The 144,179-nt window shown below is 36.2% G+C and overlaps 6 protein-coding genes and 4 long non-coding RNA genes across 10 annotated transcripts; 6 read left to right on the plus strand and 4 right to left on the minus strand.

Annotated features, from left to right (window-relative positions):
• Positions 1-4,121: 4,121 nt before the first annotated feature.
• Positions 4,122-25,012, minus strand: LOC131802672 (coiled-coil domain-containing protein lobo-like). Its single transcript, XM_059123073.1, has 5 exons — positions 24,322-25,012; positions 24,132-24,257; positions 12,117-12,470; positions 6,706-7,384; positions 4,122-4,333 (listed from the first exon to the last, which is right to left on the minus strand). Exons 1-5 carry the CDS (start codon positions 24,718-24,720, stop codon positions 4,122-4,124), a joined length of 1,770 nt encoding a protein of 589 aa, XP_058979056.1. The 5' UTR covers positions 24,721-25,012.
• A 3,292-nt stretch (positions 25,013-28,304) lies between these two features.
• Positions 28,305-32,024, minus strand: LOC131802636 (segment polarity protein dishevelled-like). The gene has a single exon (XM_059123011.1). It carries the CDS (start codon positions 31,524-31,526, stop codon positions 29,769-29,771), a length of 1,758 nt encoding a protein of 585 aa, XP_058978994.1. The 5' UTR covers positions 31,527-32,024; the 3' UTR covers positions 28,305-29,768.
• An 8,342-nt stretch (positions 32,025-40,366) lies between these two features.
• Positions 40,367-41,735, plus strand: LOC131802639 (uncharacterized). The gene is made up of 3 exons (XR_009342307.1): positions 40,367-41,145; positions 41,215-41,462; positions 41,530-41,735. It is a non-coding gene; the product is annotated as an uncharacterized LOC131802639 (long non-coding RNA).
• Positions 41,736-47,928: 6,193 nt separating this feature from the next.
• Positions 47,929-50,646, plus strand: LOC131802640 (uncharacterized). Its single transcript, XR_009342308.1, has 3 exons — positions 47,929-50,056; positions 50,126-50,373; positions 50,441-50,646. It is a non-coding gene; the product is annotated as an uncharacterized LOC131802640 (long non-coding RNA).
• A 9,635-nt stretch (positions 50,647-60,281) lies between these two features.
• On the plus strand, positions 60,282-63,151 carry LOC131802637 (TIP41-like protein). The gene is made up of 6 exons (XM_059123012.1): positions 60,282-60,438; positions 60,514-60,851; positions 60,905-61,124; positions 62,573-62,734; positions 62,804-62,950; positions 63,003-63,151. Exons 1-5 carry the CDS (start codon positions 60,433-60,435, stop codon positions 62,891-62,893), a joined length of 816 nt encoding a protein of 271 aa, XP_058978995.1. The 5' UTR covers positions 60,282-60,432; the 3' UTR covers positions 62,894-62,950; positions 63,003-63,151.
• Positions 63,152-64,650: 1,499 nt separating this feature from the next.
• Positions 64,651-89,835, minus strand: LOC131802610 (xaa-Pro aminopeptidase 3-like). Its single transcript, XM_059122961.1, has 6 exons — positions 89,680-89,835; positions 89,339-89,613; positions 77,693-78,393; positions 71,976-72,079; positions 65,123-65,253; positions 64,651-65,065 (listed from the first exon to the last, which is right to left on the minus strand). Exons 1-6 carry the CDS (start codon positions 89,711-89,713, stop codon positions 64,766-64,768), a joined length of 1,545 nt encoding a protein of 514 aa, XP_058978944.1. The 5' UTR covers positions 89,714-89,835; the 3' UTR covers positions 64,651-64,765.
• Positions 89,836-97,953: 8,118 nt separating this feature from the next.
• Positions 97,954-98,295, plus strand: LOC131802627 (uncharacterized). The gene is made up of 2 exons (XR_009342301.1): positions 97,954-98,120; positions 98,190-98,295. It is a non-coding gene; the product is annotated as an uncharacterized LOC131802627 (long non-coding RNA).
• Positions 98,296-99,021: 726 nt separating this feature from the next.
• On the plus strand, positions 99,022-100,200 carry LOC131802617 (transcriptional adapter 1-like). The gene is made up of 2 exons (XM_059122981.1): positions 99,022-99,951; positions 100,019-100,200. The coding sequence occupies exons 1-2, from the start codon at positions 99,107-99,109 to the stop codon at positions 100,143-100,145; spliced, it is 972 nt and encodes a 323-aa protein (XP_058978964.1). The 5' UTR covers positions 99,022-99,106; the 3' UTR covers positions 100,146-100,200.
• LOC131802618 (delta(3,5)-Delta(2,4)-dienoyl-CoA isomerase, mitochondrial-like) lies at positions 100,133-102,373 on the minus strand. Its single transcript, XM_059122982.1, has 5 exons — positions 102,165-102,373; positions 101,890-102,052; positions 101,721-101,809; positions 101,126-101,661; positions 100,133-100,284 (listed from the first exon to the last, which is right to left on the minus strand). The coding sequence occupies exons 1-5, from the start codon at positions 102,217-102,219 to the stop codon at positions 100,186-100,188; spliced, it is 942 nt and encodes a 313-aa protein (XP_058978965.1). The 5' UTR covers positions 102,220-102,373; the 3' UTR covers positions 100,133-100,185.
• Positions 102,374-105,142: 2,769 nt separating this feature from the next.
• LOC131802628 (uncharacterized) lies at positions 105,143-107,201 on the plus strand. The gene is made up of 3 exons (XR_009342302.1): positions 105,143-105,460; positions 105,681-105,765; positions 105,868-107,201. It is a non-coding gene; the product is annotated as an uncharacterized LOC131802628 (long non-coding RNA).
• Positions 107,202-144,179: the final 36,978 nt, after the last annotated feature.

Here is a 144,179-nt window from a genome sequence, read left to right on the forward strand (position 1 = left end):
CTAAGACGATTTAGCCCTGTCCGTCCGTCTGTCCGTCCGTCCGTCTGTACGTCAGTTTTAATCACGCTACAGTCTAAACGAATTAAGATAAGAAGCTAACATTTTGCACAGATCTCTCTTTTGTCTGCAGGCAGGTCAAGTTCGGAGATGGGCTATATCGGTCCACGATATCGTATAGCCCCCATATAACGGTACCCTCCGATATTCGGTATTTTGAAGATGTTAGCCACATTTTTCAATGGAATTGTCTGAAAATTCACACAAGTAGTTCCTTGTGAATACTTTACCCCCTGAGAGAGAATTGTCTATATAGGTCTACGATATTGTATGTCCCCCATATAACGGTACCCCCGATATTCGGTATTTTGATAACTTTACCCACATTTTTCAACGGAATTGCCTGAAAATCCACAGAAGGAGTTCCTTGTGGGTACTTTTCCCCCTGAGAGAGAATTGTCTATATAGGTCTACGATATCGTATATCCCCCATATAACCGTACCCCCGATATTCGGTATTTTGATAACTTTACCCACATTTTTCAACGGAATTGTCTGAAAATCCACACAAGGAGTTCCTTGTTATACATCGGCAGAGAATTATCTATATAGGTCCAAGATATCGTATAGCCCCCATATAACGGTAACCCCCGGTATTCGGTATTTTGACGAATTAAGCCACATTTTTCAATGGAAGTGACTGAAAATCCACACAAGGAGTTCCTTGTGGGTACTTTATACCTCGGCAGAGAATTATCTATATAGTTCTACGATATCGTATAGCCCCCATATAACGGTACCCTCCATATTCGGTATTTTGATGATTTTAGCCACATTTTTCAACGGAAATTGTACACAAGGGGTTTCTTGTGAGCACTTTACCCCCCGACAGAGAATTCTTATATAGGTTAATGATATTGTATAGCACCCATATAACGATACCCCCGATATTCGGTATTTTGATGATTTTAGCCACATTTTCATATCGTATTGTCTGAAAATCCACACAAGGAGTTCTTTGTGAGCACTCTACCCCCTGAAAGGGTATTGTCTACATAGGTCCGCAATGTCGTATATCCCCCATATAACGGTACCCCCCGATATTCAGTAGTTTGATGATTTTAGCCACTTTTTCCAATGGAATTATCTGAAAATCCACACAAGGAGTTCCTTGTGAGTACTTTACACCCAGACATAGATTTGTCTTAATAGGTCCACAATATCATATATACCCCCATATATCGGCACCTCTCTATATTAGATATTCTAAAGAAAAAAATCCATAAAATCCATAAAACAAAATTAATGGATTTTATTTTTTGAAAATTTTCTAATTCGTTCCAAATGGTGGAGGGTATTCAAAGTTCGGCCCGGCCGAACTTACTGCTTTTTTACTTGTTACTTGTTTAGCTTACAATACTTTGTGTTGGGGGAGGGTAAGAATTAAAGCATATTGTTTTTAAAAATGATGATCAAAAAATTAAAAATTTCCTGATTTTGTCGTCGCTCTACAGGTCACAATTAACAATCATTAGAAATGGAATTTTGCCTGAGGTTAGAGTATAGGACAGGGAAGAAGTCGAGTAAAATGGACTAAAACTTTTGTGTGAAATTGTTGTAAATGCCAATCAGCACGACGGAGAGCGTAAATATAGTGCAGGACTGTATGACATTATTTCAAAAACGAAATGTACCAAAATGAATTTGAACCTAAACCGGCTTTTAAATACGTAATAGGATTGTAGACTATCATATGGTCGGGCCCGCACGAGTATCGCCTTTGCCTACTTGTTTTATTATACCGAAGTAATTTTGTTCTTGCATAATCACATTGTTTGTTATTTTTATAAAAACAACATTTATCAATTAGTAAAGAAAGGTGGTAATGCTTTCCATGGGGAACGTTGGCTAATCTGCAGCAACAAAATAACTATGATATCCCAACAAATGACAACACTGTTCATTTTATACACAAGGTACGAATAGAGGTTTTTTTTTTTTTTTTTGTAAGAGACCTAACAAACTAACATGGTTATGCTGATTTCATTAACGCATAATAGCGGACAAATATGAAGATGTTTATAAGTGCGGTTGTAAGATTTAGAACAAATTTGGGGTTTCTTCGTATCATTGTTCTCTCTTCTATTTCGGCAGAGATTGTAATTTGTTTATAATAAAAAGGAGAATATTCCCCGGGAGAACCAAAGAAACTGATGAGGTTTGGTGCCTCTATCCAAAACCATGGTATTCCCTATCATTTTTCTCTATTAACAAATAAACGTTGATTTTATAATAACAACAATAATTGGATTAAGCCTAACTATTTAATGTATCCTGACATTTCTTACAATATTTTCAAGCATACCCTATCTTGCTTTAATTGTATAATGTGAAGATGTAACTGCTTCATATATCAGAGTTTTAACGACTGTAAAAAATTAGCATGTAAAAACGACTTGCTGTGTGGCCGGGCTAAAAATGTATATCCTCCACCATAAAAAATGACTTAAAGTACGTTTACATACAAAATCTTATCCGATAGGCCTCATAACTGATCAATTACTTCAAATGTGTCTGTGGAAAATATATTTAAATATTATTGTGATTGTATCAGTCGGTTTTGATGACAAATGTACCCCCTCAGCCAATGTCCATTTATTTAAATATATTTTGACTTCTGTTTGGAGGTACCAGAAGGCGTCCCTTCTCTCATCTGATCTTGCACTGATAAAATATTAGGTCTTTCAAAGTTGGAACAAAATTTTACAATTCTTTTTCTTTTTATGAGCTAAATTATATTTCATTAAAACGTTGACCTTTAGTGTGGGAGGTACCAGAGGGAATGAACCCGTCACCGAACTCGATCTTCGTTTCGCAATCCGAATCATATTTGTTGTTAAATTTATTCACACAATAAATTCAGAGGATAAATGTATGATGTAGAAAAAGATGAGATGAGTTTAAATTTTCGTGTCTGCTGCTTTTTTTACCCATACACCATATGGCCACAGAGGGTATATATCATTTAATACGGCCAAAACGTGTCTCATCGAAATAACGGTTTTAGACCCTAGGTCTCATTGGACCAAATCCGTTTCAGGACATTTGGAGTCGATCTAGTGATGTCCGTCCGTTCGTCTGTCTGGCTGGTGCGCATGATAACTTTCGAAGGGAGTATCCGGTTTGATCCAAACTTGATACATCGTAATATTATTGTCAAACTTAGATCGAGTTCGGAGATGGGCAATATCGGTCCATTCCTTCTGGTAACTCCCCCACAAAATGTCAATATTTTCAAAGAAAATAATTTACTGCACAGAAAGAGAAAGGATACTCCGATTTTTTTCCAACTTTGCATATTCTAATATTTGTATCAATGCTAGGCCAGTTCCGAAAATGGACCATATCGGTCCACTCCATCAACTACCTCCCCCACAAAGGGTCAACATTTTGAATAATTACAACCCTTATAAAATTTGATGTAATAGTCCGATTGTCTTCAAATTCAATATATTCATGAAGCTCATAAAATGCGAAATTAACATCGGATTCCATTAAGACTTGGCACATTCTAATATTTCCATAAACATAAGATCTGTTATAAATATGGTAGAGATCGGACCATTCCTTCTGGTACCACTCCCACAAAGGTTTAAGATTTTTGAAAAACAAAGCGCTCAAAGAAAGCGAAATAAGCATCCGACTCTCTTCAAATTTTACACATTCAAATATTTTTGCTAACGTTAGAGAGATATCTGCCAACACCTTCTGGTACCTCACCTACAAAGGGTCACAATTTCCAACACTTATATATGTCATAACTTGCGACTCGTTGTAATATTTATATCAATCCTAGATCTGATACTAATTGTTCAATATAGGCCAACTGCTTCAGAACCTCCTCCATAAAGGGCCAACAGTTTAAATAATCATAACTCAAGGCTGGGGATATACATCTGCTGGCAAAATCGACTAATACTATTTTACTTGTTTAGTTACATGCTAGGCTGTGGGCATAGTAGCCGATGTTCGATACAAGATACAGATGTTTCTTTCTTACTGTGAAAAAAATCATCGTTTTAAGAAAGTACCAATAGTTAAAAGCGGTTTCAGGAAGTTATTGTTTAGTTTTTGCCGCCAATAATAATCCTTACCTTTAGCTCGTCTCCTCCCATCTTAAATTCGAATTCCTGGTAGAAACACATATCCCTTCGATCTTTACTTTTTACAATAATCCGACCCGTTTCAACTCTTAGATATTCCATCGAATCTCGTCGAACATTCGCCGAAAAGTATAATTCCTTTGGTCTATTTGGGTCCATACTCCGCACAATTTCTAAAAAAATCAAAACCAATAGAGGTCGATAAGAGTATCCAAGAGTACGGAGAATTTTACTGTATTTAGTATACCTATATGATAAAGGTATTTCAAATAATTCGCTATAGTAATATTTTCATACGCCCTTCACACAGAGTTGCAAAGTCCTAGTTTCTGTAGTCCAACAAAAAAAAACATACCAAACAATACCAGTAAAGAAAGACTTTATGATACACCACCCTCTACACATACTTAGTGGAGCTAAGTTGTAACAAATAACAATCAATTTATGTGAAATAGGTAAGATATATATGAAAGCTATGTCACAATCTGAACCGATCTCGATAAAATTTAGAAGAAGTACTTCTGAGTCGGTTCTGGGGGTTTAAATATCAAATCGGATGAAACAATATGTGGGATTTATAGAGTTATATAAGAACCGGTTCTAACCAAATTTTCAATACTTCTAGGCTTAAAAAAGTAGTCGAATGTTCCAACATCAGTTAAAATCACACGAAGATATTTATGGAAGCTACATCTAAATCGCTTCCGATTAACTACAATTTTTGTAGCGTTCATCCTTGGGCCGAACAAATGATCTGTCCAAAATGTCAGCGACGCAGAACATTTGGACGGTTAAGAAGTTGCGCTTTGGCTTCCGAAAGGGTTCGAGTGCAGACGTATATATATATTCTAGATCAGCGTTCAATTCTAAGACGATCTAGCGATGTCCGTCTGTCAGTCTGTTGTAATCACGCTATCTTTCGATCGAATTAAGATAGAGGGCTAAAACGTTGCATTCACGTATAGTTTGCCAGTAGGCAGGTTAAGTTCGTAAATGGGCCATGTCGGTCCACGTTTTCGTATAGCCCCTATACAACGGTACTTCCAGATAGTCGGTATTTTGATGATTTCAGCAACATTATTTACCGGAATCGTTTCAAATTTCGTATTGGAAGATCTTAATGGTAAGTGGGTCATATAGGTCCACGTTTTCATATAGCCCCCCTATGACGGTACCTCCCGATAGTCGGTATTTTCATGATTTTAGCGACATTATTTACCGGAATTGTACCAAATTTCGTATTTAAAGTTCGTAATGGATACTACAGCATATGACAAAAAGGTTGACGTCTTCGTATAGTCCCCCAATTAAGTGGTAATTTTCATATATTTTTTTTCTTTTTGAAAGTTTTCAATTTCCTTGCATATGGCGGAGGGTATTAAAAGTTCGAACTTAGCTGCTTTTTTACTTTTTATTCATTTGTTTGACCATCATACAGTGTAAACAAGTAAAAAACAAGTTAAAAAGCAGTAAAATCGGCCGGGACGAACTTTGAATACCCTCCACCATTTGGAACAAATTTGGAAATTTTCAAAAAATAGAATCCGTTAAAAATTCTTTTAAAATCTTAAAAATACCGAATGTAGCCGTTATATTGGGGTCTCTACGACGTGAACCTACATAGGCTTTGTTTGTCATAAGCCATTAGCATATTCAAATTCCAAACTTGAAATAAACTGTGAATAATGTAGCTAAAATCATCAAAATAAAACGTGACCAACATGGCCCATTTACGAACATGTGTGCAAAATTGTACCCTTTTATCTCAATTCATTCGAAAGATAGCGTGATTACAACAGACAGACAGACATCGCTAAATCGACTTAGAATTTTAAGCTGATCAAGAATATATATATACTTTGTTGGATCTGACATGAGTATTTCGAGGAGGAGGAGTTACTAGCGGAATGGCAAAGTCAATATACCCTTAATAGTATGGTGGAGGGTATAAACAAAACAATATTAAGAATAACAACTCTTAATGTACCAGTCATCATTTCGCACAGCAAACGTTTCCAAACGTTTCCCGGCGATTCGTTCGCAAATGATACAGCTCGACAACTCACAGCCGAAGTACATTAAGTCAATCTCGTATTGTTTGTGTACTTCTGGCATTGAAATGTTTGTAGTTTTGTTTCGATTGAAAAAATTTTAAAAGTTTGTGTCTTCGTGAGAGGGGTATCGTTAATCGTTTCGTTTGTTTTCGTTAGCTGTATATGAGGGCTATACCAAATCATAAATCTTTAATCTCATAAATTTTGCAGTCGAAATATGGCTACGAGTAAAATCTTAGTCATTTAAATTGATCCGCTCAACAACACAAAGTGATTTTTCGATAAGATAGAAATGAAATAACAAACTTGATACAATCCCTGCTATATATTGGAAGGTATAACAAGCCTCCCTTATCTTATGTTTATGTTATCTATTGTTTTATTTATACCTCTGAAAAACGCAAAATATAGCAATTTTAAACAGTTCGTTTATTCTATATCCCTATTCAGTTTTGGAGTGAATGTCAAAGGAGCAATGAATTCATACTTACTTAATAAATTATCTTTACGGCTCTTCCCAAAGATTTCCTTTATACTTAACATTTTATAATTCTTTTTAATCCGCAGCAGCATATCCGCACGATTTTCAAAATGAATGCAATCGAAAATCGGAACGGTGTATTCATCATCTGCAAAGAGAGTCAATTGCATCATCTTCCCATCTTTGTTGAAGTATGGCGAGAACCTCAGATGTTTCACCCTTTTGTAGAACACTGTTTTCTGGAGATTTGGAAATCGTTCCTCGTATTCTTTTTCGTTGAGATGTAGCTTGGATACCCACGATGGAATGGTGTTCAAATATTTTTCATTCATAATTTCCGATGCATTGTCGATTGATGTTCCCGCTTCATTTTCTCCCGGAAGAAGGTGCTCCCAATCGTCCGTATTTTGTAAGTTCCAACGTATTTCTCCCACTCGAACGTATACCTGTTTGTTCACATAGTATTGCTTCTGATTCCATGCACTATTAATCAGTGTGTAATCCATGCAACTGCTACTTAGAAAGAAGCCAGTAGAGGGCTCAACAAAGTCCACCTCAATAGTACGGTCCGTACCATCTTCGACATCATTCTGTTCAATCGATTGATCCTTTGCCCCACTCCTAAACAGGGCCACCCATGCATGTGGTTTACGGTAGAGAAATCTGTCTGCGTCACGTTGTTTCAGTTCCTACAAGAATATATACTTTATGTTAAATTTAAGGCAAATTCACGCCGACACCTTTTACTAAAATACGTCATTTATTTAATAAGGACTGATCAATTAATTGTTGTAGAGCGTATCCTATAACGATACTTAATGATTTTTATACCCTACACACATAGTGGTAAGGGTATTATGTCTCTGTGCATTTGTTTGTAACATGGAGAAGGAAACGAGATAGACCCAGAGTTCACCAAATGTACCAAATGGCTAATATCAGTCCAAATGGCGTGAATTTTGCTACATCCGACCGAATTCAGCCTACAAGCATGTGCTTCAAGTTTGGAGAAAATCGGTTCAGATATTGGTATAGCTGCCATATATATGGTGTTTAAGTCCCGATTTGGTGTTTAAGTCCCTCATATTCGTAATATGCATTCGTCAACAATGATATTTGGTACAAGATATCTTATCTCATATCTCAGAAACACTTTTGCCAAATTTCATCGAGAACGACTACGATTTGGATATAGCTCTCATATATATCCTTAATCCTATTTCAGGTTTATTGTGCAAATAATGTCTAATATCTGCCAAAATGGGGTGAATTTCGGAACGTACGTTTCCATTTTGTGGAACTCGGCTCCTATATATTTTTTTTACCCTTCACCTTGGAAAGGAGAGTATATTAACTTTGTCATTCCGTTTGTAACATCCTTAAATATACATATTCATAATCAGCATAAAATTCTAAGTCGATTTAACGATGTCCGTCTGTCTGTCCGTCTGTTGAAATCACGATACAGCCCACATTATTTGACGTAGAGCGCCAAAATTTAGCAGAGCAATTTGTGTTTGTCTAGGATGGTTGGTATTGAAAATGAGATATATAGCCCCCATATAACGGTACCTTCCGATATTCGGTATTTTAATTTTTTCCCACAATTTTTCACGGATTTGTCTAAAAATTGGTATTTTTTGTCATAATGGGTTCCAGCTTCGGTGGCGAAACATTGTATGTATGGGTTCATGATTTGGTATAGCCCGATTACTCCCGATATTCGGTATTTTGATGGTTTTTGCCACATTTTTTCACTGATTTGTCTAAAAATTGGTATTTGTGGGTCATAATGGGTCCTGGTCCGTGTGGCGAAACATTGTATGTATAGGCCCACGTTTTGATATAGTCCCCATATAACGGTACCTGCCAATATTCGGTATTTTGATGATTTTTGACACATTTTTTCAAGAATTTCTCTGAAAATTGGTAGTTGTAGATCATAATGGGTCCCAGTTCGTGTGGCGAGTCATTGTAATTATAGGTCCACGTTTTGGTATAGCCCCCATATAACGGTACCTCCCGATATTCGGTAATTTGATGATTTTTGCCACATTTCTTCACGGATTTGCCTGAAAATTGGTATTTGTAGGTCATAATGGGTTCTAGCTCCTTTGGCCAAACATTGCATGTGTAGGTCTACGATTTGGTATAGCCCCCATATAACGGTACCTCCCGATATTCGGCATTTTAATGGTTTTTGCCACATTTCTTCTAATGTTTCCTTTACCCTAAGGTGGAGGGTATTAAAAGTTTGGCCCGGTATTTTGATTATTTTAACTACATTATTCACCGATTTTTTAAGTTTCGCATTTGAATGTTGTAATGACTTATCATCGTTTAGTCCCTAATACAACAGCTGCATTCGGTATTTTTAAGAATTTAGAAGAATTTTTAACGGATTTTGTTGTTTTTGAGAATTGCCAAATTCGTTCCATATGGTGGAGGGTATTCAAAGTTCGGCCCGGCCAAACTTATAGCTTTTTTGCTTGTTATGTTTTGGGGCAATTGTTGGTTTCTCTTCATATGGAGTTTGACCCCAAAATACTATTCAGAAATGCTTAAAAGAGTGAAAATTATCTATACTTGGCGTTTTTTTGTAGTCCATACATTTGTTTTGGGTTGATTCAGCATATTAGTTTTAGAGAGATTTTGTTTTGGTGTCACAAGTCGCATAGCCATAGTGGTCCAATTTTGATATTTTTCTTTTCATGAAGACATTATACGGTACCTCATAATTTTCAGAAAATATGCCACTTGTCTTTAGCAAACAGCTATGGAATAATTATTACTATGTTATTACTATGGATGGCAAACTTACTTCCGACAATTTTTCTCGTTCTCTTTTATACCCTACACCACATAAGGGTAAGGGTATTATGTCTTTGTGCATTTGTTTGTAACATGGAGAAGGAAGCGAGATAGACCCATGGTTACTTTAGAGAATCTTTATAGAATCACTTTCTGAGTCAATTTATTCATGTCAGTCCGTCCGTCCGTCGGTCCATATATGCTTGTGAACAAAATGCAGATCGCATTTATTATCCGGCCAAACTTATAGCTTTTTTGCTTGTTATGTTTTGGGGCAATTGTTGGTTTCTCTTCATATGGAGTTTGACCCCAAAATACTATTCAGAAATGCTTAAAAGAGTGAAAATTATCTATACTTGGCGTTTTTTTGTAGTCCATACATTTGTTTTGGGTTGATTCAGCATATTAGTTTTAGAGAGATTTTGTTTTGGTGTCACAAGTCGCATAGCCATAGTGGTCCAATTTTGATATTTTTCTTTTCATGAAGACATTATACGGTACCTCATAATTTTCAGAAAATATGCCACTCGTCTTTAGCAAACAGCTATGGAATAATTATTACTATGTTATTACTATGGATGGCAAACTTACTTCCGACAATTTTTCTCGTTCTCTTTTTATACCCTACACCACATAAGGGTAAGGGTATTATGTCTTTGTGCATTTGTTTGTAACATGGAGAAGGAAGCGAGATAGACCCATGGTTACTTTAGAGAATCTTCATAGAATCACTTTCTGAGTCAATTTATGCATGTCAGTCCGTCCGTCCGTCGGTCCATATATGCTTGTGAACAAAATGCAGATCGCATTTATTATCCGATTGATATGAAACATTCCAAACAATATTTGTTTGGACCAAGGACGTACCCTATAGAAATTGGTAATAATCGGATAAAATTTAGATAAAGAAGCTTCCACATATATTCAACCAATTTCGCGTTAATTGAGCATCAAATAGCCAATATAAGAGCAAATGACCTGAATTTTGGCACATCCAACCGAATTCCTTTTAGAAGCAAGTTCATCAAATTACGAAAATCGGTTCAGATAAAGCTATAACTCCTATATATATGTTTCTTCCGATTTGGGGTTAAAGTCCCTCCCATTCGTAATATACATTCGACAACATTTGGTTCCATATATCTTATAAAGCTCGGAAATATCTTTGCTAAATTTTTATCGAGATCGGCTAAGATTTGGATGTGTCTCCCAAAAACTGTTGATACGATTTCATGCTTATTGCGCAAATAATGGCCTAAATGTGGTGAATTTCGGTTTTGTGGAACTATATATATATATATATGGTGTGTGTGCAAACCATAACTGATCTGAAGCCAAATGTTGATAGGTGGTCTACTCTACAAGAGCTCTACTAAATATGCATAGTGGTGTAGGGTATCACATAGTCGGCCCCGACTTTTGACTTTTCCTTATTTATTTATTTTTTTTTTTGTCTTTACCTTTTCTATCATATTTGTTCCTATTTTTGCGTAAAAACAAAAATACAATAAAGAAATTGCCAGTACCCCTATCCTACCAGCGGAGACTTGTCACAAGTAAACTTGCCTACAATAAATTCGGACTAATTTTTAAATAATTAGAAAATTATAGATTATATTCCAATACAAAACAATGCCATTACCCATTTGGTAAATGAGGTGACCACTTTAATTCCTTTGTTTTGGAACTCAACCATTATTTTATAATAATTTAAAAATGAATTCCAACAACATCTCATCGCCAAAATTAATATTTACAAATCCTTTATATGCACACACATCAGAGATTGAAACCTGTTTTCTTTGCAGTGAAATTTTACAAAGTAAATTGCAGAAAATGCAGAGGTGGATATGCTTATTTGAAATCACGTTACCTTCTTAATTTTGCCACGAATTACTCAAGACAAGTGGTATATTTTTGTAACATGAGAAACTAAGTCGAAAAGAAATTATTGTTTTGTAACATGAGAAATTGACCCTACTTTGAAGAGTCAAAAATTTGAATAATCATAACGGAAGTCGAATTATTGGCTAGGGATATGCAACTGTCGACAACACCGACTGATTCTTTTTGACTTGCTTAATTCCTCTTTCATAATCGGTGTTTTCTCCTGTAATTATTTGTATGTACGCATTGTTGTGTTCAAATTATTTCTTTATGTTTTTATTATTAATGTCATTATGCAGCTCCAAAGCCGCAATGTTGATTGAAAATCCCAAGTCCATATGTAAAAGATGCAGTTACTACTTGAAATCCGGATATCCTTCCAAATTTCTATAGAAATTATGGGGTTCTGCTCCCCTTTGAAAAAAATCAAAAATTAGGTTGATTCTCCACCAAGCTGATATTACATTGTTACCGTCTCAATGGCACTCAATCACTTGCAGGCAGTAAAGTTAATTATTTTTATAGATCAATAGTTAGATCCTTTTTCCTTTCCCCGATTTTTCTCAGTGTTTCGAAAAAAATCGTATAAGCGTGCGAAAGGACCTATGTTTTTATGACTTATTTTTTTTTTTAATTTATAGTGAAATATTGACTGAACTTCAAAACATTTTAGAGGGTTGGGGCTATTATATTTTTGGCAGCAGCATTTACACACATACGTACCTCCTCTTCACGCTTTAATGCTTCCTGGCGTTGTTTTTCATTCTCCTTCTCTTTGACAATTTCAGCCATATTCGTTTCCAGATGACTCTGTAAATCAGGCATTCCACCAAGACAAAATTGGGTTTCGCTCAAAGGCTTGTCTTGCACATGTTCGTCGTTCTCAAATTTGTAAATGTCGCCGGGAAATGGTACAAGACGTTGATCATTTTCAACGACATCCGTCCGCGCTATTCCCGAAACGACCAAAGCGTTGAAACCAGCTCCGATAAGCATACTGCATAGCAAGGTAGCCATTTCAAAGCTATTGCCCCGACGTTTGCATAGCAATGTTGCTGGTGATATTAATCGATTCGGCTGCAACGGTAGCAATCAAAAGATAATGTCTTTAGTTATTGCTACAGTTTATCACGAACGCTCAAAATAATTATAAAAGTAGTAAAAACATTTCGGCCGGAGCAAACATAAATTATCGTAAACACAGTTGGCTAAAAATACCTAAAATTTGTAAAGTAATTTGCCAATACTCTTACAAAACTGAAACTGAAAGTTGAAAATGCATTCAAACTGGCTCAGTGGTGCTATTACAAAACATCGACCTACATTGAGCATTTTGGGAGAATATCGTTTCTATACTTTAAAATTTCAAATTAGATACACTTCGGCTTAAAAATACATAAAATCTGCCAGTGCCCTGGTTTAAAACATTTGTCAAAGGTTAGGTCATTAACATACCCAAATTGTCGAGGCGCTGCCTATTGCGGCTGCAATTCTCAAAACGTCAGATGTCAGGATGTACCGGAAAATGATGGCTACAGCTATTACAGGATGAGATGAAAAAACTGCAACCAATTTCAGACTGCTGTCCTTTCTAAGACACTCGTCCGACAGCTGTTAAAATTATTCCATTGATAGCTCTTTATATTGTTTACAAGCGTACAAAAGCATTTTGGTGAGAATTTTCCAGAAAAAAAGTTATTCGTGATGGAATTCAAGCGTGAATATGTGATATCTTTACATGTGTCTGGAAAACCACAAGTGGCTGTTGTTATAGCACTCCAGCATTTAAATGTGAATAAATCTTTTGTGTCACTTACCATCGCTCGTTACCGTGGTACTGGTAGTGTAGCCCGACGTCAAGAAAGTGGACGGAAGAAAACAGCAACATCAGCAGAAATGGTTCGAAAAGTAAAAAAGCGACTTGATCGAAACCCCCGTCGCAGTGGCCGAAAAATGGCTCGTGAGCTGAATATATCGCAATTTTGCATTCGGCAAATAATAAAAAATGAGCTCGGGGTAAAGCCATTGAAATTCTTAAAAGTGCAAGAACTTACACCGCAACAGAATGAAAATAGACTCAAGAGCTAAAGAGATGCTTCGCTTGACCGAAAGTGTTGAACTGCCGAATATGGTTTACTCCGATGAGAAAACATTCGTTGTCCAGGTGTTTGTAAACAAACAAAATGATCGTGTTTACTTGTCAAAGAGATCAGCTGAAAATGTGCACCTTCGGTTGACCACCAGAACTCAAGCGCCGGCCATGGTGATGGTGTTGGCCGCCATAACAGCCGATGGTCGCTCTTCGCTCGTATTAATCGACAGTGGCAGACCTTAGACATTCCAACAGGACTCAGCACCATTACACTCAGCACGCGCCACCCAAGAATGGTTACAAAATGAGGTTTCTCGCTTCATTTCCAGCGCAAAATGGCCACCAAAACCTCCGGATACCAATCCGTTGGGTTATTATGTCCGGAGTATTTTGGAGAGCAAGGTTGGCACTTAAAAGTACCAAAGTGTCGATCACCTCAGGCAAGCGCTTCGCCGGGAATGAGCCAAAATACCGCAGAGCACCATTTTGAAGGCCATAATTCGTGCCAAAGATGACCAATTCGAATAAATTTTAACTTATTCTAAAATTTGATGCTATTTCCGGCTTTTTTCATTCAATAAAATTTAAAAATAAATGTAAAAATTATGACTTTGTTGCAGTCTTTTTTCTCACCCTGTAGTGTCCTCTAAGAACTAAAAACGCCAATTCACAACTTACTTGGTGGGATTATGCATCTTCCAACCACTACTGGCTAATTTCGCTAAAAACATGGTTGTATGGGAAACTATACTTAGCCTAGAACATATAGACTATTTTAAATTCCAACAAGTTAAAAATTAGCAGTTGGTATTGCGACAGTTGTATACCCTCAGCTTTGAACTATGGTTGTCCATATTGTGGACAATATTGTCCATTTCGTATCTGACCAAAGTCTGATATTGTCTGAAAGTCTGACATATATAAAAGTCAGATTTGGAATATATCGTCTGATACATATATTTTTACTAAATGTTGAAATATGTTTGAGGTACCATACATAGGACCGTAGTATTATACTTCATCTAATATTGATAAAAATATTGGTATGTGCAAAATTTAGAGAAAATTGAGCATTTATTTCCAATTTTTTGCGAATGATTGTAATCAAAATTATAACCTTTAGTGGGGGAGATACGAGAAGGGCTTGGTCGGTAGATTCTGTATTAACATCAGATCTCTGGACGATAGAGTTATTTAGATATACCATGTTTAGAAAAAAAGTGGTGGAGTTTTGATAAGAGATATTAATATTGAAAATCGTGACCGTTTGCGGGATGTACCTTGGTATAAGATGTGCCAAATTTAGAGACAATCGGATACTTATTTGGCATTTTATGAGAGTTATAATTGTTAGTCAAAATTTTAACAAGAAGGAGTAGTCCCATATATTTCATCTTCATACCAGATATTGTGATGGTAAAATATTGAGATGAGCAAAACTTGAAGACAGTCGAACCCTTATTTCACAGTTTATAAAAGCTATAATTATTCAAAATGTTCACCCTTTGTGAGGAGGTATCTTATTTAATATGCCGATACTGTCCATTTTCGCACCTGACTTAGCACTGAAACGAATATTGAGATTTGCAGAGTTTTAAAAAAAATGGATGATCCTTCCTGGTTTTATTAGGCAAATTATTTTCTTTGAAAATTTTGACCTTTTGTGGGGGAAGTAGTGGACCGCTTTTGCCCATCTCTGAACTCGATCTAAGTTTTATAATTATATTACGATGTACCATGTTCGTGCGATAAACGTAGTACATGCGCACCAACCAGCCAGACAGACAAATGTCCTGGAATGGATTTGGTCCAAAGAGACCTAGGGTCGAACACCGTTATTTTGATGAGGGATATTTTGGTCGTATCAAATTATAAATACCATCTGTAGCCATATGGCTGAGGGTATAAAAATCGTAGAAGCCACACTATTTTAAATAATGTGGTTGTATCTTGAGTTTAGCACCTGGGCGAACATCGATAAATCGACATAAAATTGTATAGTATAGCATAGTATAGTATAGAATAGTAAAAAAAGGTGTTGGGGTTCTGATAGCAGTCCACCACTCGATTCCTTCGGAAGCTGTCGATATTTTTGTCGACTTGTTTGTGCAAAATTAACATTCTTTGGTAATACAATATATATAACTTGCTCATATATTACACCCAATTCAGGGGCTGAAGTTTACTTAAATCACCCTGATTTTATTGAAAAAGTGTCCTCTTTGCTTACAGATAACTCTACTTTGATTTGCATGTGATTTTAATCTTCCTAATGTTTCTTGGGTCTTGGGCGATAATAAACTAGATTATGTACCCTCCACTTACCTAGTTGTACTCGACGCTTTTTGGGATAACATTTATGAACTTTGTTTATACCAAGTAAATTTTATACTCAATGGTAAGGAACGACTCCTAGATTTAATTTTCTCATCTTCCCTAAATATTTCGCTTTGTAGAAGTCCTCCATTTGTAATTCCTGAGGATACATATCATCCAACGCTCCTTTTAAACCTTGAATTAAGGAACACTCTGTCCAATATTACTGTTATTAAAACTTTATCTAGTAGGCAAAATTTTGCGAAGGCCAATATACCGCTACTACGCTCTCTCTTATCAGGTTCTATGTGGTGCATCAAAGGCGACATTGATTCACGTGTTTCTAAATTTTATGAACAGCTCAATTTAGCTCTAGCTAGCTCCGTACCAATGGCAAAACCATTAGTTGACCAAGGCCCTGCTTGGTTTACACCTACACTAAGACGTCTACGCAATAATAAAAATAGACTTTTAAAAAATTTCAAAAAATCTAACACTGCCGTAAATTATTCAAAATTTTCCATGGAAAGAATAGATATAATTCGGAAAACTCCAAATGTTATTCTCAGCATTTAGCCCAAATGCGGCAGAATTTATTAAACAATCCTAAGAATTTCTTTAAATTAGTAAACTCCAAAAGGAGAGCTCAGAAATTTTCCTCCAGCATGAAACTTGGTAGTAAAGAGTCTTCAGCCAACTTGGAAATTGCAAATTTATTTGCTGACTTTTTTCAGTCTTCCTATACCCAGGCATATCTATAGACCCTTCCGAAATTCATACCACTACATTAAATCAATTCCCCTGCATTATCTTAACCGAAGACGAAGTCTTAAAGGGTTTAAAGACATTACGCTCCTCATTTTCTCCTGGATTTGACGGTGTACTAACCCATATTTAACAAGTAAAAAAGCTGTAAGTTCGGCCGGGCCGAACTTTTAATACCCTCCACCATTTGGTACAAATTTGCCAATTTCCAAAAAATAAAACCCGTTAAAAATTCTGTTAAAATCTTAAAAATACCGAATGCTTATACGACGACGTGGGCCTGCATAGGCAACTTTTGTCATAAATTATTACAATATTTAAATGCGAAACTTGAAGAAAAATCTGTTTATAATGTAGCTAAAATCGTCAAAATACCGAATATGGGGGGTACCGTTATATGGGGGCTATACGAAGACGTGGACCTGCACAGACAATTTTCTGGCATGGGCTGAAGTATCCATTACGAACTTCACATGCGAAATTTGAAATAATTCCGGTGAATAATGTCGCTAAAATCATCAAAATACCGAATATCGGGGGGTACCGTTATATGGGGGCTATATGAAGACGTGGACCTACATGGCTCATTTTTTGACTTTGGATGAAGTATCCATTACGAACTTCAAATATCAAATTTGAAACGATTCCGGTGAATAATGTCGCCAAAATCATCAAAATACCGAATATCGCGAGGTATCGTTATATGGGGGCTATACGAAGACGTGGACCTGCACAGACAATTTTCTGTCTTGGGCTGTAGTATCCATTACGAACTTCAAATGCCAAATTTGAAATAATTCCGGTGAATAATGTCGCTAAAATCATCAAAATACCGAATATCGGGAGGTACCGTTATATGGGGGCTATACGAAGACGTGGACCTGCACAGACAATTTTCTGTCTTGGGCTGTAGTATCCATTACGAACTTCAAATACCAAATTTGAAACGATTCCGGTGAATAATGTCGCTAAAATCATAAAAATACCGAATATCGCGAGGTATCGTTATATGGGGGCTATACGAAGACGTGGACCTACATGGCTCATTTTTGACTTTGGATGAAGTATCCATTACGAACTTCAAATACCAAATTTGAAAAATTTCCGGTGAATAATGTCGCTAAAATCATCAAAATACCGAATATCGGGAGGTACCGTTATATGGGGGCTATATGATAACTTGGACCTACATGGCCCATTTACGAACTTAACCTGCCTACTGGGAAAATATACATGTGTGCAAAATTTTAGCCTTCTATCTCAATTTGTTCGAAAGATGGCGTGATTACAACAGACAGACAGACGGACATGGCTAAATCGTCTTAGAATTTTACGCTGATCAAGAATATATATACTTTATTGGGTCTGACTTGAGTATTTCGAGGAGTTACAAACGGAATGACAAAATTAATATACCCTCCATAGTATGGTGGAGGGTATAAAAATCTTGTGCTAGAGAATTATACTTACCTTTGACTAAAATATTTAATTACTCCTTGAAAATAGGTTATTTTGCAAGCTTCTGGAGATCGAGTTTCGTTATTCCACTTCATAAATCAGGCAATTGACGTTTCATAGGTAAATATAGATGTATTGCTAAGTTAAGCGCCATTCCTAAACTTTTTGAACTCACACGTCGGATGTCAAATTTTATAAAAAGCACCTTTTCAGCATGGTTTTTGAAAGGCAGATCTACTACTTCTAATCTTATAGAATTCGTGCGCCATGTTCACAACGGATTTGTAAATAATCAACAAACTCACGCTATTTATACAGACTTCTGTAAAGCCTTTGCATAGCTTTGTTATATAAACTCGATGATTTGGGTTTTCCGACTGCTCTATTAAGCTGGATTTCATCATACTTGAAGGGTCGTACCCAAAAAGTTATTTTCAATGATTCGTATTCCAAAAATATTGTTGTTTCTTCTGGCGTACCGCAGGGTAGTCTTTTTGGGTCCTTTACTTTTTGTTCTGTACCTTAATGATCTCCCTGATCACATTCGATTCTCTAAAATACTAATGTATGCTGGTGATGTGAAGCTATACATGCATACAAATTCCCTTGACGATTCGACTTTCTTACAGTACGATTTACATTCCCTTGTGAACTGGTGCAATGCCAACGGAATGTCCCTTAATCTTAAGAAATGCAAAAAATGTTCCTTCTATAGATCGCAGCCAATACATTCTAACTACTTTATCGGTTCATACAAATTAGAAAATGTTGATTCCTTTTTTGACCTCGGTGTTATCTTAGATCCTAAACTACGTTTTCATTTACATACTCATGTGTTTATAAAGCCAAGTCTTTATTAGGTTTCATAAAACGCTGGTGTAAAGAATTTGATGATCCATATGTCACCAAAAGATTGTTTGTAAGCTTAGTTCGCCCAGTATTAGAATACGGATGTATTCTGTGGAGTCCTTTTTATAAATGCTATTCAGATAAAATCGAATCAGTTCATCCCTACGTATGGGAAGGTCGCCCTCTCGGTCGGCAGGGGTGGCAGTGAGAGGAGTGGGGACGAACAAAAAAAATAGTGTAGTATAGTATAGTTTATTTTTTTAAGTTTTTATATTCTAGAAAGTTGTTATTTTAGGTACGTTTTTAATTTTATTTTTTCCTTGAATGAATGGGCATTTTGATCTAAGAAGAAGAAAATGATTAAGAATTGAAATGTTTAAAGCTTTCTAAGATTCAGGATCGTTTCGGGGAATCTCACATAATCTAGGACGTCATTTATTGAGATCCTTGGGGTCTTAAGAACTCAACGCCGAAGTTTAGATAGACCTAGTTTTTAAAGTACAGCTTGTGTTCTGATTTTAAGGCTCCACTGTTTTGAATTAAACTATAGATATTTCACAATAATAGAGCATTTCACACATTTTTAAGAAATGTTAGACATAATTGGAACTACATTTCGAGAGTTTCTACCATTCACAATCATTGCAATTGTAATTCCAGAATTTCCTTTGTAATTGGAACTATTCCGTTTATTATTCCAATAAAATTTATAAATTCCAACCCGGCTTTACTACGCAAATAACTTGTACGCAAGTTTGCGTATTTGTATAACCATTTTTATTATACCCTCCACCTTTCTATGGAGGGTATGATAGCTTTGTCATTCCGTTTCTAATTCCTCGAAATATTCAGAATAGACCCTACAAAGTATACATATTTTGGATCGGCGTAAAATTCTAAGACGATCTAGCAATGTCCGTCTGTCTGTTGTAATCACGCTATCTTTCGAATGAATTGAGATAGAAGGCAAATATGTTGAATACATGCATAGCTTACCATTAGGCAGGTTAAGTTCGTAAATGGGTCATGTCGGTCCACGTTTTCATATAGCCCTCATATAACGGTACCTCCCGATATTCGGTATTTTCCTAATTGTAGCGACATTATTTACCGGAGTTATTTCAAATTTCATATTTAAAGTTCGTAAAGGGCACTACAACCTATGGCAAAAAAATCGTATGCAAGTCCACGTCTTCGTATAACCCTCATATGACGGTACCTCCCGATATTCGATATTTTAATGATTTTAGCGACATTATTCACTGGAACTGTTTCAAATTTCGTATTTGAAGTTCGTAATGGATACTACAGCATATTACAAAAAATTTCGTAAGCAGGTCCACGTCTTCATATGGTCCCCATATAACGGTTTTCAATTAATTGGTAGTTTTCGGATTTTTTTTTTTTTTTTTTTGAAAATTTTCAAGTTTTTTTTTTCGAATGGTGTATTAAATGTTCGGCCCGGCCGAACTTAACTTCCTTTTTAATTGTTATTATTATTATTATTATTATTATTTTTTTTTGGAAACGAGATACACTTAAAGTAACTTTTGTTGATCTGCATAGAATCCCATTCCATGTATTTTCGTACACAAAGTATAGGTCGCATTTTTCCGACCTAGATAAACTTTTGAACAAATCATTTGTTTGTCCCAAGGAAGAAACGTATTGAAATTAGTGATAATCGGTCCAAATTAAGATATAACTCCAACATATAATTGAAAATTAGCCCAAATAGGATGGAACTTGGCCAGATACAACTCGGAGATGCCTTAGCCATTTTTTTTTCGAGATTGTTCCTGATTTTGTACACAGAACTCACATATATCTGCAACCGCCGTTTATTGTGATATCAACATTAGATATTGGATATTGGCACATTTGGCTGAATTTAGCGTATAAGCACGTACTTCGAAAATGGTGAAAATTAGTTCAGATATAGCTATAGGTCTCATATATATGTTGCAACCGCTTTGATATTTAAGCCGCCCAAACCCCTTATATTCACTTCCTTACAAAAATCATAATGTAGCTCCAATATATATTCAGCTTCGATTTTATGTTCATTGTGTACAAATGTGTAATATATGCCACAATAAGATGGATTTTGCACTGTTGACCGGATTTAGCCTCATCAACTTTGGTGAAAATCGGTTTAGATATTGCTATATATCCGATATACATGCTGCGCCCGTCGTTTTTATAAAAACAACGGTATCGGTGCGGGGCGATATCCTGAACAAAAATGCCAACATTGTTCTGGAAGTCGAAAAAAATTAGAATATGCCTATGATCAACTTCACATAAATTCGCGATTAAACCGTTTATTAGTTACATGAAGCTCTACTAATTATAAATAGAGGTGAATAGTCGTCCCCAGCCAACTTTTATCCTTTCTCTACAGGCTTAACAGTGTTAAATATATGGTTTTCTTGTGTTAATTAGTTTTTGTTTCCCTTACATAATTGATTTATCTAATTCTTCAGTGAATTGTGATTTTTGCTCTTTTTTTTTTTTTTTGTTAATTTTGTTTTAATGTTAATTTTTTAATAAGATTTTTAAGATTAAGGATGTTATGAATAGTTTAGAGTAGTCATGTATGGAGTTCTTGGAGCCGTCAATCAATTGTTAATTTGTTTTAGTGTTTAATTTTAAGTAAGTCGTTTCGGATTAAGGATTTTATAATTAATTTAGAGTAGTCACGTATAGAAGTTTTTGGAACCGTCCATGTAAAGTTTTTGGAACCGTCCAAATAAATAAAAAAATAAATAAGGCAAAAATATATAAATGTTTTAGCAACTGCCCGGCTGGGATTATAACCTACGTCCTCGCCATCCAGCGGAGAGTATTCCTGGCGTCCTAGCGTTCTAATCTACAACACACTGGTAAAAGTTCCGAACTGAAATACAAACGCAATTGAAGTTTGGAAAAAAACTTACATTATACGCTGAGCACGAAACAAGTAGAAAAGCAGTAAGTTCGGCCGGGCCGAACATTGAATGCCCTCCACCATTTGAAACGAATTTGGAAATTTTCAAAAAATAAAATCCGTTAAAAACTCTTTTAAAATCTTAACAAGTAAAAAAGCTGTAAGTTCGGCCTTGCCGAACTTTTAATACCCTCCACCATTTGGTACAAATTTGGCAATTTCCAAAAAAAAATAAAATCCGTTAAAAATTCTGCTAAAATAATAAAAATACCGAATGCCTATACAACGACGTGGACCTGCACAGACAATTTTCTGGCATGGGCTGAAGTATCCATTACGAACTTCACACGCAAAATTTGAAACAATCCCGGTAAATAATGTCGCTAAAATCATCAAAATACCAAATATCGGGGGTACGGTATATGGGGGCTATACGAAGACGTTTTCTTTTTAATGCTGCAGTATCTATTACGAACTTCAAATACCAAATTTGAAACGATTCCGGTAAATAATGTCGCTAAAATCATCAAAATACCGAATATCGGGAGGTACCTTCTATCTCTATTTGTTCGAAAGATAACGTGATTACAACAGACAGACAGACGGACATGGCTAAATCGTCTTAGAATTTTACGCTGATCAAGAATATATGTATTTTGTTGGGTCTGGAATGAGTATTTCGAGGAGTTACAAACGGAATGACAAAATTAATATACCCTCCATAGTATGGTGGAGGGTATAAAAATAATATTGGGAGGTACTGCTATATGGGGCCTATACGAAAACATCAGACAATTTTCTGTCATAGGCTGCAGAATCCATTACGAACTTCAAATACCAAATTTAAAACAATTCCGGAGAATAATGTCGCTAAAATCATCAAAATACCGAATATAGGGAGGTACCGTTATATGGGGACTATACCAAACTTGAACCTACATGGACCATTTACGAACTTAACCTGCCTACTGGCAAAATAAACATGCGTGCAAAATCTTAGCTGTCTATCTCAATTCCTTCGAAAGATAGCGTGATTACAACAGACAGACAGACCTACGGACGTCGCTAAATCGACTTAGAATTTTTCGTTGATCAAGAATATATATACTTTGTTGGGTCTGACATGACTATTTCGAGGAGTTACAAACGGAATGACAAAGTTAATATGCTATGGTGGAGGGTATACAAATTATTCACATTACTTCGCGTTTGTGTTTATGTAATGATGTACGCATAAATGGAATTTTCCCAAATTGGTCTTCGTCTACCCACAAAAATAGTATCTAATATGCCTGGTGAGCCGCTTGACCAACAGTGAAACGAGTCGAATACTGGTTGTCCAGCGTTGGACCTCGCAAAGTTTTCAATACCATAGTATTATGAAAGTATAGTAAATTTGTTATTGAAGTCATAGACAAATGAAGATATAGACAACGAAAAGTTAGTTTTGTCTTTTTATCCAGGTGGCTCTCTTCATGTTTTGCATAGTCAACATGCTGATTTACGCGTTCAACCCACTCGACTCCGAAAATACATTTTATCGTTTTTCAAGAATTTCACTTGGTTATTCCGGAATTTTTTGATGTCATCACATAATTTTCACATTTCTTTTATTATGGAACAATTTCCAACTGACAAACATCCTACAGTTTTTGTTATTTTTAACGTTTTAGAATTAAACTCCAGAAACGATATAGACGACATCTGCTGATTCGATTTTTTTCGAAGATAAGCGGTGAGAGCATTTCGTTGCCTATATTTTCATTTGTCTATGTTGAAGTCTTTCTAAAATTATTTTCTCTTATACCATATCTCCAATTGTAGTAAAAGATATCTAAGCTAAATTCCGACAGTTTTTCATAGTATAGCATATTATGTTAAAAAGAATTATCCATATAATCGACACAGGTCATAAAGTTCGCATACCAAAATCGGGTCTTAAAATTGCCTTCATGAACTTCACAAAAACAAATTTAATGTTTTTTTTGGTTTAAATGACTTTCTCACTTTGTTTACAACGTTTACTTTAAAGCCAAATGCAATTTTGAGGAATGAACATAACTACTGTTGATAGTGCACAAAACTCTCAGAGTAAAATGTAAAACAAACATAATTCTACGAATATTAAAGGATATCTTAAGTTTATGAATGCCGTCCGATTTCATGTTGTCGTTAAACACAATTACAAGTCAATTAAATAAAATTATTCAGCTGTACAGCGTTCGCTTGGATTCACTGTATAGCCAAACCACAAATGTTGTGCAACAGATTCTTGAATGTGTGTGATGCAACAAAAAACTACAGAAACACGTACTCTCTGCATACTTACAAATCTTATGTTATCGTCGAAAGGTTCATATATAACATAGTCAGCCACAAAGCTTGCAATTCCTGCCGCATTTCTTAGCGATTTATACAGAAATGAAGTGGGACGAAGAGTCGTACAAACGAATTTCTACATGGAAAATCGTAAGCGTATGAGATGAGAAAACAGATTTTCATAAATGTGATCAGCTTACCTGGATATTACACTCATTGGGCAAAGCGAGAACCAAAGGTCGAGTTTTTAAATTAGATGTAAAAAATTGATGCCGAAAATTCTCCGCGTACAAAAGCAATAATCGCTCTTTCGGCGACAAAATGTAATAAGACAAGGGATAACACAGTCGAGAATGGCAGTGGTCGGAAAATGCTTCAGGAAATGATATATCAATTCGGCCTATATCGCTGTGGGTGTCTGAACTTACAATATCCATTTCCTCCTCTGAGGAGCCCTCCGTTTCTACGGCTTGTCCTTCTACAGTGACCACTTCATCAGTTTCGTAATGCTTAGCTTCCAACTCTCTGATTTGATCATCGTGTTTATGGGGATCAATTTGAATTTTCGCTTTCGAGGTGTAATCTCTTTTTCTTTTCATTTCAAAACGTCGATGTTCCAAATAAGTTCACACAATGTCAAACAAACCGTTGCTAAGTAATATACCAATATGTGGGGGAATGTTTGTGTAACTATTGAAACTTTATTACTATAGGTGTAAAAGAATTCAAGACAGAATATTCAGAGTTAATACACAGTTTGGCCACCTCAAGGCCAACTGTAGTAAAACAAGTAAAAAAGTAGTTAAGTTCGGTCGGGCAAAACATAAATATGTATAGAAAATTATTTGCCAAAGAAGGTGGCAGCGAACTCCATATTCCAACTTTTTCGAAATGCCGAATATCGGAAGGTAACGTCACATGCGATTTATATTTGGGTTTATATATGTTTTCTGACAACCTACAGCAAATTCGATTACAAATATGATTAAAACCCTAGAAATACCTTAAATCGGGCGGTACCGTTATTATTCGACGTAGACCATAAACAGTCGGTTAAAATTAAAATACTGCCCATATTATTTACAAGAAGTTTGAAATTTAGCACAAATTTTGCATTGTATCTAGGATTGTTGGTATTCAAAATATAACTATACCCCCCAATATTCGGTATTTCGATTATTTTAGCCACATTTCCTCCCTCAATTGTCACAATTTTGTGGTTAAGATTTTGAAATGGTATTTATCTCCTGGGTTTTTGTCCATATTGGTCAACGGATTCTATACAACGGTACCGATCGATATTCGACATTTTTTATGATTAGCCACATTTTTCCACGGAATTGTTTGATGTATGGTATTTACCACTCGCATTAGGTAACATTTTTTATAGTAGTTTCCCGTTTTGTTGTTGCGCCCATGTAACGGTTCTACCCACTTTCTGGTATTTTAAAAGCTTTAGCTGTATTCTCCAATCGATCTAACTGGTTTTGAATGGTTTTTTGCTTGACAATATTGCATCTTTTAAATGTCAAATCTTTGGAATACATGAATTCTGCACAAATATAAAACAAATATTCATTTTTGGACACAAATAACATTTTCATCGTTAAAATGAAAATTTTGTGAAATATTTTTTGTGTGTTTCCTTCTTCTTTATGGATTCCTCACAGAAAAACTTTTAACAGCTCGAGAAGACAAAGGCCTTAATTCGCCTTCTACGTAACCGTAATTAATTGACATTGCTTAACTAAGACTTTTGCGTTGCTTTATCTTCAATTCGTTCTCTTGCCCTCGTTGTTGGAACCTCAATAAACGGAAAGACATTCATTGTTTTCCTTTGTTTTTGTTACTAATTTGTAGTTTTTGTTTATTTTTGTTCAGATAATTTTTTAATTGGATGATACTCAATTATTATACCCTTTGCTGCTCTGTGGGAAGTGTTTATGTCCATTTTATCAATAATCATCAAATATCTGAGATATAACTAATTATATATACGAGCGTCAATATTCTTCAATGTTATCTAACGATATCATGCAACATATCGATTGAAATTTGAATTCCCGTCCTAAATGGATCAATGGATAAAAAGTTATAGAACACACGCAATTCTTTGTAAAGGAGTCACCAGTGGTAACTCACCACATATCAGCGTAAGATCAAGAGTGGTTTGAAGCATTTATGTCAAACTCCAAGTACCTCCTTGAGTTTTAAAGATATCAACATAAAAATTTGATTGAAAGATAAAGTAAGATTCGTAGAAACAATTTAAATTGTTTGAGTAAATGAGCGATATGATACCACACACCACTACGAGAATATTGTACGGCTATACGTTACAAAATATTGTTTAGATTGGAAATGTATGTAATGTTAATGAAATCATTTGTAATCGGTAGTGAGTGCATATTATAGCTTTAGAGCGGATTGAATATTAAATCGGATGGATGTAACATATGGAAACTGTATCTCAATCTTATTCGATTTCAGTAAATTTGATGGAAGTATGTTGATCTGATTATAACTAACTTCAATAGGATTCGTCCTTGGATCAACAAACGGTCTGTGCAAATTTCTATCTCAAGTAAATTTTGCGGACATGCATAAATGTGAAAAAATCAATCGATTCAATTCATCAATTAAATTTTAATTTTTGAGTTTTTTATTCCTAATAATATGCCAATTAAAAAAGGGATGCGAATTTAGGCTTTTTTTGGGAGGAATCCAGCGAAGTGGTCTTGATTCAGCAGCAGTTTCGGAAATTTTACATTGCAATGTTTATTTATGAGAACTAATTATATTTCCAAACTTTTTTAGAATCAGAAATTACTATTAAGAGCAATAACCATATTTTTTGTATATTTTGCATACATTGTGTACTTTTTGCATATCTTTCACATATTTTGCATATGCATTATATATTTATATTTGGTCATATCAGATTTTTAGTTGGAGCATTTAAAAGTATGCAGAAATCCGATGCATACATATCAATTTTCACAATAGTTTATTAGTCTATCTATATCCTTCTGTTTGCGATTTATGTACCAGCATATGTCTCATATCTGGAGCCGACAGAAGTAATCGCATAAGTCTAGTTTGAGGAATATAGGGGATTATTATTGGGAGGTACAGTTATATGGGGGTTATACGAAAACATGGACCTGTATACGCAATTTCTTGTCATAGGCTGTAATGTCTCTAGAATAATTAAAATTCCGAATATTTGGAGGTACCGTTTTATGAGGACTATACGAAAGTGTAGACCGACATGGCATTTACGAAATTAACCTGCCTGACTTCTATGGAAAGATAGCGTGATTACAACAGACAGACGCTCAGACAGGCGGACAGCGCTAAATCGACTTGTGGGGTCTAACATGAGTATTACGAGGAATTACACATGGAATGACAATATTAATATATACTCCACAGAATGGTGGAGTGTATAAATAAATTTTACAATGTGTGAAGGAAACCGGAAACCCAAATTTTTTTGTGAGATACTTAAATGCTATTATTTTGCTAATATTTACAATTTTTGGAAATCGATTTACAAACATTGACCAACGTTTATTCTTTTTTACTTTGGAATACATAAATAATGTGTTATTCCTCGGATAAAAATGTTCTGCAAAACATTTTGGGAACTCAGTATAATATCGATATACATATATGAATTAAAAAGTGTGCTGAAATAAAGGCATAAATGTCTATCAACGAAGAATAACATTGAGAAGACATTGTTGATAGAGTAAGATGACGAATTTTATTCCTTTATTCATATACCTAAATACGAGTCTGAAATCAAACAGAACAGTGCTGTCCAGAAATGTCAAGATAGAATTCCGAGCGTGATCGAAAATATAAAGATTTTTTGCACACCGTGCAAACGAATCTCATCTTCGAAATTTTTTGAAGAAAGTCTAACTTTAAAGATGTCAGAAGACAATATAGATGTTTGGTTATATCAACAATATAAATGTATGATTATATCAACAGTAAACCGATCAACATTTCGCTTGTATACATAAATTACAGAAGAGAATTTAATCTGTGGGTTTATGGGTCCTTCATAACTAAAGTCTTCGCCCACCTTACAACCTGTTTCGAAAACATAATTGAGACTTCGATCGTCTACTTTAAAGGATCAATATTCAGGATTAAAATAAATGTTATTAAATATGTTTATATATATATGTTTTGTTTTATTATAAATCATGGTTACTAAATTCATTTTTTATATTTTTATTAATATAAAGTTATATTTGCTTATTTATTTTTTAATTATTATATTTAATAATTATGTATGTAATTATAATCAGAGATAAAAATTCTTGGTTATATGCAATTACATTTTTTAAATGATAATTTCCATTATACTGTTTTTTTTTTCTTTTTTTGCAAGAATGTTTGTTCTACAAAATGTAAGTGGTTGATCCTGGCGTCATATTTAAGTGTTCTTCTGTATCATCTGGCTGTCCTTGGTCGGTCAGTTTTTATGACACGGTATGTTGGGTCTCATTTTTGGAAAGTGGTTTCTATTTTGAAATCGTAACTTTTGTTTTATGAAATACATATTACAATAATTGTGGGCGTTATAGCATGTTTCCATTGGAAACCGAACAACGTTGTTCGCTCTCAGAATTATGTACACGAATTAACCCGTTCATACGGCACGATTCGTAATTCATAGTAAAATAATTCCCTTTTTCAAAAATTTTGTTTGTTGATTTTAATGGGAATTTATACGAAAATACATGAAATTCTCACTAATATAAATAGAAGAAATGATTGTCTTTCTCCTAAAGATTTATTATATCATTAATTTTATAATTTTCATTCACGTTTTCAACTTTTTGTGCAAATGTTGACATTTTGAATATATTTTTGTATTTTTCTATTTTTAAATTTTGCTGGAGAGACACTTGTCAAACATTTTTTCTGCCGATACAAACATTTTAAAAATATTGCCTCTTTTGTTTGCAGTTTTCTGTGGAAATTTCAACTCGTGGATAAAATGCGTACCTCGAATCAGAGAGAAAACAAAATGTACTTTCGTTTGAATGTACATACGCCATTCAACATTGTAGATTTCATTCATAATTTTCAGTCTTCCCAAAAATTTTTAAAATTTCATTAAATTTTTCTATTTTTAATTTTTAAATGTCATAATTTATTTTTTCGATAAATGCTCTCATTTGTTAGGGATGGGACATATTTTTTCGTTGTTCTGAGAGTGATTTGATTTGAACAACGTACAAATATGAGTGTTCGCTCAGGAAATTTTGTGTTAGACATATTTTAAGTTGAAATCTAATCGTGTAATTTATAATGTTCATTAATAATAAACTATTTGTTTCTTTTGTTTTTCATACGATGTGTATTTGAATATATCAAGAATGTACTTACTATTCTATAAATAATAATAATTACTAGAATTATAAAGATTTTGTATCGGTATACTGGTTTTAATCCTTTCAGCTTTCATTATTCTTTGTTGACACGTTTCGAAAAATTTAAAGGCAAAATATAAAAGACAATTATTAAAGGTTATACACGAATAATAAACATAATTTCATTGCAGTTCCTGCCTTATGTTCCGCCCTCTCTTGCGCCGTCTGGCTGAGAGGAAGTCCTCCTCGTCCTACAATACATAATTAAAGACCGAAGAATCCTGTTCGTTGTTTAGATTGCCACCGCCCCGATTGGATGAGCCGGATGATTTGTTCGAACCGTGGTGTCCGATGGTCATTTGGTTTGTTTGGTGTATTACTGATGTTATGTCGCTTTGAGATGCAGAAATGTCTTTGCTTGTGAGAACATCCGAACTGCTGGATCCTGATGAAAGGCCATGACGCTCAGTGAGCCCATACTGAATGGGCTGGTAGCCATGGCTGGGGTTGTATGTGGCTGAGTATGGCATGTAAATTGGAGGATTTGGCAGGGGGCCTATATCACTGGTGATACTTTCTGTGTCGGCATGGCTTAAATTCGACCGGCACTGCAGTGGATTCCGATCGTCGTTGACAACATAGTAGCATTGTTCAGAAAATGTCAGCTTGTTAACCGTATGTTTAATATAATTATTTCTCAGCATAGCTGAAACGATACGACGCGCTTCTCGCCTATCCTGGACATCTTCAACATTCTCCAGCACCCAGTTAACGGCATCGGCCCCGATGAATGCATTTGGTATAGTGATTTTAAGCCACATACGGTCACGAATTTCCAAGCCACTGTCTGGTTTAATCATTGCTTTGACAATTTCCTCCAAATTGCTTTGATCAAGTCGTTCCTTAATGGGCTCGGGTATGTCTGGATGAATAATACTATCCTGTGAAGTGAGTGCTTGTGTGTGTGCGACCCACGCTCCTGGATCAATAGGTCGAACTGGTTCTGTGCGAGGAATGGTAAAGTATCCTTTGGGATTCGGATCCCAACATTTGGCCACAACTAGCTTAATGGGACCAGGCTTTTGAACAACTTCTCGCAGGACTCTCACCGCTTCGTCATTAGTCATATTTTCGAAATTCACATCATTCACTTGCAAAATCATATCACCCGGTTCTATACGACCGTCTAAAGCAACAGCGCCACCCTTCATAATACTGCCCACATAGATGCCCCCATCACCGCCACGATTTGACTGACCCACTATTGATATGCCAAGGAAATTTACCGCTTCCATGTTGATATTAACTGTAATAATATTCAATGACATCGTTGAATCTGTTATTGATGAGTAACTAGAAGTTCTTGATATACTAGGTGCCCGTTTTTTACGACGCTGAGGCTTCTTGCGCACCTGCAGGCGCTGTACGCTACTGTAGTCTGTTAGATCTCGGTCAAACGTTACTTCGGACTCCGTCCCAAATAAACTAGTGGAGTCTAAATCACTTGACAACACCGATGCTGATTGATATGTTAGCGGTGGAGGAGGCTGCATCATAGGGTTTGCAATTATCCCGGGTGTTCCCATATTACCAACACCAATTGGAGCTCCGACACTCATTTTCTGCGGTGGTGGTGGGGGTTGGGCAGGCCGAGTAGTCTGTCTCAAATCACCGCATTCACTGTTGGGCATGTCGGAACAATTGTCCGATTGATTTGTACCATCTGCAGACACCAACCATGACACTACACGACCATTGAAACACGGCAGTATAGTGGAATCGTCTGCGATTTCTTCTTTCACTACACCAAAGTCGGCATCCATGGATTTAAAAAAGTATTTGTAGTTGTTATTCTGTTTATTTAGCACCATCTTGAAATCCCTCAGAGTCACCTGAGAGGACGGTATTGGAATCTTTACTAAATACGGAGTAGTCTCATCGTCAATGTGATAAATCACTTTTGTCTCTTGGCCTCCACCGCCACCACCACTGTTCTTATCGGCATCCATTTTTGATGATTTTTGCGTTTGTATTTGTTTTAATTCAACCCGAGGCCTCTTTTAGATCTGTCTCCCAGCTATTATTTTCTCGATATCCTATCTTTACTAATGCTCCAACACCAAATTGAAGAATATTCCTTATATTAAAGCAATATCCACAGAAAATTCAAGAATACTTTGTGCTGTGTGTTTTGTTTTTGCTTTAGGGTTGGGTTTCAGTGGGGGCTCCTTCATTTATATCTACTCAACAACTCTTGTTCATTCAAGGCGTTGTTGCTTTGCGCTGTATTAAAAACATATTTTTCGATTATTTTCTTTTTTATCCCAGCTACAAACAGATTTTCAACTTTCCAGATTAAGCAGGGGCTCTTAAGTGAACAAATATGCACAAAATTATAATTATTAAATTGCTTATAAATGTTTACAACTATTTTTTCACTAATTAATAGCTGCAAATTTGCGACAATGGAGCAGAAAATAAAGCCGATATAATGTAACCGACGGGGCGGCGAATGTTAGGTATAACTGGACGACGGTATTTTCTCCAAAGTCATTTCAATATATTAAATACGGCGTTAATGCGCTGATTGCTGGATTTATACGATTTATGGTACAACATTTACAAAATAAAATTCCCCTAGTTTTGCAATTTTTTCGATATTATAAGGGGAAAATCAGTCATCAAACTAAAAACTGTTACATTCCTGCAGTTCTGGAACAGACCAGCAAAAAATGAGGTTTTAAAATAGGGAACAGAGAAAATTATTTTTTGAAATTTTTAATCACATGCGAGTCTTTTTTGCTTGCGCGATTAAAAAGCTGGAATAAGAGCGCATTTTCTGATCATAAAAGACTCATTTGTCGGGAGAAAAACGTGAACTCCCGCGAGTCTTCTAAATAAATCACATATGAGTCTTCCTCTAGATTAGTTAAGAGTCTTTTACGACCATTTTCTGATCGTTCTACAAGTCTTTATGAGTGTTTACAATTCTACGAATCACGTTATTGATTTCTAAGTATGCGGATGTACCGTGAAAAAAGAATTTGTTCATATATATTTATATAAAAAATTATTTAAAATAAAAATAATTCAGTTTTTATAATTATAATTTGTATTCTAATTTCAATAAATGCCATTGTAAAAAATATCGTAAAAAATGAAAAATCAAACCAGTAAGGAAAGCTCAAAAGTCGGGCGGGGCCGACTATATGACACCCTACACCACTATGCATATTTAGTAGAGCTCTCGTAAAAAGGATTATACAGGGCATTTTAGAGCTCTATGAGATATTTGGTACAAAATCAAAATCTATCTAATTCTATCGTGCATTTTACGAACTATAGCCGGGTTTCTCCAAATTTGACGTATTAGCTTCTAGACTGAATTCGGTCTTATGTACGAAAATTCAGGTGATTTGGGCTGATATTGACCATTTAGTGAACAATTAACCTGAAATCGTTAGAATAATCGATTCTCACCACTATGTGGCTGTACAGATGTCTGAAACAATTCCTAATATTAGTTGGAAATTGAAGGTACGAAAATTGGAATAATTGGTTTCCCCTCAGTTATAAAGGTACTCAGCTCCACCTCCACGCCAAGGCTTATTCCCCGGAAGAGTAAAACAGTCGAATTGTATAATGCTACTATGGAAAGTAGCGTATTATTCAACCATTTCGGTATTTATATCAATTTAAAAAACATATATATGGGAGCTACAGCTATATCTGAACCGATTTTTACTAAAATTGATGTACTTGAATATAGGCTGGTTTCGGTTGAATTTGCCAAAATTCATGCCATTTGGGCTGATATTGGCCATTTGATGCACAATTAACACGAAATCGGATGAAGATATATATGGGAGGCATATCCAAATCGGAACAGATTTTAATAAAATTAAAATCAACTATTTTTGGGCTTTATCTGATATCTGGTACCAAATATAATTCCTGTGGAGTGCACATTACGAATGTGAGGGACTTAAAGACCAAATCGGATGAAAGATATATATGGGAGCTATAGCTATATCTGAACCGATTTTTACTAAAATTGGTGTACTTGCTTCTAAGCTGGTTTCGGTCGGATTTGCCAAAATTGATGCTATTACGGCCATTTGGTGGTCAATCACCCGAAATCGGATGAAGATATATATGGGAGCTATATCCAAATCTGAACCGATTTCGATAAAATTTAAAACAGCTATTCCTGTGCTCCATCTAATACCTGGTACCAAATATCACGGTTGTGGAGTGAATATTACGAATGTAAGAGACTAAAACACTAAATCGGATGAAACATATATGGGTGCTATATCTATATCTGAACCGATTTTCACTAAATTTGATATACCTGCTTCTAGGCTGAATTTGGTCCGATGTACTAAAATTCAGTCCATTTGTACTTATATCGGCCATTTGGTGCACAATTAACCCGAAATCGGATGAAGATATATATGGGAGCTATATCCAAATCTGAACCGATTTCGATAAAATTACAAACAACTATTTCTGGGCTGTATCTTATATCTGGTACCAAATATCACGGTTGTGGAGTGCATAGTAGGAATGTGAGGGACTTAAAGATCAAATCGGATGAAAGATATATATGGGAGCTATATCCAAATCTGAACCGATTTCGATAAAATTACAAACAGCTATTTCTGGGCTGTATCTTATATCTGGTACCAAATATCACGGTTGTGGAGTGCATAGTAGGAATGTGAGAGGCTTAAACACCAAATAGGATAAAACATATATATGGGAGCTATAGCTGTTTCTGAACCGATTTTCTCCAAATTTGTTGTATTTGCTTTAAGGCTAATCTCGGTCACATGTGCCAAAATTCGGTCCATTTGGGCTGATATTGGCCATTTGGTGGTCAATTATCGGATGAAAGATATATATGGAAGCTATAGCTATATCTGAACCGATTTTCTCCAAATTTGATATACTTGCTTCTAGGCTGAATTTGGTCCGATGTACTAAAATTCAGTCCATTTGGGCTGATATTGGCCATTTGGTGGTCAATTAACCGGAAATCGGATGAAGATATATATGGGAGCTATATCCAAATCTGAACCGATTTCGATAAAATTTAAAACAGCTATTTCTGTGCTCCATCTAATACCTGGTACCAAATATCACGGTTGTGGAGTGCATAGTAGGAATATGAGGGACTTAAAGATCAAATCGGATGAAAGATATATATGGGAGCTATAGCTATATCTGAACCGATTTTCTCCAAATTTGATATACTTGCTTCTAGGCCGAACTCGGTTGGGTGTACCAAAATTCAGGTAATTTGGACTGATAGTGGACATTTGGTGCACATTTAAACCGAAATCGGATGAAGATATATATGGGAGCTATATCTAAATTTGATCCGATTCTCACCAATTTCAATAGGGTTCGTCCTTGGACCAAAAAAATATTGTTTGGAAAATTTCATCTCAATCGGATAATAAATGCGACCTGCATTTTGTTCACAAGAATACATGGACAGACGGACGGACGGACAGACGGACTGACATGCATAAATCGACTCAGAAAGTGATTCTATGAAGGTTCTCAAAAGTAACTATGGGTCTATCTCGTTTCCTTCTCCATGTTACAAACAAATGCACAAAGACATAATACCCTTACCACTATGTGGTGTAGGGTATAATAAAACTGCAATCGGGCCGTTTTCTTTTTGTAACCCGGTCTCTAGCGTGAACAAAATGTTTCTGTAGGATTGTGTCCATATCCCTGTCGTTGATTGTTTATTTGAGCTGGCAAATATCTGAAATAAAATATGTACAAGTCTGCCCATTTTACTAATTCTTTATATACGTGTAAAAAAGACAAACTTACTTTTGATTACTGTCACTAAATAGTACTTTTATGCACTCGACTTTAGACTGGTCCCCTTCCATGTGTATAGGCAGGCTAAATTGTCGGAAAAACCTTTCGAATGGTAGCCCGAAAGAATTGTGGGGCTCCTTCACCGCCGGTTTTTACAATAAACTCTTTCTGCAAATAGGTTATCAAAAAATTATATGAGTATTAATAGTTTTTAAAGTAGTAAATAAATCAATTAGAGGCCCTATTTTCTATACTTACGTAAAACCCCTCATTTTCAGCACTTTCTTCAGTAAAATTTTGATTTGGCTCGACGTACATGTGTACATGTGTGTTAATCATTTTTTGAACACTAAATGGACTCGAAGAAGACTCTGCGAAGTGATTTTTTCAAAAACAATATTCAAGTGAATGCTGGGTATAATCACTTTTCAAACAACTGCATGATCTTTTTAAGACCAATCATTTTTCAATCTCTAGATGGTCGCAATACGGTAATAAATAACGGAAAAATTAGTAACATTTTGCACATATCAATGATTGATTTGCGGTTCCCCTACATTTTGTTGTTGTATATTAAATTGATCTCTTTTTACTCATTTGAGAGAGTCATTTTCGAGTCGCTTTTCGGTCATACAAGTGAGTTAATCATTTTTTGATCACCAAAAAGAATCGAAGAAGACTCTGCGAAGTGATTTTTTAAAAAACAATATTCAAGTGAATGCCGGGTATAATCACTTTTCAAACAACTGCATGATCTTTTTAAGACTAATCATTTTTCAATCTCTAGATGATCGCAATACGGTAATAAATAACGGAAAAATTAGTCACATTTTGCACATCTCAATGATTGATTTGCGGTTTCCCTACATTTTGTTGTTGTATATTATATTGATCTCTTTTTACTCATTTAAGAGTGTCATTTTCGATTCGCTTTTCGATCATACAAGTGAGTTAATCAAAGTGATGTTTTCAAAAACAATCTTCCAAATGCTAGCTGGGTACAATCTGGATTAAGTTAACACCATCGTACAACAAGGAGTTAGAACAACTTCGTTAAGCTACAGAAATGCAGCGCTGAAGCTATGCCCGCTTGTCAGAATTATTCAAAATTATAGGCAACAAGTTGTTTTCATTTATTTGATATTTTTCTGTTCATTTCTAAAATGAGTTAAATAGAGCGAAAAATGAATGAAATGCCTGGATGTTCTCTCAAAAATATATATAAATATATGTTCAATCTTTCAATTCCATGGCAAATCTGGTTAATATTATTAATGCGCATCCCGTAATTTAAGTTTCTTCCAATCATTGATTTTATTTTTATTTTTCAAACCAACAAATACATTCACAAAAATGGCAGAGGTCGGGCAAACTTAGAAAAAACTACAGAAATACAGTACTAAAGGTGTGGGTACATAACATCTTGGAATCATGAACAAGCATAGACTTTAAGCTGCTTATGCGCCCACACCTTAAGGCCATGCTCGCTTCATGTCAGAATTATTAAAAATTATAATATGCAACAAGTTCTTCCAATTATTTTCTTTTTTAAGTACGAAAAATTAATGAAACGCTCAATATTTCAATCTCATGACAAAAATGATAAATATCTTAAATGCGCGTCCAGCAATGTACTTTTCTTCCATAATTGATTTTGAAAATTTGCTCTGTTCAAGAATCTACAAATTTTGCAATTTCTGTCCGATATCATAAAGAAAAAATTGGTTGCAAGAATCTACTAGTTTTGCCATTTTTTTCGATATCATAAAGGGAACATTCTTGCGGTTCTGGAACATAGCATATCATAGTAGAAACGTTAACATTGTTGCAGTTCTGAAACACAGCAATTTCGTTTTTATTTTTCAAAACAATTGGTCTGTTCCAGAACCTGCAAGAATCTACTAGTTTTGCAAATTTCTCCGATATCATAAAGGGAAAACCAATTACAACAACGCTGTCATATAGGAAAAATTCAGTTATAGCATGTTTCCATTGGAAACCGAACAACGCTCTCAGAATTAGGTACACGAATTAACCCGTTCATACGACACGATTCGTAATTCATAGTAAAATAATTCCTTTTTTCAAAAATTTTGTTTGTTTATTTTTAATGGGAATTTATACTAAAATACATTAAATTCTCACTAATATGAATAGAAGAAATGATTGTTTTTCTCCCAAATATTTATCATATCATTAATATTATAATTTTCATTCACGTTTTCAACTTTTTGTGTAAATGTTGACATTTTGAACATATTTTTGTATTTTTCTATTTTCAAAACCTGCTGGAGAGACACTTGTCAAACATTTTTTCTGCCGATACAAACATTTTGAAAATATTGCCTCTTTTGTTTCCAGTTTTCAACTTGAATGGGAGAGGAAACAAAATGTACTTTCGTTTGAATGTGCATAGGCCACTCAACATTGTAGTTTTCATTCATAATTTTCAGTCTACCCAAAAAAAATTTAAAATTTCATTAGATTTTTCTAGTTTTAATTTTTAAATGTCATAATTTATTTTTTCGATAAATGCTCTCATTTGCTAGGGATGGGACATATTTTTTCGTTGTTCTGAGAGTGATTTGATTTGAACAATGTACAAATGTGAGTGTTCGGTCAGAAAATTTTGTGTGAAGAATTAAGTAGTTTTTTCATAGTTAAGGGTCAAACAACGAATAGAGAGCGAATCAAGTGTAGTGGAAACGCCACATTATCGTAGTAAAAACTGTATATTTGGTCTGTTCCAAAGCTGCAAGAATGTAAAATTTGTACTATGATAACCGATTTTTCCTTAATGATATCGAAAAACCAGTAAAGAAAGCCTTAAAGTCGGGCGGGGCCGACTTTATGATACCCTACACCACTTTGCTAATTTAGTAGAGCTCCACATAACAAGTAAAAGTTTTTATGGGAGAATTCAATCATACAAGCTATGATTATAATTATAATTTAAAGTTCAAAAGACTAAATATGCCGAAGCATTTGTATCTTTTAAATTCGGACTTGTGTTGGCCATTTGGTGCACAAATAATTTAAAACCGGATAAAAATATAAATGGGAGCTATATCCAAATCTGAACCAATCTCGATAAAATTTGACAAAGATATTTCTGAGCTGTATTTGATATATTTCCCTGAATATCGTTGTTACGGAGTGCATATTACGGTTGTGGGTAACAAATATAACAAATCGGATGAACAATATACATGGAAGTTATAGCTATATCTGAGCCGATCTTCACCAAATTTGACATACTAGCTTCTAGACACAATTCGGTCGTAAGTGCTGAATTCCATCCCATTTAGACAAATACTAGACGTTTGGTGCACAATAAAAAGTAAATCGGACGAAGTTATATATGGGAGCTATATCCAAATCTGAACCGACCCCGATAAAATTTAGCAAATGTATTTCTGAGCTGTATTTGATATATTCCCCCAAATATTGTTGTTGCAAAGAGCATATTACGGCTGCGGAGGACAAAAATAACAAATCGGATGAACAATATATATGGGAGCTATATCTAAATTTTTACCGATTATCTCCAATTTCAATAGGGTTCGTCCTTGGGACAAACAAATGATCTGTGCAAAATTTCATCTGGATCGGGCAATAAATGCGATCTATGCAGATCATCAAAAGGAACTATGGGTCTATCTCGTTTCCTTTTGCCTGTTACAAACAAATGTACAAGGACATAATACCCTGACCACCTTGTGGTGTAGGGTATAAACACTAATAGATTCTTGCAGATACTGGAACAAAGCAGTTGTCTCTGTTTGAATTGAGAATTCGGAAATGTTTCAACATGTTACCAAAACCAAAATATAGTCACTAGATTCTACCCATGGTACAATGAAGAGAAGGTAGGTCAACTTTGAAAAAATTGCAAGTATAGAGGTCTACCTGTTTGGCTTGTAATGTCAGAATTAGTATCAAAACAATAAAAAATCAAACAACTTGTTGCATTTATTTTGAATAAATAATTGAAAACCGCGATAACTGAATGAAAGGTCAACACTTCTTTTCAAAACCAGGTTCTATATATCTCTAAAGGATTATTTCGCTACAAAAACTCTAGATTTTGTCGATGCATACGATGAAATAAACATTTTGAAAACATCCGAATTTGAATGTTTTCTGAACAATTTTTTTGTTATTGAAAAGAAAACACATACATAAACAAATAAAGATGACATATTAAGCCAAGAAAATAAAAAAATTGAAATCATATGGTATCATTGCCCTACCTTGATATCATTGTACCATGATTCTACCCATATCAATAATGCAGTCAATTTTAATTTAAAATTTTCATTTATAATCGGCCCAATTACGGTTGTCGTTTCTATAGTCGTCGACTTTATGTGCAAGTCGCCATCGCCGTCGCTTCGTTTCGAAAATGGTATAACGGTAATGCATAGAAGCGACATCGACAGTTTAAAAAAATGTTGGCAACAATTAAAAACGTTGGCAACACTCCTTGTTATTGAAAAAAATGTTGAAAATTTGTTTGCATTTTGAAATATATTTCCATAACTTCAAGCTTTTTATGTACCTGCACCCTAAATGTAAACAACATTGCCTCTGTCTGCAGTTCTTAGCAACTAATTTATTTTCGTCGCTAAGAGCCGACACATTTTGTTAATTACCGAATTATAGCAATTAAGAAACTGCTATATCGATAAATGTCGTTGACTAGTTTGAGAAACGTACAACTGTTTAATGTAAACGTAGCCTTAAATGCCCCGTACACGATCAAAATGCATGACATGCAATTATGTAGTGTTAGTGAAAATTTGTATGCATGCGTCACACCTACAATGCATGAAACAAAATCAGAATTTTTTGATTTTTCTCGTGCATGACGTTCAACAATGACGCGTGTGCGGCGGAGAGGTCATGCAGATTCTCATTTGTAAAGTTTTTTTTTTTAAAGCGAATGGGTGTATAGAGATTGCGGATACTGAGAAAACAAAAATGTTTTTGAGTTTGTCACGTACTACCGTCAGTTGATTTCACATAATTCCTGTTTTCTATCAAACATCGTCATTGCTGGCATGTTGGCTTTTTGCACGGCTAGTGCTCGCCGGATGGGGGTGGTTCTTGACGACATTGACTAGGTTGGCAATACGTTAAACAAAAAAAAATATCATGCCAGACTGATCAAAATTAAAAAAAAAAGGGTATTCCGAGCCCGAGAGAAATAGTAAACTATTAATGACTTTTACCACAGCATAAATAAGAAAAAGCAACCAGTTATATGGGAAAAAAATCATGAAAGTACTCGGCAGGTGTTAAACCGAGCTCTTCCCTCCCACTGGAACACTTGTTCCACCTTGGCAATCAAAACATGTTCATATTGCCCCCATACCTACCTCTTCTTTAGCACGTCACCCTCCTAACCTTCAATTAAATTTCCTTATGGAGAAGACATTTTAATTCATATCCATCGTTATAATTTTATTTTTAATTCAAGGTTCTTAATTTTTAATACAAAAAATTGTGGATAATTTTAACTTTGAAATTCACATTGTTAAAAAGGTTATTACTAGTGCAAAGAGTTTTTACTAGTGTAAAATATTCGAAAATCGTAAGTATTATAATTTTGAACGTTGTACATAATAACGAAACTTAGGTAAGTACCACTTTTGGGTATTTATTTAATAAATTTAATATAAGATGGCTGCTCTTCTTTCTTTTCCAGGGATGCTGAACAGAGGTCCTATTATGGCGGTGATTGCTGGCAATGGAGCTTATTATCCGTCAGTTAATCTCGTAAGTATGAGTGTTGTATTTTAGTTTTATAGTTCAAACCCTGAATAAAAAGTTTTCTTCTATTTTAAGTGGAGTAAAAGCAAAGGGACAACATTAAGCTTTTGTGTATGGGAGCAACTAACTCCTGGTGGTTAATAACCTGTCCTACCTGCCTAGAGAGAGCTCTATCTATTCGGAGAGGATATGAGAGTAAAAATTCGAATAATAAAGAAAACAAAAGGAAATGTCTACCCTTAAGGCCACGTATTTTCTATACCCTTTTATTCTAGGTTTATGGGCAGTCCGTCCGTCGCAAGTAATTATCAATAAGTTTGGAGGTAAGTAATGAGTTAAAGTCAATAGCTCGTTTTACACCATATCAGTTTTATATTCTTTTATTTTTAGGTACCTCAGCACCGCGGAATGCCTGGTGCTCAACAGCGTATCCAACGATGGGCAGAGGAGTCGGGATCGGTGGTCCAAATATCGTTATCGATGCTGGCAAAGGTGTTTGGTGCTGGATTACTTCCTTTTGTTCAAAAGTTATTGAGGTTTTTTTTCTCTTTTCGTGCAATAAAGGCAATAAATATTTTTAAAATTTTGTTTTGTGATATGCGGGTATTATTACACCGGTTGTATTTAACGTGGGTAAAAACTTTACTATTTTCTTTTTGCTCGATCCACTTCCTGCTGCCAAGAACTCCAGAAATAAAAAGAAAGAACTTTGAATATTTTACATGGCTTATTGGCTCCCTATTTCCAATATGTTTTCCACATTTAAAATTTCCCTTTTTGAAATGACAGGATAAACAAACCATATGTCACTTGGTGTGACAGACAAAATTATACGAGTTTCGGTATGTGGCGTATAGATGGCGTGAGTACGCACATGACAAACCCAACCATCCTTTGTACATCACTGTAAAAGGATGGGAGGGAAAAAGTGCGAAAAATAAGTTCGATGATTTGTAGAAAGCTTCATTTGAATGGAGCGCTTTTATTTTCGATAGGACGTCGATCTTGTCAGCTCTTCTTTGTCAATGAAATATGCCTGCGTCATTATTTCTACTGAACTGGCTACGTTATCATAGACAGACCATACATATGTAGTGAATTTCTTGAAGTGCGGGCGATACAATTGAATACCGGGGTTTCAAAAAATATATACAATTAAGAATAAAAGAAAAACCAAGAATTTGCTGTTTAAAAAAACTTTTTGTGATTACCAATAGTGTCTTACTAATATTAACGTGCTACAAAAAAATAAATCCTAAAATAAACAAAATCTGAAATTTCCTAATAAGATAAAATTGTAACGGGTAAAAGAAGAAACGACGAATGAAAAAGTGTTATAAACGTAATATCGAGTTGGCGTCATATAACTGTGCTGTGCTTTCATACGACTGTACCACAACGAGTTGCGTACTATGTGATAGGTTTGTTGCTGGGTTGAAATAACCGTTTCATTCTAGAAATCGTCGATCATCTTCAGTGCAAACAAAGCGATGTGTAATTGAAAAAAAAACAGAAAATAATCTAAAACTAAAAGAATAGAGAATAAAGTTAAGAAAATCGTTTAATTACTAAAATAAATGTGTGCTGCCTAAGAATATAAATTTTAAGGAAAAATATAGAAATTCAATTTTATATTAATAATAAAGATATAAATTGTGTATGTTGAAAAGTGTATAAATGGAATTAATATAATTTTCATCAATACTAAATCTGTGTATGCAATAAAAGTCCAATAATTTATATTTTCATATGCGTATTAATTGGCTATGCAAGTGAAAAACAAAAAGAAGTGAGCATTGTTAAATAAAAAAGCCTATCAGAAAAGTTTTTTTCATTAATTAAAAGCCTACGTTATTCCTGTTGTTGTAATAGTGGGAATATTTGTGCATACGACCATACTTTTCTTGTGATATGATTTCTTAAAAGCAAAAGTGTAAGAGTAGTAAAATCAAAGAGTGTGAAATACAGCTATGAGAGAGAATAAAGAGTACATGTGTAGAGTCACAAAAAGGTTAACGGAAAAAAACATAACGAAAGTGAGGAAAGAAATGAATCAAAACAAATGCGAAGCAAAATCAAAACAAAGGCTAATTTGAATCAAAACATAAAAGAAATATAAAAGCAAAACAAAATAATGTTAATGATTGTGGATTTAACGGCGAATCAACGTTGCGATTATACTTTAAAGTGGAAAAGCAAATAAATTCTGATTTTGTGCCCAACTATGAGGAGTAAAAACCACCATGCAGAAATCTCTACTTTGCCGCTGTAATCTTATGATATATCTATTTTTGGATTTGTGCCGGTAAGTGAAAAATCGTTTTATTTCTTTATAATAACAAAGATATAGTTTAGGAGAAAATGAATCTATGAGCTCGTAAGGAAAATATTTTTCCGTGAATAATTATTAAACATTAAATTTTTGCTGGTGTTATTCAGATCGTGAGAGGACTTCTTCTGTTATTATGGGATGCGGTAGAAAAACCATTTCTTATTGTTTCAAATCTTTCACGTGGAATACTCCTAAGGATTTCCCTCTCAAATCCTCTATTTCATAAAGACAATTTCCAATTGGTCGAACAATTCTGCACTTTACAAATTTAGGTCCTAGTTTAGCATTAAAGTTCCTTTTGAAGTCACTTTGCTGAAAGCTACGACGATATATCTCCTGCCCCGGTATAAATTTCACATTCCTAGATCGCACGTTGTACTTTTTTTCATTTATTAGGTATGCTCGGTGGAGATTCTCTCTTATTTTCTCTCTGATTATTTCTAATTTTATTGTTTGTGGAAGGACATTGGCCTCCGGATCCTGCAGAACCTTAAGCTTTCGCGCTAGAGCAAATACGCTACCATGATTCACCATGTTCATTCCAAAAAGGGCGAAATATGGAGTGACACCTATTGCGGAGTGAACCGATGATCTCAAAGAACACTCTATCTCTGACAAATATTTATCCCATTCTGTCTGACTATCCTTTAAGTATGAACGTATGGCTGATAAAATGCTTTGGTTGACTCGTTCAGAAGAGTTAGCTTGTGGCGAATGAGTTGCTGTGCGCACGTGAGAGATACCAAAGTTTGTCATAAGGTCCTCAAATTCCTTTGCTACAAATTGTTGTCCATTATCTGAAATTAGTACTTCGGGTGTACCGAACTTATGAAATACCTCTGATATGAGGAATTTAACACATTTTTAGTACTGGCTTTATTCATAGCCTTAAGAAGAACGTACTTGCTAAGATGGTCAAGGACAATGAAAATATAAGTGTTGCCGGCCTTTGAACGCGGATAGGGACCTAAAAAATCTACAAAAATTCTTTGAAAAGGTCTCTCCACATTGGCTTCTTTGCCCATGGGAGGACGTAGCGTTATGTTGGCTGATTTAGACTCTTTACATACTTGACATTTAAGGACGAAATCTCTAACTTGCTTATTCATAAGGGGCCAATAAAAATACTCCTTGATTCTTTTTAGGGTTTTATGAAAACCACCATGTGAGGCCACAGGGAGACAATGGGCTTTTTCGATAATTCCATTGGTTAACTCCAATGGAATCCATAATTTCCAAGCAAAATCTTCATTGGTAGGTGAGCCGTCGTAAAATTGTGTCCTTTTGTAGACGAATCCATCTATCACTTTTATATCTGGCAACCGATCCGCGTTCTTACTGACGTTATCTATAAGATCTTTATAGTCCTCGTTTTGAAAAGCTGATGAAGAAAGGTCTATTAAAGCATCTACATTTACCTACAACTCTTCCATATCGTATCTTGACAGTGTATCAGGTACTACGTTCATGGACCCTTGGCGATGTTCTATATCGAAACTAAATGATTGTAAATGAAGACTCCATCGAGCCAATCGCCCACTTAAATCTTTATGCGACATCAGCCACTTCAGGCTACTATGGTCGGTAATAATTGTAAATGGCATAAGCTCGATATAAGGGCGAAATTTCTTTACTGCATTAACCACCGCCAAGCACTCTCTCTCCGTGACTGAATAATTCTTTTGTGCCGATGTGAGCTTCTGGGAATAGTAAGCAATGGGATGTTCCCCTCCTTCGCTATCTTTTTGGAATAGCACTGCTCCGATTCCCAGATCAGAAGCATCACACTGCACATAAAAATGTTTAGAAAAATCAGGATGAGTCAGGACAGGGCTAGTGATTAATGCAGTCTTGAGTTTTTCAAAAGCTATCTTTGCCTCTTCAGTAAAATGGAAAACTTTTCCCTTCTTTAAGGTATCGAAAATGGGCGCGGCGATCATTGCGTAATTTGGTATGAACCTACGATACCACCCTGTTGCCCCCGTAAAGCTGCGTACCTGTTTCGCGGTTTTTGGAAAACAAAAACGAGTTATTGTCTCAATTTTTGCTGGGTCTGGTTTGAGTTCACCACCTCCAACGATGTAGCCTAAATATCTTAATTCCTTGAAGCAAAACTTAGATTTAGCTACATTTATGGTTAGTCCTGCTTCAGCTAATAGATCGGCAACGCGCTTCAGCAACTCCAGGTGGGTTTCGAAGTCTGGCGAAACCACCAAAAGATCGTCCAGGTAAACAAAAACGCGGTCCCGCAGTACCGAAGGGATCACTCTATCCATTAGACGGCACAACCTTTGGGCCGCATTGCACAACCCAAAAGGCATGACGGTAAAATGGTAGAGTGGTCTTCCCGGTACTGTGAAAGCCGTTTTTTCTTTGCTGGACTCATCTAATGGGATTTGCCAGAAAGCGTCCTTTAAATCGACACTTGAGATAAAATAGGTATCTCCCAACCTGCTAAGCAATCCCTCAATGTGCGGGAGTGGGTAGGCATCCTTGACCGTCAGAGCATTGAGCTTACGAGCATCCAAGCAGAGCCTATTTTTGTCGCCCTTTCTGACTAGAGTGACAGGATGACTCCACGGACTTTCACTCGGCTCAATGACTCCTAGATCGAGCATTCTATCCAGCTCTGCATACATGAGCTTTTGTACAGCTGGAGATACAGGATAGTGTCTACTTTTAACTGGAGTTGCGTCACCTGTGTCGATCGTGTGGACCTCAGACTTAGTCCGGCCTAAGCCTTGTGTTGAATAAGAAGGAAATCTTGCTATTATCCCATCCAAACGTTTCCGTTGTGGATCAGACAATTTATGAACAGTTCTGTCATCACTGGTTCCACTATCAGCCTCATCACAAAGACTGACGCCGTTGGTGGTGAGACTCTCAACAGACGCAAACATTTTAAAGGTTTTCATGAAGTCAATTCCAAGGAAGAGTTGTCGGTTAAGTGTAGGAACCAAAAAGAAATCTATTGGGTGAGTCATATTATTGAAGGTAATATCTGCACGGATTTTCCCGGTTATCTTGTGTGGACTTCCATCTGCAGTCTTAACAAAAGAAAAGAAATCTTGAGGAGTTAAACCAATTTTTCCTACCAGATCTAGACAACCCTTACCTAAACAAGACACCGTTGCTCCACTGTCAAGAAGACCCTCAATTTCTTCGCCATTAATGTGAATTTTGGTGTAAAATCTCGAATCTTCACCTTCATATAGGGTAGTAGATGCAATTTCCTTTCTCAATTTCCTTCTCTTGTTGTATCTTTCTCTAGCCCGTTTTACTTTATTGGACACTACACCGAAAATTCTCGACCTAGCTTCTTCGTATTCCTTTTTCCTTACATGCAATGGTTTCAACACTCGTAATATCGGCTTCTCTTCATTCACCCTCTTGTTTTCGTTGACTAATAAGATTACCTTCTTCGCGTTACACTTTCCCTCTACTGTTCCTGCTGGGACTCCGTCTGGGTGGAGCGCGCCTCCCCAGTTCGAGGAACGCTCCGATTCAAGTTTCCCTGGCACCTTGGACATTTTGGGGAAACTACTCCCTCTCTTCCGCACTTGAAGCAGAACACCTTTGATATGGGTACAGGACAATCAATGTAACTATGACCAACCTTTCTGCAATTCCAACACGTGTAGCGGTTGGACACTGCTAAAGCGTCTACGTCCAATTCAGATTCGGCCTCTGTGTATTCTAGTTCGTGTACTTTCTGTGGTTGAAACGTTCTTTGCTGGTATGCTTGTCTTTGTCCAGCTACCATCAATTCAGCCCGTTTGACCTCCTGCCGAAAATGGTTCAACCCTTTAATTTGAATAGGGAAAATAAGAGAAGCAAGTGATGATTTTAAGTTTCCTTTCATGATCTCTACCAAGTCGTTTTCATCATATGGAGATCGTTGTTGGTTTCTCATTTTGAGCACGGCATCGAAAAACTCATCAAATGTTTCATTCGGCATCTGACGACGACCCATAATTTCTTTTTGAATTTGAAATTCATTCTGGTACCGACGAAATTGGGCTAAAAATGCTTCCCTCAACTCATTCCAGTGCCTAAACGGGGCAATTCGTCGTTGCTGCCAGTACCAACTTTCGGCACTACCCTCAAGTAACTGTGGGAACTCCCTGAGAAGTTCGTCAAATGGATAACCATAGTCTTGCCTCGTAGACTCCAAACAGAAGATAAAATGTTCAGCATCTGCGTTTTTCTCACTGCCATTGAAGCGCATTCCCCAATCTTTAACTTTGTATTTTCGATTGCTACTTTGATGAGCTACATTTCCGTGATAGGATGATGCATTCGACGGCTTCTGAGGTCTCATTTCTGTTGGATTCCCCGTATAATCTTGACCTCTGGTATCCACCGCAATGATAGGATTGTTATTCTCGGCTCCTGATGCCTCATTTCGAACTGCCTGCGATGGAGGAGGTTCCCTAATTCCGTGCATTGATTGAGTGTTTCCTACAACTGTCGGATAACGTGTTAGTGGCGGTGGCGCACGCGTCATTGGAGCTATAGCTGGAGTCTGTATCCCAGCTGCGTGTTCAGCCGACAAACCTTCCTCGGTGGAATTTCTCACGGTTGGCCGTGCTTGCTGTAGATCACGCTGAACCTGCCGAATCACTTCAATACTGCGCATCAGTTGAGCTTGTGCTAACCCAATGGATGCCATCATTTCCTGCAGATTATTAGCCTGGTTGAATTCCGATCTATCGTCTCCATTCCCCTGTCGAAATTCTCGTCTTACGTTCTGAGCGGTCAAACTTGAAAATGCTGGAGAAAGTATAGTATTATTCAGTTCATCCGGACTGATCGATGCATCGCTGCCAATCGATGGAGCGCTTGACGATCTGACAATGCCTCCCGTTCCAGTGTTGGTTTGCAAAGTTGGTGGGTTGTTCGTAGGAACTTGAGTTTGCGTGTTCTGTGCCCCTACCCTTGGCTCGGAATTAACTGCTTCTTCGTTGTTTTCCATATTATTTGGCTGTAGCTTACTACCACTTCTAGTCAAAACCATTCCAAAATTAATAGTAAACTAATAACTGTGTTCCTAAGAAATATTAAAAATAAAAACTAAAAATCAAGAAAACATATATACTAGTAGTAATGCTTCTACTTCTGTCGAGGTAGGAAAATAATGATGTATTAAATAATATCAAAAAGTCTTTCAATATATCATAAGGTAGGATTCTAGGTGACGGCCATTAGAAGAGTAGATGTTACTTTCAGATTTAAAAGAAATAAGGTAAACAAAATAATTACCTCCTGCAATCCTGTGCTTTAACTTTTTATACTGTGGATATGGAAAATCTGGTTTAACAACCTAGTGACATCGAAAGAAATCTCGTTGACTATACTATGAGTGTTTCTGTCTAAGAATTGACTCCGGACAACAAAATTCCTTTCGAATACAAAATGATTGTTAAAAATGGCTATTGCAATGAAAAACTAATTGGATGTGACCCAAAAACTCCACACAATCGTGGCAATTAAATGCGTTGTGTTACTAACACTGGCGATAAGACCTACGATTATATGTAGCCTAAAGGTTTGGTGATTCAAAATTAAATCTCCACCTCACGACCCCGATTTAGAAAACTTTAGGTCGGGACTGAGATTTTAACATTGGACCGTGATATTGAAAATGAAGAAATATCGTTCAAAATGTATACTATTTAAACCAAGTGGCAGCCGGGAGGACTCTTTGAGTTACTCAAACGGGACCTACTTGCTTTAAATAATATATGGCTACAATTATTTTTTTGCTTTCATCTCGGGCCCCACGTTATGGGCGCCATTTTGTCACGTACTACCGTCAGTTGATTTCACATAATTCCTGTTTTCTATCAAACATCGTCATTGCTGGCATGTTGGCTTTTTGCACGGCTAGTGCTCGCCGGATGGGGGTGGTTCTTGACGACATTGACTAGGTTGGCAATACGTTAAACAAAAAAAAATATCATGCCAGACTGATCAAAATTAAAAAAAAAAGGGTATTCCGAGCCCGAGAGAAATAGTAAACTATTAATGACTTTTACCACAGCATAAATAAGAAAAAGCAACCAGTTATATGGGAAAAAAATCATGAAAGTACTCGGCAGGTGTTAAACCGAGCTCTTCCCTCCCACTGGAACACTTGTTCCACCTTGGCAATCAAAACATGTTCATATTGCCCCCATACCTACCTCTTCTTTAGCACGTCACCCTCCTAACCTTCAATTAAATTTCCTTATGGAGAAGACATTTTAATTCATATCCATCGTTATAATTTTATTTTTAATTCAAGGTTCTTAATTTTTAATACAAAAAATTGTGGATAATTTTAACTTTGAAATTCACATTGTTAAAAAGGTTATTACTAGTGCAAAGAGTTTTTACTAGTGTAAAATATTCGAAAATCGTAAGTATTATAATTTTGAACGTTGTACATAATAACGAAACTTAGGTAAGTACCACTTTTGGGTATTTATTTAATAAATTTAATATAAGATGGCTGCTCTTCTTTCTTTTCCAGGGATGCTGAACAGAGGTCCTATTATGGCGGTGATTGCTGGCAATGGAGCTTATTATCCGTCAGTTAATCTCGTAAGTATGAGTGTTGTATTTTAGTTTTATAGTTCAAACCCTGAATAAAAAGTTTTCTTCTATTTTAAGTGGAGTAAAAGCAAAGGGACAACATTAAGCTTTTGTGTATGGGAGCAACTAACTCCTGGTGGTTAATAACCTGTCCTACCTGCCTAGAGAGAGCTCTATCTATTCGGAGAGGATATGAGAGTAAAAATTCGAATAATAAAGAAAACAAAAGGAAATGTCTACCCTTAAGGCCACGTATTTTCTATACCCTTTTATTCTAGGTTTATGGGCAGTCCGTCCGTCGCAAGTAATTATCAATAAGTTTGGAGGTAAGTAATGAGTTAAAGTCAATAGCTCGTTTTACACCATATCAGTTTTATATTCTTTTATTTTTAGGTACCTCAGCACCGCGGAATGCCTGGTGCTCAACAGCGTATCCAACGATGGGCAGAGGAGTCGGGATCGGTGGTCCAAATATCGTTATCGATGCTGGCAAAGGTGTTTGGTGCTGGATTACTTCCTTTTGTTCAAAAGTTATTGAGGTTTTTTTTCTCTTTTCGTGCAATAAAGGCAATAAATATTTTTAAAATTTTGTTTTGTGATATGCGGGTATTATTACACCGGTTGTATTTAACGTGGGTAAAAACTTTACTATTTTCTTTTTGCTCGATCCACTTCCTGCTGCCAAGAACTCCAGAAATAAAAAGAAAGAACTTTGAATATTTTACATGGCTTATTGGCTCCCTATTTCCAATATGTTTTCCACATTTAAAATTTCCCTTTTTGAAATGACAGGATAAACAAACCATATGTCACTTGGTGTGACAGACAAAATTATACGAGTTTCGGTATGTGGCGTATAGATGGCGTGAGTACGCACATGACAAGTTGTTGGAATTTTTCGTGTCATTGGGAGCACTTTGGGATGTTAAATGTGAAAAATATAACAATCGGGTTATTAAAGAAAATTAATATGAAGTACTAATGCCGAAAGACCGAAAATTAATTGGTGACACAACCAGGCTTAGTAGTTCCTCGTAAGTGGAACTCTCCATTCTTAAACAATTTTCAAAATCGTTTGCCTATAACACTCTTAGTTCAACTAATAAATGTTCATGAGTGAATTCATGTTTATACCACTCTTTCATGCAGATTCTTTTATTTCTCTTACTGTTTTCATATTCTTTATTTTTTAAGCACACGCTAAAAGCTTCATGCACACTTACACAATTTTGATTTCTTGCATTTTGACCGTCGACGGGGCACTTTAGCCCTTTTTCAAATTAATAAAACCTACTTACTTAACTTCAAATTAATAAAAATCCGCTAATACCGAGATGAAAATTTTACAAATTTAATTTGAAGCTAGTTCCGCGCTCTTTTAGTGAATGTGTTCAATTTTTTCTTATGTCTCATTCGTAAACAACAGGTACCCGGTGTTTGCACTACACTCATTCATAAACAAAAGAGTATTTTATTTTGGTTTGCCACGCACGCATTCGCTCTGTTTTGCAACAACACAACAGGGCAGAAGTGCGCGCGCTTTAGACGCAGAACTCGAAAAAACCTAGTGAACCCTACAACTTACCAGACGTGCTGATTAAAGCTGCAATTAAAAAAAAATTATTTTTGCGAATTCAAAGTATTTTTTAACCGTCCGCAGGCATCAGATTTGCATTAATTTGCAATGGAGATGCCTGACACTCTTCCTGATATGGAATACGACGTACCCGAAGTTATTGCATTAACTTCTAATTCATTCCCGCCATTACCAACAACAAACAAACAACCTAAAGACTGCGATCAAAATGAAAGAAAAAGACAACGTCTTGAAAATGTGCAGTCACCAGTGAACATAAATATTGCCGACCTAAGAGAACGACTATTGAGTCATAATCCTGATGATCCTAATAAATTTGGAATCCTAGGTGCTCTTGCGGACGTTGACATAGGTATTGCAGCTCCTGCCGAAAACAATGACAACGCAAAACCCCGCATAACCAGAGATGGGAGACACAAATCAAAAATGTCTTGGTGCCCGCCAATTTTTGTCTTCAATGTAAATATGATGACGTTGATTGAGTCGCTTAAAGCATCAATTCCTCAATCCTCTTTTAAAATTAAAAACGTAAACAAGACAAAGAGCAAAATATTTCTGTCGGATCCAAAAGTTCATGCTTCTATGATGGCTATACTGAGGGCAAAAAACATAGACTCCTATACATTCACGCCAAAAGAGCTGAAACAAGATTCAATTTTGATCCGGGATCTCCACGCATTTTCAGACATACAGGAAATCAAAGAAGAGTTGGACAGTCTAGCTCCTGACACAGTGGCAAATGTTTCAAAATTCAAAACCCCAATGTCTGTAAAGAAAAACATTGACACTGGCTTATTTTTGGTATCCTTATTGCCAGGAAAAAAAGCTAGTGAGATTACACACATAAAAGAACTAAATAGACAAATTATCAAATGGGAAAAACCGAAGAAAAGAGATCGCGATCCTCAGTGCCGCAGATGTCAAGGCCACGGCCACATCTCCCGCAACTGCAATTGTCCATACAGATGTGTTAAATGTGACCAAAAACATCTTCCCGGTGAGTGCCAGCGAACTGCTACAGACTCATCAGAACCTTACTGCGTCAATTGCGGTAAATTAGGCCACCCGGCTAATTGGAGAGGTTGTCCGTCTTATAAAGCCTATGTCGCAGCCAGACGGAAAAAAGTCGCCGACGCAATGGAAATTAAATCGATCGCCCAAAATAACGTGAGTAGAGCACTGAACATGTCTATATTATCTCCGGGTAAGACGTTTGCCAGTCATTTTAAAACACCTGTAAAGGGATCAGAAACTTCTCAAAAGCCACCTCTAATACAACAATTCCTTGAACTTGCCAATTTATTTCTAGAGCCCGAAGTGCTTTCTCTAGAACAAGAAATTGAAATATTTCTAAACACCTTCCAAAAAAAGTCAAAGGCAGAAGCAAAGCAAGAATTCCTAAGGCTTCTTACAAAAGTAAAATCTATCTATGGACCATAGATCCATTTTATTTCTCACACTCAATGTACGCTCACTAGTTGATTCTAGTAGACAACTTGAATTAGAAAATATGCTCCATCGTGAGAACATAGATTTTGCTTTTATTCAAGAATGCCATCTGCGGAACAATAAGAAAATGTGGATTAATGGCTATAACTTTATATATGACAACTCTTCTGTTGGAATTGCAGTAATTGCGAAAAAAAAACATAAAATTTTCCAGAGTCCCTTTTAACGACGTCGGTATTGGTACGTCGTTCATTCAAATAGAATTATTGAGAAATAACAACACCTTTAAATACCTCATTGGCTCTGTCTACATTCCTTGCAGTATGCCAGTAAACTCTCTTAAATCAGATTTAAACAAATTGCTACAACTTTGCAAAAACTTTGATGGATTTATTCTTGGAGGTGACCTCAACTCAAAAAGTACCTCATGGGGTGATCTACATGAAAATTCTAATGGCAAAACGCTGCGCGCATGGTTGGCTGATAACTCACTAGAGGTCACACGTCTTTGTGGTTCCACTCCATCGTTCCCAAATGGTTCCTCATTCTTGGATCATTTTCTAATTTCCTCTCATTTGGTCGAACCCGGGATTCAAAACTGCAATATACAAACGCTGCCAACTTTCTCCGATCACTTTCCCATTAAACTGGCATTATCATTTTATCGCACAAATCTAATTTTGAGACAGCCAAAGTTCTTCACCTCATATAAAAACACAAATTGGAACAATTTTCGACAAGACCTAAATTTAATGTCAACGCAAATTATGCCGCCAATTAATAGGAACCTATCAAATGGACAAATTGACGATGTTATCGAAGACTTTAACTGCGAACTTCTTCGAATTCACAACAACCACTCACAAAAAATTGCCCTAAATATCCATAAACCGCCTTTCTCCGATAAGGTTCAGAATTTTCTCAAAGTCAAACATAGATGGCAGAAGGAACTAAAGAAGATTTACCACCGTACTGGAAATAGGATAAGCCCTGAATACACCATACTTTCTAAGCAAATCCAACTTCTTAAAATTATCATTCAAAATCTAATCAATACTGAATCTGCGCAGGCGTTCAGTAATAAATTGAAAACTATCAAACCCGGGCCATCAGCATTTAAAAAAGTAGCTCAACTTACCGGCAAAAATAATTCATCATTTTGCGAAAAACTTCAAATAGGAAATGAAACCATTACGGAAAGTTCCGAAATTGCTAATAATTTTAAACAATTTTATTCTGAAAATTTTCAAGAAAATGTACCCACAAATCCTGTAGACGATCTTAGCTCTAGAGTCACAACATGCATCAACGCCGTTCCACCGCACATCTACTCATTTAATGATAACTTCAATTCATTAAACAATCCAGACTCTTTTCACTTTACCAATCCTGAAAAGATAAAAATCGCAATTACTAATATCAATTGTAAAAAATCAAGCGGCCCTGATGAGATTTCCAATTTTCTCATTAAAAAGTTCCCAGATAATGTTATAAATCTGCTTACATGTCTCTTCAACAACTGCATCAACAATGGATATTTCCCATCACTCTGGAAATTGGCGAAAATTATTCCCATAAAGAAGAAAATAATTAATGACAACACTTTGAGCAATTTTCGTCCAATATCACTATTGTCCAACATCGGGAAGTTATTTGAGTCGGTCCTAAAAGAAAAAATGGAAAACGAATTACCAGTTAGTCCAATCTCAGCATACCAATTTGGGTTCAAGTCTGGCCATTCCACACAACACGCGCTTCTGAAGCTCCACAGTGATATAACATCAAATCTAAGGAACCAAGTGTCTACTGTAGCGATTTCCTTAGACATACAAAAAGCATTTGACTCGATATGTCACACAGGAGTACTTTACAAGTTAATCGAAATTGGTATAGACCCATACCTGATCAAGTTGATGGCAAGTTTTTTCACTGCACGAAAGTTCTTAATTAATATCAAAAACACGTCGTCAGCCACGGGCTTAGTAAACAGTGGGGTGCCGCAAGGAAGTATTTTAGCCCCTTACCTTTTCAATATTTTCCTGTATGACTTCCCCCATATCGGCCAAGGCTCTCAAGCGATTTTATATGCCGACGACTGCTTAATTTACGCACACAACATTTCGCCCAAGAACGCCTTACAAAACGCTAGAACTCATCTCCAGAGCATCCATGAATTCTATCAAAAATGGGGAATCAAAATCAATGCCGATAAATCCGTAGCAATATGTTTCCGGAACGCTTCGGGAAAATGCCCTAGAAACGTTGTTCCAGAGAGTAAAGAACTTCAGCTGTCTCTTGAAGGAGTTGAGATTCCCTTTAAAACATCTCCCAAATACTTGGGTATTACTCTCACCAATTTGATGAAGTTCAATAAACACGCACGGTCCGTCATGCAGAAGACAAAAGGTATATTAGTAAAGTTTTCATATCTATTAAATAGCAAATACCTACCACAAAACACGAAGTTACTTCTCTACAAAGTTGCAATTAGATCTATCTTAGCGTACGGGTTTCCGATCTGGTTCTCTATTTCCCCAATAGTGGCCAAGGAGTTAGAAATTCTAGAACGCAAGATCTTAAGAAAATGTGTCAACAAAAGCTACATTTCACAGGAAAAGAGATACAGCAATACTTACATATACAACACGTCCAGGGTTGTCCCTTTTTGTAAGTATATCCAAAGCCACCAGAAGAAATTCGTGGAAAAACTCGAAACCCATGAAAACTTACTAATGAATGAAATCTACCAAATGGAAAAGCACATATCGTGGCCAGAATCGTATTACCTCTCTCCAATTGGTATATTAAACGAACCAGCCACAGATGTCAACAACGAATACACGCTACCTCCTTTTTACAGCAAATCAGCACCTGGCAACCATAGAGGTTAAGCTACAAAATATAAAATTAAAACTTATATATATATTAGTATAATTCTTTTACAAATTATACTCACCAATAATTTGAATATTAAGCTCTAAACTGTACCTGAGCGTTCGATTTACTTAGAATCGCATTTCAAACCTGTGATAAAATTTATACAAATTACATTTTAGTAATAGTCATTTAAATAATCTCCATAGACTACTATGATCCCTGTTAGTCAATTACTTAACAGAACTTTGTTTGTTATTTAGTTTTTATGTTTGTTTTTATACCTTTATTTATTTATTTACAGACATTCTCGCTCTGTTCGTAACATTTGAGGCCGTGAGCAAGCCTCTCTCATAATTTCAATCTGTTTTTACTTTAAACATTCTGCCTTTTCATTCAAGCAATGTAGCATAATCATATATGTCACGATTAAGTTAGAACAAGACAACAATAGTTCTAAGGGTACACTGTTAACCATTCGTATTGTAAACCTATCAAAGAAAGAAGAAGACTCAAATAAAGAATTACTTACTTACTTACTAGACGCAGAACTCATAGTCGAAGTAGTCGCATCGACAGCCAGGACCATGGTAGAAGAATATAGGTAGTCGCGTCGACACAGCTGCTGGGACAATGAACTGTCAAACCAATTTTGGAATTGAAAATGTTGAATGAAAAATTATTTTAATTTGCAAAAATTTTTGAAAAACGCGAATTATAATAGCCTCCTTCTAACTTAGAATAAGAAAACATATAAAAATCTACTTATATTTTAAAAAACATTTCAATTTTTTTGACATATCAATGCTCCCACTCGTTGATGCATCTACCTGTATTCTTCTGCCATGGCCGGGAAAATCAACTGTCAAACCAATTTTGAAAATTTGAATGAAAAATTATTCCAATTCGTTAAAATTGTTGAAAAATGCATATTTTAACAACCTTCGATTGGCGTCGTATAAGAAAGGAGGCTTAACTCTAGTTTAGTAAAAACTCTTCAATTTTTTCGAAAATTTTTTCAGTGGTAGGTATTTTAACCATGATCCCGGGAAACTATTTTTTTCCTGGGGGACGGACCCGGGACCCCAGATTTTTGACCCGAAATACCTATCCAACAAGTGGTCTCATGATGGAGTATGATGTTACGGTTAAATTAGTTATAGTTATAGTCAAATTATCGATTTTTTGGACCAGGATTTTTTATAAAACCCCCAAAAAGTCAAAAAAGGGTCCATTATGGGGGACAACAAAATTGATGCCAAATTATAGCTGACACTTCTACCTTTCCAAAATGCTACAATTTGTGCTAATACCTTTTTCGGGTCCAGAGATATGGGTCTTTCTATCCGCATAACCCGATTCTAACCAGTTCATTAAAACTATGTTTTCAATAAAAAAAAGGTATATTTTGCGTAAGCATGAAATTCAGAAATCTTTGGTTCGCGTTATCCGGTGTAGGACATACCCAGAGGAGAAAATCTCAAGCCCCGGACGAAGGCCGGCTACTTACAAAAGGTATCCAATTTAGAAAACTTTGGTTCGCGTTAGCCGGTGTGGGACATACCCAGAGGAGAAAATCTCAAGCCCCGGCCGAAGGCCGGCTATTTACAAAAAACGCCAAATTTAGAAAACTTTGGTTGGCGTTAGCCGGTGTAGGACATACCCAGAGAAGAAAATCTCAAGCCCCGGCCGAAGGCCGGCTATTTACAAAAAGTGCCGAAATTATGAACCTTTTGTTCGCGTTAGCCGGTGTCGGACATACCCATAGGTGAAAATCTCAAGCCCCGGCCAAAGGCCGGCTATTTACAAAAAGTGCCAAATTTAGAAAACTTTTGTTATTCCGACGACTGCTACGCGAAATAAACACTTTTTTTATTGAAAACATCATTTTAATGAACTGGTTAGAATCGCGTTATGCGGATGGAAAGACCCATATCTCTGGACCCGAAAAAGGTATTAGCACAAATTGTAGCATTATGGAAAGGTAAGAGTGTCAGCTATAATTTGGAAACAATTTTGTTGACCACCATAATGGGCCCTTTTTTGACTTTTGGGGGTTTCATAAAAAATCCTTTCAATCGATACCCATATTGTCTATATCGGGTAAGTGGATCCGGGTCCAGGCGGGGTCTTGATCCCGGACTTTCGGGTCAAAAATCTGGGGTCCCGGGTCCGTCCCCCAAGAAAAAAATAGTTTCCCGGGATCATGGTTAAAATACCTACCACTGAAAAAATTTCGAAAAAATCTAAGAGTTTTTACTAAACTAGAGTTGTTCCAGAAAAGATATGAAAATATACTTATTTTTTAAAAACATTTTAAAATTTCTACATATCCATGTTTCCAATCGTTGATGCATCTACCTGTATTCTTCTAACATGGCACAACTCAACCACAATAACAACCAAACAACATTGGTATTGGGCACATTAGTTGAACAGGAATTGAAAATGCAAAAAGTGATGTTGCCGGACACATAAATCGTTTTTCGTTATTACAAGTTTCATTTAAGTATGAACCAGACCATCTTCCCTTTATCTTTTAATGTAAAGTTTACTGAATTCATGTTGCCACATTTTTTACTGATAATGTGGAAATAACAGCAAATTTTGATTAATCAATAAAATGGATAACGCAGCTCATTTATTATATATTGATAAACTGCATTATCATTTTTTTCTACGAAATTAATTACAAATTCGCTTTTTGTTTATTATTTTTGAACTTAAATGAAGATGTCATTGTGAAAAAATGCAGTAAATACCAGTTACTTAAAAAAAAAAACTTGCCATATCTCTGTAAAAATTCATATATTTTAAAGGAAAGATGTAATAATGAGAACCCGATAATGTGAACTTCACTTTTCCTAAAGTAAGGGATAACAAAAGTGGACTATAAAGGAAAGATATAAGAACGGGCCATAATATTGAATAGCGTTTGTGCATTCAAATAAAAGTAAATTTAGCTTTTTCTCTCATCCGAGATACGCGTTTTGCCCACGATTGGAATTTCGACAACAAACTGGAAACAAAAGAGGCAATATTTTGTATGGACAATATTTTTTGACAAGTGACTATCCACTAAAATGTCAACATTTATGCAAAAAGTTCAAAACATGAATGAAAATTGTTAAATGAAAGATAAAATAAATCTTTGGAGGAAAAACTAATTTCTTAACTCTAGTTTAGTAAAAAGTCTTTAGTTTCATAAAAAATCCGGGTCTAAAAAATCGATAATTTGACTATAACTTCCGAACCGTGATAGGATAGGTATTTTCATAATCTGGGTCTTGAACCCCTTTCGGGTAAAAAATCTGGGGTCCCGGGTCCGTCCCCCAAGAAAAAATAGTTTTCCGGAATCACGGTAAAAATACCTAACACTGGAAAAAATTGCATGTTCCTATAAAAACCAACAAAATATTTAAAAAAGGAATTATGTTACTATGAATTACGAATCGTGCCGTATGAACGGGTTAATTCGTGCACCTAATTCTGATAACAAACAACGTGATTGAAATTGTAATGAGAACATAGCATAAGTCGAAGAATCGACTATGAATAGTCGAGTACTCGGTTTTCACCCAAGTCCATAGTCGAGTTCGAGTTTCATGCAAGCCACACACGATACAACTGGTTGTACAACTTGTATAGTACTCAAATTGTGAGTGTCTGGCACAAACGATACAACTTAGTGTACAACTTCTTTGTAGAACTTCACTTTTCGTAGAGCTTATTTGAGTTCAGATGACACCGTTAAAAATCCATGCTCTATATTTGACTCAATAGCTTTATTTATAATTAATTTTTTAAATTCCATTTTATAAATTGAAATTCCTATTTTATTTATACATTAAAATCACACATTTGATTGGATTTCGTATTGTTTTGATGTGCGAAACTATGGTGTTGCCTCTTCAAAAATAAAAACAAAATTAAATTGTATGCGACATGCCCACAAACGTTACAATCGGTTGGTTCAACACAATGAAAAATTATTTAAATATGTAAACATTTTTGAAAAACGCGAATTTTAATAGCCTTCGACTGACGTAGTATAAGGAAACATATAAAAATCTACTTATATTTGAAAAAACATTTAAATTTTTTTGACACATTAATGCTCCCAAGCGTTGATGCATCTACCTGTATTGTTCTGCCATGGTACAACATGACAAATATCAAAAAATTTTGATTTTTCATACAACCGAGACACAACTTCGTACAACCGGGCCACAAACGATACAATCTTGAATACAACCTCTCCAAGTTGTACAACCAGTTGTATCGTGTGTGGTTTGCATCAGAAAATTGAGTACTAAAAGTCGATTATTCGATTAATCGAAAGTTAACATACCTATTCCTATTATTTACCTAACTTTTGTTTATTTGCCGGCTGAAAGTTCATGATCTTAAGTTATTATTTATTCCCTAAATATATCAAGTGTAAAACCAAAAGGAAGCTTTTCCAATGGAGGTATGTTTACGCAGTTGATACATAACATATTCACTGTAGAGAAATAATATACAGCAAATATATCGAACATTTTAGGATGAACTAATCCCCCGTTTGCCTGTTGATCAAGAAAGCATCGATTTCGGAGAATGGCATATAGAATATTTCAAATCGCATATTTTAAAAAGTATTTGCTCTAAGGGGCAAGACGCACACTGCAACAAAGATGAGGACGATTGTTGTGAATTGTGCACATATCGAAATGCTCTGGAACTGCCACATCTTCCGGATATGGTGTTTCACAAAAACAAACTTGTCTTAACACACCGTGATGGAGCTAGTTTGGAATTTCTTCCAATGGAGTCTTTGCGCTTGGTGGAAAATGGAAAACAACCATTGCAAGTAGCCTGCGCACAAGAGTGGAAAGAGAGCCGGTAATTATATTTTTATGAGTCGATGCTGAAAAGTTTTAAAAATATTTGTATAGGCCTGAGAGTTTAATGGAAGAAAAATTTAAGCCATTCGATTGGACTTTTACCACCGATTACCAGGGGACCCCCAACGAGAAATTTAATATAGAAAAAACAGAACAACAACTCAATAAGTTCAAGTTGATGCAAAGAGAAAAAATACTTTTCTACCATGATTTGACACTTTTTGAGGATGAACTGCATGACAATGGAATATCGTCGTGTTCCGTGAAAATAGTATGTTTTAAAATATTAATGGCCCAAATGTTGTTGGTTCAAAATAGTGAGGCTTAATTGCAGTGTCTTGTTACATAATCTGGAAACATATGCCCTAACAAAACAATATGGAAACAAAGAATTGTGGTAAGAGTTTACATTTCCGTTAGGGACCTGAGATATGGCACTCAAGAGATCGGTTTTAGACCCGTTTTTATTGATTCGACTTCAATCCAGTCTACCAGGTGTTACATGAATTGTTCATGAAGCCTAATTCGGAATTAATAACTAAAAACCCCGTATTGGGTTGTAATTCTATATAAAAATTAAAAACGGTCCATTATAGCGAATATTTTTTACCTTTTTAAAATGGTGTCATAAGTGTTAATAACTTGACGTTTACACAAGGCAAATTGAAAACAGATTTGCATTTTCTACCACATATACACCTATTTGATTTTTTTTTCGTCACTGTATAGCAGGGAGATAACAAAAAATTGGGAGATAACATTACATGGTCCCTAAGTAATATTTTTGCCAGATATTTTTCTATTTCTCGCATACTAGCAGCAGGTCTTGGTGGCATACATACTGTGAATTTTTGAACCTGGACTTATTATATTTTATATTTCATAAGGTGAATTCCTAAAAATATGCAAATGCTCGAAATACACTAAAAATTCAACCCAAAATTTTTCTAACAAAAAATTCAACTCGTTTTGTGTTCACGGTAAATTTCGAAGGGAGTATCCCATTTCGTTCAAATTTGGTACATCGTTATGTTTCTGGCCAATCTAGACCGAGTTCGAAGATGGCAGAATCGGCTTACTACTTCTGGCGGAAAAAGAACCATTCTCATTAATTTTGTTTGGCAGTAACGCCTAACTTTGCTAACATAATTGATCCAAGGGCTACACAGTGGCACTAAATTGCTTTAATCTGTCTTAAATGTAATGACGAGATTTTTTGACCCTTTCCAAACCATTAACTGAAAAGAGAAGTCGGTTTTTAACTTGTCTATGTTTTTTATGTCACAGGGACCAATTCAACTAAGACAAATCTTAAACAATTTTAACTAGTGAGGAATGTTTCTTAGATACTTAATAACGGCAATTAGCATAGTTTCAGTTAATTTTTTTTTAAAATATTGTTGATAATATCGTTTAGAATAGGGTTTCAGCGAGGAACTGCAATAACAAGTTTACTTATATAGATTGATATTTGGCCAATCACTAAATTCACAGTGTCTGCAGTTTTCCACGTCGTCACGTTCCCACTTGGAAGTCATGACCCGTACGTTGTAGTGACCTCTAATTAAACATATTTTCCAGAGTGTTTATATTAAAGGGCATGTGTGAGATTTTAAATCAACACTGGAGTTAAGCTTAACATATTTGAAACAACAAATGGCAAACCATAAACACCAAACACAGTCTTGCCGACATAAACACTTATTGAGTCCTTTGCAGCGAGTTATGCCATCGGGATTTTTCATACTACTGAGGCACTTTTTACGTGTGGATAATGTCCTTTTGAAAATACACGATACCCGTTTTCACTATGAAATTGGTAACAACTACATTTTTAAAGAGTTTACTATGCGCGGAGCGTCTTATGAGGAATTGAAAAGTGTAAGTACTTCACTATATTTTACAAAAAGAAAGAAACATTTCTTTTATTTTGTTGTTAAAATTAAATAGGTTCCACCTCCCTATTTTACTATTCCTAATGAAATTGAACAACATATGCCTATAAAGAAAAAGGAAACATATAAACTAATTTTTAAATAAGATCTATAAGCAACAATTACGGCTTAATTGCTTGTCCAGCAGAATAAAAACGTTATGGTAAATAGACATAAAGTTTTAATGGGTGCGATGATTTAATTGAATATTTTAGGTCATTTATGTATAACCCATACTGGTGTTACTGGAGCAACAACGTTAAAACCAGTTCTAATATGATTACCAACAATGTAAATTTGATTTTATTAAATATTTTTTATATGTAAACATATGAAGACCAAAATAAAATGAGTTTTGAACATATTTGTGGTTTTATATTGTTATGAGAAAAAAATACAAAAGCAAGCACCTTGAACGAATCTCAGCAGAATGAATCAAGTACCTTTCTCTCTAGATGATGTGTCGATTACGGTGTCCATTAGAACTATACTTTTAATATCGACATGAATTTTAAATACATGAATGCATATAAAAGTAAGTATTAAATTTGGTCAAGATCGAAAACAAAATTAAATAATTATTTTAATATAATCAGGACGTCGGGGGTGAATAAGACAAACAAGACTCAGGATACAACTGACAACTGATTTGTTAAATATAGATATAGTCATTGATCCTTAAACTAAGTAAAATAATAGTAATCTGCAACGCAGACCAATTCCAATCATGTCAGCCTTTTTTACAAATTACTATATGCCTTATATTACATGTGATGCTATATAATTGTCTATAGGGCCTACTGACAAACTGTTGTCAGTGGCGGGGCTGTAACCTAATGAATTGATTTGAAAAAGTAGGTCATACCACCTATCAACAATTGGCTTTAGAGCAATTATAGTTTGGTTTCGGAGGGAACTAATATATAGGGGACATATCCAATTCTGAATCGATTTCACATATATATATATATATATATATATATATATATATATATATATATATATATATATATATATAATATATATATATATATATATATATATATATATATATATATATATATATATATATATATATATATATATAATATATATATATATATATATATATATATATATATATATATATATATATATATATATATATATATATATATATATATATATATCGGATACAGGTTGGCCTCGCCCGACTTTTGAGCTTTCCTTACTGGTTTTTATTTGAGGATTGTCGCGTATTGGCATGTTTTGTTTTTTTACGATTATATTATTTGTGGAAAACGGCAATATACAACATAAATGAAGTTTTTAACCGCTGTGGGTAATCGTTTTGTGAAGACACGTTATTTAAATGTTTAATTTAAAGAAGATCATTCACCAAGACAGGGTGAGTCGATGGAAATATACATCAATTTATACCTGGGTTTTGTAAACATTTAAGCATCTTCTAAGTTACATATCTTTTATTTGAGATTGTCTCACCTTAACAATATAAATTATGTTCATGTAGATCGCGAATAGCGGAGATGCGACGAATCCTGTCCACAGTAATTCTATGACTTTTTAAAATGATACTTCATAGTATGCATGCAATAAACTACGATTAATATTCTAAAACGTTGGGTTTCACTGTTAAAATTTAAATTTTCACAAGTTCGAATATTTTCCTATATCGGAAATTGATTTTGAATATGGACTTTTTCTATTTTGGCAGTTCCTGAGAAGACATTTCATTGGGTAGTTTTGCTTAAAATTATCTGTTAACTTGTTAACAAAGCTTTGTTAATAACATTACAATTAAACTCTACCAAAAAATACAATTTATATTTACGCATATACTATTTTATTAAAAAATACAATATGTTTTTATATTTTTTTATTTATTTATTTATTTTATTTTTTCAAACTAATTTATTCTATAAACAGTCTGTAGTTGAACAGTCATTTAACAAGAAACAATAAATTATGTATCAAAAACCTACTTTTCAATTTCTTTCTTTTTTTGTAAGTTTTCCAAGTCAAATATTTCTTTGCAACAAACAGATGTCAGAACCTCTACCTTGTTATCGCTATTAATTAAAATATCATCTTCGATTCGAATGCCTACTCCGCGAAATTCTTTAGGAACATCGGTCCTGTGTTTCGATATATAAACTCCAGGTTCAACAGTGCAAACCATTCCAGGCAAAAGTTTTAGAGATCGAGGCATTAGTGGTGTATCGTGCACATCCATTCCCAAGTAATGAGAGACGTGATGTGGGCAAAATTGATATCCAGCCTGTTAAACAAAAATTGTTATTAACAAATTATGTACAAACAATTTCTCCTCTTATACCCTCGTGAGACCGACAACATCAGTTATATGTTTTGGCACCAAACCAATCTCCTGCAAATATTTCCCCAGCCGTAGGCACATTGTGTCAAATAAATGATCCAATGTTTGTCCGCCTTCATTTAAAAGGGTCCCTGAAAAAAAGTAATGGTAATTATAAGAAGGATATATCAAAGTATAGCATAAAGAAATGAGTATTAATAGGTATTATTGACATATGGATATTCATTTATGTTAGAATTAGAATGGTGTAAAATGGCCAAGAGGAGATTTACTGTTAAGATTGAAATATGTAAAAACGCGTTTCTTTCGGTTAGGCCGAACTTTTAATAATCTCAAACATGAGGTAAGGAAAACATTTAAAAATAAAAGAATCGGGATTCGATATTGGGTCAACTTCCATATTTGCCAGTAAAATCAGTTGGTAAAAAGTCTTCAAAATGTCGTAAATTCGATGGTACCGATTTCCTCCGATAGTGGTTGTTAAATATTACGAGTTAGAATTTTTATGTGGCTAACGTCACCAAAATCCCAGATTTTTTTAGGTGCCTACTCCAGCGGTTTCTGCCAAAAAAAGTACCCATTACAGTGTCTACCGAATTTTAAACGATTGAAAAAGAACCCATTACGAACCTTAAGTACCAAAGTTTGAACAACTCCGTGAGAAAATGTAGCTAAAATCAACAGAATATCGAATATCGGGAGGTACTAGGATTATATATAATAATCTGTCATAGGAGGTACATTACAAACTCTAAGTGCCGAAAATAATTCTGTTAAAAAATGTCACCAAAATCAACAAAATACCGAATATCGGAAGGTATAGTTATATGGGTGCTGTACGAAAACGTGGACTAACATAACTCATTTATGACCTTACCCTGCCTACTACACAAAATAAACATATACCCAAAACTTTAGCTGCATATCTCAATTCGTTCGAAAGATAGCGTGATTAATGCAGACAGACGGACATAGCTAGATCCGCTTTGAATTTTAATCTGATCAAGAATATATATATTTTGTACTTTGTTATGATGGAAATGTAGCAAATAAAATCGGATGTACTCTAAATCTCAAAATATGGGCTTAAGAAGATTCCTTATATTTTTGTAGAATGATAAAAAGAATTGACAATGTAAATAACGCGTTTTACTAAAATACGTTCGTTGGAAATGGGGATGTAGCGTTGCATATGTAATGAGCCGAAAGCTATACCTTCATAGGGTCTGCATCGATAAATATTTAAAACCCTTATTATTTTTGTGGATTGTTATTCCTTGTTACAAATTAAAGCGTAGAACAAGAACTGTGTTTTTTCAACACACAGATTTTGTCTGCACATTCATGCGTTTGTCATTCCGTTTGTAACTCATCGAAGTAATCATTTTAGGCCCAACAAAGTATATACATTCCTCATCAGCGAAAAATTCTAAATTGATTTAAACATGTCTGTCCGTCTGTTTTAATCACGCTAGAGTCCAAACGACTAGAGCTAGTGGACTTCGCTCAATGCTACATCAATATGAATGTGTTGTGGGATACTATTAACAAGCAATGTATACATCAAATAAATTATATAAGATACATTAAAGATAGAATTCCTGATATTCTTTTCATCACATTAAAAGTTTCTCTGTGCAGGCATTCACCTTTTTTGAGCGAAAATCGTTGTTAGGATTTAAAAACCGAAATCGTTTTAAGGATTTATAAAACGTTGCTTTATGTCAGTATGGTTCGGTCTTCATTAGAATATAGTTGTGTATTATGGAGCTCATTTTCTACATGTTATTCCATTGTAGAATAATTTGTTTTTGTACATAATACAAGTGTCAGAGTTATATGTCCGAAAATGTAAACAAAATAATTATTTTTCAATTAATTATTTTAATTTCAAAAATATACATTTTTGGAATTTGGATTATTAAATTTAAAATGCAGAAGAATAGTTCCTCAATTATTTAGTTTGAATGCTTTCATATCATTCTCCTAAATGTACAGTTGTTAGCTGTATGTCCTAATCTCTCTATACTTCTAGCAATCGCTAGAAAATCGTGGAAAAAGCAACATCCATTTCAAATTGAAAGCAAACTGCATACACACATAAAGTATTCTACATTTTGCAACTTTAGAAAACACGAAATATACAACTATGTTTCTTAATAAGGTGTCACTCCTTTTTAACCGCGAAAAATATTTTGGTTGCAGTTGGCATTTTGTTAAGTACAACGGCGATTTTTCTATTATTATAAGCCGAAAAATGTTCATGTTGCTCTGTAGTGAAATTTTCAAATTCGCCTTTCATTTACACACAAAAAATTGTTGTATGATTTCAAACTTTAACATTGCAATTGATAGAAAATCGAGATGTTAGGTTTTTATAGAGCATGAGGGAAAAAGTGTATATTCAACATATGGTAGGCGTAGGTAATATGAAGATCTAAAATTCGTGGATATTTGAAATAAGTGAAATCGGGAATCAATTTCATATAGGAGATAAACCGATACATGGAATTTCATCATCTTTTTGTACGGATTTTAACTATGTTATACACTACAGGACTTCAACAGTGAAAGGTGAATGAATCCAAATAATATTGGATTGGTTTGGGGAACAAACATTGACAATTTTTGGGGTGTGATTAAATATTGAGATAATTTTTTTATTTCAAATTGTTCGAATGTATAAAAGTTATCTATACATAAACGACTTCCTGTCTACTATATATTTCATAGGTGAGCAAAGAATATGCCTGGACTCACAGTAGACTTAGCCCCCTGTATCTTCTTTAATTTTTGATCCAAATCTTAAGTAAGCCTGAGGAATAAATATACCCTAAGTACCTTTTAGGTAGCATGTCACTACATCACTGAAAAAGCGAGAAAGCTGATGATTTATCAAAAGAAAAAAAGGTACACCCCACAACCACCACAAAACCAAATTTTAAAGCATCAAAACTAATTTTCCGGATATTTTCTTGTAAAGAACATTTTCGCTGTTGAATATGAAATCAACGTTGCCAACGTAACCAAGACTGCATACTGTGTAAGGAGATAACAACGATTGGACATCTATTATCGCAAATGTCCTTCGTTGGCACGCTGGAGACTACGCATTATGGACGATCACTCCATTTCCAGTCTCTGTGATTTTCAAAAATGTTGTATTGAACGTGCTATAATCAAACCAAGATGCAGCGGCTTCAGCATTACTCACAATCGATGTTGGAAGTTTAGAATATTTGCTTTTGTAATAGAAAAAACAACAATTTTGAAAATTTTAAACTCAATATTTTGATTGGATAAAACCATGGTAGAAATACCAGGTAGCAACATAGGCGAAAATTACAACAAAGCAACTTTTTTAGAAACTTGATATGTCAAAGTTTTAATCAGGGCGAATTTATTTGAAGTATAAAATTTAGGGCAAATTGGTTTGCACCAATCAGAACTCTTCATTCTGAAACATTGAATAAGTTTGTTTTGGTTTATTCATATGTATATATTAGTTGAGATTAGTATATTTTTTAACATATAAACTGAAAATACTACAATAACTGGAAGTGTATACGTATTATACCATCAGTCATATCGCTAGAGAAGGTCTGTTTGAATCCAGATACTTTTGTATAAAAATGTTTTCTTAGGTAATGGTGGAGGGTATTCAAAGCTCGGCCCGGCCGAACTTAATGTTTTTATACCCTCAGCCATATGGCTAAAGAGGGTGTATATCATTTGATACGGTCAAAACGTGCCTAGCCGAAATAACGGTTTTAGACCCTAGGTCTCTTTGAACCAAATCCGTTTCAGGACATTTGGAGTCGATCTAGCGATGTCCGTCCGTCCGTCTATCTGGCTGGCTGGTGCGCACGATAACTCTCGAAGGGAGCATCCGATTCGGTCCTAACTTGGTACATCTTCTCTTCCTTGGGTACATTGAAAAATGTTGCTTGTCGTTCACTATCCTTTCTTTTGCAAACAGCACAGCACCTCATATTCTGTTTTTTTTTTTTTTTATTTGAATTATATCACAAAGTTTGATTTTTATATTTTTGTGTTTATTTTTTCCTCTATGATGTTTGAATTTCTGTTATGTATTTCTACGGCGAATTCGAATTACAACAACTTGTTTGACATATCAAGTTGACTACAGCTGGCCTGAAAGGGTTACCTTGTAATTCTACCATGGATAAAACAATTTGCCCCAAATTTTGTACTTCAAATCAATTCGCCCTGACTACAACTTTGACATGTCAAGTTTCCAAAAAAGTAGCTTTGTTGTAATTTTCGCCTATTTTTCCAGTCAAAGTGAAAGAGCGCACTAAATTACGATTGTGTCTCCGTATATGACTTTTAAAAACTGTTTCTGTCTTAACCATTAAATAACGATGACATTTTGACTCTCGCAATTGTGGTTTTCAAAAACATTTGTAGGATAATAGTACTCGTAATTTCTTTTATCCATATCCTACAGTAATATATATCCAATTTCGAAAAATCGTCTTGACCGAACTTAACGCTTTTTAACTTGTTTACATTATAAAATCGTCAAAATAGAAACCAAATGTTGTTACGGCATCCGACAAAGTCGATGCTACAGGTTCCCCTATTCGTCGGTGTTCCGTTCTGCTTGAACTTTCCTCAATGCGTGGGCGTCCTCTCAATGTAGAGGGTTCCTACGTGTAGTCTTCAAATATACAAAACCTAAATGCATCCGTATCGAGTCAATCTTTTGAAGTCGTTTCTTTCCATGCTGCTCTTTTTCAAGAAGCCACGACGAGCGCTTTTGTTGTAGCAGCTCATACTGCTGTGTCCGTTCTGATTCATCTCAATCGGGTTCTGCTTCTAAGTCCAGCCTCAAGAAGGACACAACCAATACGAATTAAGGCGACTGGCCCATCCGGCTAACTGCTTCAGCTGCGATGGGAGGCTGTTGTGTCCTAGTACGGTATTCACTCTATATCCTTCCATGGCTTCTGAGGCCGCGTCAGAGTGAATACCATTCAGTCCTGCTTGATAGGTCTGTTGATCTAGAGACTCTTTTTTATACATCTCTATCTCTCTCTCGCTCTAGATCATGAAAGTCTTTCCTTACGTGACTGGGCGGAGGTTGCTTATCCACGAGATGATGATTGAGATGGCTCTGGCCAGAGACTTGAGAACTTTGTTCCTACTTCTGATTTTGTCGATTTAGTGGCGGATGTTTTTATATTCCTCGCAATGAAAAAGGCGCTTAGATTGACTAGGTAAGCGTTTATCCGATTGCAAATGTCATCAATGGTCCAGACGCCTCGTGCGTACAATCATCTGCGTACGTTATTATTTCTATTCCGCCTGGAGGGCGTGGAATGTCAGAAAGGGAGATATCACCCACTTTGGGGAACTCCCTGTTTCACTCTACGTATGTTCGACTTCTCCTTTCTGAATTCCACGCACGACTGTCATCCACACATTTAGTGCCACCATAAGTGCTCTGTGGCTAATGATAGTTTGAGGAGTTTGGTGAGATATTGGTTCACCAAGTTCCTTCAACATAATCTCTTCAACCTGTCACTCTCGGGGTGTGCTCTATAAATTGCCTGTTAACATAACACGCGCAATTATCTATCTGCTACATGAACATCAGATTGGTTGGGCAGTTCTCTAAAGCGGCGATTGGTTTATTCTCTGAATTCTTGCCAATTGGCTTTTCCATGGTTGAGGAAAGTACTTCGTTCCGAGTCTATGAAGTCGGGTGGTCAGGGTAAGTGGTCTGAACCTAAAGAAATGAATACGTCATTTATCAGGCCTGGGGCATTTCCCTTTATTCTGGTGGGTGCATCTTAATTCACTGTGGAATCCGTGGAGCTATCAATTTGCTCAGCCAGCACCATGCCCCTCTGATCGTTACCTAGGACGGAATGCCATAATTCGTGATGGGCATTGAATTCTCTTATCGCCAGACGGTTATTGCCTTCCATAAGTGAACTGATATTGGGCATATTTAATGGCTGGATGTACACGTTAGGTACCTCTACCTCGGCGGTTCCGCACTTGACCCCCCACCCATACATTCCATTTACGGGTCACTAGAGTGAAGCTCAGGCAAGCTTAGTCTGTACTGGACAGAGTGGTGCAATAGGAACGCTAATCCTCTGGTGCCATCCTTCCCCAATATGTCGTATTTATCACAATTTTGAAGCCTGTAGGTGGTACTCAACTTCGTTTTCTGCATCGCAGCGACCTTGATATTCTTCCGACTCATGAAGCTTACAATTTCGTTGATCTTACAATGCAACGTAGGTTCAACTGCTGCATGAATTGCTGTTGTGGAGATTGTTGGAGGATTTCGTACTGCGACGCCAATGTAGACGTCGTACGACGTGGACGACGCAGATGATGACTCACTGTGGTCTACATTTACGCAGCAGGAAGCAATGTAGTCCATATCGCTGTACTCCTGTATCCGGTTTTAAGTCGGAACAATTCCGGAAATGCAGCCGCCCCATGCATCTGTTGCATCTTAACGAGACCGACCTTTGGTGGATGTGATTATGACAAACGGAGCAGAACTATGGTCCGGCTCGGACCAAGAGAATACGGAGCAAACATTCCGAGTAGTGTTGCTCCACAGCAGAAAATCGGATGGACACGAACATGTATTTTCTGGGTTGACGGCCCCTGGTCCTTTGTTTCTTTCCCGAATTTACGTTTATATCAAACTACTTTTAGGTCAAATTTAGGACTTAAATGAGATTATAAATCTCATAAAAAGAAGGAAGGATCCTAATTGATGAATCATTTCACATCTTCAAATGTGCACGTTTTACACTGCATCTAAAACATAAACATATAACATTTAACATTTTGCACTTACCAATTAACTCTTTCTGTAGCTGCAAGACAACATCATACAAAATTTTTTGGGACTCTGTGAATTCACCACTTACTGGCCATGTCCTCGTTATATCACTCGTGTACCTGTATGTGTATACAAAACAATTATTGTGCTATCATTATAAAAATACTTTTCTTAAAAACTACGCGGTATACGTGGACTTAGGCAAGTAATATATAGCTATAATATATTATAGCTACCGAAATGTAAGTTACCGCTGAAACCTTCAAAATATCGGAAATCAATAGATACCTTTATAAGAGGGCTATACCTAGATGTTGATCGACATGGCTAATACCGATCATTTTAGACACGCCAAGTTAAAAAAAACATAATTGAATAGTGTGGACGTAATGCATCATGAGGTGGACGTTAAGTCGCGTTGTAAACTAAGTAGGATGCATATACATTACATCGACAAATTGTTCACAATAAAATTGAACTACACCGGAAAGTTGTTGTTATGTATTGATCGTAAAAGAATAATCACGTTGTATCTTGCTGTTAGAAAGACAGATCATGTTCGTGACGTAGTTTCAGGCAAGGTAAATAAGTTCTGGAGCAAATGTAACAAATAATGAAAATCAAATGTTTTTGTTAAAATGTAGTATTTTTATTTTTGCCGTCATCTATATTTATAAATATGTTGTGATATAATATATATAATCTAACATTTTAAGTTAAGTTGCAGATACAGTCCTCAGTCTAGGAATGTCATTCCCTACTTTTTTAAAAAACGTGTGGTTTCATTTCATTTCGGTTTTCAGCGAAATTGACTTGTGTTCTCTCGTTCGAACCATCGTCAAACTTAGATCGAGCTCGGAGATGGGCAATATCGGTCCACTCCCTATGATGCCTCCCCCACAAAATATCAAAATTTTCAAAGAAAATAGTTTTTTGCACAGAAAGAGAAAGGATAATCCGATTTTGCTCCAACTTTGGAAATCCTAATATTTACATCAAGGGTCAAAGTTTTGAATAATTATAACTCTTATAAAATGTGATATAAGTGTACGATTGTCTTCAAATTACACACATCAAAATATACCTCCCCCGCAAAGGGTCCAAAATTTTGAAAATTCATTAAGCTCATAAAACATGAATTTAACATCCGATTCCATTTAAGGCTTGGTACATCTCAATATTTCCATCAACAAAAGATCTTTTATAAAAATGGTAGAGATCGGACCATTTATGTTGCTACCTGCCCCACATAGGGTTCAAGATTTTGAAAAACAAAACGCTCAAAGTAATCGAAAAAAAAGGATCCAACTTTCTTTAAATTTCATACATATAAGCATTTTTGCTAACACAAGATCTGTTTTGAAGAGCCCTATTACTGTGAATCCCTTCGGGTAGCTAACCCACAAATAATCAAAATTTTTAATACTTCTTTACAACTCGCTATATCTAAATATTTTTTCTCAACCAGAAACATGGGATAAATCTGGAATTTATGATTTCGCATAATATTGGATATATAACCGATTTTTTGTAATTTTGTACATGCCAATATTTTTATGTTATCTACTGCATATAGGGTGAACAATTTGAATAATCATAACAGAAGTTAAAATATATTTCCGCTATTTGTGATACTCATTGGTCAAATGGCTTTTAAATTGCAGCATTAAGTAAATAAATAAAAAAGGAAGATTGTTGAACTACTACAATCAAAACATTACGGGAATGTTATCAAAAATCTTTTTCGGCATATTATCACCAAAACTCCCATGTGTTGAAAAATCAATATATAAATTGCTGAAATGCAAAATAATTAGTGGGGGCAAATGCTTTCGTGGGAAATTTGAAATTCGGTACAACGTTTTTTGTTTGAATTTCCTCCTTTAATGTACGTTAGGTATACACATTTTTATACCCTCCACCATACATAGTATGGAGGGTATATTAAGTTCGTCATTCCGTTGGTAACTAATCGAAATAATCATTTTAGACCCAACAATGATCAGTGTAGAATTCTAAGACGATTTAGCCTTGTCCGTCCGTCTGTTGTAATCACGCTACAATCAAAACGAATTCAGATATGAAGCTAAAATTTTGCACAGATCTCTCTTTTGTCTGCAGGCGGGTCAAGTTCGAAGATGGGCTATATCGGTCTACGATATCGTATAGCCCCCATATAACGTTACCCCCCTGCTATTCGTTATTTTGAACTGTCTGAAATTCTACACAAGGAGTTCTTTGTGAGCACTTTACACCCTGAAAGAGAATTTTCTATATAGGTCTACGATATCGTAAAGCCCCCATATAATGGTACCTCCCAATATTCGGTATTTTGATGATTTTAGCCATATTTTCAACGGAATTGTCTGAAATTCTACACAAGGAGTTCTTTTTGAGTACTTTATCCCTTAAAAGATAATTATCACGATATCGTATAGCTCCCATATAAAGGTACCTTCCGATATTCGGTATTTTGATGATTTTAGACACATTTTTCAACGGGATTCTACACAAGAAGTTCTTTGTGAGTACTTTACCCCCTGGAAGAGAATTGCCTATATGGGTCTACAATATTGTATATCCCCTCATGTATCGGCACCTTCCGATATTAGGTATTTTAAAGATTTTAAAAGAATTTTTAATGGATTTTATTTTTTTTTTTTTTTTTTTTTGGCAATTTTCTAATTCGTTCCAAATGGTGGAGGGTATTCAAAGTTTGGCCCGGCCGAACTTACTGTTTTTTTAATTGTTTAGTTTAATTTTGTTACAAAATGTAAAGATTTTTCCTGATAAAAAATTGGAAAAATAATGAGTGCTGCTACATCAACGAATTTTGATGGATCGTATTGAAATAGGTTTATATCGATTCAGATTTTCCCTGTAATCAATTTTTACTATAATTCAGATAATGATACTCATTAGTCTTCATACGAAGTTTCACAAAATCTGTGCAAATCAAATAAGATGAATTCACAGTATATGAAGATTTCGCGGGTTGCACCCATTTACAAGATAATTTTATGGGGATGGATTTGTGCCGAAATTGTTTGTGAATTACCGCATTCGACGTTAAGTCAATTCAATTACGAAATGTTGTTCCCATTCCAATTTACATTTTTGAACAAAATAATTACTTTTGTTTGAAACTTCATAAAATATTTTTTTAAACAATATTTTAAGAAATTGTGTTTGGTATGAATAAATAAATATTAAACGATTATGTACCGCTTCGAACACATTCGAGTCTAAATGCTCCGTAATGTTCTGATTCTAGGACCACTAGTTCACTATATATAACATTTTTGCTCCTTTAGTTGGAAAACTTCAGCCTTTTGCGTGCTAATAAATGAGTTGTGCCATTACACGATAAGACGTGGACATATTATTTTTGATCGAGATGTTATATCCCTTAGAACATTAGATCTTTCTTTAGTTACACACAACCAAAAGCGCAAATACTATCTCTGTAGTTTAAAATGTCTACACTAACATTCAAATAAGGCTTATGTTTTGAATGTGAAATATTAGCCTACTTTTTCGTAAGTAGCGAGTTACGATAATCACCCTGCTACCAAAAAACACTAACACTACATTGTTTTATCTACTAGTATTCTTTTGTATTCATTTGTTCATAAGAAAGTCAAGAAAGCGCATATAAATACATATGCACTTTCTTCACTTTCTTTTCTTTACAAGTTAAAACTATGTTTAAATTCTGGAAAAAACAAAAAGATGAAGATATTTTGTCCTGAGGGCCAATAAGTCGGGGAACGAGCAAAAAAAATCAGTACAATTCATTCTGAAGGAAGAGGATTGAAATTAAAGAACTATGTTGGTAAATGTACTGAAGGAGATCAGTGTGGTTACAAGAGTTGTTTAAAAAGTCCCTGTACTTTGTGGAACACTTGTAGTATCACAGGATTCAAAAGCACTACCGGAAGATTTAAAAATATGCTAAATACAGCCGTAAAAATTGTAAATTTCATCAAAACAAAGCATTTACCAACACGTATGTTTCAGAAGTTGTGTGAAGAAACGGGTGGTGCTTATACATTTCTTCTTCATCATACCGATAACATAGGTTATCCAGAGAAAATGTGCTGAGACGATTTGCGGAAGTACGACATAAAATATCAATCTACTCATCAGAAAAATCCCAATGTATTGAACATCTACATAATGAAGAATTCGTGCTTAAAATAACACATTTCTCCAATATTTTTCGGAATTAAAGGAACTTAACTTGTGTCATAAAAAAGCGACTTTTGTGAAAGAGTTGTTAAAATATCATTGTTTTGAGACACTTTTTGAAACTCTCGAGTAAAATTCGAATTGGATATGTAACACATTTCTGGATCAGCTATCAACTAATGTGTCGAAAAAAGCGAGTGAATAGCTCATTGATTTGTCGGTAGATACATCATTGAAATATAATTTCATTCGCAAACAATGAACGAAATTCTGGCATTCCGTTGGTGGGAAACATCCTTGCTTTTTTGATGAAGCTATCAAAGTCCTCCTCTCCTGTACTGTTTTATATCTATGTGAGTTACTATTCTAATATCTAAATTATTGCTGAAACTATAATGACCAAAAATATAAAAAAACATAATAATGGTTCACATTGAAAAAAAAAAAAAAAAAAAAAAAAAAAAAAAATATATATATATATATATATATATATATATATATATATATATATACATATATATATACATATATATATACAAATTAACAATGTTTCCAGTCTATAATCCACCTAGTTAAGTCACGACATAAATATATATATACGAACACGATTTTCGTTCTGTGTTCAATTCAAATCACTCTTAGAACTAAAATGAGGTATTATGAATGACAGCGTTACCTAAAATTCGACGTCCCCCATCCAACTTTACCGACTTACGACGAAGGTAGGAATTTCAAAGTTGTACAATTGTTTTGTGTGTGGTAAATTTTGTATTTGGGAAATACAGACGTACAATACATTTAATCATAGTGGGGAAATGAAATATTTGTTTACGCTACGTCGAATTTTAAACAATGCAATGAAAAGTAAATTATTCAATAGTGTATTAAGTTAATTTTTGTGTCTCATCTGAAACAAGCTTCTTATCCACGACTTTGAATTTCTTCAGAAACCGGGAAACAAAAGTCATAAATTTGGGAATCGACAAAAATAATTGTGACATCACATTTATGAAAAATTAATAAAATTAGTAATACAATAAATCTGCAAATAAGGATGCAATCAATCTTTGTAAAAAATATTATTATCTTCGGCTCATATTAGTGCGTATTTCATGTATTATCGTTCGAATTCCCATAAAAACAAGAAACAAAAAGGAGAAAAATGGAATTATGGTGCTATTAATTACGAATCGTGTCGTGGGGACGCATTGATTGGTCTATGTTATTTTAAGATCGAAAAACGTAATTCAAATACAAATGTGAATTTTAAAATGAATAAGAAAATGTATCAAGCTTATTTAATTTTTTTTCCTTTGAATAACATGGAATAACACATCTCTTGTAAAGATAATTATTTACGAAGTTTCTTTACCTTGGTGTTAATATGTATACTATCGTGCCCCATCAACGGCTTTTTCCCAGAAACTACAACCTACTTACTGCTTTTACAATTTTTGCCTTTTAGTAAGAAGACTGTTCCCGTTCAAAACAAACGTTATGTATCCTCCCCATGTAATAGTATGACACAAAGACATGCTTACCCTGCATATTCACAACCGGCGTCCATCAACAACAAGTCATTCGACTTCAATAGTTGGGTGTTATTTATATAATGTATTGTTGTTGCGTTGTTCCCACTAGCAACAACGGGTGGATAGGCCAAATAATTAGCATTTCGCATTCTACATTTGAAGTCAATCATTGCGAAAATATGGTGTTCTGAATGACCCGGCCGAGATTCACTCATTACTTCATTAATTGAATGAGATGCTATTTCACATGTTCTTCTCATTAAATGCTGTTCTGAGGGAGACTTAAAAAGTCTCATTCCTTGTATTATAGCAGAAGGCGACTCTACGAATAAGGAACTTGAGCTTTTTTTAGTAATCTCTCCAATGTTTTGTAATTCACATGACTTTGCATCGAACCAAATTAGAGGCTTTTTAAATTCTATGTGCCTTTTCAGCTCATTTTCATATGAGTCAACGGGGTATGCCTCATCCAACCCAAATAATTCAACAGCCATATCCACTCCAGTTCTTGGTCCCTCCCACAGCTCTACATGTTTGTCTTTCGGCCTCATAAACATCAAAGATTTTGTATTTCCTGTTTCGTCGATGTACATCGCAAGAATCGTATCCGGCTCTAAACATCCTGACAGATAGTAAAAATCACTGTTTTGTCTAAAAATGTACGGTATCTTATCACTCATATATTTCTTAGTAGATGAAGGAATAATAATCTGCAAAGAAATAAGTAAGTCTTAGTTTTACAAACAGGACGTTTTAAAATATTTTAAGCATGTTCTGTGCATAAGATATGGGTGAACTCGAAATATAATATGAATGTGATTCAACTGGTTATTCCGTTGACAAAACCTAAAATATTCGTCTGAGACAACAAGTATGGTTTTGAACAATGGTTTCTTACTTTTTAGATTATGAGACATGCCTCATAATGAAAATTGTTAGATATAATTATGGACGATAAACTGGTCAACAAATTGTGTTATAAAACGATCCATTAATTCCTTGAAATATGAATATCAATAATGCAGCGCAATAATTTACACATAATTTAATATTTAGAATTAAAGACCAATAAAAATAAACTCTCGAAAACTAGGGTTCACAAGGCGGCACCTATTGAAATTACTCTTCAATTTTTAATTCATCGTAACATGGGTAAAGATTGGCCATAAACAGTTTTTCGTAGTTATTTAATAGAATTGCTCTCACTGTTTATGTTCTAATTGATTTAGAAAGCCGCGCTGCTAATTTTAGAATGGCAATAAATATACATTTGTAAACATTTTAACATTTCTTTTTAATCTGGCACTACAAAAATATGCAACAAAACCTTGAAGATATATTCTGAGTTTTATCTTCGTCTATAATTTATTACTTGGTTATGGTACAACGCTGATTTTACAACTGTTATGGAACAGAAAAAAATACTAAAAACACACAAAAAAACGTGTATTTCGTTCAGCTAATTTATTGGAACCTAAATAAATTATTGAAATGTTTCGGTTTGTGGTATAAGATAATTTATTTTTTTTTTTTTTGTTCTGTGGGTTATTGTTGTAGTGTTTTGGGGCTCACGATGAATGATAAGTGAATGAAATTTTGAGCAATAAAGTTTCCTTGGTAGTGTATATTTTCTGCAATTTGAAGGTTCCCAGCGGATTTTTTTGCACATACATCTTCTAACTGAGACCACTGACAATGTAGGTGCGACTCATCCAAAGCCTGTATACAATTATGCAATATACAAGCGAATGTTGGATGAGATCGAAATCTACCAACATCCGATTGAGATGAAAGTGTGATGGACACATTTTATTATATTTTGTTTTATTCTTTAATTCTAATATGGATTTTGTTTCACAATATAATAGCAATAAGACTCATCTAAATCGGATGCTAGTTGTATGCTATTAACCACTATTATTTAATTTTTTTCCTATTGACAAAATAGCATACATTTGGAAGGGTATTAAATTGTAATGGCCTGCGGACAGCTGGCTCTCGTCATTTTTCGTGTTTCTGTCCCTAGGTTTCTTGTGTTTCCGACCGTATTACCTCTAATATTCAGTTTCCGGCCAGCCTGAAATGCCTTCTGCGACCATTTCCGAGGGTCCAACAAAAAAAATTGGATTTCAAGCATACTATTCAGAAATGTAAGGTGGATAAAATCTAAATTATCTCGTCTATACACTGATAGTTTTGCCTTTGATTACAACATTTTATCACTTTTCGAAACATGGTGAAAGCCATCTATATTTGATACTGAAATGTTATGTCCAATATATCAAATACATCGCAAAGATCGTATAAATAAACAAGGTTGGGGAGTTTTTATTGCTGTTGATGCAACATATCGCTCCAATAGATTTTGAGCTAAAAGATTTTAATGATATAGAATTTATTAGCATAATTGTCGATTTAGGAAAATGTAAACTATTTGTCTCATGCTAATATATATCATCCATAGTCAGAAGTTGCCTTATATTATCGCCATATTTCAGCAATATCATCTATAGTTCAGAAAATGAATGTTATTGATTATATTTTGGTCATTGGTGATTTTAACTTGCCATCCATTAAATGTCTCTTCCCAGACTAAGAATTGTTGGCTCTTTTAACCCCATCTGGGAATTCTAAACCATTTCTCACTTGATGTTACGAATCGCTTTAGCGCCTTGGACCTTCATAAAATAAATAGTATAGAAAAAAAATAATACTGACAAATTCTGAATTTAGCATTTGGTATCTCAACACTTCGAAAAGCTCAACGCAACAAGAGAAAGAAATTTTGATTACAAACGAACTAATTTTCATTGCCTAAATTCACTAATTTATTTTTTAGATATAAAATTTTATGTTGTAGCAATAATATTAATGAACTTGAATTCACAGTATGAATGTTTTCCTAAAATCGAAATAGCCTCATCCTCTGAGTATTGATACATTTTAAACTTAAAAAAAACAAAGTGTATGAGGCCGTACCAAAACGGCCGTATATATATATATATATATATATATATATATACATATATATATATATATATATATATATATATATATATATATATATATATATATATATATATATATATATATATATATATATACTGACAAGTAATAAAAAGTATAATTACTTCAGGAATTTCTGGACTTTGGACTACATTGGATTAAATATTAATTTTTTCACTGCATTAGGATAATCTTATACCTTGAGTAATTAGCATAGTCTATGCCAGACCCAGATTTCTTATATTTTCGAAAAAGTTTTTGAAGTTTCGAAAGCGTGGAATATCAAAAATGTATATAGCCTATGTTACTTTCAGGCGATGTTGTAGTACACTGGGAAAATCTGTTCAGCTTTTTTCGAGTCCATAAATTACAAACAAACATGCAAAAAATTTCCTCTTTTATAGATATACAGGGTTGTCCATATTCGACGGACCTTTGGGCCCATTCCAATCGACGAGGCTTGTCCGCAGGCAACATTCTTTGCGTCAATTGAATTTTGTACGGGAACAAATGCAAATCAATGCGACTTTTATATGGCCTCTCGAAACCAGTCGAAAATTGTTCGTATAACCGCTGAAGGGTGTTCTATATATATATATATATATATATATATATATATATATATATATATATATATATATATATATATATATATATATATATATATATATATATATATATATATATATATATATATATATATATATATATATATATATATATATATATATATATATATATATATATATATATCTATAAAGAACACCCTTCAGCGGTTATACGAACAATTTTCGACTGGTTTTGAGAGGCCATATAAAAGTCGCATTGATTTGCATTTGTTCCCGTACAAAATTCAATTGACGCAAAGAATGTTGCCTGCGGACAAGCCTCGTCGATTGGAATGGGCCCAAAGGTCCGGCGAATATGGACAACCCTGTATATCTATAAAAGAGGAAATTTTTTGCATGTTTGTTTGTAATTTATGGACTCGAAAAAAGCTGAACAGATTTTCCCAGTGTACTACAACATCGCCTGAAAGTAACATAGGCTATATACATTTTTGATATTCCACGCTTTCGAAACTTCAAAAACTTTTTCGAAAATATAAGAAATCTGGGTCTGGCATAGACTATGCTAATTACTCAAGGTATAAGATTATCCTAATGCAGTGAAAAAAAATTAATATTTAATCCAATGTAGTCCAAAGTCCAGAAATTCCTGAAGTAATTATACTTTTTATTACTTGTCAGTCCCTATAACAAAATAATTGTATATTATTCATATAAAATTTAATAATTTCCCTTCTGATTCGAAACCGTTGTTGGTGCCTCTACATAAATCGAGCACTTTATGAGACGTTTTCAATTATTGCAAAGTGATGTGCCATTCAAAAGTTATTTGAAAAATTAATTACAGTAGCCTTTTTAATTTGGTGTCTTCACAATGCCACAGAGTTGAATTTAAAAAATGTAAGGATATATTTTTTTAGATCTAACTCTATATTAAATCATTAAAGTGTAAGTGATTATGTTATCAACAGCAGATTCCTTCACTGATCTGGGGCTTTTGATGGACCCCAATTTAAATTTTAATAATCATATTATTTCTATGGCAAATAAAGCATCCGGTGTTTTAGGATTTTTAAACAGTTCCTCTGTGTGGGATCCTCCATATACTCTCTATTCCGATAAAATCGAATCCGTACAGAATCCGAAATGACACAGTAACATCTGATTTTCTTATTTCATCTATTAGAAAAAGTGTCCCCTTTAGAACTAGTAGATATCATCAGTTTTTAAATACTAACTTACATCGCTCTATCTAACTATGCGATGGGTGACCCCGTCAGTAACATGAGTGTTTATTTGAATTATTTATATTCTAACGTAGATTTTGGTATGAATATTGATACAATAAAATCTATATATTTTGTTTTTAAATTATTAACAGAGTTTATTTAGATAATTGTGTTTTTAACCGGCTGATGAAGTTATTTTCTGTAGCTGGAATTAACGCTTACTGATAATCCATCATGGTGAGGTTCATGATGTGTACGCGATCCTTCCGTATGGGGATGGTCAGCAGGGGAGGAAAATTATGGAAATGAGTTAGGAACGTTCGAAAAATGTCTATAAATTACCTGCCTGGTCGGTGTACGTTAGTCATAGTCTCCATATATCGGTCTCTGCAAATTTTAGATAATTTGATAATTTGAGAAAGATTATAAAATAAATTTAGTATTGTAACATTTCAGGTTCTTCGATGACATAAATTTACTGTTTGTTATGGCCCTCATATAGTCATCTCATCTCTTTAAAGGCACTGCGGTATAGTCACACATATAATATCCATTTCGTATTATATATATATATATATATATATATATATATATATATATATATATATATATATATATATATATATATATATATATATATATATATATAGCTCTGATTTCGGTTGCTATTTTGATTTTAGCTGAATGAGCAGCAAAAATCATATTTTGATGGTTGTGAGTTGTCAAGGTCCCAAGTAATAAAACACGTGCATTTTTTTGTAATCACACTATCTTTCGAACGAATCAAAGTAGATACTTGTTAAATTGAATAATATCTCATTAAACTGAAATAAATTTTATTTTCGAATTGTCTATGTATGCAAATACCAAATGTATAAAAAAGCTTCTTTTATCGCAATTCATATTAACATGAACTTTTTATAAGCAACGCTGCACTCAAAAATGAATATTTGTTTTTGTTGGCTGAAACCCTTGCAAAGCAGTAGCTGCTATTTTGTTGCTGGACTACTATGATGTTAGGACTGATTTATATTCTGTTGCAGCTGCTCACTCCTATTTTGTGTTAGCTGACGATTTCAAATAGCATTAGCTCCAGCGAATAAAGACAAACGAAACAATTAACGTACCCCTCTTACGAAGACGAATTTTTCAATCGTTGTGTACTCCAAACAAAACCACAAACATTTCAATTCCAGAAGTACACAAACAATACGAGATTGCCTTAATGTACTTCGGCTGTGAGTTGCCGAGCTGTATCGTTTGCGAACGAATCGCCGGGAAACTTTTGCAAACGTTTGTTGTGCGAAATGATGACTGGTGCATTAAGTTATGATTCTTAATATTGTTTTTTGTACTTATTTACATTTTATGATGGTCAAAGAAATTAATACAGAGGAATAATTTAAACTTTTAATTAGTTTGTACATTATTTGTATTGAGTCAATATACAGGGAAACGTTTGCAAACGTTTACAATGAGTATTGTACTATTTCATTTCCAATGTTGAGTCATCCAGCAGAGTACATTTCAGTTCTGTTTTGGTTTCCACTAATCTACACAAACAGCACAGAGTGAGGAACATGTCCCGTTATCTTAATATCGGCTTTGTTTCGCTTCATACTTCAAGAAAATAAAGAACAAAACAATTGCAAACGTTTCCAATAGATTATTTTCGTTCGCTAATTAGCTCCCTTGGTAATGTTTTGTAATGTGTTGCTATTTGCTGGCGTAACTCACTGATGGGCCCCATATTTTGAAGACATTTTAGCAGCAAGGCTTTGTGTATTTCTTTATGTTGATACATTAGTAAATAAGTAAGGCCCGCCCGCAAATCCATACTCAGGAAACACAGCCAAAAAAGACTTTGTGACACAAAGATAGACTAGACTATTGCTTCTTTAAACGAGTAATTATTATTGTTGTTGTAGCAGTAGTACATGTAAGTGTTTGCGTTCTGTTCAAAATTCGGATACTTTAACGGGCTGTAGACAGAGATCTTTTAGTAGCATTAATTTGTAAATGCGTTTTTTTATTTTATTTATTATTATTATTTTTTATTTTATTTTTTTTTTTTTGTAAAACAGATTCCTGTGAACAACTACAAAAGGCAATGGAAATAATAACGGAATAAAATATAAACAAAAAATAATATTTCTGTTTAAATGACATAGCAAACCATAGGGAAACAAACAAGTAAGAATTAGATAAATCGTTGACAAACTGTAGAAAGGGAACCAAGGTGACATCCTTGCGGATTTAGCATTTGTTAATATCACACAGTATTTCGAAATTTTAAGTATCCCTGCTATCTCAACACCGGCTCTCAAATGGTGGATATTTGCAGAAAGCATATTTGCGGATCTCAAATATTGAATATGTTCATTGATTTTAAACCAAAAAATATATTTTTTGAAAGGGATCGTCCATCAATAAAAGTCCAAGTTTTTAAGAAAAAAGTTCAGTCGGAGTTTCGACAGAAATATATCCTTACAATTTTTATGTTTACCTTATTAAACAAGAAAGAACATATCATAAAGATTAAATAATTCCAACTAAAATCTAGTATTAATACTTTGAAGAGAACAGAGAATAAATGAACTATATATTTAAATATTGATTGATAATATTGATCTGATGAAGATATTATGGAAAAATAGACTATTGTCGGGGTGATTCATTTACCCATTGAGGGATAGAGAAAAAATCAAAGAATTGACAAGGAGGTATTGGTCAAGGTCAAGGAAGGTATTGGCCTTTGTTTCTACTCGTTTACAAACCATACAAAACCTCATATTCGGTTTGTTTTTTAACTTTTTCCAAAATTTTCAATTTTAATAATTGTTTAGTTTTTTTTTTTTCATTTTATGTATCTGTAAAGCGAATTAATATTACAACAATTTGTTTGACATATCAATTTGCCTACAGATGGCCTGGACATGGGCTACCTTGTAATTCTTCCATGATACAATACAATATATTCATGAATAAATATATTGACAATGAATAATTTTGAAAAAAATTAAACATATGATTGCATGGCTTTACCTTTTTAATTCTAAAATGGTATGGACATAGATACAATAAAATCTAATATAATTTTGTTTTTAAATGATCAACGTATTTTATTAACGTTATTGTATTTGTAACCGGCTGATGAAGTTATTTTCTATAGCTGTCTGAGCAGTACTCGGGAATTTTGTTAATCATGCCATGGACTTTTAATCGATACATCTTTTCATTGTAGTCAGTCTGTGACGACTTATAGAAATATGAATATTAATTTGGGAAGTTGTCCTTGAATAGGTTGTAGCAAAAATTCTGCGATACATTCAGCAATATCAACGTGTATAACAAATTCTTCAATGTTAAATTTAAATATTGAGGACTTTAAAGAGACCTTGGAATCATGGAAGGATTTAGGGTTGTATTTTAATCTTTTTTTGGTAACAATTGAACAACCTACGATACTCTATGGTATATTTATAATTTATATGTAGGTTCATGCCACAACCAGGAAGGTAGATTTACTTCGTTTAATTGTTAAAAGAAAGTCTGTTGATGGCTTTTTAAGGCAGCCCTTGGAAATCTGTCAACGCAGGTGAAAGAGATTGAACTTCTGAATAATATATCCTGTTACTTATTACTTAAGTCTTTGAAATCGTCATATCTATACATAGATATTCTTCATCTTCTATAATTCCAAATTCGCCATTCATCTTGTTCATCTTCGATCAGACTGAATAAAAACACTCGTTAAGTTTTGTCGGTATTCTCTCTGTATTCGCTCTGTCCGAAACCTAGGTATTCCCTGCCTTACCCCCTGGTAAACATTACCATCGTTCTCCACTCATAAACAAACGTTGTTTTTATAAAAACAACAATAATGGGATTTCGCCTGACGATTTTGCAACAACAAAATACTATGGTATCCCAAACAAGCAAGCCGAACTCTGTTCTATTAATAGACACAGGCACGGTCGACGAAGGGGTTTTTGTTGTAACAGACAAAACAAACTTACATGGTTATGTTACTTCGTTCAGGTTGAACGAAAGCATAACAAAGTGGAGAAAGATGTAAATGTTTATAAGTGCGGTTGTAAGATTTAGAAGATTTTCCAAAAGAATTTTAGTTTTATGTAATTCTTTTGTTCCTCTTCTATTGAGCTTACGATCTCGTCACTTGGGTAAAAAATGTTTTTTGTCATAGAAGTTATTTTTTTAAATAACTTCTGGGGAGAATATCCCAGACAAGAAACAAGGGAACTGATGAGGATTGGTGGCTCTTTCCGAAACCTAGGTATTCCCTGCCTTACCCCCTGGTAAACATTACCATCGTTCTCCACTCATAAACAAACGTTGTTTTTATAAAAACAACAATAATGGGATTTCGCCTGACGATTTTGCAACAACAAAATACTATGGTATCCCAAACAAGCAAGCCAAACTCTGTTCTATTAATAGACACAGGCACGGTCGACGAAGGGGTTTTTGTTGTAACAGACAAAACAAACTTACATGGTTATGTTACTTCGTTCAGGTTGAACGAAAGCATAACAAAGTGGAGAAAGATGTAAATGTTTATAAGTGCGGTTGTAAGATTTAGAAGATTTTCCAAAAGAATTTTAGTTTTATGTAATTCTTTTGTTCCTCTTCTATTGAGCTTACGATCTCGTCACTTGGGTAAAAAATGTTTTTTGTCATAGAAGTTATTTTTTTAAATAACTTCTGGGGAGAATATCCCAGACAAGAAACAAGGGAACTGATGAGGATTGGTGGCTCTTTCCGAAACCTAGGTATTCCCTGCCTTACCCCCTGGTAAACATTACCATCGTTCTCCACTCATAAACAAACGTTGTTTTTATAAAAACAACAATAATGGGATTTCGCCTGACGATTTTGCAACAACAAAATACTATGGTATCCCAAACAAGCAAGCCAAACTCTGTTCTATTAATAGACACAGGCACGGTCGACGAAGGGGTTTTTGTTGTAACAGACAAAACAAACTTACATGGTTATGTTACTTCGTTCAGGTTGAACGAAAGCATAACAAAGTGGAGAAAGATGTAAATGTTTATAAGTGCGGTTGTAAGATTTAGAAGATTTTCCAAAAGAATTTTAGTTTTATGTAATTCTTTTGTTCCTCTTCTATTGAGCTTACGATCTCGTCACTTGGGTAAAAAATGTTTTTTGTCATAGAAGTTATTTTTTTAAATAACTTCTGGGGAGAATATCCCAGACAAGAAACAAGGGAACTGATGAGGATTGGTGGCTCTTTCCGAAACCTAGGTATTCCCTGCCTTACCCCCTGGTAAACATTACCATCGTTCTCCACTCATAAACAAACGTTGTTTTTATAAAAACAACAATAATGGGATTTCGCCTGACGATTTTGCAACAACAAAATACTATGGTATCCCAAACAAGCAAGCCAAACTCTGTTCTATTAATAGACACAGGCACGGTCGACGAAGGGGTTTTTGTTGTAACAGACAAAACAAACTTACATGGTTATGTTACTTCGTTCAGGTTGAACGAAAGCATAACAAAGTGGAGAAAGATGTAAATGTTTATAAGTGCGGTTGTAAGATTTAGAAGATTTTCCAAAAGAATTTTAGTTTTATGTAATTCTTTTGTTCCTCTTCTATTGAGCTTACGATCTCGTCACTTGGGTAAAAAATGTTTTTTGTCATAGAAGTTATTTTTTTAAATAACTTCTGGGGAGAATATCCCAGACAAGAAACAAGGGAACTGATGAGGATTGGTGGCTCTTTCCGAAACCTAGGTATTCCCTGCCTTACCCCCTGGTAAACATTACCATCGTTCTCCACTCATAAACAAACGTTGTTTTTATAAAAACAACAATAATGGGATTTCGCCTGACGATTTTGCAACAACAAAATACTATGGTATCCCAAACAAGCAAGCCAAACTCTGTTCGGTATTCTATAATTTCACTTACTTCAAATTATTTTTCGCTGTGACCAATGGGAAATTGTTTCAGTATTACCCTTGCATGGGGGATTCACCTAATTATCAATTGTTATTTTTCAAATCTTCGTCTATTTACTTGTCAATTTTTTTATTTAAGATGTTTAAAATTAGGAATATTATAAAAAGCCTGTATTCATGACTTTGGATACGTGCATGGACCTTTGCGCTCAGTATTTGTATGTGTGGAAAAAATAAACAAAAATGAAATAAAAATAATCTGCAATTTCTAATTCCTAAAACCATTAAATATAAGTTGGTCTAAAGACTGTGCATCTGCTTTTATCCGCAAAGAGACGTGATGGTCCAAAATTTGAAAAAAAAAATGAAGTGTTAAAGAACAGAAAATACTACTTATGATAGGCAGAATGAAGTGACAGTGTTCCGTTAGTATTCCTGTGGATTCCTCAGGATACTTGTCTGTGGTTGGATTTGTTGAGTGAGTAAGTTCAAGGAAATATCTATTCAAAACAATAACAATTTTAGCTATACCCTAAAATCAAAATAGGGCGGCGTCGATATGGTTTAATATATGCAGTTTAAGGATGAAGAAGTACAAGATCGTTCCACAGTTGATCGTTGAGTTGGTCTTCGAGCGGCGTAGTTGTCATGAAAGGCAACTAACTAACCTGGGATAAATCTAGAGAAAACTCAGCTACGTGATTTAAGTCTTCTCAAAGAAAATTTTTAACGTACGATACTTATTAGTGGATTTCCAGATTTTCGACTGTAAGGTATAATAAACGCAGACTACGCACTACGTCACCCTAAATATTTATATCACATTAATTGGGATAATTAGACCTATCGATGTTAACTAACCTTGGATTAGTATTTCCTACACCTGAAGGAATACATACCAAATGGTTACGGTTGCCACATTTTTCCTTCAAATAATCAGCAGCATATTTTTGAACCCCATTAAGAAGACGTGCTCTTCGCTGTTGAAATTCCTCCACTTTTAAGCCTGGAACTAATTCATCTTTATTTACTATATGAGGGTGAGTTGAATGAACAGGTTGACCAAAGGCCTGATTATTTAGGGCATCCGAGATATTCTTTTCAGCATTTGTAACATTGTTGTATGAAGAAAATTTTGAAATAATCTTCTGTTTGTTTGATATCTGAAAGATATCTTTGGTAACAAAGAACATTTTGATTAAAAGGCCATTTAAATATCCTATTGTAAAATTTTACCTACCAAATTTACGCTGGATTCTCAATAGCGTGAACATTTTTGAGATTACAAATCTACTGCCAGAAACCAGTGCGGTTAAGCAAGAATGAAATAACGAGCGATAAAAAATAAAATCAAAACAAAACTACACACCAGGGTTATACAAATCGAAAATGGACTTAAAGTGACAATACCTTGATTCAATAATACAGGTAACCGCATTAGCCACAGCCGTGAATACGATGAACTATCAGAACATATTTAGAATCATGGTACAATGAATTCAAGGTAGGGCAGAACTACCATATGATTTAAATTTTTTATTTTTCTGGCCTAATATGTCAACTTCATTTGCTTATGTGTGTGTCTTCTTTTCAACAATAAAAAATTGTTCAGAAAATATTCAAATTCGGGTGTTTTCAAAATGCTTATTGCAACGAATGCATCGACAGAATCTACAGTTTTTGTCGCGAAATAAACCATAAGAGATATATAGAACATAATATTGAAAAGAAATTTTGACCATTCATTCAGTTTTAACGGTTTTAAATTATTTATTCAAAATCAATGCAACAAGTTGTTTGCTTTTTTATTGTTTTGATAGTAATTCTGACATTACAAGCCAAACAGGTAGACCTCTATACTTGCAATTTTTTCAAAGTTGACCTACCTTATCTTCATTGTACCATGTTTAGAATCATGCCACAATTACAGAAGATTGAACAAAACTACTCTCTAAATATAATTTTTTCTTTTGGTGCCCTTATTCTGCCAAAACATGCACACATTATGTGTATGTGTGTGTATTGTTTTGAATAAAAAATACAATAATTTGAAATTATTTCAAATTCGGTTACAAAATAAATTCACATTTTCGATGTTAATGTGCAATACATTGTACAATATTGGGATAAAACTGTTACGTCATATTATTCTAGATTCAATCTTGTGGAATAACCCCAAAATTCCATTCTTGTTTCGAAGGTTTTCCCAATATAAGAATTTTGTTAGAAAATGAAAAATAAACAAAACTTACTGTTGCATATTTACGATTTACGAAGTCGATTCGACACTCCAGCACAGAGATGCATTTTTTTAGTTTCTTTGAAGTTGAGCAACCTTTCTTATTGAACCATTTTATAAATGTTAAATGAAAACTTATTAAAATTGATAAAATTTATTGAGAAAGATGTGTTTCTCATAATAACCTATGAACAAAATATTTTTAAATAATTTTTTGCCAGAAGATTTTTTTAATATTTTTGACATTTTAGACGTGGACGTGCAATTAATTCATGCAAACTTGATATAATTGGTAACATTTATTGAGAACACACCACAAAATAACATATGAACAAAATATTAATTTTTTTTACAGAAGATTTTTTTAATATGTTATTCATAGGTGAAATTAATTCAAGCCAAAGTCCAATAAAAAGGTAATGTAGAACTACCAGCTGATTACAATTTTCTTCTAAATATGCCCATAAAAATACAGAAATTCAGCACTGTCAGAATTATTCAAATTTATATGCAACAAGTTGTTTTCCACTATTTAATATTTTCCCCATTTTAAGTGTGAAAAGTGAAGAAATGCCTTGATATGATCTAAACTGTTCCATCTTTCAAATCCATAGAAAAATTGCGGGCCATGCATTAAAGCTTTTAAACCTTTAATGCGTGGCCCGCAATCTACGTTTCTTCCAATAATTGATTTTGAATATATTTTGTTTTTGTTTTCCAGAAAAATAAATACATGCACAAGATTGGCAGAAGTCGGGCACACCTAGAAAAAATTGTAACCAGCTAGTAGCTCTATCTCACCTTTTTATTGTACCACAGTACAAAGCCATGGTAGAATAATATTGGTAACACCAAGTGTTGTTATACAACAAACATAACAGCAGAATAAAATGCCCAAAAATGTAAACAAAACCATTAATTTTAAATAAATTATTTTAATTTCAAAAATGTACATTTTTGGAATTTCAATTTGTAATATATAAAATGCAGAAGATTTGTTCTTATAATAATATACAATATATCGTTACGTTCTTGGATTTTACTTAATCCCGTGTAGACGTTGTTTTATTTCCCAATACAGTTCGTACCAAATAAAACGCGGGTTCTTTCGGATTACGATTATTACAATGATTTTATTCACACAACTTTACTTTGCACTTTACTTTACTCGACGGTTTCAATTCGCGATCTCATTCACAACTGACTAACTGCCTTTCCATTTCCCCTATTTATATGAGCCTCGCCTGTCGCTACAGAAGTTTCTAGACGATCTGGTAACGCCTAGATTACGAACAATCTACCAATGCAACGAACACATACAAACTTACATTGAGTGAACAATAACAACAACACATACACAGGCGAGGGGGTAACAAAGAAAGAGGAATTAAGCGATCATAAATGATGACGTTTAACAAGAATTGTACGTCAGCAACAAAATAGAAAATGAAAGAGGAAATGGAAGGATGTAGAGAAATCTATACAGTAGTTGTTGTTGTGAAGTTATTCAAATAAACTGCGTAGTAGAAATTTACGTTACAATTCAAATTCTTAAATTAACGGAATTCATCTAAATTAACTTAAATTTAAAGTTATATTCGTAACATTGCCCCCCGCTTAAGCCTGTTCGTCCCGAATAGGCACAGTTCCCGTTCCGTAGGGGGTCAGCCGCTCCAAATGTACAACTTTCATCTTCGACCTGGGACTGTCGCTCCTCTGGATGCGATAAACGACGTCATTTATTTTCGTGACAATCTTGTAGGGTCCTTCCCAGTGCGTTTGTAATTTGGGGCATAGTCCTTTCTTTCGTTGTGGGTTGAACAATAGTACCAGTTGCCCTTCTTGAAACCCATCGGTAATTGCCGCTCGATCGTACCTTGCCTTCATGCGGTTGCTAACCATTTTTATTCGATGTCGGACTGCATCGTGGACTTTACTAAAAGAGTTTTGACTGTCTTCATCTTGGTTCACATCGTCGTTTGGGGTAGCACCGAATATCAAATCGCCAGGTAGCTTTAATTCATTTCCGAACAGAACTTTGGCTGGGGTCCGGGATGTGGAATCATGAATGGCCGATCTATAAGCCAGTAAAAACTTGGGAATATGCTCATCCCAGTCTCGTTGGCCACTGTCCACCACTTTCCGTAGATGTTCTTCCAGGGTGCGATTGAATCTTTCCACCATGCCATCTGATTGTGGATGTAGGGGCGTCGTTCTGGTTTTCTTGATTCCGTAGGAGTCACACATTTCCTTGAAGATCGCTGATTCAAAATTCCTCCCTTGATCGGAATGAACCTCAGATGGAACACCATAGCGACAAATCCAATTTCTGCTGAACACATCCACAATTGTCCTGGCTTCTTGATTTGGGATAGCATAAACCTCTGGCCATTTACTGAAGTAATCCATGACCACTAAGACATACCGGTTCCCAGAGTCGCTTGTTGGGAACGGTCCAGCTACATCCATTGCGATTCTTTCAAAAGGGGCTCCTGAATTATACTGCTGCATGTAGCCTCGACTCTTCCGTGTTGGACCTTTAGCTCTTATGCACCTTTCACAATTGGCGATCCAGTCGGCAATGGATTTTTGACAGCCGACCCAGTAGAATCTCTGCTTTACCTTTTCAGCGGTTTTTGCTATGCCAAGATGTCCTCCACTTGGCCCATCGTGAAACTCCGACAAGACATCTCTTATTTTGGAGTCTGGGACGACGATCAAGTTCCGGTGAGATTTACCGTCCTCACTTTCCCATTTGCGATATAGGCAACCATCTATTATAAGTAGACTGTCCCACTGGGCCCAATAGGATTTTAAAAGAGGGCTTTCGGAGGTAATTTCTTTGCGACTAGGTCGTTTGCCCGTTTCTATGGCCGAAATTACTTTGCCCAGAATGGGATCTCTTCGTTGTTCCGTCGACCAATCTTCACCCGACTCAAATTGCAATAGTCGGACATCAACGATATTCTCTTTATTCTCAGCCTTTGAGCAGTGCTTGCATTCTACTTTGCATGGCCGACGAGACAGGGCATCAGCATTACCGTGTTTTCCGCCTTTTCTGTGCTCGATTCTGAAGTCATAACTCTGGAGTCTCTCGATCCAACGGGCTAGTTGACCTTCCTGATTCTTAAACTGCAGCAACCATTGGAGAGCAGCGTGGTCGGTCCTCAGCAGGAAATGCTGGCCATATAGGTATTTGTGGAAGTGTTTAACGCACTCAAGGACAGCAAGCAGCTCTCTCCTCGTCACACAGTAATTCCTCTCAGGTTTCGACAATGTCCGGCTGTAGTACCCGATGACTTTTTCCTGTCCGTCGATTTCCTGGGAAAGGACGCCACCGATGCCGCACGCACTTGCGTCTGTGTCCAGGACAAACTTGCCGCCAGGTATAGGGTATGCCAAAATGGGGGCTCTGCATAGCATGTCTTTGAGCTTTCTGAATGCCTCCTCCTGGTCGTTGCCCCACTGAAACCTCTGGCCTTTTTGCGTCAAACGGTGTAGACAGGCGGCGATGTTGGCAAAATTTTGGACAAATCGACGGTAGTATGTGCAGAGACCCAGAAAGCTTCGCAGCTCATGGAGATTTCGGGGCTGCGGCCAATCTCTGACGGCTTGAATTTTCTCCTTATCCGTCGATATGCCCTCCAGCGTCACGTGGTGCCCCAGGAACTTCACCTCTCGTTGGAAGAGACTGCACTTCTTTGGGTTCAGCTTGAGGCCTGAAGACGAAAGCTGCTGTAGAACATCCTTTAAGTTCTTGATGTGTTCGTCGAAGTTGCGTCCCATGACTATGATGTCATCCAGGTATATGAGGCACGACTTCCACTGCAGCCCTTTTAACACACGCTCCATCAGCCTTTCAAATGTAGCCGGGGCGTTGCAGAGTCCGAATGGCATGACATTGAACTGCCAGAGACCCCCATTTACGCCAAACGCTGTTTTCTCCTTATCTTTCTCGGCGATCTCTACTTGCCAGTACCCACTCTGCAGGTCGAGGGTGGAGAACCATGACGTCACGGCTAATGTGTCCAATGTGTCGTCGATTCTTGGGAGCGGATAGCTGTCTTTCTTGGTGACATCATTCAACTTTCTGTAGTCCACACAAAATCGGGTGCTTCCGTCTTTCTTCTTGACCAAGACCACTGGGGAGCACCATGGACTTGACGATGGTTCTATTACACCACTCTTTTCCATTTCACTTATCAGCTTCTGAACCTCGTCTCTTTTTGCCAGGGGAACACTTTTTGGAGGCTGTTTAATGGGTCTCGCGTCTGCTGTATTGATTTCATGCTTCACCACTGATGTTCTTCCTTGGTGCTCTTTTGTCAACGCAAAGGTAGAGGCATATTTCCATAATAGCTGCTTAGCCTTGTTCCTCTCGGAAGGTGATAATTGGTGTGTCCACTCTTTTATGTAGCCGTCGAGGTGCTTCTTCTCCATGGCAGCTGGCTTTTCGGTGCTAGTTTCCAAATTAACTACAGCTTCAGCTGGTGTGCATTGTCCAACATCGGAAAATTTGCTCTTGCTTGTTTGACAGGTTCAAAACTCTAACAGGAATTAATCCGTCCTTGTTGCTTTTCACCAGGGCATTCGCTATTAGGATGTTACTGTTTCTGTTTTCTGCTGGTTCCACCACCCACAACTTCTCGGCTCCACAATCTCCATTCATTGGTACCCATATTATTGCTTCGGCACTGGGCGGTATTATCTCTGGATGGTCCGTGGTCAGACGTCTAATGGGTGTACTTTCATCGTAGCCCACGTTTAACGGAATTTCGACGTTAGACCAGGTCATCACACGTTCTTTCATATCCAGATTGATACCAAAGGCAATCATAAAATCTGCGCCTATTATCACTTCGTCTACGATATCGGCAACTATAAACTCGTAATTCTCCGATTTATTGGCAATAGTTAGTCTCAGGGTAATCTTGCCGTGTACTGCCGCGGGCTCCCCCGTTGCTGTGCGCAGTCTGACTCCATTAAGTTGCGTTATTTTTCCCTTTACCAGATCTGATCTTACGATGGACTTTGATGCGCCAGTATCTAACGTCAGAACTCGCTTATCACCATTGATGTACCCAGTTGTTGTTAGGTTGTGACTTTCCTGTTGTACTATTGCTATGGAGATTGTGGGGCCATCGTCGATGGGAGCCAGTTCATGCCCCGCTGGACTAGCTCGATTTAGTTTAACTGGGACTCATTGGTGGACTGTTGGGCCATTCTTCTACCATCTTTCGTTGGAGGTGGTGACGATGACCTGGATCGTTTGCGCTTAGCTCTGCATTCGCGCGCAATATGACCTGCTTTATCGCAGTTGTAGCATCTAACCCTGGGCTTAGTCATCCCAACTAACTTTGTCTCTTCTATTACCCGCCTCATGGCGTCTTCGATCGAGTTAACGAGAGATTTGGGTTCGCAACCTTCGGTCTCCAGTTGGCGAATCTTGTGGGTCTGGGGCTTAACAACTATTCTTGCCGTCTCTTGGGCAAGGGCAAACGACACAGTTTCGGAAAATGATGCTTTTGGTGACGCATATGTTGCATACTTAATCTCAGGGTCACGTATGCCATTCACAAAGGTTTCGATTTTCATACGGTCCAGCAATGGGTGATCCTCTCCTGGATACGTCATTAGCACCAAACGTTCCACCTCAGCTGCAAAGTCTTGTAACGTCTCGTTTGCCCTCTGTACTCTTCCCCTTAATTCCAAAAGGTAGATGTTTCGTTTATGTTCGCCACTGTACTTACGTTCCAGTGCAGCAATAACATCTTCATAGTTGTTTCTAGAAGCGACAGGAATACTCTGTATAACATCAGCAGCACTGCCCTTCAATGCCAGAAGTAGTGCAACCGCTTTGTCGCTGTCGTTCCACGAATTTCTAGAAGCCACTGTCTCGAACTGTAACTTGAAAACATTGAATGACGTAGAGCCGTCGAATACAGGAGGTTTGATTTTTAGTGTGTTATCAAGAACTCGCACCGGACCACCTTTGATTTCCAGTTCCGAATTTTTCTTCTCCAGATTTGTAACCCTATGGTCGTGGGACAGAAATTTCTCGTCAACCGACTGCACTTTCTTATCCAACTCTTTAATTTGGACCTCCACGGTTTCCACTCTCCTTCCAATAACTTCTGCAATGTATTCGAGTTTCTCGTTCGTTATTGTTGAATTTTCTTCGAACCTTCTGAAATTTTCCTCAAACATTTTGGCTAGCATTTCTCTGAAATCGTCACCCCTGGCAGCTACTGACGAGACTTCCCCACCGTTGGATTCGCCCATTTCCGATAAATCCACTTCATCCTTACTGTCAAACTCATATGTATCGATGTTCATACCACGGCGCTCGAACTCATCCAACAGACGTTTTTGTAGTTCAGCCTTGTTGCCAGTAGAGGACAATTCCAATTTATTAAGTTCCTTCTTCAAGTCTTCCACTCGTAGATCCTTAAACTTCATCGTAGTATTATCGTAATCTCACTTCCGACACCAATTGTTACGTTCTTGGATTTTACTTAATCCCGTGTAGACGTTGTTTTATTTCCCAATACATCTCGTACCAAATAAAACGCGGGTTCTTTCGGATTACGATTATTACAATGATTTTATTCACACAACTTTACTTTGCACTTTACTTTACTCGACGGTTTCAATTCGCGATCTCATTCACAACTGACTAACTGCCTTTCCATTTCCCCTATTTATATGAGCCTCGCCTGTCGCTACAGAAGTTTCTAGACGATCTGGTAACGCCTAGATTACGAACAATCTACCAATGCAACGAACACATACAAACTTACATTGAGTGAACAATAACAACAACACATACACAGGCGAGGGGGTAACAAAGAAAGAGGAATTAAGCGATCATAAATGATGACGTTTAACAAGAATTGTACGTCAGCAACAAAATAGAAAATGAAAGAGGAAATGGAAGGATGTAGAAAAATCTATACAGTAGTTGTTGTTGTGAAGTTATTCAAATAAACTGCGTAGTAGAAATTTACGTTTCAATTCAAATTCTTAAATTAACGGAATTCATCTAAATTAACTTAAATCTAAAGTTATATTCGTAACAATATATTATAATATTTAATTTTAATACTTCCATAATAATAGCATAATGCTATTGGTCCAAACCTCTCACAACTTCAACTTTAAAAAATTGTGGAAAAAGAATTATCCCTTTCAAAATGAAATTAAACTGCATATATACATAAAGTATTCTACATCTTGCATTTCTAGGAATCTTGACATATACGACTAAAGTACCTTAAGCTGGCCATAGACGAACGATTTGTTGGTGTGATTTGCAAATTTATTGCTGCGATTTATTGCATATCGTTTCTCCACACACGCTCGAACAAATCATAATTCGGCCGACGTTGAAGAGTAAGCATATGCTACGAAGCGGATGATGTTCATTTTGTGTTTGAACTTCGGTTTGTGCTTCTGTTTGAATTTTGTGGCAGAAAATTTTTTATTTAACAATTGGTTTTTTCTGTTGATAGGAAACTTAAAAAAACATGTGCGACGATGCAGTGGCTGATGCAGCTGCGCTTTTAATTATATATACATGTTTCGACATGGAAAATAAAAAACAAGAAAAGAAAAAAATCGAAAAAAAAAAGAAAAAGAAAATGGAGTGAAGAGTGGCTGCTCGAAAGAAAAAAGCATTCCCATGTAGCAACGCTCAAAAATATGGAAATGCTTACTCCAAGGGATTATAAAAATTTTCCATTTTGTTACGAGTTTTTCCCATGATTTTTGTTTTTCTAATTTGTCTTTATATTTTTCACTTTTTGTTTGCCAAATGGCATTTTCATTTTTTAACACATCAAAAAATTCTATCATAAAGTCTTTGCTTGCCATTTTTTGTGTGCACTACATGACCTTTCGTTACAATGGTTGAAGAGCAACTGAAATGGCAAAATGGCTTAAAATTTGCGCAGTAGCCCACACACGTATGATTTGTTCGCAAACTACCCCACAGACGTAAAAACGCGACCACAAACCCAACAAATTGCTCGAATTTATCGTTCGTCTATGGCCAGCTTTAACAGCGATAAAAGGATCCGCACCAACGCTGTTGGTGTTTTGTAAAGTATAACAGGTTACTATTGCTACTATCAGCAAAAAATGTTTGCATTGAACTGTAGTGAAATTTCATATAAAAAAGTGTATACCTATTTAAGTATTTCAAAATTTCATATTGAATTTGAATCTAGTTTTACTATAGAGTCAAATCAGCTGGAGTTTGCTGCTACCAGTAATAACATATCATTTTGTACACTTTTAAACTAAAAGTTTAAAACTAGTTCTGATCGTTCCTTTCAGTGAATCTTACAATTGTTCTCGTTCAAAACACAATTGTGTGATCAAACAAACATAGAAGTAACAAGCAATCTTAACATTTCTGCATTCGATTATGGCTCAATCAAGTGACAAGGTTGTAACAGCCAAAAATGCACTAATGTCTGCATTAGGAGAAAACGCATCTAAGTATCTTGGAAATATGAAAATGTGGTTTCGTCATAAATGGTCAAAGGAACAATTCGACTACGAATCGCGGAAATTTCTTACTCCTGAGAAGATGCATTTACACAACCAATTTCTCATAGCAATCCTGAATAAAATTGATGCGTTTCAAATGCCACAGCAAACGTCCCCATACGGTGGAGTTAGCAGTGTATATGGACTAAACAGTAGTGCAGGATTGCCAGGCAGCAGTGGAAGTACGAGCAGCAACAAGAAAGGAAAAAGGAAGAAAAGCTCTAGAATTACAAGCGACAGAGTAACATTTGAGCCGTACGACTTTATAGATTTTATTATGGAAGATACTATAAAAATAATAAGACCTGCAGTAGGCACCGAGGCAAATGTTCAAATATTGCCAACACAAAGATATTGCGTACAGGAGTTATTTCTTCCAGATACTGGATTTATTTTGGGTCGGTTCCTAATAGGTGCATGGGAATCTGGCTTGGTTAATGTAGAAGATAGTGTGGCAGAGTATGTGGCTATGGCAGTTCAGGTTCTTCTAAAAAATCTCATATCTGCCATTATAATGAAGAAAGAGCATTACAAAGTTACTGGAGAAGGTTCATTTTTTTTCGACGTTGGTGCACCACTAAAAGACCCCTCCTTGCGAAACACTGTTACAAGACAAAAACTCGATGACGGGCCTCTGGAATTGGACAAGGAAATAACCTCCCCCAATTTCATGCGAAGGACTAACGACGACGTTACATTCCTTTCAGCATGTGAAGAGCTGTAAGTAACTAGTACTTTTTTTTATTTTTAGAGTGAAATAAGAGACAATTTTGTTTTTCAATTTCAGCTACCATAAAAGTTCAAAGAAAATAACACTTAAGGATTGTCAGCGAGCTTTCAATGACCACAATCTTATACCATCACATTCCGTGTATGCCATAAATATGGAAAAGCTAACACAAATGATGCATTAATTTTTTCTTTATTTATAAAAATATAACTATAGTTTTACAATTACAATTTGGCAAATACTGGTTTATCACCTTTCGTCAATTGAGCTGCGGCAGCCTGAGCAAAATCTTCGGATTGTAAGTATAATTTGTTCATTTCGCGCTGAAATGGAGAGAACGAAATAAAGGACGTTAGAAGTGGTAAAGGCTAAGAAATATACATTTTAATGTGATCACCGCAAATTTATATTTAATTACTAATACATTTTTTCAGTTTTTATGTTTTTCACATTCTATAAAACGTGACACTGACATAAAAAATTCATATGGAGAACACGTCTATTATTGCATAAGAAATATCACTATTAATTTGGACTATAAGGCATGACCAAGGCATAAATGTAATTGCATCGCACATATGACCAGTTTTTGGGTTGGGTTGTTTAAATCAATTAAATTGAGTATAATTGCCTCACCTTTAGTTCCCTTATATAACAACCATGAAATAAAAATTAGTAGAAGTTAGTAGAAGTCTCTATGTTTCTAGATATCGTCATTTGGATTTTCAGCTTCAAAGTAAACAAAGCACATGTGTAGATAGGTTGCATATCCATTAACTACTTATCTATGAGCTTAAAAAATTCAACGATTTTAATACATTAATTATTAATGTATCTAATCCTTACTTTAAACAACTTGTGTTGACTTATCCCCTCCAAATCGTATTAAGTATTTGTTACTTGAAATTAATTATCTTGATAAATAGGGGCTGACTTTCAAAACGTTCAATAACAATATAATTTTTTCTGTATTGAATCAGGATATAAATTGCGCAAGTATGCCGTGTTCAGTTCAAAGCATCGGTTTGCAACCACAAGCTCATTTCACTTACAGCTGCATTCTGTAAAAAGCGGTATTTCCGAATAGAATTCTTGATGTTTGTATGATGTTTTGGTAGTCAATTAGTTATTTATACTACAAATTTGCACTTCGAATGTACTTACAATCTGATCCAATCCTTCTTGATTTGGACGACTTAGAGAATATACAAGGTTCTGTTTTGTCGCCTGCACAGCTATCGGACTCTTCTGTGCTATATTTTCTGCCAATTCTAACGCAGATTTCAACATTTCCTCTTTGTCAGGGAAAACTTTACTCACTAATCCCGAACTTAAGGCTTCTGAACTTTCGAACTTTCTACCAGTAAAACATAGTTCACGAGCTAGTGATTGGCTGCCAATGGCTTTAGGAAGGCGTTGCAGTGTTCCCACATCAGCAGCCATTCCGATTTCAACTTCTTTTACTGAGAAAAATGCGTCTTGTGTACAGTACCGTATATCCGCAGCGGTAATTAAATCAATACCAGCTCCAATACAAGCGGAGTGTGTAACAACTATTACTGGCTTAGGACATTTTTCCAATGAACTCATAGAGTCTTGGTATAACTTTATCAACGGTTCTAAATAAGCACCTCTACGTGCTACATCTTCCACTTCGGCCAATTCTTGTCCCAATTGCAACATATCTGTTAGGTCAATTCCTATAAATGTTTTAATCTTGAGACATTAATAGTCCTACTACTAAATCTACTGTACATACCTGCTGTAAAATGTTTACCAGATCCAGATAAAACTATAACGCGACAATCGGGATTTGCACTTAACCCTTCAAAGCAATTCTTAATTTCTCTAAATATGTCGCACAAATTAGTTTAAAAAGGAAACAAGCATGGGGCAAATACATGGTTCATGTATTTCATATAACTTACATCCACATTTCCTTGTTAATAGCATTGTAGCGTTTAGGCCTGCTCAGTTCGACACTGAAGACGAAGGGTTTTGGAACAGCAATATTTAACGTTTTATATTCGTCCATATTTGCCGAATTCACGGATAGAATTTTTCCAGACATTTTGCGGACAGTGGAGTTAGCTAAAAACGTTATTGCAAGTTAAAAAAATGACTGGCTATTCGAGTAGGTTGTTTGAACTTTGGACTGGACTTTAGTAACAGTGAATTATGTTATAAACAAAAAGATGTTTACCTAATAAATTGCGAGATACGGCAGTGCCAACTTTACAAAGATTGTTTAACATCATGGTCTATCAAAATATTGCTCAATAGAAGATTGTTGGAACTTAATGTTATTTAGATTTCAATATATAGCGGCAGGCAGTATTAATATCAACACTACTTTTGATTTGCCTTATTTGAATGTTATGTCTGCGCGTCGTATGGCATTAGTTTAACGATGTAGCATTGATAAAATTATCGGCGATGTAGATTATTACTCTAAGAGGCTTACCTAATACCCGACGTGGTAAAATGTCTTGTACGACTGTATTACCCAAATACGCAAAGTGGAAATATCGATAACAAGGCGAAATTGCCTTGGCATATACCATGGCCCATGGTTGAAGAATACAGGTAGATGCATCAACGCTTAGGAACCTTGATATGTCAAAAAAATTAAATGTTTTTCAAATATAAGTAGATTTTCTTCTGGTTTTTCGTTTGGCTCGAGGTCAGAGTTTAAAAAACAGACGAATTTGTTTTTTTTTATATATTAATTTATTTGTCCGATATTTCGACTATCTTCGATAGTCATCATCAGGGATTTGACTTGAAAAAACAATTAACATTTAGTATAAATAAATAAAACAAAACACTATAACGATAATTACATTGGATTTTAACTCTTCTGTTTTTAAGTTCTCTGATGCAGCTTTTCCATCCTTTCCTTTTTACTCGAATTTTCCAACTAATTTTTCTTATGCTTTTCGATGACATTTCTATAAATTTGTGCACAATGTTCCGTGTCAGTTTTGTAGTTCATTCGTTTATTAGGAGGTACATTTAAAAAAAATAAATTCGTCTGTTTTTTAAATTCTGACCTCGAGCCAAACGAAAAACCAGAAGAAAATATATTGATCAAAGGTCAATTATACAAAAAAAAAAAAAAAAAAAAAAAATATAAGTAGATTTTTATATGTTTTCTTTACTACGTCATTCGGAGGCTATTATAATTCGAGTTTTTCAACAATTTTTACAAATTTAAATAATTTTTCATTCAACGCGTCTACCTATATTCTTCTACCATGCCATTGCCCAATTATTAAAGAGCTAAGTACATAAGAAGCTTGAAGTCATGGCTAGGCATATTAATGTCAAATTATAATGGAAAACGACGGCTGGATTTTAGTGCGGCTCTGTAATCCCTTTGTGAAATGTTACAAAATATGCCTAGCCATGACTTCAAGCCTCTTATGTACTTAGCCATTAAGTTCTCCGATTAGCCCAGCTGATTTCACCCATTCTGTCAAAATAGATTTGGTTATATCTGGAATTCGCTGCAAAATATGACAAACTGTCATCATCGAATGTTTACAGTTATGCTGAGGATATTGGTATACACAATTCAAATTTGATTTTCTAATTCTGCACAATTGCTTTCACGTGATTATAAAATATTACAAGTAAAAAATGAATGTCTGCAAGGTTTGCAAAAAATAGTTTGAATGGAAATGTAATTTTTTTCTCCGTTCCAAAGGACGTAGACACAAGAGCCAAATGAAACACAAATTGCCAGGTAAAACTTACGCCTCCCTGCTCCTGGCCATCAACACAAAGCCAACAGCATTATCCAACGACTAATTTTTAATATCTAATACAAAAATACAATTATTGCTTTTGGGAAATAAAAATGGTGCCGTGTTTATGTTTGTTTGCAATTCGCCACAAAAAGAAGAAAGACGAAGGCGAAATATTTTCTGCTTCAAAATAAATTTTGACAGCTCGAAGGAATAAATCAGCTGTTTTTAAGCAATTCGCTCTTTACACTACCTAATAAATGGGATTTGGCAAGGTAAATCTACCAGGTAGTCGCATCACCCCAGTCGATGGCACCTTTAAATGTCAAAACAAGTTGTTGTAATGCTGAATTAGCCCAATTTTAGGGAAACCAATGAAACGTGAGAATTGTCATGGCCTGAAGCTGCATTCCAGAATCACTGTAATCAAAGGTTATATGGGTCCATGCAACATTATATGGGTCCATGCAGCATTATATGGGTCCATGCAACCCCTTTACGGCCTGACTCTATTGTATAGCCATTTTACTTTGGTGCTTCAACTTTTCACGAGAGCTATGACTCAGTTGGTCTTATCTAAACTTCCACTAGCCGCAGCTCCACCAGCCTTCTGTAGTCTGTGAAAACTCTTTGTATGGTTTGGGGAATTTGCATCGGCTCTGCTACCAAGAGAGGTTTGGTATCCACCAAGTGGCTACTGGCTTGATTGCTGGGCATTCTTAAAGGAGTTTTACTGGTGGCGATATTTGTGCTATGTCCTTTCTTTAAAACTATTTGATCGGGGACACTTGCTACTGTTGTGCCATGTGCTGGAGTCGGTGTAACCTCCGGTTACCAAAATTGGCTGGAATATTAGTGGTATTTGTCGATGACGTAGAAGATATTACAGTTGTGGACTTGTATAAACATTTCGGGGCTGTTGCAATGGTCCCCGAGACGCGTAATTACTTGGCTTAATTTCCACAAACAATATAAAATGTAAGCATGGTACAATGAAGAGAAGGTAGGTCAACTTTGAAAAAATTGCAAGTATAGAGGTCTACCTGTTTGGCTTGTAATGTCAGAAATAGTATCAAAACAATAACAAAATCAAACAACTTGTTGCATTTATTTTGAATAAATAATTGAAAACCGCGAAAACTGAATGAAAGGTCAACACTTCTTTTCAAAACCAGGTTCTATATATCTCTAAAGGATTATTTCGCTACAAAAACTCTAGATTTTGTCGATGCATACGTTGGAATAAACATTTTGAAAACATCCGAATTTGAATGTTTTCTGAACAATTTTTTTGTTATTGAAAATAAAACACATACATAAACAAATAAAGATGACATATTAAGCCAAGAAAATAAAAAAATTGAAATCATATGGTATCATAGCCCTACCTTGATATCATTGTACCATGAATGTAAGTAAGTAAGTAAAATTTATTGAGACTTTTTCAGATTACGATAACATTATATGTTTGAACTTATCGATAACAATGTTAAATTACGGAACTATAATCATTTGTTCTGTTGCACTGTGATATTCGTACGGGCTTCATGCCAAAATGAAATTGTAATAAAAATGTGATGTAAACAAACGTGAAAATTTTGTTTTAAGATTTGCTCCCAATCTTTCAATTGACTTGCAGAGCGAATTGTCTGCATAAATCTTACAAATAATTAACACTTAAAGCTAAAATAAATAAAAAACATATCGTTAAATTGTTGACTTACGATGAACTTAAAATAAACAAAATAAAGTACGTACAAATTGAAAATTGAATATGCAATAACATCGAAAAGCGATTTGCTAATATAAACAGTGATTGCAAAAGTATGCTAATTATACATTCTCGATACCTTATGACAAAGGAAGGGACATACACAATAAAATAAAGTACTATTGTGGGAGATCTTAAGCCTAGTAATGTAAATATCACAGATTTGTTATTTAATACTATTATCCCCTGTGCATTCCAGGTATTGTCTTGGTGAAAAAGTTTGGTGTTGAATATTGCCCAGAATCATTGTCAAATCTTACATTTATGATACCTATAGTAGAAAGGTAAGCAGCTTCTGTCCAATTTGTATTTTCTTCAGCAGTAAATAATTCATTCAACAGAATGTTGTCATGTGCAGCTAAGTTTTCTACAAATCTTTTTTGCAGGTTTAGGGCATAGCTGCAAAATGGCACAATATTGGCGGTGCTGTAAATGTGATGGTTAGAGAACCTTTTAGTTGGATTTTGAAAGTTTTGACCAACACATTTTCTTAAAATCTTCCTCTCAAACGTCTCAATTTCCTTAGCTACATATGGCGAAATGGTGAACCAAATTGGTAATCCATATTCAATAATTGGCCGGATTGCAACTTTATAAAGTAGCAGCTTAGTATTTTGCGGCGGATAAGTATTGCACATTAATGTGGACAAACGTCCAGCAGTTATCTTGGCCTTTTTCAATGATGCTCTGGCGTGTTCATTAAATTTAAATAATTTATTTATATGTATTCCCAAATATTTGAAGGAATCTCGGAATGGAATTTCTATGCCATCCAGTAAGAGACACAGATTCTTCGCTTCGGGAACAACGCTTCTATGACATTTCCCAGATGCGTTTCTAATACATACTGCTTCCGATTTAGCTGCGTTTACTGTAATTTCCCATGTTTTATAATATTTACTTATATCGCCAAGGTGAAGAGCGGCTTGCTTTAAGGCTTCAGTGGGTGAGTTATGGTGACTATATACCAAGCAATCGTCAGCATACAATATGGCTTTTGAATTTTCTGTTTGATGGGGGAAGTCGTGAAGGAAAAGATTAAATAGAAGGGGCGACAGGACACTGCCTTGAGGAACTCCACTCGATATAGATCCAAAACTGGACAGACAATCATTAATTGTGACAGTAAATTTCCTATCTGTCAAGAAATTTTGGAGAATTTTGATTAATAATGGGTCCACACTAAGTTGTATTAATTTATAGATTATCCCCTTGTGGTACACAGAGTCGAAAGCCTTTTGAATATCAAGGGAAATCGCTACAGTGCAGATATTTTCTCTCAGGTTACTTGTTACGTCTTCACGAAACTTCAATAATGCATGGTTTTTTGAGTGTGCCGCTTTAAAGCCAAATTGCCAGTCGGGAATCGGATGTATCACAAACTCATTTTCTAATTTTTCTCATAGAATTCTCCCAAAAACTTTTCCAATATTGGATAACATAGATATTGGACGGAACTCTTGAGGTGTTATACTGTTAATTTTCTTCTTGATTGGTATAATTTTTCAATTTTCCATGACTTAGGGAAGTATCCATTATTCAAACAGTTGTTGAATATAATTGTTAAGAATTTTAAAGATTCATCAGAAAAATTCTTTAGTACATAGTTTGATATTCCATCTAGACCGGTCGATTTTTTTCTATTCAGACTTACAATGTGCGTTTTTATAGATGATACAATTGTAAAGTGGTAGTTGTCTGAATTGTGTAATGATTTAAATCCATCATCAAATGTGTATATATGGATAGCAATTGGATTGAAATAACTTTGTATTCGGGATTCAATGTTAGGTGGTGGTAACTCTGGAATATTCTCACAGAAAGTGTCGCTGTAATAGTCATGGAACGCGTTTGCGATCTCTCTACCTGTAGTAAAAGCCACATTATATATTTGTAGCTGTTGGCAAAATTGTGTTTTAGATTTTCCAATTAATTTGCTGACTTGTTGGAAAGCTGATGGACTGGGTTTTATATTTTTTAATTTAGAGTTAAAAACTTTAGCCTGCTCTTTGTAAAGAAGGTCCCGTATAATGTCTTTGAGTAGCTGTATTTGTTTGGACAATATATTATATTCAAAATTTGGTCTCTTGCCATTTCGATGAAATATTTTTTTAGGTCTTTTTGCCATTGATCTTTGATTTTATAAAACCTATTTATATTTTCATATTTGGTGATTGTTTACTTCAATTATTTTGCAGTGCTGTTTGTGTATGTTATGAAAGGTATTTTCAAAGATATTTATGCAATTGTCAACTTCATTATTAACAAGATTTCTGTTTGCAGGTGGTAAAATGGATTCCAACGCAGAATCAAACTGTCGACGAAACATACTCCAATCCGTGGACTTATAAGAAACAACCACTCTGGGAGTTTTGAGGATAATACCACCTGTATTGAAAGAAAAATCCAATTTGAGAGGGTAATGGTCAGAAAATGAGGGAATACTGGTTATTTTGTAGTTGCCTGCATCAGAATCTATCAGTTTTGGGCTGACCAAAAAATTATCCAAATAAGATGGACCATTAGGGTATGAAGGAGAAGAGTCACATATTCGAGTAACGTCTGTGGCAATATCAAGCAACCAATTGTAAAGTGTCCTTCCATTGGTGTTGTCCATTATATCACCCCATGTCGTGTGTCTAGAATTAAGATCCCCTCCAAAAATAAATCCATCATAATTATTAGTAAACTGCAGACAATTATTTAGACCATCGATTAAGTATTGTGTGTTGAAATTGGTTGAAATATAAAGCGAACCTAGTAAAAATTTCTGCATTGAATTGTTCATTTTTTGTCTCAATCTCAATAAAGACTGCATTAAAATTTATATCCTCAACTGTAGTGCGCTTGTAATTGATGTCATTTTTTAAAAGTACTGCCACGCCAATATTTGAGTAGTCATATAAAAATGTGTAACCCTTCATATAAACTTTTTTATTTCTTCGAAAATGGCATTCTTGGATAAATGCAATATCAATTTTGTTTTCGGAAAGATATTTATGTAGCTCGATCTGACGACTGCGAGCCACAAGAGACCGAACATTGAAGGTTAAACATTTTAAGAACCTATGGACCATAAGTATCCTTAACTTTTTTTAAAAGACGCATTAATTCGTCTTTAGCTTTACTCTTTGACATATTGTTGAATTCTGCCAGAAATATGTTTATTTCTTGCTCTAGGTTTCGTTCCTCTGGTTGCAAGAAAATAGTTGACAATTTTAAAAATTCGTCAATAATTGATGGTTTACTACTATGGCTCTTCGTAGGATGAAAATGACTTGCAAATGTTTTATCTGCTGTTGCATAATTGTTGGAAATGACATGACTGTTGCTGCTTTTTTAGTGTTTATGGCGTTTTGAATGCGTTCTCTTCTCTTAGCTGCATATTTTTTAAATACAGGACAACCTCTCCAGTTTGCGGGATGTCCATTAGATCGGCAATTAATGCAATATGAATCAGAGGAATCCGACTTTGATCTTTGGCATTCTCCTGGTGCATGTTTCTGGTCACATTTTACGCAATTATATTGAGAGCCGCAGTTTTTCGAGATATGATCCAATCCTTGGCTCCTGCGACATTGTATTTCGTTATTTTTCTTGTTTGGTCTTTCCCATGTAAGCGATTGCTTATGTAAATATTTAATATGGGAAATGTCGCTTAATGATTTACCAGGATTAAGAGTCACCAAGAAAAGACCTGTATCCAAATTATTTTTTATTGATCTGGAAGTTTTGAATTTTGATACCTTGGAAATAACTTCAGGCAATACCTCATCCAAGGCATTTTTGACGTATTCAGCTTCAACGCCTTGACAAAGTCCCCTTAATATAAATGACACCTGCTTTAATTCTTTCAGTGTAAACGAGTACGCGTGGACAGACTTTTCACGAAGAGTCTCTAGCATTGCAGTGTGGGCTGTGGGATCAGATAGATATAATTTACATTTATTTGTACCAAAATTTTTGATTTTGAAATTAATTGGTGGCGATCTTTCTTCTAATTGTTTAATTAGGAGTAGGACATTAATATTATATAAAAATATTGGTGGGCAAAAAGACGTCTTTTCTTTTTTTGGTGACTTTTCTGGATCGATGTTATTGTTTTGCGGTGCTTGTTGAATATTTTCAAATTCCAGATCTGCAAACATTGCATACCTGTTCTGATTATTAGGATCATATTTGAACCCCGATATGTCAACATCAGTTGGTGGTGTAGAGTCTTCTAACCTTAGACGCTTGCCATAATTGTTGTTTTTGTTTAAGCCATTGGCTGAAACTGGCTGCTGATTATGTGGTAAAGGTCTTCCTTGTTCCATTGGTGCTATTGAATTTGTTACAGGTATCATCAGAGTATGTGACATCTGATAGAATACCTGCTAAGACAGGTTAATTTTCAAAAATGATTTAAAAAGTTTCACGAAATTGTAAGAGCGCTTAAAAAATTCAACCAAACGATTAGGGATCTACCGCTCGAATCCAATATAAAATGTAAACAAACAACACGTTTCTGATTGGTTGAAAAAAATTGCCGAAAAATTTAAATGTTAGGCGATTGTATGTTTTTCGCCTTAGATGCCAATTTTGACATTTGAGGGTACCACAAAAATTCCCTGTTGAAGCAATTCGCCGATGCGGTTACCTGTTAAATTTACCTTGGGTCTTGGCATATACAATTTACAGCCTTGACATATAAAAATTACAGCGAAATCATTTACATAATAAGACAAACACCAAATATCAAAATTGATTATTAATATTTTGTCTTATTTTCACCAGAATATGCAATACGAACTCGATCTAAGTTTTCTAAGCCAAATCGGGGCTCTCTTCTAGAGTTATTGTGTACATCAAATGGATGGACGGACAGACAACTCCAGATCGATTCCAAGTGTCCTCATACAGAAGTTCCATTTGAGGTATGGCTATAGGCAGCAGTCTAAATTTCTTCCCAGATTTTACCACATGAGCAACCTCGAAGTGTTCAGAGCATGCAGAAGACGTTGCTTCAAATTCTCATTTTCAAATTTACAACTTTCCTATTTATTTATAATTTATATACATTTGTCTTCAAATTCCTTTAATAATTTAAATTATTTCGATTTTTTTGACAAGAAAGTCCCAATTTTGTTTTTGTATTCATAAGGCGAATTCAAAATACATTTTGACAGAAAACTTGGTCGTTAGATGGTCTTACTGGCCGGCCTTATATAGGCATTGCATGGTGCAAACCATGGCAGAAGAATACAGGTAGATGCATCAACGCTTGAGAGCATTGATATGTCAAAAAACAATTAAATGTTTGTATTTGTACATGTTTTCTTATACTACGTCATTCGGAGGCTATCATAATTCGCATTTTTTCAACAATTTTTACAAATTTAAATAATTTTTCATTCAACATTTTCAATTTTAAAATTGGTTTGGCAGTTCATTGTCCTAGCAGCTGCGTCGACGCGTCTACCTATATTCTTCTACCATGGTACAAACCAATGTCCCCCAAATTTTATACTTCAAATAAATTCGTCCTGATTACAAGTTTGACATATCAAGTTTCCAAAAAGTTATTTTGTTGTAATTCGCCTATGTTACTATCTGCTTTTTCTACTATGGTTCATGGTAGAATATGCCAAATATCAAAAAATGTTAATTTTTTGGAGCAACAGAAACATAACTTCTTGCAAACGATACAACCATGGCAGAAGAATACAGGTAGATGCATAATGATTGGGAGCGTTGATATGTTAAAAATAATTAAATGTTTTTTCAAATATAAGTAAATTTTTATATTTTTTCTTATACGATGTCATTCGAATGTAATTTTTTTTTTAACAATTTTTACAAATTTAAATAATTTTTCAATATTTTCAATTCCAAAATTGGTTTGACAGTTCATTGTTACATGGCACGGTACAATAAGGAGGTAGAACAGCATCGTAAACTAGAGAAATACAGCCCTGAGGCTATTCCCGCTTCCTGTCAGAATTATTCAAAATTATAGACAACAAGTTGTTTTCATTTATTTGATATTTTTTGTTCTTTTTAAAATGAGTCAAATAGCGTTAAAGATGAATGAAATGCCTGGATGTTCTCTCAAAAGTATGATCCTGAGTGTTCAATCTTTCAATTCCGTCGCAAATCTGGTTAATATCATTAATGTGCGCCCCGAAATTTAAGTTTCTTCCAATCATTGATTTTGAAAATCTTTTGTTTTTATTTTTTCAAAATAATAAATACATACACAAAATTGGCAGAAGTCGGACACACTTAGAAAAAAATTGTAATCAGCTGGTAGCTCTACCTTACCTTTTTATTGTACCATGATACATGGCACAATAAAGTCAAGGTAGGGCTATGATACAATAGTTGCGTTCCAGAACCTGCAAATTAGTACTAATTAGCACTAATTCTGCTACAACGCGTTCCCGTACTCCAAAAACTAGCAAAACTTGCAGCTCTCTCGAGAAAAAAATGGCGCTGAGTGGTGCACATTTCTGCTTATTTTAGCTACATGAATTTGGCCGAGCAGAAATGTGCATATTGTAAATTTGACATTTAATTGGCAGGGCTAACAAGGTTAAAACATGTATTGATACATTTCAATAAAGAAAATGATCAACTTGAAAACTAAAGGAAAAACTAATATTTGTCGTGCAAAAAACAAAAAGAGAAAATATGGAGCAACTGATGTATTCACTTTTGGATGATTCCAGCAGTGAAGAGGACTGGCTGAATGAGGAATCAGATTATTAATTATTATTATAAATTATTAATTTTAACTTATCGTCTTCAATACTCACTTCTTAAATGTTGGCGCTCTTTTCAGTAAGGTTTCACCAGTCCGATTTAGGCTGTTTACTTTTGGAATTTTGAATTTTGACATTTTATCGCATTTCTGCTAATTTTCCGTTCCCTTATTTTTTGAGCAAACCTAAATGAGAATGACATTTCGAACTGTTCTCTCTTCTGCTAGATTTACTACTAAAAAAGTACTGGAACACAAGTAATATGATTTTAATTTTTTCATTTCCTTGGCTTAATATGTCAACTGTTTACAATTTTTTGTTATTGAAAAGAAAACATATATTCTTTTCAATAACAAAAAATTGTTCAGAAAATATTCAAATTTGGGTGTTTTCAAAATGTTGATTTCGACGTATGCATCGACAATATCTACAGTTTTTGTAGCGAAATAAACCTTTAGAGATATATAGAACATGATTTTGAAAAGAAATGTTGACCTTTCATTCAGTTTTCAAAATAAATGCAACAAGTTGTTTGATTTTTTATTGTTTTGATACTAATTACAAGCCAAACTGGTAGACCTCTATACTTTTTTTTTCAAAGCTAGCCTACCTTCTCTTCATTGTACCATGTGCACATACAAAAACTTTAGAAAGATTTGAGGGTTTGATTTGAATAAGTTCTCATGTCTCAATTGTTTATACATGGGTTCGTCTACTTTTCCAGTAACATTTACTCAGTAAAAAGTTACTGAGAAAAAATACGACTATCTCTCTCCAGGGGAAAAATTGCAAAAAGTAAACGAGCAGCATTTCACGAAAAATTGTGATATAACAGCTGATCCATCAAAACAACTTTGACACAAATCGTAGCAGCAGAAATATTAGGTTTGTACCATGGTAGAAGAATACAAGCCGTCGCATCGACACTGCTGCTGGGGAAATGAACTTGATGTGCTTCCACTGCGTGGCAATAGCATTTGCAGATACTGGAGCGCATAGCCGACCACAGACTCAAATATCGCGTTATAAGTGCTGCGGCTAGCGCCTTGAGGACCTTGTTCCTACTTTTTATCTGGTCGCAGATAGGTGTGGCTTGCGCGGACGACTTGGGGTAGTTTGTGGTCGGTATAAAATTTCCCTCGACCTGCACGTTCAGCAGACCATGTTGTAAAAAGTGATATTTTCATATTTCTAAAATAAATAAAAGGAATAAATAAAAAAATCCAGCTACAGATCTAATCTTGAAAAATATAGTTGTAACTTGCATAATAAAAAGGAAATAATTATAATTAAAATATATAAAATGTCGTGCCTTTTGAATTGCGTAATATAGTTGCAGAGGATTAATTTTGTGTTACATGTTGGTTTTGTCTTAATCAATGGCATGCAAAATGTGCTTGGATTAATGCAAAAGTCGTAGACACAATTAGAAATAGTGTTGGCTTTCATTGGTGTTGTGTGCAATGTAGGAAACTCTCTGCAGACTTTTACAATTTTGTAAAGGATTTGCAGTCGGAATTGACATCGATGAAAAAATATTTTACCTCACTATCACTCCGATTTGAGAATTTCTCTACATTGTTTGAGAAATACCAAGAATTATATGAGTTTGTGACGTCACAGTCAGTTTCTGGCCAGAAACGCAAAAGGGCGAAAAAGGCACCAGCTAAGGGAACTCCTAGTCGCAAAGCAATAGTTTCTGTGGAGAACACTGTTCCACAACCAGTTTCAGTAAATATCACTGATACAACTGAGACTGGACGTGAACAGTCGTATGCCAGTGTTGTTACACACCCAGTTCCGGTAGTTAACAGCGATATAAGTTAAGGGGTAAATTCTCATGATGTTATGAGTATTGATAGTGAGGTTTCTAAGGAAACCTAACCTAACCTACTAGTGTCATTCAGGAATTATCACTTCCTTCACTTATCACTAGTGATCGTCCCGAGACTGCTACTGGCAAAACTCATCCTGTCCAAAGATCATTATCTATGGCTCCCGCCATGAAAATAATATTTGCAACAAGCTTTGCACCAGAAACAACGGCCGATGACATAAGCTATTATATAAAATCCAAAATTGAGGGAGATTATTTTTGAGACGTTATAAGCTCCGATCTGCATTTTCTGAAAGTAGATCTTCTTTTAAAATCATTGTGCCTGAAAATATTTTTGTACATTTGATTTTAAAAGAATTTTGGCCTGCTAGGGGATTTCTGGAGAGATCCGATAATTTAGCTCATTTGCCTGTTAGACCAGATTCGGTGCCAAAAAACTAAATGACTCATTTTCTATTTGCTATCAAAATGTAAGGGGGCTTAATACAAAATAAAGCAGTTTATATACTGATAGAATTGGTTTCAATTATAATGTATTGGTTTTCTCCGAAACTTGGTTAAAAACATCTATATTAAATAGTGAAATTTTATGTTCAAAATATCAAATATTTAGAAAAGATCGTGTTTGTAAAAAAGGTGGTAGCGTCCTTATTGCAGTTGATATCAAATATACCACTAATTTAATTGATTTAAATGATTTTCTTGGTATAGAATTTGTTGGTGTTTCCATTGAATTGGACAATTCTAAATTGTTTGTAACTCGCTCTTATATTCAACCTTCATATTCAATTGACATTTATAATCAGCTTTATCAGCAATAAATGTAATCACTGAAAAATGAAAGATCCCGATCGCATCCTGATCCTTGGTGATTTTAATATGCCCTCCATTAGGTAGCTTCCAATGCCAGATTCTGAAGCTTTGATTCCTTTGCCATCCGAAATGAACAGTACCCAGTATACATTTGATATTATAAAAAGCTTTTGTGACATAAATCGTTATCAAATAAACAGTGTGAAAAATTCCCACGGCAAAATTCTTGGTTTGGCGTTTGTAAATAAAACACAGCATTTTGATATATTCAGAATTCCTCCAATATGCAATCCTGAAGAATATATCCAACTTTATATATCTCCATGACTCACAGTTATGTAATAAAAGAAAGTCAGTCCGACTCATTTAAAACTGTCCTTAATTACAAAAAAAAAAAAAAACTAATTTTCGAAAACTTAATACCTCCGTAAATTGGGCTTATTTCCTGTGTAATTGATAAATTTTATGATATTTTAAATAGATTTAAACTGGAATGTGTTCCAACCACTAGAGTTAAAAATTCAAATAAATATCCATGGATAACCCCTAGTTATCAAATAAAAGATTCGTATCCTTGTAAGTTATCACAGGCTAATTAAATTAGTTTGCCTTTTCTATAACGTCAGGAGGTGTCCAATAGTCTGCGTAGTTTAAAATCCATTAAATGTCCAGGACCGGATGGCATCAATATAATTCTTAAATATTGTTCAGAAGCATTAGCACTTCCTTTAACTATATTGTTTAATTATTCACTTAAATTTGGTCACTTTCCTACTTTCTGGAAAAAATCTTATATTATACCTTTACATAAGTCTGTTAGTCTTACTAATGTGTCAAATTATAGAGGAATTGCAAAATTAAGTGCCATTCCAAAATTGTTCGAAAAATTAATTACTACAAAAAAAAATTAATTACAGTAATTTCACTGAAAATCAATCTATATTGAGACCATATCAGCATGGTTTTCGTAGAGGTCTTTCAATTACAACAAATCTTATACAATTTACGTCAACAGTAATAAAAGGATTTGTTCAGCGTAAACAAACTGATACAATTTATACTGATTTTAGTAAAGCTTTTGATAAGGTTAACCATGAACTCCTAATACATAAATTAAATTATATGGGTTTCAACACAAACTTAGTCAAATCTTACTTACAAGATAGATTACAACTAGTTTTGTTTGAAGGGAATCTATCCAAAACGATTAACGTTCCATTGGGTGTTCCGCAAGGAAGTCACCTTGGAACGGTCTTCTTTTATTTGCCAACGATTTACCTAATTCCATAAATTACTCGAAATTGTTAATGTACGCAGATGATGTTAAATTATTAACTTCCCATAATTGTGATAAACAAGCTAGTTTACTTCAAATCGATTTAGATAGCCTTTTTCAATGGTGAAGGTTAAATTGCATGGAGTTAAATTTAAGCAAATGTGCTTCCCCAGATCTTCTTCTCTGATATTGCAATATAATCTGTATGGGATCCTCAATATGCAATATACTCAGATAAAATAGAATCCTGGCAAAAACAATTTCTGCTATCTACCTTACGAGGTTTACATTGGATTAGTGATTTTGTTTTGCCTTCTTATGCTAGCAGACTAAAATTAATTAGATTGTCTACACTTAAAAGCAGAAGTATTATGTTGAACTCCATGTTTGTACTATAAATATTAAATGGTAATATACCTTCAGATTTCTTAATCTCATCCATTAGAATTAAGTGTTAGCTATCGCATTGCAATATAGTAATCTGTGATATTAGTTATTAAGGTTTTGTGTTGTTGAACTTGACGAAATACTTCATATAAACTTAATCCAATTTTATTGTAAGTTATTTATATATTCATGAAGATTTGATCTAATGTAATGTTTATTTAAATAGACGTATCCCCTGAAGATGTCAACAAACATTGACGAAACGTCGGGATTAATGAAATAAAAAGGAATTTTTATTTACAAAACTTAGGTCTATAAGCTTAATAGAACCCAAATCAATAAATCTACCTGGACCAAGAAAATTAATAATCAATAAATTATCGGGAATCCTGCCGAATAATACACTATTAAAAATAAACATCTACACTATCATCAACCAAGAGCACAAAATGAAGAATTATTTCCAACACATCATCTATAAATATAACGAAGAAACTTGCAGGACTATGAAAGAATATTGCAATGAAATTAGAAGACTAGCACAGCAAACCGAAAGACTTAAATTCCTATTGACTTGTCGAGATTATGGTATCATACCCCAACACACGAAAGCTATTACAACTAAGGTAAAATAACTGTTTAATTGTAATACAATCACATCAAAAGTAAGCAAAATTGAAGAGTACTTCCATAAAAAACTCCTTAATCTCGAAATATCCCAAGCCAATGCCGACATAAAATCAACAGAAAACAAATTTTCAACATGGAATCTGGGATAAAAACATTAATATTTGTTGCAGACTACACGTCTTTTAAAAACAAACAAAAAATCCGTTTAATAGAAATATCCCGAAAAATAAGCAATACCCAACAACAAAAACTAAACAAATTAAAAAGGAAACAGTTCGACAAATATGGCATAATTTTCAACGACGACTGGTTCGAGAACAAAATAAATGTCAATTTTCCTATGGAATGCAAGTGGATTTTATCACTTGGAAAATAGTTTGCAATACCAATAGACAACAAGAATTTTTCACCACTACATACACTAGCTGACATAGAACACTGCACACAAATATCAGAAGAAGAAAATGGGGGAACTTCTTGATGATAAAAACACATATAGGAAACTTAGGGAAGACCCAACAACAAAATTACAGAAATTTAATAATAATATGGTCACTGATCTACATAAAAACAATGTAATTGACAAATGGGAAAAAAAGTGGCTATACTGCTCAGCATCTACAGCACCAAGAAATTACGGGTTGCCAAAAATACACAAACCCAATATACCTCTCAGGCCTATTGTATCGTCCACAAATGTACCATGTTATACTTTATCCAAATACATTGGTACAATACTCAAACACATAATTTCAGACACCTACAAAATAAAAAACTCAATAGATCTAAAAAAGAAACTTAAAGACACAATAATAAAAAATGACGAGGTAATGATATTGTTACGAATATAACTTTAGATTTAAGTTAATTTAGATGAATTCCGTTAATTTAAGAATTTGAATTGTAACGTAAATTTCTACTACGCAGTTTATTTGAATAACTTCACAACAACAACTACTGTATAGATTTTTCTACATCCTTCCATTTCCTCTTTCATTTTCTATTTTGTTGCTGACGTACAATTCTTGTTAAACGTCATCATTGATGATCGCTTAATTCCTCTTTCTTTGTTACCCCCTCGCCTGTGTATGTGTTGTTGTTATTGTTCACTCAATGTAAGTTTGTATGTGTTGTTGTTATTGTTCACTCAATGTAAGTTTGTATGTGTTGTTGTTATTGTTCACTCAATGTAAGTTTGTATGTGTTCGTTGCATTGGTAGATTGTTCGTAATCTAGGCGTTACCAGATCGTCTAGAAACTTCTGTAGCGACAGGCGAGGCTCATATAAATAGGGGAAATGGAAAGGCAGTTAGTCAGTTGTGAATCAGATCGCGAATTGAAACCGTCGAGTAAAGTAAAGTGCAAAGTAAAGTTGTGTGAATAAAATCATTGTAATAATCGTAATCCGAAAGAACCCGCGTTTTATTTGGTACGAGCTGTATTGGGAAATAAAACAACGTCTACACGGGATTAAGTAAAATCCAAGAACGTAACAATTGGTGTCGGAAGTGAGATTACGATAATACTACGATGAAGTTTAAGGATCTACGAGTGGAAGACTTGAAGAAGGAACTTAATAAATTGGAATTGTCCTCTACTGGCAACAAGGCTGAACTACAAAAACGTCTGTTGGATGAGTTCGAGCGCCGTGGTATGAACATCGATACATATGAGTTTGACAGTAAGGATGAAGTGGATTTATCGGAAATGGGCGAATCCAACGGTGGGGAAGTCTCGTCAGTAGCTGCCAGGGGTGACGATTTCAGAGAAATGCTAGCCAAAATGTTTGAGGAAAATTTTAGAAGAGTCGAAGAAAATTCGAGAATAACGAACGAGAAACTCGAGTACATTGCAGAAGTTATTGGAAGGAGAGTGGAAACCGTGGAGGTCCAAATTAAAGAGTTGGATAAGAAAGTGCAGTCGGTTGACGAGAAATTTCTGTCCCACGACCATAGGGTTACAAATCTGGAGAAGAAAATTTCGGAACTGGAAATCAAAGGTGGTCCGGTGCGAGTTCCTGATAACACACTAAAAATCAAACCTCCTGTATTCGACGGCTCTACGTCATTCAATGTTTTCAAGTTACAGTTCGAGACAGTGGCTTCTAGAAATTCGTGGAACGACAGCGACAAAGCGGTTGCACTACTTCTGGCATTGAAGGGCAGTGCTGCTGATGTTATACAGAGTATTCCTGTCGCTTCTAGAAACAACTATGAAGATGTTATTGCTGCACTGGAACGTAAGTACGGTGGCGAACATAAACGAAACATCTACCTTATGGAATTAAGGGGAAGAGTACAGAGGGCAAACGAGACGTTACAAGACTTTGCAGCTGAGGTGGAACGTTTGGTGCTAATGACGTATCCAGGAGAGGATCACCCATTGCTGGACCGTATGAAAATCGAAACCTTTGTGAATGGCATACGTGACCCTGAGATTAAGTATGCAACATATGCGTCACCAAAAGCATCATTTTCCGAAACTGTGTCGTTTGCCCTTGCCCAAGAGACGGCAAGAATAGTTGTTAAGCCCCAGACCCACAAGATTCGCCAACTGGAGACCGAAGGTTGCGAACCCAAATCTCTCGTTAACTCGATCGAAGACGCCATGAGGCGGGTAATAGAAGAGACAAAGTTAGTTGGGATGACTAAGCCCAGGGTTAGATGCTACAACTGCGATAAAGCAGGTCATATTGCGCGCGAATGCAGAGCTAAGCGCAAACGATCCAGGTCATCGTCACCACCTCCAACGAAAGATGGTAGAAGAATGGCCCAACAGTCCACCAATGAGTCACAGTTAAACTAAATCGAGCCAGTCCAGCGGGGCATGAACTGGCTCCCATCGACGATGGCCCCACAATCTCCATAGCAATAGTACAACAGGAAAGTCACAACCTAACAACAACTGGGTACATCAATGGTGATAAGCGAGTTCTGACGTTAGATACTGGCGCATCAAAGTCCATCGTAAGATCAGATCTGGTAAAGGGAAAAATAACGCAACTTAATGGAGTCAGACTGCGCACAGCAACGGGGGAGCCCGCGGCAGTACACGGCAAGATTACCCTGAGACTAACTATTGCCAATAAATCGGAGAATTACGAGTTTATAGTTGTCGATAATAGGCGCAGATTTTATGATTGCCTTTGGTATCAATCTGGATATGAAAGAACGTGTGATGACCTGGTCTAACGTCGAAATTCCGTTAAACGTGGGCTACGATGAAAGTACACCCATTAGACGTCTGACCGCGGACCATCCAGAGATAATACCGCCCTGTGCCGAAGCAATAATATGGGTACCAATGAATGGAGATTGTGGAGCCGAGAAGTTGTGGGTGGTGGAACCAGCAGAAAACAGAAACAGTAACATCCTAATAGCGAATGCCCTGGTGAAAAGCAACAAGGACGGATTAATTCCTGTTAGAGTTTTGAACCTGTCAAACAAGCAAGAGCAAATTTGCCAATTTTCCGATGTTGGACAATGCACACCAGCTGAAGCTGTAGTTAATTTGGAAACTAGCACCGAAAAGCCAGCTGCCATGGAGAAGAAGCACCTCGACGGCTACATAAAAGAGTGGACACACCAATTATCACCTTCCGAGAGGAACAAGGCTAAGCAGCTATTATGGAAATAGGCCTCTACCTTTGCGTTGACAAAAGAGCACCAAGAAGAACATCAGTGGTGAAGCATGAAATCAATACAGCAGACGCGAGACCCATTAAACAGCCTCCAAGAAGTGTTCCCCTGGCAAAAAGAGACGAGGTTCAGAAGCTGATAAGTGAAATGGAAAAGAGTGGTGTAATAGAACCATCGTCAAGTCCATGGTGCTCCCCAGTGGTCTTGGTCAAGAAGAAAGACGGAAGCACCCGATTTTGTGTGGACTACAGAAAGTTGAATGATGTCACCAAGAAAGACAGCTATCCGCTCCCAAGAATCGACGACACATTGGACACATTAGCCGTGACGTCATGGTTCTCTACCCTCGACCTGCAGAGTGGGTACTGGCAAGTAGAGATCGCCGAGAAAGATAAGGAGAAAACAGCGTTTGGCGTAAATGGGGGTCTCTGGCAGTTCAATGTCATGCCATTCGGACTCTGCAACGCCCCGGCTACATTTGAAAGGCTGATGGAGCGTGTGTTAAAAGGGCTGCAGTGGAAGTCGTGCCTCATATACCTGGATGACATCATAGTCATGGGACGCAACTTCGACGAACACATCAAGAACTTAAAGGATGTTCTACAGCAGCTTTCGTCTTCAGGCCTCAAGCTGAACCCAAAGAAGTGCAGTCTCTTCCAACGAGAGGTGAAGTTCCTGGGGCACCACGTGACGCCGGAGGGCATATCGACGGATAAGGAGAAAATTCAAGCCGTCAGAGATTGGCCGCAGCCCCGAAATCTCCATGAGCTGCGAAGCTTTCTGGGTCTCTGCACATACTACCGTCGATTTGTCCAAAATTTTGCCAACATCGCCGCCTGTCTACACCGTTTGACGCAAAAAGGCCAGAGGTTTCAGTGGGGCAACGACCAGGAGGAGGCATTCAGAAAGCTCAAAGACATGCTATGCAGAGCCCCCATTTTGGCAAACTTACCTGGCGGCAAGTTTGTCCTGGACACAGACGCAAGTGCGTGCGGCATCGGTGGCGTCCTTTCCCAGGAAATCGACGGACAGGAAAAAGTCATCGGGTACTACAGCCGGACATTGTCGAAACCTGAGAGGAATTACTGTGTGACGAGGAGAGAGCTGCTTGCTGTCCTTGAGTGCGTTAAACACTTCCACAAATACCTATATGGCCAGCATTTCCTGCTGAGGACCGACCACGCTGCTCTCCAATGGTTGCTGCAGTTTAAGAATCCGGAAGGTCAACTAGCCCGTTGGATCGAGAGGCTCCAGAGTTATGACTTCAGAATCGAGCACAGAAAAGGCGGAAAACACGGTAATGCTGATGCCCTGTCTCGTCGGCCATGCAAAGTAGAATGCAAGCACTGCTCAAAGGCTGAGAATAAAGAGAATATCGTTGATGTCCGACTATTGCAATTTGAGTCGGGTGAAGATTGGTCGACGGAACAACGAAGAGATCCCATTCTGGGCAAAGTAATTTCGGCCATAGAAACGGGCAAACGACCTAGTCGCAAAGAAATTACCTCCGAAAGCACTCTTTTAAAATCCTATTGGGCCCAGTGGGACAGTCTACTTATAATAGATGGTTGCCTATATCGCAAATGGGAAAGTGAGGACGGTAAATCTCACCGGAACCTGATCGTCGTCCCAGACTCCAAAATAAGAGATGTCTTGTCGGAGTTTCACGATGGGCCAAGTGGAGGACATCTTGGCATAGCAAAAACCGCTGAAAAGGTAAAGCAGAGATTCTACTGGGTCGGCTGTCAAAAATCCATTGCCGACTGGATCGCCAATTGTGAAAGGTGCATAAGAGCTAAAGGTCCAACACGGAAGAGTCGAGGCTACATGCAGCAGTATAATTCAGGAGCCCCTTTTGAAAGAATCGCAATGGATGTAGCTGGACCGTTCCCAACAAGCGACTCTGGGAACCGGTATGTCTTAGTGGTCATGGATAACTTCAGTAAATGGCCAGAGGTTTATGCTATCCCAAATCAAGAAGCCAGGACAATTGTGGATGTGTTCAGCAAAAATTGGGTTTGTCGCTATGGTGTTCCATCTGAGGTTCATTCCGATCAAGGGAGGAATTTTGAATCAGCGATCTTCAAGGAAATGTGTGACTCCTACGGAATCAAGAAAACCAGAACGACGCCCCTACATCCACAATCAGATGGCATGGTGGAAAGATTCAATCGCACCCTGGAAGAACATCTACGGAAAGTGGTGGACAGTGGCCAACGAGACTGGGATGAGCATATTCCCAAGTTTTTACTGGCTTATAGATCGGCCATTCATGATTCCACATCCCGGACCCCAGCCAAAGTTCTGTTCGGAAATGAATTAAAGCTACCTGGCGATTTGATATTCGGTGCTACCCCAAACGACGATGTGAACCAAGATGAAGACAGTCAAAACTCTTTTAGTAAAGTCCACGATGCAGTCCGACATCGAATAAAAATGGTTAGCAACCGCATGAAGGCAAGGTACGATCGAGCGGCAAATACCGATGGGTTTCAAGAAGGGCAACTGGTACTATTGTTCAACCCACAACGAAAGAAAGGACTGTGCCCCAAATTACAAACGCACTGGGAAGGACCCTACAAGATTGTCACTAAAATAAATGACGTCGTTTATCGCATCCAGAGGAGCGACAGTCCCAGGTCGAAGATGAAAGTTGTACATTTGGAGCGGCTGACCCCCTACGGAACGGGAACTGTGCCTATTCGGGACGAACAGGCTTAAGCGGGGGGCAATGTTACGAATATAACTTTAGATTTAAGTTAATTTAGATGAATTCCGTTAATTTAAGAATTTGAATTGTAACGTAAATTTCTACTACGCAGTTTATTTGAATAACTTCACAACAACAAATACTGTATAGATTTTTCTACATCCTTCCATTTCCTCTTTCATTTTCTATTTTGTTGCTGACGTACAATTCTTGTTAAACGTCATCATTGATGATCGCTTAATTCCTCTTTCTTTGTTACCCCCTCGCCTGTGTATGTGTTGTTGTTATTGTTCACTCAATGTAAGTTTGTATGTGTTGTTGTTATTGTTCACTCAATGTAAGTTTGTATGTGTTGTTGTTATTGTTCACTCAATGTAAGTTTGTATGTGTTGTTGTTATTGTTTACTCAATGTAAGTTTGTATGTGTTCGTTGCATTGGTAGATTGTTCGTAATCTAGGCGTTACTAGATCGTCTAGAAACTTCTGTAGCGACAGGCGAGGCTCATATAAATAGGGGAAATGGAAAGGCAGTTAGTCAGTTGTGAATCAGATCGCGAATTGAAACCGTCGAGTAAAGTAAAGTGCAAAGTAAAGTTGTGTGAATAAAATCATTGTAATAATCGTAATCCGAAAGAACCCGCGTTTTATTTGGTACGAGATGTATTGGGAAATAAAACAACGTCTACACGGGATTAAGTAAAATCCAAGAACGTAACAATTGGTGTCGGAAGTGAGATTACGATAATACTACGATGAAGTTTAAGGATCTACGAGTGGAAGACTTGAAGAAGGAACTTAATAAATTGGAATTGTCATCTACTGGCAACAAGGCTGAACTACAAAAACGTCTGTTGGATGAGTTCGAGCGCCGTGGTATGAACATCGATACATATGAGTTTGACAGTAAGGATGAAGTGGATTTATCGGAAATGGGCGAATCCAACGGTGGGGAAGTCTCGTCAGTAGCTGCCAGGGGTGACGATTTCAGAGAAATGCTAGCCAAAATGTTTGAGGAAAATTTCAGAAGTGTCGAAGAAAATTCGAGAATAACGAACGAGAAACTCGAGTACATTGCAGAAGTTATTGGAAGGAGAGTGGAAACCGTGGAGGTCCAAATTAAAGAGTTGGATAAGAAAGTGCAGTCGGTTGACGAGAAATTTCTGTCCCACGACCATAGGGTTACAAATCTGGAGAAGAAAATTTCGGAACTGGAAATCAAAGGTGGTCCGGTGCGAGTTCCTGATAACACACTAAAAATCAAACCTCCTGTATTCGACGGCTCTACGTCATTCAATGTTTTCAAGTTACAGTTCGAGACAGTGGCTTCTAGAAATTCGTGGAACGACAGCGACAAAGCGGTTGCACTACTTCTGGCATTGAAGGGCAGTGCTGCTGATGTTATACAGAGTATTCCTGTCGCTTCTAGAAACAACTATGAAGATGTTATTGCTGCACTGGAACGTAAGTACGGTGGCGAACATAAACGAAACATTTACCTTATGGAATTAAGGGGAAGAGTACAGAGGGCAAACGAGACGTTACAAGACTTTGCAGCTGAGGTGGAACGTTTGGTGCTAATGACGTATCCAGGAGAGGATCACCCATTGCTGGACCGTATGAAAATCGAAACCTTTGTGAATGGCATACGTGACCCTGAGATTAAGTATGCAACATATGCGTCACCAAAAGCATCATTTTCCGAAACTGTGTCGTTTGCCCTTGCCCAAGAGACGGCAAGAATAGTTGTTAAGCCCCAGACCCACAAGATTCGCCAACTGGAGACCGAAGGTTGCGAACCCAAATCTCTCGTTAACTCGATCGAAGACGCCATGAGGCGGGTAATAGAAGAGACAAAGTTAGTTGGGATGACTAAGCCCAGGGTTAGATGCTACAACTGCGATAAAGCAGGTCATATTGCGCGCGAATGCAGAGCTAAGCGCAAACGATCCAGGTCATCGTCACCACCTCCAACGAAAGATGGTAGAAGAATGGCCCAACAGTCCACCAATGAGTCACAGTTAAACTAAATCGAGCCAGTCCAGCGGGGCATGAACTGGCTCCCATCGACGATGGCCCCACAATCTCCATAGCAATAGTACAACAGGAAAGTCACAACCTAACAACAACTGGGTACATCAATGGTGATAAGCGAGTTCTGACGTTAGATACTGGCGCATCAAAGTCCATCGTAAGATCAGATCTGGTAAAGGGAAAAATAACGCAACTTAATGGAGTCAGACTGCGCACAGCAACGGGGGAGCCCGCGGCAGTACACGGCAAGATTACCCTGAGACTAACTATTGCCAATAAATCGGAGAATTACGAGTTTATAGTTGCCGATATCGTAGACGAAGTGATAATAGGCGCAGATTTTATGATTGCCTTTGGTATCAATCTGGATATGAAAGAACGTGTGATGACCTGGTCTAACGTCGAAATTCCGTTAAACGTGGGCTACGATGAAAGTACACCCATTAGACGTCTGACCGCGGACCATCCAGAGATAATACCGCCCTGTGCCGAAGCAATAATATGGGTACCAATGAATGGAGATTGTGGAGCCGAGAAGTTGTGGGTGGTGGAACCAGCAGAAAACAGAAACAGTAACATCCTAATAGCGAATGCCCTGGTGAAAAGCAACAAGGACGGATTAATTCCTGTTAGAGTTTTGAACCTGTCAAACAAGCAAGAGCAAATTTGCCAATTTTCCGATGTTGGACAATGCACACCAGCTGAAGCTGTAGTTAATTTGGAAACTAGCACCGAAAAGCCAGCTGCCATGGAGAAAAAGCACCTCGACGGCTACATAAAAGAGTGGACACACCAATTATCACCTTCCGAGAGGAACAAGGCTAAGCAGCTATTATGGAAATATGCCTCTACCTTTGCGTTGACAAAAGAGCACCAAGGAAGAACATCAGTGGTGAAGCATGAAATCAATACAGCAGACGCGAGACCCATTAAACAGCCTCCAAGAAGTGTTCCCCTGGCAAAAAGAGACGAGGTTCAGAAGCTGATAAGTGAAATGGAAAAGAGTGGTGTAATAGAACCATCGTCAAGTCCATGGTGCTCCCCAGTGGTCTTGGTCAAGAAGAAAGACGGAAGCACCCGATTTTGTGTGGACTACAGAAAGTTGAATGATGTCACCAAGAAAGACAGCTATCCGCTCCCAAGAATCGACGACACATTGGACACATTAGCCGTGACGTCATGGTTCTCCACCCTCGACCTGCAGAGTGGGTACTGGCAAGTAGAGATCGCCGAGAAAGATAAGGAGAAAACAGCGTTTGGCGTAAATGGGGGTCTCTGGCAGTTCAATGTCATGCCATTCGGACTCTGCAACGCCCCGGCTACATTTGAAAGGCTGATGGAGCGTGTGTTAAAAGGGCTGCAGTGGAAGTCGTGCCTCATATACCTGGATGACATCATAGTCATGGGACGCAACTTCGACGAACACATCAAGAACTTAAAGGATGTTCTACAGCAGCTTTCGTCTTCAGGCCTCAAGCTGAACCCAAAGAAGTGCAGTCTCTTCCAACGAGAGGTGAAGTTCCTGGGGCACCACGTGACGCCGGAGGGCATATCGACGGATAAGGAGAAAATTCAAGCCGTCAGAGATTGGCCGCAGCCCCGAAATCTCCATGAGCTGCGAAGCTTTCTGGGTCTCTGCACATACTACCGTCGATTTGTCCAAAATTTTGCCAACATCGCCGCCTGTCTACACCGTTTGACGCAAAAAGGCCAGAGGTTTCAGTGGGGCAACGACCAGGAGGAGGCATTCAGAAAGCTCAAAGACATGCTATGCAGAGCCCCCATTTTGGCATACCCTATACCTGGCGGCAAGTTTGTCCTGGACACAGACGCAAGTGCGTGCGGCATCGTTGGCGTCCTTTCCCAGGAAATCGACGGACAGGAAAAAGTCATCGGGTACTACAGCCGGACATTGTCGAAACCTGAGAGGAATTACTGTGTGACGAGGAGAGAGCTGCTTGCTGTCCTTGAGTGCGTTAAACACTTCCACAAATACCTATATGGCCAGCATTTCCTGCTGAGGACCGACCACGCTGCTCTCCAATGGTTGCTGCAGTTTAAGAATCCGGAAGGTCAACTAGCCCGTTGGATCGAGAGGCTCCAGAGTTATGACTTCAGAATCGAGCACAGAAAAGGCGGAAAACACGGTAATGCTGATGCCCTGTCTCGTCGGCCATGCAAAGTAGAATGCAAGCACTGCTCAAAGGCTGAGAATAAAGAGAATATCGTTGATGTCCGACTATTGCAATTTGAGTCGGGTGAAGATTGGTCGACGGAACAACGAAGAGATCCCATTCTGGGCAAAGTAATTTCGGCCATAGAAACGGGCAAACGACCTAGTCGCAAAGAAATTACCTCCGAAAGCCCTCTTTTAAAATCCTATTGGGCCCAGTGGGACAGTCTACTTATAATAGATGGTTGCCTATATCGCAAATGGGAAAGTGAGGACGGTAAATCTCACCGGATCTTGATCGTCGTCCCAGACTCCAAAATAAGAGATGTCTTGTCGGAGTTTCACGATGGGCCAAGTGGAGGACATCTTGGCATAGCAAAAACCGCTGAAAAGGTAAAGCAGAGATTCTACTGGGTCGGCTGTCAAAAATCCATTGCCGACTGGATCGCCAATTGTGAAAGGTGCATAAGAGCTAAAGGTCCAACACGGAAGAGTCGATTCTACATGCAGCAGTATAATTCAGGAGCCCCTTTTGAAAGAATCGCAATGGATGTAGCTGGACCGTTCCCAACAAGCGACTCTGGGAACCGGTATGTCTTAGTGGTCATGGATTACTTCAGTAAATGGCCAGAGGTTTATGCTATCCCAAATCAAGAAGCCAGGACAATTGTGGATGTGTTCAGCAAAAATTGGGTTTGTCGCTATGGTGTTCCATCTGAGGTTCATTCCGATCAAGGGAGGAATTTTGAATCAGCGATCTTCAAGGAAATGTGTGACTCCTACGGAATCAAGAAAACCAGAACGACGCCCCTACATCCACAATCAGATGGCATGGTGGAAAGATTCAATCGCACCCTGGAAGAACATCTACGGAAAGTGGTGGACAGTGGCCAACGAGACTGGGATGAGCATATTCCCAAGTTTTTACTGGCTTATAGATCGGCCATTCATGATTCCACATCCCGGACCCCAGCCAAAGTTCTGTTCGGAAATGAATTAAAGCTACCTGGCGATTTGATATTCGGTGCTACCCCAAACGACGATGTGAACCAAGATGAAGACAGTCAAAACTCTTTTAGTAAAGTCCACGATGCAGTCCGACATCGAATAAAAATGGTTAGCAACCGCATGAAGGCAAGGTACGATCGAGCGGCAAATACCGATGGGTTTCAAGAAGGGCAACTGGTACTATTGTTCAACCCACAACGAAAGAAAGGACTGTGCCCCAAATTACAAACGCACTGGGAAGGACCCTACAAGATTGTCACGAAAATAAATGACGTCGTTTATCGCATCCAGAGGAGCGACAGTCCCAGGTCGAAGATGAAAGTTGTACATTTGGAGCGGCTGACCCCCTACGGAACGGGAACTGTGCCTATTCGGGACGAACAGGCTTAAGCGGGGGGCAATGTTACGAATATAACTTTAGATTTAAGTTAATTTAGATGAATTCCGTTAATTTAAGAATTTGAATTGTAACGTAAATTTCTACTACGCAGTTTATTTGAATAACTTCACAACAACAACTACTGTATAGATTTTTCTACATCCTTCCATTTCCTCTTTCATTTTCTATTTTGTTGCTGACGTACAATTCTTGTTAAACGTCATCATTGATGATCGCTTAATTCCTCTTTCTTGGTACCCCCTCGCCTGTGTATGTGTTGTTGTTATTGTTCACTCAATGTAAGTTTGTATGTGTTGTTGTTATTGTTCACTCAATGTAAGTTTGTATGTGTTGTTGTTATTGTTCACTCAATGTAAGTTTGTATGTGTTCGTTGCATTGGTAGATTGTTCGTAATCTAGGCGTTACCAGATCGTCTAGAAACTTCTGTAGCGACAGGCGAGGCTCATATAAATAGGGGAAATGGAAAGGCAGTTAGTCAGTTGTGAATCAGATCGCGAATTGAAACCGTCGAGTAAAGTAAAGTGCAAAGTAAAGTTGTGTGAATAAAATCATTGTAATAATCGTAATCCGAAAGAACCCGCGTTTTATTTGGTACGAGCTGTATTGGGAAATAAAACAACGTCTACACGGGATTAAGTAAAATCCAAGAACGTAACAATATATTTTGATGTTATTTCCCTATTCACGAATATACCAGTCAATTTAGCAATAAAAATAATTATGAAAAAATGGGAACCAATTAAAACATACACAAACATTCCCAAACAAAAATTCCATAATATTTTAACTTTCTGTCTCAAAGACAATAAAAAAACATTAAAATTTTTGAAACAATACGACGACATCATAACTACACAAGCAGACAAAGGAAATAAGACAGTTTCTATATACAAACAAGAATACGAGAAGAAAATGGGGGAACTTCTTGATGATAAAAACACATATAGGAAACTTAGGGAAGACCCAACAACAAAATTACAGAAATTTAATAAAACTATGGTCACTGATCTACATAAAAACAATGTAATTGACAAATGGGAAAAAAAGAGGCTATACTGCTCAGCATCTACAGCACCAAGAAATTACGGGTTGCCAAAAATACACAAACCCAATATACCTCTCAGGCCTATTGTATCGTCCACAAATGTACCATGTTATACTTTATCCAAATACATTGGTACAATACTCAAACACATTATTTCAGACACCTACAAAATAAAAAACTCAATAGATCTAAAAAAGAAACTTAAAGACACAATAATAAAAAATGACGAGGTAATGATATCTTTTGATGTTATTTCCCTATTCACGAATATACCAGTCAATTTAGCAATAAAAATAATTATGAAAAAATGGGAACCAATTAAAACATACACAAACATTCCCAAACAAAAATTCCTTAATATTTTAACTTTCTGTCTCAAAGACAATAATTATTTCAATTATGAAAATAAAATATATAATCAAATATTTGGAATGCCTGTGGGAAACCCACTTTCACCAACAGTAGCAGATATTGTTTTGGACGACCTTCTTGATAATACTATTCAAGAACTAAATAATAAAGGCATCCTAATAAATTTCATAACCAAATATGTAGACGACACACTTTTAATCATCAATAAGAAAGATATCAATGAAATTCAAAACACATTCAATAAATACCACCAAAAAATACAATTCACATTTGAAATTGAAACTAACAATTCTATTTTGTATTTGGATCCAAAATTAATAAGGAATGGGAGTTCTATTAAATTTGACTGGTATCATAAAAGCATGGCATCGGGCAGAATTATGAATTACCATACTACAGAGCCAAAATCCCAAATAATCAACACAGCTAAAAGTTTCATCATGAGAATACTACGCATAAGTGACCAAGATTTCCACAAAAGTAACATAAACGAAATCACAACTATATTAATCAACAATAGTTTTCCGAAAACAGTAATCACACAACTCATCCAAGACACAATACGAAAACTTAAGGATGGCAACCCTAACAATCGTGAAGGAACCCATAAATATTACAGATTAAAATATATCCCTGGCCTAACAGACAATAGAAACATGAAAATGATAATAAACAAAACACAAAACATATGTTATGCTTACAAAGCAAACAAAACAATAAGTCAGATATTTTTCAATGTCAAAACACCAATCGACAAGCAACAACAACATAACATAGTATACGAAATAGAATGCAATGGAAATGACGAACAAAGCTGTGATCTTGTTTACATTAGTACAACAAAACGAACACTGCAAACGAGAATGGGGGAACATAAAACTGACATTGAAAAGGGAACACAAAAAACAGCATTGGCGCAACATATTTCAAAAACGGGACACAAAGCAAATTTTGAAAATGTCAAAATATTAGACAAAGAAAGCAAAGACGATATAAGATACACGATAGAAAGTTTACGAATACAACAAAAAATAAAAAGGACAATGAATCTCAAAGAGGACACAAACAACATAAGTGTTAGCTATCGCATTGCAATATAGTAATCTGTGATATTAGTTATTAAGGTTTTGTGTTCTTGAACTTGACGAAATACTTCATGTAAACTTAATCCAATTTTATTGTAAGTTATTTATATATTCATGAAGATTTTATCTAATGTAATGTTTATTTAAATAGACGTATCCCCTGAAGATGTCAGCAAACATTGACGAAACGTCGGGATTAATGAAATAAAAAGGAATTTTTATTTAAAAAACTTAGGTCTATAAGCTTAATAGAACCCAAATCAATAAATCTACCTGGACCAAGAAAATTAATAATCAGAATTAATGTTCCGTTTAGATCTAGTAGATACTACAAATTATTATATATTGATTTTCACCGCACGAATTATTCAATGGCGAACCTCGTAGTAAAATGTGTGTTGACTTTAATTCTGTGTACTGTAATGTAGATTTTGGTATGAGTTTAGAAGTTATTAAATCTAGAATGACTTTATTTTTAAACAATTAAAATACATGTTTTATTATTTGGCAAACTAGCTGATGAATTAGATTCTGTAGCTGGTTTTCAATTTCCTATCATGATGTGTACGCGATCCCTTCGGAAAGGGAGGTCGCCCCCTCGGTCGGCAGGGGTGGTAACGTTCGATAAAAAAGGAGTTTAACCTTTCACATATGTCATCAACCACTGGCACTGATGCCATGATCGTGTACTCATGCGCATACGTTACGATATCTATGCAGTCTGGAGGGTGAGGAATGTCAGAAAGGTAACGGTTAAAATGTTTCGGAAATATCACCACACATTTCACTTTTCGGGGTTTGGAATTTCGGAATAATGTTTCAAACTTAGCTACTGGCGATAAAAGTGAAATTGGTCTGTACCATTCGACTTTGCTGGCATCCTTGCCTGGTTTCAGTAGCGGGACCACCCGACCCCTTTTTACGCTTCGGGATCTATGTGGGTGGCTAGCTACAGGTTGAGAACTTTCGTTAGGTACTCGACTCCCGGCGAATGCAGTTGTTTCAGCATTACCATTGAGATTTCATCTGGGCCCAACGCTTTTGATGACTTAGCTTTCCGGATGACATCGTAAATTGTGGTGGATCCTCATCGGCGGGAAGAGATCTAAAATAACGAAGTACTCTCCGCTTCCTGTAGTCCTCGGGATGCTCGAAAAATTGTCGGTTCAAATACTCAGTGCACCTCTTCGGATCAGTCACCGTTACGTCGTTGAAAGTGACTGAGGTCCTATCATCCTTTCTTCCAGGGTTCGAGAGCGATTTGACCGTTACCCACGGCTTACTCATATCGGTTCCAATGTTGCAGATCTTCAGATGGTCTTGCCGCATTTGCTAGTCCCGCTGCCGCTGCTGGGAAATTTGGTCTTACCTCGGGTATTCGACCAGCAGGAATACAGCGATCGGCTGCACCTTTTGTGATGTTTTGGAAAATACTTTCGGCTACCCGAAAATCAGAAGGATTGGGCAGTTCTCTGAAGCGTCGGTTGGTGAGTTCTCTGAACTCTGGCCAGTGAGCTTTCCCATGGTTAAGGAAAGTGCGGCGTTAGGAGGTTTTGAGATCGTGCGACCTGCTTATGGAGACGATTATCGGGAGATGGTCTGAGCCATGAGAAGTAACGGGTTGCCAAGTAATGGAATTTATCAGAAAAGGCGACACTATGGTTAAGTCTGGCAAACTATGACACTCTCCTCTTATTCGGGTGGGGGCAACCTCGTTTACCGTCTGTCAGTGCTGATACGCTCTGGTCATTTACTACGACGGAATGCCACAAATCATGGTGGACATTAAAGTCCCCCAGAACCAGGCGGTTACTGCTTACCAACAATGGACTAATGTCTGGAAAATAACGCTGTTCACAGCATGCAATGAACCGAATGATGTAACAGGAACGCTAATACCCCACCCCCACTTCTGGTGCGATCCTTCCTCAGTACGTTGTAACCATAACAACGTTGTAGGCAGCAATTTTCATTCTGCTTGGTTTTTTGCACCGCCGCGATCTTAATATTCCTACTATTCATCAATTCCACTATCTCATCTATTTTGCCTTGCAATTGAATTGCAGGAACGATGCACAGTTGGAACAGCAATATGTGGAGTCAGATGCTGCGGCATTGGTTGCTGTTCGTGAGGCTGCGTAGGATTCCATACTCCGACGACGACTCAGATGTGGGCGACGAATACGTGGACTTTTTGGGGACTACGCTACTGCAGCATGTCGCAACATAATCCCTTTCGCTCTAGTCTCGCAAACGACTTATTCCGCAGCAGTTCTTGAAGTGCACCCATTCTCTATGGTGGATGACGTTCTGACAAACCGAGCAGAACCAAGGTTCGGGGTTTTCCTCAATCCCGGTATAGACCAATAAAATCTGGAGCAAGTATTCCGGGATATGCTGCTTTCAACGCAGAAAAATAGACAAACACGAATATGTACATATCTGCTGTCGTGCCGTAAATAGTAGTCCAAGGTGTGGATACGATTATGTTCTCCAGAATAGACACTAAATATTGTAATCGAAAAAATCCGAGTGTTTTTATGTATTCAGTACATCAAGATGTCTTGTCCAAAGCAATGGATAGAAAACTGTGGAGCAGAAGGAAGAAGGCTAAATGGGGAAGGGGAGCGAAAAAATAAAATTAGTGTTTGCTTATCAGTACTTATAAATAATATCACAGTATGGAAGAATTTCACAGGTGTAGATGAGTTTCCTTGATGAACTCAAGGTTAGTGTTTCGGGTTTGGAGGAGGGTTGTCAGTTTATGGTGAAGTCAAAAGAGTCTAGAAAACTTGGATCTTATATTTACAAACGTCAGGCATTCAAAAATTCAGTGTTGGGTATCTTCACAAGTGCCACATGCATCACAAACGTCATTATCAACTGCTCTAATGCGATGTAAAGGCTGACCAGTTTTCAACCTATTTCGTTTCGAGTCCTTCGAGGATAGATTAATTTAAGGTACCAGGGACGTAGAAAAACATTATTGCAAATTTGGAAAATTTAATAAAATTGTCCAAATTATCAGTTGAAGAGCCTTTAAGGGCAAAATGCTCGCCAAAGGCGGAGGAAGTTTTCAAATCAATCTTGAAGAAAAATCTCTGTTTTTTGGAGATATTATAAATTCCACAACTAGTGGCATTGTTTTTGACAGACGCATCTGTCGCAAATACTTCAAAATCAAGCATTTTGTTGTAGATGACTTGTATTATATCGTTGCTAGTGTTTTCATTTTTAAAAGATAGCAAGTTGGTTCTGATGTGTCGGGAATATGCGACTGTTTTATTACGTCGTTCGTTCCCACGCCTCTCACTCCCACCCCTGCCGACCGAGGGGGCGACCTCCCCATACGTAGGGAGCGCGTACACACCAAAGACCGGGAATGGTGGGTTAGTTGTGAGTTAGTGGTGGCAACTACAGTCTAGTACATCAGCCGGCAAAGTAATAGGTAAAAATACACTACAGAGAAAGGAATTAGGGCAAAACATATAACATTTATAACAAATATAAACAAATAACAGTGAAAATAATGTGTTAAACAAAGACTACTGTTCAAAGGCTGGTGTCTATTGTTTCCGCAGAGGGATTTGTAGACTAGGTGCCGTTAAAATGAACTTAAAGATTCTGACAACTAGTGCTCAAAGGCTGGGTCTACTGGTTCCGCAAAGGGAGATGTAGATCAGGTGCCGCAAAAATGAGCTTTTTTAAAAAAAAAAATAGGTAAGTGAACATATACAATCACATGTGGAGAATATATCTTTTAATAGAGTTACTTAAACAAATACTATTACATAGACAATTGTAAATTACACATAAGGATCTCAATGGGTTACTGATTGCGAAATTAGTTCTTGCGAGAGATAACTTTAAAGGTTCGAAATGACTAGTTCTACGAGAAGGAATATTATAAGTGACTTCCCCAGTTAAAAAATGAGAATCAATAAAACCACGTGTTAATTTGATAATAAATTACGCTCTTAGCATAAACCGCCTCCTTTCAAGTGTTGAGAGATCAATTAACAGTAAACGATTTTCATAAGGTGGAAGTAATTCTGTCGGGTTCCAGTTAAGGCCCCGTAGAGCAAAAATCAGGAATTGAAAATTTTTTGTATTTCTTAAGATTAAGGGACATACCGTTGGCACTGCACCAGTTCACAAGGGAATGTAAATCGTACTGTAAGAAAGTTGAATCGTCAAGGGAATTTATATGCATGTAAAGCTTCACATAATTAGCATACATTAGTATTTTAGAGAATCGAATGTGATCCGGGAGATCATTAAGATAGAAAACAAAAAGTAAAGGGCCCAAATGACTACCCTGAGGTACGCCAGAAGAAACAACAATATTTTTTGAAAATGAATTATTGAAAATGACTTTTTGGGTACGACCCTCCAAGTATGATGAAATCCAGCCTAACAGAGCTGTCGGAAAACCCATAGTATCGAGTTTATATAGCAAAAGCTTATGCACTACCGTATCGAAGGCTTTACTGAAGCCTGTATAAATAGCGTCAGTTTGTTGTTTACTTATAAATCCGTTGTGAACATGGCACACAAATTCTAAAAGATTAGAAGTAGTAGATCTGCCTTTCATAAAACCATGCTGAAAAGGTGATAATATGCTTTTTATAAAATGTGACATCCGACGTGAGACTAAGAGTTCGAAAAGTTTAGGAATGGCACTTAACTTAGCAATACATCTATAGTTATCTATGAAACGTCTATTGCCTGATTTATGGAGTGGAATAACAAAAATCGATCTCCAGAAGCTTGGAAAATAACCTATTTTCAAGGAGTAATTAAATATCTTAGTCAATGGTAAGTATAATTCTCTAGCACAAGATTTTAAAATATAGGTTGGAACACCGTCATTGCCAGGGGAAAATGAGGAGCGTAATGTCTTTAAACCATTTAAGACTTCGTCTTCGGTTAAGATAATGCAGGGAAAGTGATTCAATGAAGTGGTATGAATTTCGCAAGGGCCTCTAGATGTGCCCTGGGTATAGGATGACTGGAAAAAGTCAGCAAATAAATTTGCAATTTCAAGATTGTCTGAAGACTCTTTACTACCAAGTTTCATGCTGGAGGGAAATTTCTGAGCTCTCCTTTTGGAGTTTACAAATTTAAAGAAATTCTTAGTATTGTGCCGCATTTGGGCTAAATGCTGAGTATAACATGTGGAGTTTTCCGAATTATATCTATTTCTTGCCATGGAATATTTTGAATAATTTACGGCAGTGTTAGATTTTTTGAAATTTTTGAAGAGTCTATTTTTAATATTACGTAGACGTCTTAGTGTAGGTGTAAACCAAGCAGGGCCTTGGTCAACTAATGGTTTTGCCATTGGTACGGAGCTAGCTAGAGCTAAATTGAGCTGTTCATAAAATTTAGAAACACGTGAATCAATGTCGCCATTGATGCACCACATAGAACCTGATAAGAGAGAGCGTAGTAGCGGTATATTGGCCTTCGCAAAATTTTGCCTACTAGATAAAGTTGTAATAACAGTAATATTGGACAGAGTGTTCCTTAATTCAGGGTTTAAAAGGAGCGTTGGATGATATGTATCCTCAGGAATTACAAATGGAGGACTTCTACAAAGCGAAATATTTAGGGAAGATGAGAAAATTAAATCTAGGAGTCGTTCCTTACCATTGAGTATAAAATTTACTTGGTATAAACAAAGTTCATAAATCTTATCCCAAAAAGCGTCGAGTACAACTGGGTAAGTAGAGGGTACATAATCTAATTTATTATCACCCGAGACCCAAGAAACATTAGGAAGATTAAAATCACCCATGCAAATCAAAGTAGAGTTATCTGTTAGCAAAGAGGAAACTTTTCCAATAAGATCAGCGTGATTTAAGTAAGTTTCAACCCCTGAATTGGGTGTAATATAAGAGCAGGTTATATGTATTGTATTACCAAAGACTATTAGCTTTGCACAAACAAATTCATTATTTGGGTCGACAAGCTTCCGAAGGAATCGAGTGGTGGACTGCAATCAGAACCCCACCACCTTTTTTATTCAACCTGTCCTTTCTGAAAATTAGATAATTATCGGGAAATATTTCTGTATCAAGAATATCAGGTTTGAGCCAAGTTTCAGTAAAAACAATTATTTTATGTTCACAGTATACACTTTTAAGAAAAATATTACTCAATTTAGTGTTAAGACCTCTTACATTCTGATATAGTATAGATATGACATCATTTAGTTTTTTGTTACTGTTGGAATATTCACAGATCTAGGGGTTTTTGTACGTTCTCTGAAAACAAATTCCTTTACTAAGGCACCATCAGGCCAAAACGAGTTACTGACAATAGTATTTACTATTTTGTGAGGCACATTTATTTTAAAAGAGGAAATTTCACGTCGTTGAGAGGAACTAAATTTGAATACATTTATATCGTTGTCTGACAGATCGGTTATTTTAGATTTCACATAGTTACGAATAGCATCAGTTGAAGTATTTGGGTGCAGCCTAGATAAAAATACAGTTTTACGAGGCGCAAGAACAATTAACTGATTAGAAAGCGGTTGATTCAAGTCTTCATTTAGATCAACTGTACTGTAGGAGAAACATCTAAAAATTCAAAGGTATTAACCATTTTTTCAATTCTATCGAAATTTTGAGATACAGAGTTAAAACTTTTTTTTAAGGTTTAGAATTTCAGCTTTAGTGTCCTTAAAAAGACGATGGAAATTTATCTCTAAATCCAGACAAGACCAGCGGAGTCCTTTGGATTTATCAGTGATAAAGTCGAATTGTCTGCCATTAAAACCAGCGCATTTCAAATGCATATAGTTATCGCATAAATAACACGTGATAAGACGTTCAGTAACGTTTTTAATATTGCAATCCTTATAAGAGCAAGCCATTCAACAGTTACAAATAGAAATGTTATTAGCTTTAGGTGTAAACGACAGAGTTTAAAGTAGAACTGTGTGAACGGTATTGTTTTTTTGTAATTAAATAAGCGCCTGAAAGTATGCTCAGGAAGAACGAAATTTAGTAGGACGTAACACAAGACGAGTAAAGCACAAACGTCATAGTAAAACAAAAACAAAGCTTCGAAGGACAAAGCAAACAAAAATGAAAATAAACTGTGTGGATGAATAAACACAAATATTAGAATTTGCGAAAACACTTTAAAACACAAGTTTAATCAAAAACTTCACTTTCTTCAAATATTTTTTTATATATTTAATAAAATTAACACTCAAAAATGCACAATTAACCGGGCAAATTTATTTTTTATAAATTTAGTTTTGGAGACGACACAAAAACACTTGTAATCGAAACAGGGTTGCCAGATTTCAATAATCTCGTACATCTCTGGATCCTATAGTTTCATTCTTATGATTTCTTTTGTAGTTAAAATCTGGGCGGAGGTGGTAATTCCCCAGCAAGCGTATATACCACGTGGATAGGTGATTTGGTAACCCCAGGGATCTCTTAATCAGGTCATTCTGTAGACTTTCAAACTTTTTGTTTATCTAGTGTGGAGGATTAGCAGTTGTTGTTCTGGATTATCCAACTTTAAATATTACAACGCTTTTAAGGCATTTAGGGTGTAACCCTCCTTTTACTGAAGTAAGGCATCTCAATAGAATACTCTTGTTGATGATGGCATTCTCTATGGACGAAAAATTTTCAGAAACCGACAGAGTTGGAGGTAATTTGTCCCAGAAACTTTTGTTTTTGGTTGTATGGAGGATCCCTCAACATTCAGTGTAATAAAAAAAAACCGTTGCCATAACCTTACAAGCCGATTGAATTGTTTTTGCCTTCTTTGGGGCACTTTCTGCAGTTTCACTCCATTGTTTGGATTCTTCCATGTCTCATCAACAGCTATGAAACGACGCTTGAAATCCATTTTATTTCGCTTAAAACAATCTAAACAAGCTTGACAAATGTTCGACTGTTAACAAATGCGGCATCCATCTAGCAGAAAGATTTTTATCTCTAGTTCTTCATGCTAAATTAGGTTAGGTTAGGTTAAAGGACGCGCGATTGCCATATGGCAACCGCTCCACTCGGAGACCTATAGGTCCATTGTGTTCATCCTAGAAAAGAGTTTTGAGAGATAGAAGAAAAAGTGATTGATAGAGAAGATGAAGATAAGGGATAGTGTAGTAGAGTGAGAATCTACGGCTGAGGAGTTTGCCGTGTCGTCTTTAGCCACTTGAGTCTTCTGGCTAGTTGAAGTATTACTACTGGGTCAGTGTTAGGAAAAGACGACAAGTCATGTGACACTAGTTCTCCCACTAGCCTATGCCTCACATTAATGAGTGCTGGGCAGTGGCAGAGTAAGTGTTCGATTGTCTCGATTTCTTCTTCATCTTGACAGATCCTACAGTAGTCAATGCCGTCGCTGTCCCATTTCGATGTCATAGCCCTCACCTTACAGTGACCTGTGATGATGCCCACCACGAGTTTTAAATCAGGTTTTGACAATGACATCAGCGACCTTGTTCTCTTCTCCGAGAGCGTGGGCCAGATTCGTTTGGGGATGGTACAACCAATTTCATCCAGCCATTTTTGTTGGATCTTCTCAGAGTAGTGTTTGTGAATAACCTGCAGGAAATGGCACAGTGGTGGTTTAACCGAGTTGTCTACTTGAATTGTAGTTAATTCGGATCCTAATCTGGCCAGTTCGTCTGCAGTCTGGTTACCTGGGATGTTAAAATGTCCAGGAACCCAACAAAGCTTGATGGACAACCCTGTGTTTTCCAAGGCTTCCCTGCAGTTCAAAACAGACTTGACTGTAAAGGAACTCAAGGCCTTCAGTGCCGCTTGACTATCGACATATATAGTCACCGGACTACTGAGTTCAATATTCCTCGTGACCAGCAGGTCAATGGCCTTTTTGACTGCAATGATTTCCGCCTGAAAAACGCTACAGTTGTTTCCAAGCTTGTAGGATTCAGGAACGTTAAGAGTATCACAGAAGACACCAGCTCCCGTTCCACACTCCATCTTTGAACCGTCGGTATAGACAGCTATGCCGCGGAAAGGTGGGTTGTTTTGAGCCCAGGCGTCTCTGTCAGGTATGTGTATGTCAGGTGGGTAGAAGCTTAGTCGTGGTGAAATATAGTCACTTGCAAAGTCTGTCTCTCCCACATTCCTTACACGCCTTAGAATCGCAGAATGTCCAAAGGGTTGACTGCGCCATTCACCTAGTTCTCTGAGTCGAAGAGCACTCCTGGATGCCTGTTCCTCCACATATAAATTCAGTGGGCCTAGACCCAGTAGAGTATCCAGTGCTGCTTGAGGCGTGCTCCTGAAGGCACCCGTTATTAATAAGGATGCGGCCCGTTGAACTTTGTTAATATGTCGTAGATAAGTTAACTTCTTCAAAGAATGCCACCATACTAGAGATCCATAGGTTAGAATGGGGCGAACGATTGACTCATACATCCATTTGATGATGTGCGGTTTGAGGCCCCAGCTCTTGCCTATAGAATTCTTACAGGAATCGAGTGCAATTAAGCCTCTCTTAGCTCGTTCCTCGGTGTTCCTCTTCCAACTTAGTCGGTGGTCAAGGATAGTGCCAAGGTATTTGGCTTCTAGCGAAAGGTTTAAACTGACTCCATCTAGTTTCGGTGGTGTAAATGTAGGGTATTTACGTCTTTTAGTGAAAAGGACGAGCTCTGTCTTTGATGGGTTCACGCCTAGTCCATTGCGACGCGCCCACCGTGATAAGGTGACTAGAGCTCCTTGCATTAGATCCGAGATTGTTTGCACAAATTTCCCGGCGATTAACAGGACGACGTCCTCAGCGTATGCGACTACTTTCGTTCCTGTTACCTCTAGATCCATAATTATATTATTGATGACCAAAAGCCAGAGTAATGGTGATAGGACACCCCCTTGCGGAGTGCCCCTCGTGACCGATTTCCTGACGTATATTTCCCCAATGCTCGAGTTGATAATTCTGCTGCTAAGCATGGTATCAATCCAGTCTATGAGGAGTTGGGGTATTTTAAGTTTTGATAAGGAATCATGAATGGATTCTAGCGTGACGTTGTTAAAGGCTCCCTCAATATCGAGGAAGGCAGCCAAGGTGAATAAGGAACCATTCATGTTCTTCTCTATATACCCTACGACATCGTGTTGCGCTGTTTCAACATACTTACCTTTCATATAGGCATGTTGAGCATTGCTGATGACGGTCTTGGGTACTAGAGATCTGATCTCTATGTCTATCAGCCTTTCCAAAGTTTTCAGTAGAAAGGATGAGAGACTTATTGGTCTATAGTCCTTGGGAAGTGAGTGACTCGGTTTCCCCGCTTTGGGGATATAAGTAACTGTTACTTCTCTCCAAGCATCAGGAATGTAGGATAGACACAGACAAGCTTTGAAAATCTCCCCCAGTATTGGGGATAATGACGCTGAGACACGCTGTATCATAGCGGGAATAATACCGTCTGGTCCTGGAGATTTAAAAGGCTTGAATGTATCTATTGCCCATTTGATTTTGGGTATGCTTACTATTCTGTTAGCCAAGTTTTGTTCACTAGCCGTATGATCACGATGCACTTGATCGGTTTGCCGATTGTTTGCAGCGTCGATAAAGCCTGGGAAGTTTGTGTTGGCTAGCAGGTTAAGAGTCTCTAGTCCAGAGTCAGTCCATGTGCCGTCAGTCCGTTTTATACTTCCTATGGATTTAGGATCCTTCGAAAGGACTTTACGAAATCTGGAGACGTCGTTGACAATTTCAATAGACTCCGTGAAACATTCCCAAGATGTGCGCTTGGCCTTCTTGATCTCACTGTTGTACTTGTTAAAGGATGCCTTATAGGCATCCCAGTCAGTACGTAGTTTGGTCTTGTTGGCCCTATTATACAGTCGTCTACTGTCCCTCCTTAAGTTGGCTAAATGCTTTGACCACCAAACTGGTTGACATTTCTTCCCTGGGTAGGTTAGCGGACAGACTTTTACATAGCAATCAATCAAAACACTCGTTATCGCATTTACGGAGTTGTCTATATCGAGGGTTGAGGTTAAGACCATGTTGTCGAAACAGTGAAGCCTGGGTGTAGCCAGCTCCGTAAATTTGTCCCAATGTGCCTTTCTTGGATTCCTATGTGGTTTTTGAGTAATACCATCTACTAAGACTTCGAAAACTATCTTCCGGTGATCTGAAAACGAGCACTCAGGAGAGACTTTCCAGTCTTGTATTAGGGATTCATCCTTGTTAGTTAGGGTGGGGTCAATGACCTCTGCCCTGTCTTTGATCTGGAATGTTGCATCATTGCCCCTATTACAAATTTTGAGATTATATTTTAAGATAAAATCAAAAATCGACTCACCTCTGACGTTGGTATCGTTGCTACCCCATTGGAAGTGGTGTGCGTTGGCATCACAACCTATGATTAGATGCCCTTTGTCAGCCAGATCTTCGAGCAGCTCCTCTACTTCATGTCCAGGTGGGTCAGGTTGCTCGTACGGTAGATATAGAGATATGAAAATGTGAACCCTTCCGGATTTAGACTCCAATCTCGCTACCGTAACGTCTCCTCAACTGTTGTTGCTAAGGAAGATAAGGTTTAAACTCTTTTTGGCAACAATACACGTCCTTACCTTATCACCATTGGAGACCGCGTAAGAGACGTACTGCCCACTCCCTAGTCCAGTTACCCTATTTTTGTATATATAGGGTTCCTGAACCAGGGCTATGTCTACTTCAGCTTTCGAGAGGGATAGGAGGAGTTCTGCAGCAGCTGCTTTGCAGTGATGCAGATAAATCTGCATGATGCTAAGTAGCTGCTGTTTTCTTCCACCTAATGCAACGGCGTTAGACGGAAACGGATCCATCCAGCGCCGAAATGCAGTTTTCCCCCACGAGCTTGAAGGTATTCCTGGCCATCCGTATCCATATATACCTTGATGACTAGGCCCCCTCCCTCAGTGTTTGAACTGACAAGACGCCAGTTGTCCGTTTTGAGGTTGGGGTTTTGCTTGCCCAGTATTGTCAGGATGCGTGCCGGATCCACGGATGGTGGTGGCACCCAAGCTGTCAATACCTTACGGCAGGGGATGTCCTTCAAGGATACAGCCGCCAGATCACATCCCTGCCAGTGATCGCGAAAGCCAGATACTGCGGTGACCAGGTAATCCTTAGATTCCTGGTTCTCGCAGCACATTACTTTCACGCCTTTGTAAAGGGTTGCACTGCCGAACTGCATACTTCGTGGGTCACCCTCTCCCGTGAAGACAAGCTCCCTCAGACGATCTTCATGCTAAATTAAATGGACTCGATCATTTGAGATGCCCATGATATTATCAATTTCACGCTCTCTTATTAGTCGATCATTTAATACCATATCATACACATTGGTTACAATTTCTGTTGTTGTTGCTGTTTTTGGACGACCACAACGTGATTCAACTTCAATCCATATACGACTACGTTTAATTTAAGCAACCCAGTTTTTTACTGTTGCATAAAAAGAGGCACATTCACTTAACACATTCACCATATCATTACGACTTTCTTGCCCCGATAAACCCTTTTTATGTAAATATTTAATGACAGCCC

This window comes from Musca domestica, unplaced genomic scaffold, assembly GCF_030504385.1.
Source record: "Musca domestica strain aabys unplaced genomic scaffold, Musca_domestica.polishedcontigs.V.1.1 22, whole genome shotgun sequence".
Lineage (NCBI taxonomy): Eukaryota > Metazoa > Arthropoda > Insecta > Diptera > Muscidae > Musca > Musca domestica.

Coding starts and splice junctions, on each gene's coding strand:
- LOC131802618 (XM_059122982.1), bottom strand. CDS start 102,219: ATGATGTTAAACAATCTTTGTAAAGTTGGCACTGCCGTATCTCGCAAT. Junction 101,810..101,889: donor ATTAACAAGGAAATGTGGAT/GTAAGTTATATG, acceptor CGACATATTTAG/AGAAATTAAGAATTGCTTTG. Junction 101,662..101,720: donor TGGTAAACATTTTACAGCAG/GTATGTACAGTA, acceptor AAACATTTATAG/GAATTGACCTAACAGATATG.
- LOC131802636 (XM_059123011.1), bottom strand. CDS start 31,526: ATGGATGCCGATAAGAACAGTGGTGGTGGCGGTGGAGGCCAAGAGACA.
- LOC131802617 (XM_059122981.1), top strand. CDS start 99,107: ATGGCTCAATCAAGTGACAAGGTTGTAACAGCCAAAAATGCACTAATG. Junction 99,952..100,018: donor CTTTCAGCATGTGAAGAGCT/GTAAGTAACTAG, acceptor TTTCAATTTCAG/CTACCATAAAAGTTCAAAGA.
- LOC131802637 (XM_059123012.1), top strand. Junction 61,125..62,572: donor CGTCGTGTTCCGTGAAAATA/GTATGTTTTAAA, acceptor AGTCCTTTGCAG/CGAGTTATGCCATCGGGATT. Junction 62,735..62,803: donor CTTATGAGGAATTGAAAAGT/GTAAGTACTTCA, acceptor AAAATTAAATAG/GTTCCACCTCCCTATTTTAC.
- LOC131802672 (XM_059123073.1), bottom strand. CDS start 24,720: ATGAAAAGAAAAAGAGATTACACCTCGAAAGCGAAAATTCAAATTGAT. Junction 24,258..24,321: donor CCAATGAGTGTAATATCCAG/GTAAGCTGATCA, acceptor TTTTCCATGTAG/AAATTCGTTTGTACGACTCT. Junction 12,471..24,131: donor TCGACGATAACATAAGATTT/GTAAGTATGCAG, acceptor CTACCGTTGCAG/CCGAATCGATTAATATCACC.
- LOC131802610 (XM_059122961.1), bottom strand. CDS start 89,713: ATGTTCACGCTATTGAGAATCCAGCGTAAATTTG. Junction 78,394..89,338: donor GTGGCAACCGTAACCATTTG/GTATGTATTCCT, acceptor ATTTCTTTGCAG/ATTATTATTCCTTCATCTAC. Junction 65,254..71,975: donor GCTACAGAAAGAGTTAATTG/GTAAGTGCAAAA, acceptor ACTTTTTTTCAG/GGACCCTTTTAAATGAAGGC.